General features: G+C 55.9%; 4 protein-coding genes and 2 long non-coding RNA genes across 17 annotated transcripts; 3 read left to right on the forward strand and 3 right to left on the reverse strand.

The window, feature by feature from the left end:
* Nucleotides 1-23,388: 23,388 nt before the first annotated feature.
* SLC35F6 (solute carrier family 35 member F6) lies at nucleotides 23,389-43,760 on the forward strand. Its single transcript, XM_037893750.2, has 6 exons — nucleotides 23,389-23,587; nucleotides 35,245-35,317; nucleotides 35,831-36,002; nucleotides 37,731-37,943; nucleotides 38,172-38,282; nucleotides 39,062-43,760. The coding sequence occupies exons 1-6, from the start codon at nucleotides 23,511-23,513 to the stop codon at nucleotides 39,541-39,543; spliced, it is 1,128 nt and encodes a 375-aa protein (XP_037749678.1). The 5' UTR covers nucleotides 23,389-23,510; the 3' UTR covers nucleotides 39,544-43,760.
* Nucleotides 43,761-45,108: 1,348 nt separating this feature from the next.
* On the forward strand, nucleotides 45,109-52,995 carry LOC114022271 (WW domain-binding protein 11). 2 transcript variants are annotated; one of them, XM_027833505.3, is made up of 5 exons: nucleotides 45,115-45,523; nucleotides 47,988-48,071; nucleotides 49,462-49,699; nucleotides 50,511-50,717; nucleotides 51,434-52,995. In XM_027833505.3, the coding sequence occupies exons 1-5, from the start codon at nucleotides 45,209-45,211 to the stop codon at nucleotides 51,649-51,651; spliced, it is 1,062 nt and encodes a 353-aa protein (XP_027689306.2). In that variant the 5' UTR covers nucleotides 45,115-45,208; the 3' UTR covers nucleotides 51,652-52,995. The 2 variants fall into 2 exon arrangements, with proteins under 2 accessions (XP_043397953.1, XP_027689306.2); XM_043542018.1 differs by lacking the exon at nucleotides 50,511-50,717 and having other exon boundaries at nucleotides 45,109-45,523.
* Nucleotides 52,996-53,000: 5 nt separating this feature from the next.
* CLU (clusterin) lies at nucleotides 53,001-67,097 on the reverse strand. 3 transcript variants are annotated; one of them, XM_037893752.2, is made up of 10 exons: nucleotides 66,946-67,028; nucleotides 66,303-66,359; nucleotides 61,498-61,622; nucleotides 60,031-60,179; nucleotides 59,503-59,673; nucleotides 58,515-58,968; nucleotides 56,446-56,559; nucleotides 55,292-55,518; nucleotides 54,176-54,357; nucleotides 53,001-53,242 (listed from the first exon to the last, which is right to left on the reverse strand). In XM_037893752.2, the coding sequence occupies exons 3-10, from the start codon at nucleotides 61,580-61,582 to the stop codon at nucleotides 53,236-53,238; spliced, it is 1,389 nt and encodes a 462-aa protein (XP_037749680.1). In that variant the 5' UTR covers nucleotides 61,583-61,622; nucleotides 66,303-66,359; nucleotides 66,946-67,028; the 3' UTR covers nucleotides 53,001-53,235. The 3 variants fall into 3 exon arrangements, with proteins under 3 accessions (XP_037749680.1, XP_037749679.1, XP_043397952.1); XM_037893751.2 differs by lacking the exon at nucleotides 66,303-66,359 and having other exon boundaries at nucleotides 66,946-67,097; XM_043542017.1 differs by lacking the exon at nucleotides 66,303-66,359 and having other exon boundaries at nucleotides 60,031-61,622; nucleotides 66,946-67,041.
* Nucleotides 67,098-67,970: 873 nt separating this feature from the next.
* Nucleotides 67,971-103,487, forward strand: SCARA3 (scavenger receptor class A member 3). 9 transcript variants are annotated; one of them, XM_043542024.1, is made up of 7 exons: nucleotides 67,971-68,092; nucleotides 73,836-73,903; nucleotides 84,937-84,993; nucleotides 86,511-86,630; nucleotides 93,493-93,591; nucleotides 94,384-95,427; nucleotides 100,819-103,487. In XM_043542024.1, the coding sequence occupies exons 2-7, from the start codon at nucleotides 73,897-73,899 to the stop codon at nucleotides 101,247-101,249; spliced, it is 1,758 nt and encodes a 585-aa protein (XP_043397959.1). In that variant the 5' UTR covers nucleotides 67,971-68,092; nucleotides 73,836-73,896; the 3' UTR covers nucleotides 101,250-103,487. The 9 variants fall into 9 exon arrangements, with proteins under 9 accessions (XP_043397959.1, XP_043397961.1, XP_043397957.1 ...); XM_043542021.1 differs by lacking the exon at nucleotides 67,971-68,092 and adding an exon at nucleotides 73,373-73,751 and having other exon boundaries at nucleotides 84,937-85,142; XM_043542023.1 differs by lacking the exon at nucleotides 67,971-68,092 and adding an exon at nucleotides 73,373-73,751.
* LOC119565727 lies at nucleotides 86,617-91,335 on the reverse strand. The gene is made up of 3 exons (XR_006289285.1): nucleotides 91,284-91,335; nucleotides 88,980-89,143; nucleotides 86,617-86,754 (listed from the first exon to the last, which is right to left on the reverse strand). It is a non-coding gene; the product is annotated as an uncharacterized LOC119565727 (long non-coding RNA).
* Nucleotides 103,488-124,024: 20,537 nt separating the features above from the next.
* LOC119565686 lies at nucleotides 124,025-128,143 on the reverse strand. Its single transcript, XR_005224497.1, has 3 exons — nucleotides 128,046-128,143; nucleotides 125,008-125,201; nucleotides 124,025-124,260 (listed from the first exon to the last, which is right to left on the reverse strand). It is a non-coding gene; the product is annotated as an uncharacterized LOC119565686 (long non-coding RNA).
* Between the last annotated feature and the right edge of the window lie 10,358 nt (nucleotides 128,144-138,501).

Consider the following 138,501-nt stretch of genomic DNA (forward strand, 5'->3'; position numbering starts at 1 on the left):
TGATGCGTCCACAATTTATAACTAAAATTCTTGTTATTAATCCCTAAATGCATGACCTCACACTTCTCACTATTAAATTTCATCCTATTACTATTACTCCAGTTTACAAGGTCATCCAGACCCTCCTGTATGATCTCCTGGTCCTTCTCTGAATTGGCAATACCTCCCAGCTTTGTGTCATCTGCAAACTTTATTAGCACACTCCCACTTTTTGTGCCAAGGTCAGTAATAAAAAGATTAACTAAGATTGGTCCCAAAACTGATCCCTGAGGAACTCCACTGGTAACCTCCCTCCAGCCTGACAGTTCACCTTTCAGTAGGACCCGTTGTAGTCTCCCCTTTAACCTATTCCTTATCCACCTTTCAATTTTCATATTGATCCCCAACTTTTCCAATTTAACTAATAATTTCCCATGTGGCACCGTATCAAACGCCTTACTGAAATCTAGGTAAATTAGATCCACTGTGTTTCCTTTGTCTAAAAATTTGTTACTTTCTCAAAGAAGGAGATCAGGTTGGTTTGGCACGATCTACCTTTTGTAAAACCATGTTGTATTTTGTCCCATTTACCATTGACCTTGATGTCCTCAACTACTTTCTCCTTCAAATTTTTTTCCAAGACCTTGCATACTACGGATGTCAAACTAACAGGCCTGTAGTTACCAGGATCACTTTTTTTCCTTTCTTAAAAATAGGAACTATGTTAGCAATTCTCCAGTCATACGGTACAACCCCTGAGTTTACGGATTCATTAACAGTTCTTGCTAATGGGCTTGCAATTTCGTGTGCCAATTCCTTTAATATTCTTGGATGAAGATTATCTGGGCCCCCCGATTTAGTCCCATTAAGCTGTTCGAGTTTTGCTTCTACCTCAGATATGGTAATATCTACCTCCATATCCTCATTCCTATTTGTCATGCTACCATTATCCCTAAGATCCTCATTCGTCTTATTAAAGACTGAGGCAAAGTCTTTGTTGAGATATTGGGCCATGTCTAGATTATCCTTGACCTCCACTCCATCCTCACTGTTTAGTGGTCCCACGTCTTCTTTCTTTGTTTTCTTCTTATTTATATGGCTACAGAACCTTTTACTATTGGTTTTAATTCCCTTTTCAAGGTCTAACTCTACTTGACTTTTTCCCTACATGTTCTGACCTCAATAAGGTAGCTTTCCTTGCTGATCCCTCCCATCTTCCACTCCTTGTATGCTTTCTGCTTTTTCTTCACCACCTCTCTGAGATGCTTGCTCATCCAGCTTGGTCTACAACTCCTCCCTATGAATTTTTTCCCCTTTCTTGGGATGCAGGCTTCCGATAGCTTCTGCAGCTTTGACTGAAAGTAATCCCAGGCCTGCTCTGCCTTTAGACCCATAAATTCTTCAGTCCAATCCACTTCCCTAACTAATTTCCTTAATTTTTGAAAGTCAGCCCTTTTGAAATCAAAAAGCCGAGTCGCAGATTGATTTTTGTTTATCCTTCCCCACATGCTCCCAGTGACCGGGGCCACCAGCGGCACTGAGATAACCGGGAGTAGGCAATGGGGCAGCTTCCTTTGCAATATCCTGCACTGGCCCCAGCTGGAGGCCGGGCCCCCAGAGAGACAGCTGGCCTGTGCCGACCCAGTGATAACTATGTCCCTGGCTGAAGCTCCAGCCCGTGGCCCCCATAACCCTGCCTCTGGCACCGTAAGGGGCAGCGGCTGGGGCACATGCGCCGTCCGGGATGGCATTTTTTTTTTAATCAACAAATATCTAAATCCCTGGATAATCCGGAGCATGAGCAAGCTGCAGCCGCTGGCTCACAGCAGCGGGGCTGATGGCTGACGCACTGAGAACTCACTTGTGGCCTTCATCATCCACCCCCTCCCTCTGCCCCTTCCTCTCACACCGCCCCCAGCACCCCATCCCGCTCCTTCTCCTGGCCCCAGGTGCCTGCCCGAGCCGTGTGCAGGTGACGTCCATGCCCCGGTCAAGGGTGGCAGGTTTGTATAATTTTTGGTGGTGTCCAGAATGGGTCCAAGTCCCGCCCCCCCGTGGGGTGGGGCTGGGGATGAGGGGTTTGGGGTGTGGGGAGAGGGCTCAGGGCTAGGGCAGAGGGTTGGGATGTGGGGGGATGAGGGCTACAGGGTGGGGCTGGGGATGAGGGGTTCATGGTGCAGGAGGGGGCTCAGGGTGGGGCAGAGGGTTGGGGTTCATGGGGGTGAGGGCTCTGGGTTGGGGTGGGCCTGGGGATGAGGAGTTTGGGGTGTGGGGAGGGGGCTCAGGGCTAGGGCAGAGGGTTGGGATGTGGGGGGATGAGGGCTCTGGGTTGGGGCAGGGCTGGGGATGAGGAGTTTGGGGTGTAGGAGGGGGCCCAGGGCTAGGACAGAGGGTTAGGGTGTGGGGGGATGAGGGCTCTGGGGCTGGGGATGAAGGGTTTGGGGTGTGGGGAGGGGGCTCAGGGCTAGGACAGAGGGTTGGGGTGCGGGGGTGAGGGCTGCGGGGTGGGGCTGGGGATGAGGGGTTCACAGTGCAGGAGGGGGCTCAGGGTGGGACAGAGGGTTGGGGTTCATGGGGGTGAGGGCTCTGGCTGGGGTTGCAGGCTCTGAGTTGGGGCAGGGCTGGGGATGAGGAGTTTGGGGTGTGGGGAGGGGGCTCAGGGCTAGGGCAGAGGGTTGGAATGTGGGGGGATGAGGGCTCTGGGTTGGGGCAGGGCTGGGGATGAGGAGTTTGGGGTGTAAGAGGGGGCCCAGGGCTAGGACAGAGGGTTAGGGTGTGGGGGGATGAGGGCTCTGGGGCTGGGGATGAAGGGTTTGGGGTGTGGGGAGGGGGCTCAGGGCTAGGACAGAGGGTTCGGGTGCGGGGGTGAGGGCTGCGGGGTGGGGCTGGGGATGAGGGGTTCACAGTGCAGGAGGGGGCTCAGGGTGGGACAGAGGGTTGGGGTTCATGGGGGTGAGGGCTCTGGCTGGGGTTGCAGGCTCTGAGTTGGGGCAGGGCTGGGGATGAGGAGTTTGGGGTGTGGGGAGGGGGCTCAGGGCTAGGGCAGAGGGTTGGGATGTGGGGGGATGAGGGCTCTGGGTTGGGGCAGGGCTGGGGATGAGGGGTTTGGGGTGTGGGAGGGGGCTCAGGGCTAGGGCAGAGGGTTGGGATGTGGGGGGATAAGGACTCTGGGTTGGGGCAGGGCTGGGGATGAGGGGTTTGAGGTGTGGGGTGGGGGCTCAGGGCTAGGACAGAGGGTTGGGATGTGGGGGGATAAGGACTCTGGGTTGGGGCAGGGCTGGGGATGAGGGGTTTGAGGTGTGGGGTGGGGGCTCAGGGCTAGGGCAGAGGGTTGGGATGTGGGGGGATGAGGGCTCTGGGTTGGGGCAGGGCTGGGGATGAGGGGTTTGGGGTGTGGGAGGGGGCTCAGGGCTAGGGCAGAGGGTTGGGATGTGGGGGGATAAGGACTCTGGGTTGGGGCAGGGCTGGGGATGAGGGGTTTGAGGTGTGGGGTGGGGGCTCAGGGCTAGGGCAGAGGGTTGGGATGTGGGGGGATGAGGGCTCTGAGTTGGGGCAGGGCTGGGGATGAGGGGTTTGGGGTGTGGGAGGGGGCTCAGGGCTAGGGCAGAGGGTTGGGATGTGGGGGGATAAGGACTCTGGGTTGGGGCAGGGCTGGGGATGAGGGGTTTGAGGTGTGGGGTGAGGGCTCAGGGCTAGGGCAGAGGGTTGGGATGTGGGGGGATGAGGGCTCTGGGTTGGGGCAGGGCTGGGGATGAGGGGTTTGGGGTGTGGGGAGAGGGCTCAGGGCTAGGACAGAGGGTTGGGGTGCGGGGGGGTACGGGCTCTGAGTTGGGGCAGGGCTGGGGATGAGGAGTTTGGGGTGTGGGGAGGGGGCTCAGGGCTAGGGCAGAGGGTTGGGATGTGGGGGGATAAGGACTCTGGGTTGGGGCAGGGCTGGGGATGAGGGGTTTGAGGTGTGGGGTGGGGGCTCAGGGCTAGGACAGAGGGTTGGGATGTGGGGGGATAAGGACTCTGGGTTGGGGCAGGGCTGGGGATGAGGGGTTTGAGGTGTGGGGTGGGGGCTCAGGGCTAGGGCAGAGGGTTGGGGTGTGGGGGGGATGAGGGCTCTGGCTGGGGGTATGGTCTCTGGGGTGGGACAGGGCTGGGGATGAGGGGTTTGGGGTGTGGGAGGGGGCTCAGGGCTAGGGCAGAGGGTTGGGATGTGGGGGGATAAGGACTCTGGGTTGGGGCAGGGCTGGGGATGAGGGGTTTGAGGTGTGGGGTGGGGGCTCAGGGCTAGGGCAGAGGGTTGGGATGTGGGGGGATGAGGGCTCTGGGTTGGGGCAGGGCTGGGGATGAGGGGTTTGGGGTGTGGGAGGGGGCTCAGGGCTAGGACAGAGGGTTGGGATGTGGGGGGATAAGGACTCTGGGTTGGGGCAGGGCTGGGGATGAGGGGTTTGGGGTGTGGGAGGGGGCTCAGGGCTAGGACAGAGGGTTGGGATGTGGGGGGATAAGGACTCTGGGTTGGGGCAGGGCTGGGGATGAGGGGTTTGAGGTGTGGGGTGGGGGCTCAGGGCTAGGGCAGAGGGTTGGGATGTGGGGGGATGAGGGCTCTGGGTTGGGGCAGGGCTGGGGATGAGGGGTTTTGGGTGTGGGAGGGGGCTCAGGGCTAGGACAGAGGGTTGGGATGTGGGGGGATAAGGACTCTGGGTTGGGGCAGGGCTGGGGATGAGGGGTTTGAGGTGTGGGGTGGGGGCTCAGGGCTAGGACAGAGGGTTGGGATGTGGGTGGATAAGGACTCTGGGTTGGGGCAGGGCTGGGGATGAGGTGTTTGGGGTGTGGGAGGGGGCTCAGGGCTAGGACAGAGGGTTGGGATGTGGGGGGATAAGGACTCTGGGTTGGGGCAGGGCTGGGGATGAGGGGTTTGAGGTGTGGGGTGGGGGCTCAGGGCTAGGGCAGAGGGTTGGGATGTGGGGGGATGAGGGCTCTGGGTTGGGGCAGGGCTGGGGATGAGGGGTTTGGGGTGTGGGAGGGGGCTCAGGACTAGGACAGAGGGTTGGGGTGCGGGGGGGTACGGGCTCTGGGTTGGGGCGGGGCTGGGGATGAGGGGTTTGGGGTGTGGGGAGAGGGCTCAGGGCTAGGACAGAGGGTTGGAGTGCGGGGGGGTACAGGCTCTGGGTTGGGGTGGGGCTGGGGATGAGGAGTTTGGGGTGCCGGCAGGCTGCCCCAGAGCTGGGGCCAGAGAGGAGGACTCCACAGTCCCCCGAGCCCTCTCCCCCGCCCCGGCAGCACACTCATCCAGCACCATCACTGCACGTGCTCCTGGGGGCCGGACCCCTTTCAGGTCCAGGAAGCCCCCTCGGGGGGGAGGGGGCTGCCATCACATGTGGCCTCCTCCCCTGCTGCGGCCTGCTGCCCCTCACCGTAGCCTCGCAGGGGATGGGGCTGCCCCTTGCCCAGTGTGGGGCAGGAGTGGTGGCTGCGGGTGCGGCCGGGGGGCGGGGGGGCGCAGATCACACGGTCGGACACTCGCCCAAGCCCCAGCAGCTGCTCAGGTGAGGTCCAGACTCCGTCCCCCGGAAACCCCCTCGGCGTTGCCTCCCGGTGGGTGCCGGGGGCGGGGAGGGCTGCCGGCGAGGGAGCGCCACGCCGAGCAGCCGGGCAGCCACCCGCCGGAGGCAGGGGTGCTCCGGGGCCAGGGGCAGGCGCGCGGGGGCAGCAGGCGGGGCCGGGGCGGAGACCCAGCTCCGAACGTTGCCCCCAGCCCTGACTCCTCCCGGAGCCCGGGCGCCACGGGCCCATACACCTGGCCGCCCCGGGCCCCGGTCCGTCTGAGCAGGGCCGGCCGGTGCAGACTGTGGCCGCCCGGGGCAGGTCACAACAGGGCTCCAAGCGAAGCCCCGGACGCTGCTTCGCCTCCAGGGGACAGGCGAGGGGCCGGCCGCCGGCCGGGAAACCCTCCTTTGTCCAGGCTGGCACTGACAACGGTCCCAGCCCCCCTGCCGGCACGGGGCCGAGTGGAGCTAGGGTCACGGGCTCTTCTCTGGTCCCAAGTCCCGGGGCGGGTCAGGAGCAACAAATTCCCACCAACTCCCGTCCCCTCCAGGGTCCCCAGCAATCTGCCCGGGCCAGACTCTGGAGCACGGGGCAAGACGTGTCTCCCCACCCAGGCCTGCCAATGTCTGCAGCCTCTGGCCACAGCCCCTGGGCCAGGTTCCCCTCTTCCCTGCCCCGTAGCTACCGCCTGCTCCCCTCCCCGTCTGCTGGCCTGGCGCTCCTGGGACAGGACCCTTTCGCCCCACACGCCAGCCCTCTCACCCTACACACGGCCCTTCTCGCCCCACACGCCAGCCCTGTAACCCCACACACAGCCCCTCTCATCCCACACGCTAACCAAACACACGGCCCCTCTCGCCCCAAACGCCAGCCCTGTAACCCCACACATGCCAGCCCTGTAACCCCACACACGGCCCCTCTCGCCCCACACACCAGCCCTCTCAACCCACACGCCAGCCCTATAACCCCACCCACAGCCCCATTCACCCTACACACTAGCCCTATAGCCCCACCCATGGACCCCTGTTTGTTCCTGCTTGGACACAAGCAGGGTGAGTGTGAGGGAATGAAAGGACATGGGGATGCCCTCAGGGACATGCCTCTCACCCCACAGGGAGGTGGGGCAAAGTAAAGGCCCCCCTGAGATCTGGCTTGTCTCAGGCCCATTCTGGCTGGACTGGTACCCACAGCCCGGGAAATGCCAGCAGAACGGGCAGCGATGGGGGTTGTTGGCCCCCCTCTGCGTAGAACGGGCCCCCAGAGGGTGGCAATGCCAGCTGGGACTGTGGGGCAGCTTGCCGCTGCCCATCCGCCCTGTGGAGAGAATGCGTCTGGGTCCAGGGCCATTCACTGATGAAATCACCTCTGTGCCCATCAGGGACTAAGGCACCGTCTGGGCTGTACAGCAATTGTGCTGGGGAAGCTAGTTACACTTCAGTCTGGTCTTGGTGTGTAGACGGGGCCCACCCACCTCCCTGTGCCACGCCACAGACTGGGACCTCTCAGGAGCTAATCTGGGAGCGTGGTTAGTACAGGGCTCATTCCTGCCTAAGTGCGCCACATGGGGGATAACAGCCTACTGCTTCTGCCAGCTACAGGAGTCGCCTCCTTTAGCTCAGAGATCTGTGCTGTAAGGCCTGAAAGTCAGACTTTATCTCCCAGGATGCAGCACAGCCAGGGACTTCCATGACACACGGCCTCTGCTCTCCAAGAGGGGAGACCATGGTGCATCATGGGAGATGTGGTGCAACTAGGGAGCCCCACCTATAGAGGAGAATGGGAGCACAAGGCACCTGCACTACAACTCCCATGAGCCACTGCGGTTCTCTTTCCAAATAGAAATATTTCGGTTTTCGACTGAAATTTTGCAGGATTCAAATTTTTGACGAAAAATCAAAACTGTTGTGGGTGGAAGGAAGAAAAGCCCGCCCCCGCCGTAGCTGGGGCCAGGCCGCCCCAACTTCCTTGCTGTGCCAGGGCCAAGGTGCGCTTTGGCCAGGAGAACTGCTGGTCTCTCTGGCGTGGGCCGGGCACCGGCTCACACATCGCAGGGGTTGCAGCAGCCCAAGGTCCCGAGGAGAGTTCCCGTCTGTCTGTCCAGCTCCGGGCACGGCCCCAGGCAGTTCCAACCACCAGGGTTTGCTCTCACCCCTGCACGTTGCTCCCCAGGCTTTCGGGTGCTCCCTTTGGATAGATTTTATATGAGAAAAAAATCCACGGCCACCCATGTCTATGTCTGCACCTGGATCTCCTTCAAATCTGCCACCAGCTGCCACCACGGCAGCAAATCAGGGAGCGCGAAGTGCCGACTGAGAGCTCTGATCCCCACCTCACTTCGCCCGGGTGTGAGCAGAGACAGACGACAGGGGGTTGCCCGGGGGCGGGTCTGACACAGGTGTGTCTACACTGCAACAGGGGCTGGAATACTGTGCTGCCCTTACTCTAGCTAGCATGGCCAGAGAGAGCAGTGAAGGGGCGGTGGCATGGACCCTGGGGCGTGCTGGCATCTTCCCTGCTGGTTTGAGCTGCGTTAGAGAGATTAAAGCTAGTACGGTGATGCCAGCCCAGGCACTGTGGACAGACCCTCCGATGCCCGCGGTTACTGCGGCAATCCTACCTGCAGGGACTCGAGAGCAGGGCAGAAACCCCAAACTGGCTGTGAGTTCTGGACTCCGATTTCACCCACCGAGTGTAAACACCCCAGGCACTATAACAGCCCTACCATGGCGTCCCAGACAGTCCCCTTGGGCACTCGGATCTGACTGGACACCCTAATGAGCCTGCCTTTGTGATAGAGGGTCCCTTATGCCAAGGATCACTTCTATATTCAGGTTACTCCCAGTCCCAAAGGAACAGTCACTGACCCCAGGTCAATTGCACCTTAGATCTCAGACCAAAGACAATGCTTGTACCCAATTTTGTAATAAACTATATACAGATTTATTAAGTAGGAAAGAGAAACCAGGGAGTTATTTACAAGGCTTAAGCAGGTAAACAGATACACCAATGAGTTATAATCTTAAGTTTTAAAAAGTAATAGAAGCTTCTATAATCAGCAAGCTTTATACGACCTTTAGAGCTAACCCAGGCTAAGCAGCTGGGGATTTCTTGCTGATGCCTAGTAAATCTGGCCCTCCAGATTCCAAGCAGTTTAGCAATCCAGGTCCCTCTTGTTAGGAGGTTTTGTCCCCCTGCTCCCTTGTGCTCTGAGCTGCAAATTCAGCTGGCAGGAGGAATCCACTGGCATGACTCCTTTTAATGGGGGGAGAGGGCAGAACAACCAGTGCCTTTTGTCCTCTTTAACACCCCACTCTAGTCCGTTTGGTGTCGATGGATCTTTCCAGTGGGGCAGGACATTATGCCTTCTGTTAGAGATCAGCACTTCACATTAGTTTATGTCTCTCTCTCCTGTTTGGTGATTTACACAGTCACAGAGGCTTATAATACAACCCCGCAGCTATTATCTTGCAATATTACTCCTGCGGGCATTCTGCGCCAAAAAATTAAAAAATCTGCCCCCCAAAATTAAAAATTCTGCTCACAATATTTTAAAATTCTGCAAAAATCTGAAAATTTTATTTGTCAAATAAAGGTGGAGGCTCCAGCATGGCACTGGGGAGCTGGGAGCACAGGTCACTGGCTGCACAGAAGTGGGAGATCACTGTGCAGCTCATGCCCAGGACACGGACTCAGCGGTGAGGCTGCACCCAACCCTGACACAGCGCAAGGACTGGGCCTGCCCCAGAAACACCCCAGTACCTTGTCCCTCCCTGCCAGGTGCACCAGGTGTGGGCAGGCAGGATCCAAGTGTGGAGGGGCTTAGTGTGGGGGGATCCAGGTGTGGGTTAAGAGGATTCTGTGTAGGGCAATCTGGGTGCAAGCGGCTCAGTGGGGGATCTGGGTACAGGAGGGATCTGGATGCCCAGGGGCTTGTTGGCGGGTTCTGGGTGCAACGGTAATGGGACTCTGAAGGGGGGTCCAGGTGAAGGTGGTTGGGGTTGTCGGGGGGGATAGAGGTCAGCAGGGGGGTCTGGGTGTGGGGGGCTCAGTGTGGGGTCCAGATACTGGGGAAGTGGGACTCAGTGGGGTTGGGGCTTGGTGGGGTGGGTATCTGGGTGTGGGTGACTTGTTGGGGTGGTCCAGGTGCAGGGGGAGTGGGGCTCATTGGGTGGGGTTCTGAGTGCGGGGGGAGAGGTGAGGTTTGGCAGGAGGGTCTGGGTATAAGGGGGTCTGGATGCACGGGGGTTGGGCCAATGCGGGAGCAGCTCCCTGTACAGGGTTCCCCCCTTCTGCAGCTGAGGAGCAATGGGTGCAGGAAGCAGGGTGGGGGTGGGGAGTTTGCAGAGCTTCCTGCAGCCCGGGGAGAAATCTGGGGGTGGGTCTGACCCAGCCCCAGATGCCATGCAGGGAAAGAGGAAGTCCCGTCCTCCCCAGTCCAGCTGGGACTAGCAGCTAAGCCCAGTGCAGGGAGGAGCCACCAGCTGGGTCTTCCCAAGTGATTTACCGCTCTGCCGGCTACCCTGGCACCCGAAACATACTGCTGGGGAGGGCTGCATGACCGCTCTTGTGACTTCTCTTCACCTCCTCATCAGAAAGTCATTTTTCTGTGGGAAAGCAAAGAAATCTACGGGGGACACAAATTCTGCGCATGCGCAGTGGCACAGAATTCCCCCAGGAGTACAATATGGGGTACAGATGTTGTAAGTGAGGGGACTGCAGGCAGCCACTGACAAGCACTCAATAAAGGCTAAACACTAAAAACGTTCTTATAATTCTACCACCTGTTTAACACAAGTGAGCCAGACTGACTCCAGCTACGTATCTGTCAGTGCTCCACTGAGCTTGGGGCATGAGCTGGCACGGGGTCTGCCAGCATCACAGCTACCAAAAGTCAGAGATGTTAAGGTAAGTGACAATGTTAACAAGGCCTAAGACTCAGTTGTCACTTTTTTGTCCCCTACTGTTGCCCTTTTGAACTTTCAGGCAGCACCGGGGACCAGATTTTGCATCCTCCTGCCCCCAAAGCACATAGTTTAGCTCACGGGAATCACTGTTAGCAGTATAGGGCATATGACACACAGCTGAGCAGTGCAGATTCTCTGTAGTAGAAGGAAGTGGTAACATCCACACAGGTGCCAGTCCATCAGGGTATTTTTAGCAGCTGCTTTTCCTCACAGATGGCTGCTCTGTATTTTTATAGCTCACACAAGACAAACAGTGGAAGCTATAAATAAACACCAGCAGCCGGGGTTACTGGAAAGCTGCTAACCATGTGGCCCAACTGCACACACATTCCTGAAGCTAGCCAGACCACCGGCCTCTCTGCCTCTCTGATTCTGGTCCGGCCCACCGGCTTCTTGCAAGCCACCATCCCCACGGGAGCTCTGAGCTGTTTTCTCCAGCTCAGCTGGTGCTGACTCAGGCAGGAATCTCGACAGGTGCCACAGTATGTGGCTAGGATACTAAAACCCAGGATGGACGGATACCTAAGGTCTCCTACCTGGCACTGCCAATGAGTGCCTCAGTGCCTGTGATCACGTCAACCCCTAGTGGCTAGGGCCAAAGATTTACATCTCCTAGCACAGTGCATCTAGGCATTGCGTCCCGGTTCCCCACCCAGCCACTATCCCCCTGCCAAGCTTTAGAAGAAGCAAAGCTGAGCGCACCAGGGGACACAGCACCCCGCTCAGCCCTAGCACGGCAGCTCCTGGGTTCCTATATCATCCTCTGTTTATACGTTTTCTAAACAGAGCCACCTTGCCACTTCTGGGCTATAAAAACCAGCGCTTACACAGAGCTTTCCACATTCAAAGCGCCCTGCAAACGCCAGCATGACCCGCCTCCCCTCCCAGAGCAGGTTGTAATTAATTAACGCACTAATGTTTTCATATGTGGTGAAAGTTCACCCCAACCTAAGAAAATCCATCTCCTGTTAAAGTGAATGCCCTCCGCTGTGTAGTCTCTAGCCATACTGTGTGCAGGACCTGGAATAAACTGAGGCAAGTGTGTGTTACTACTGGAATAAATTAAATCTGCCCAGCTGTGTTTCATATGCCCTGTACTGCTGATCCCAAGTCAGACCCTGAAGAAGGCACCAGACTTGGAGACTGGGATTCAGCTCTTGGCTTTGCCACTGTCTGTGTGTGGGGGATGTAGGGTAAGGCCAGGCCTGGGTTTTCCCTCTGCAAACCAGGGATGCGAGCACCGACCTCCCTCAGCGGGGTGCTCTGCGGCTCAGTTCGTTAATGTTTGTGAGGAACTCAGATGCTGCGGTGACAGAGAGATGGATGCCCAAGTGACAGCAGGGTCTGTGCTTCTGGAACAGGGGGCCTGATCTCTCGCCACGAAGTTCCACATGCAGCAACGTGACAGCGGCGAAACCCCAGCTGGCCACAGCGTTGGGATTTCCCCTGCCTTTCCCAGCAAAGATGAACCGGGGGCCCTGAGCCAGGCGGCTCGTGCCCCTTTGGACGTCGATCGGTTCCATCATCAGCTCTGCCCCACCTGCATGAAATCCCACCCCTCTAACTGTCTGAGAAGCAGGTTTTAATCAAGTCTGAGCTAACAAAATCCCTGTGCAAACACGTCGCTGGCTTCACCTGGCACAGAGCAAACACCCACGCTTTGCCTACCAGACCTCCCCTCTTCCTGAGCGCTTCGTCCGTGCCTGGCTTCCTCCCCCTTCCCCCTCCAATGGATAGCAGAGGGACCAGGGCTGATCTTATCATCTTGTTATTTTCCACTGGTTATAAATCTCTAAACCCGCTCGTCTGTGTGTTTGTCTCTCTGTCTCGAGTGAGGGATTATGAAAAATGAGCGTGCACTCGGTGTCACCAAAGAAGGAGAAATCAATGAGGCTACAGGGCCAGGGAGAGGCTGCAAGCTGGAGTGGGGGGAGGACACCATGCATTTAGATTGGTTTTTATTTCATTTTCACTTTCCACGCGCCGGGATGTGGCTGGCTCTGGGGGCAACTGTCATAGCCCCTTGCCTCGAGGGAAGCACAGGGTCAGCAGCTGGGCCTCGGAGCACCCCGGGGGCCTTGTAGAAGGGACAGGGAGGTGAGAAAGGAGCGGAGAACGAGAGAGCCCAGTTCAGTAGGAGAAAGGGGAACAGATTCTCGGGGTTTGCCTAGAACACCCCCGCCCTGTTAGCAAAGGGTTTGGCCCAGTGGGAAAGGGTTAAATGGGTTCTGTTGACTCCTGAGGCAAGTGGCCTGGTGCTAAGGGAGGGGGAAGGGGGTCTCTGAGGGAGAGAGGATCTAGAGTGTGGGCTGAGCCAGCTCGGGTGAGGAGCAGTGCAGCCCGGGGAGACAGTTTCAGCTGAACTTTATGTGATTGTTACTTTCTTGGTTAATAAAACCAAACCTCAAGACCTGAGCGTGAAGCTGGGCCCTACCTAGCACCTGGCTGCAGAGCAAACTGGGAAAAAAGGGCATCACTCAAACCAAAGAGCCAGGCCACTCCCGTGTGATTTCATGGCGCCAGCCCAGCAGAGCTCCACGGCTTCCCCCGCAGCACTGGCGCTGGCCCAGAAGAAATACAAGCACAGCGGCTCTTTGCTGCTCACGCAGCTCCCTGGTTTTGTACCATGACACCTGCTGGGACTCCTGTTTTGGGAGGCGCCTCTGCTTGGCATGAGAGCAGGAGCTCCCGGCATATTGGAAGAGGCAGGCAGGGCATTTAAGTAGGGCTGTGTGGTAGGGCCATTTAGCCTGTGAGTTCCAGGAGGCGTCGTTTCCTGTGAGTTTTGTACAGCGCTGAGCACCCTGCAATAAGTGGTGACTGGATGGCCATGTGGGAATGTGTTGGTTCCGCATAGCGCCCGCAGGATCATGGGTTTAAGCCAGGTCTGGAAGGCAGCAGTACTGTGCCACTAGGAGCTGGTGTCACTGCAAACCCTGGAAGTGGAGAGAGAGACTTCCAATGAAAACCCAGGTGCTGCATTAGAGAGCCAGTAGGGGCCGCTCTTCACTCTGAACCAATGCCCCATCCTAATGGTAGGGGGCGCTGTGGTGTTGGAGATGAGACATGAAACCAAAGCCATGACTGCTTTGTTGTTAAAGAATAATCATAATATTTAACATTTGGATTTTTTAACATATTTAACATTTAATCTGCAGTTGTTAAAGAATAATCGTAATATTTAACATTTGGATTGCAGTGGCACCTACAGGACCACAGCCAGGCTGGGCCCCGTTGTGCTAGGTGCAGTCCAATGAAACCTGGGGCTTTTATCAGGGCATTAGCCCTGCGTCCTGGCTGAAGTCTGGTGTGGCCATTGCACGCTGTCTACCAAACCTTTGCTTTCAGGTTCACCTGTAAACAGTATCCTTTCTCACTTCCTTTCTTAGCCTCTTAGCCAGCATTACTGTATGCGGGTCAACAGCTGCTGTGGTCCACCTTAGAGGTGGCCGCATTTCAGTGGCAGACAAAGCGATCAGTGTAAGTGAGCCAAGCCCTTTGGGTGATTACATTCCGCCTCCCTAAAATCCCCCCTTCACTTCCTGTCCTGCACGGTCGCTCTGAGACAGCTGCGGTGCCGGATCCCGGTGGCCGAAGCACGGCAGGCAGAGGGAGAACGCTGTGTCTCACTTGTGGGCCCGAACACGCCTGCTGCAGCGGGGAGCCTCGCTCGGAACCTGCCGCACTGCCCCGCCAATCGCTCCTTTCGCCGCTGATGGAAGCCAGGGAATGAAAATAACCTTGGCAAAGACCTTTTCAGTGTTTTTCCATGATTTTCCCCCCTGGCCTCCTGCAGGTCACGGCCCCGGGAGGCTGACGTCGGATGGAAAAACAATTTGTCTCTGGGCTGGTGCTGCGGGGGGAGTGTAAGACAGCAGCGCACTTCCAGGGGGTTAGCTGCTTGGCTGGAAAAATCCACACCAGGTGTAAACGCAGCCTTCCCAGGCCCCTGGCTCGTGAAATACCCTGGATCCCAGCGGGTGCTCGGGGGAGGGGGGGCCCTAGCTGGGAGCCAGGGGATGAGACTGAGCAGAGGAGAAATCTACACAGACTCGGAGCAAATGTTTCCTGGCAGGGAAATCTTCTAGGGGGCAGGATGCTGTCCCGGGGCAAGGGGTCAGAGCCCCAGTGCACGGGTCCTATAGAACCACATGGGGGGAGGATGAGCCGAGGGGCTGATCCTGGTCCCCTGGGGGGGGAACTTGGCTGTAAAGAGTGATCCTGCCCCCCACAGGGGAATAAGCTGGGGGAGGGGTGATCCTATCCCCCCAGGGGAATAGGCTGGAGCGGGTGATCTTGCCCCCACCCCAGTGGAATAGGCTGGAGGGGCTGATCCTGCCCCCACCCCAGTGGAATAGGCTGGAGGGGCTGATCCTGCCCCCACCCCAGTGGAATAGGCTGGAGGGGGCCATTCCCCATGCTGGCACGGATGGCAGGAGACCGGGCTGTCCTCTGTGGCCATAAATTCTCATGCAGCCACTTTGGTAGCTTGAGGCGTACAGGTGGGCTCGCCGGGGGTGAGATCCCAGCTTGCGGGTGCCAGACCAGGCAGGGTGGGTCAGTGTTCGGATGGGAGACCAAGGGGAGAGATGCTGGTGATGCCATGGGGAGAGGCGTTCCTGGCCACTCTGAATCAGCGTGGAATTGACACCCGGCATGGTGCCAGGTTGCAGAGATGTGTCCCGAAGGGGCCAACCTCAGAGCTTGCATTGGAGCTCTCCCTCTGGAGAACTTCCCCGCCCACCAAAACAGCATGCTCTTTGGCATCTGTGGAGCCCAACAGGGCATGATGGAGCCGTGCTGTTTTATCGCAAGCCTCCTGCTAGCCAGTGCGTTTCTTAAACTCCCAGCTCCTGGAGGCCTGGGATTACGGTAGAATCACAGCTTTCATTTTAAAGCAAACACAAATTCCTAACCCTGCTTGTTGCAGAGGAGAGCCCCCAAACACCCCCCACCTCCACGCCAAAGGCAGAAACCAAAAAGCAAAGAAATAGAACCGATGGTTATCATTTTAAAAAAAGCTCTCATGATTTTTAAGCCAATCTCATGCTATTTTGGCAGAGGCGGGGGGAGGGGAGGGGCTGATTTGTGGTTTGTGAATGCAATCCTGATTACACTCCTTTCCCTGGCAGCCCAGCCCCTGAGCAGCCCCGCTCTGTAAAGCAAATGCGGCTTTGCTGTCTGCTCTCCAGCCAGCAAGCGAGGAAATAATGACTTCACACAGCAGCAGGAGGAAGAGATCCGCTCCGGCTGTTCCCAAAGCCGCTGCAGCAGTGCCATCTGCCGGGAGAGAGAGCCCCGGCATGCGGAGAGCACAGGCAGGGGGAGACGTTTTTGCCCCGGGCCCCTTTCCACCTGCCCTGCTCCTTCACAGCCAGCTACGGTGGGACCAAAGGAGGCAGAGGAGGGGGAGGCATCGGCGAGAGCCCTGCACCCGCTGCCCGCTCCGGTTTCACCCTGAGGCGCGTCGGAGGCTTGGATCTCAGCGGGCAGGATGTGGCTCTGGCGATCTCAGAGGCTACTGGCATGTCTGGCTGCCTCGAGCGAGAACGCCCCGCGGCGAGAACGCAGGAGGCTGGCCATCAGACCGCGGCTGCAATCGCATGTGGCTGGAGGCAGGCGCTGGGGATTCAGTGACCGGCGCTACAGATTCTGGGCTTGACTGTGATCGCCCTCCCCGTGCCGCGCCGCTAGGCCTCTGCCAACAGTGTGGGTACAAACCCAGGCCCGCCCAGACTGTGGGTTCCACCCAAAGCCCAGCAGGCCAGGTCGCAGAGCCGGGTTGATGCTGTTTGCACAGCCACAGATGTCCTCCCCCCACTACCACCACCAACCACCCCCTTCCCGAGGCTCCAGCATCCTCTCCTAGCTAATCAATGCCTTCGGGATGGACCAAAACCTGCAGTTTTCCAGCCTTGGGCTGGGAGTCCCCTCCCCCGGGGGGCCGCTTGCCCGCTTCCCCTTGTTAGGATATAGATATTCAGGCCTGTCTGTAAAGGCCTAGACTCTAAGAATGTAGGTGTATTCTTCTCACTTGGCTAGTTCTAGAGTTTAAAAGAAAGAATCAAAATCACTGTCTGCCGGTGTAAGGGCCTTCTCTCCCTGTGACAGTCTGAGGCCTGTGCTTAGGCTGAGATCTCTGGCTAAGCAGCAGAGGCAGCCATAAGCTGAGAAGCGACCGGTTACCTCCTCACATCCCAAACTAGTCACATTGAAATAAGGTGCTATTGGGCTGTTACGAATACAATCCTGTCCTGATAGTGCCTATCACCTCCAGAGAAAGGGAAGTGCCTAGAAGATGTAAAAGGAAACTTAGTTTGATAGCGTCCTGTCTGGCAAGAACTCACTTATCAAGAACTGGGATGTGAAATCCTCACTTCTGTATTGTTTTGTCATTATAGTTTCCACTTTGCTATTGTTTGTCTGTATAATCTCTGTCTGGTTCTGGGATTGTTCCTGTCTGCTGTATAATTAATTTTGCTGGGTGTAAACTAATTAAGGTGGTGGGATATAGTTGGTTACATAATCATGTTACAATATGTTAGGATTGGTTAGTTAAATTTCAGGAAAATGACTGGTTAAGGTATAGCAAAGCAGAACTCAAGTTTTACTATATAGTCTACAGTCAATCAGGAAGGGAATAGGGGTGTGAGGGGGGGATGGGAACGGGGAATGGGGTGGGGAAATGGGAATCATGTTTTGCTAAGGGGGGAGATGGGAACAGGGAATAGGGGTGGGGAAATTGGAATCATGTTTGGCTAAGGGCAGGAATGGGAACAGGGACACAGGTGTAAGGCTCTGTGGTGTCAGAGCTGGGAAGAGGGACGCTAAGGAAGGAAACTGGAATCATGCTTGCTGGAAGTTCACCCCAATAAACATTAAATTGTTTGCACCTTTGGACTTCGGGTATGGTTGCTCTCTGTTCATGCGAGAAGGACCAGGGAAGTAAGTGGGTAAAGGAATAAGCCCCCTAACACCCCTCCACCTTACCAGTCTTCAGGGCCAGGTATCTGCGTCCCTGGAGCCTTAGGGGAGCTAGCAAGCCCAGAGCATCATGGGAATTTCTTGTCTTCCCCCACCAAATCCTGAGCAGCTGCAAAAGGGGATGGATCTTGCGTCCCAGCTCCCATTAGCCTGTCCCTGTGTGTGCACCTAAGGGCTCAGTTCCCACCCCACCCCTCTGCAAACTGTTACGGGATTCGGGAAGGGGTGCGATGGAGATTCAGGTTCTAGAGGAGCCCATGTTTCCACGAGGGACAACACCGGCGGATTTGCTGCCAGCCGCGGGGAACCTGCCCCTGTGAGACCAAGTTCCCATTGCCCAGAGGAGCTGGAGCCTGGGCCCTCGAGGGGGACACAGGGACCCAGTCGCCATGGCCTGTACCAGCTGCGGCCTCTCCATTGCAGAATCAAAGAAGATGAGGGTTGGAAGAGACCTCAGGAGGTCATCTAGTTCAACTCCCTGCTCAAAGCAGGACCAACACCAACTAAATCATCCCAGCCAGGGCTTTGTCAAGCCGGGCCTTAAAAACCTCTAAGGAAGGAAATTCCACCACCTCCCTAGGTAACCCATTCCAGTGCTTCACCACCCTCCTAGTGAAATAGTGTTTCCTAATATCCAACCTAGACCTTCCCCCACTGCAACTTGAGACCATTACTCCTTGTTCTGTCATCTGCCACCCCTGAGACCAGCCGAGCTCCATCCTCTTTGGAACCCCCTTCAGGTAGTTGAAGGCAGCTATCAAATCCCCCCTCATTCTTCTCTTCCGCAGACTAAACAAGCCCAGTTCCCTCAGCCTCTCCTCGTAAGTCCTGGGCTCCAGCCCCCTAAGCATTTTCCTTGCCTCTGCTGGAGTCTCTCCAATTTGTCCACATCCTTTCTGTAGGGGGGGGGCCAAAACTGGACGCAACACTTCAGAAGTGGCCTCACTAGTGCCGAATAGAGGGGAATAATCACTTCCCTCGATCTGCTGGCAACGCTCCTATTAATACAGCCCAATATGCCATTGGCCTCCTTGGCAACAAGGGCACACTCCATCCAGATGCCCCTGAATTAAGCCCAAAGGGAGGCCAAGTTGTGTGTTGCAGGCAGACAAGGGGGATGACCAAGGGGGTACCAACGCCCCGGGCCCCTGAAAGGGCAGGTGAGATGTGCTGGGATGAGGTGATCCATGCTCCATGCTGTAGAGGAAGATGAACCCCCCCGCCAGGATCCCTGCCAGTCTGGCCTGAGGGGAATTCCCTTCCTAGCTGCACATGTGTCCATCAGGTTTAGCCCTGGAGCAGGTAAGCGAGATCCACCAGCCAGGCATCGAGAACCAGCGAACGGCACAGAACTAGCCTGCTGACTTGGAGAGCAAATTGAGGGTGAGATAACTGGCTCTGTTGATATGGGGAAAATGGTGGATGTGATGTACCTTGACTTTAGCAAAGCGTTTCATACGGTCTCCAACAGTATTCTTGTCAGCAAGTTAAGGAAGTATGGGCTGGATGAATGGACTATAAGGTGGATAGAAAGCTGGCTAGATTGTCAGGCGTGACGGGTAGTGATCAACGGCTCGATGTCTAGTTGGCAGCCGGTATCAAGCGGAGTGCCCCAGGGGTCAGTCCTGGGCCAGTTTTGTTCAACATCTTCATTAACGATCTGGATGATGCGATGGGACTGCACCCTCAGCAAGTTCGCAGATGACATTAAGCTGGGGGGAGAGGTAGAAGCTGCGCAGTGTGGTTAGCAGGGTGTTGAGGTCTGGCAGCTCTGATCTTGGGGCTGTGTCCTGGAGCTGGTTCCCAAGAACTTCCTTTTGGACCCCAGTTTATATAGTGAAACTTGACTCCTGCTTAGCTGTACCTTAACCAATCTTTTTGCTAAAATATTAGTAAACAATTCTCTAACCAATCCTATTCTTTAACCAATCCTACCCCACCACCTTAATTAATGTACACTTAGCAAAATTAATTATGTAACAGACCGAATCAATCAAAGAACCAGACAGAGACCATACAGATAAACAATAGAGAAGTGGGGACCATAAAGACAGAACAATAAAGAAATGAGGATTTCACAAGCACAACTATTGATAAGTTTCAGAGTAACAGCCGTGTTAGTCTGTATTCGCAAAAAGAAAAGGAGGACTTGTGGCACCTTAGAGACTAACCAATTTATTTGAGCATAAGCTTTCGTGAGCTACAGCTCACTGTAGCTCACGAAAGCTTATGCTCAAATAAATTGGTTAGTCTCTAAGGTGCCATAACTATTGATAAGTGATTCCTTGCCGGACAGGATGCTAGCAAACTACGTTTTCTTTAACCATCTTAAGATCTGTTTCTTTATCTGGTGGTGGTGGGTGCTATTAGGACAGGAGCGTCTCCGTCACGGCCCGATATTACATTGTTTTAATGTAATTTAGATGGAATATGAGGATGTGACTTTCTGCTTCTTGCCTAATGGCTGCTGCTTTCCTCATATGGCTACAGACAAAGGCCTTAGGCCTTACAACATGGCCACAGGCAAAGGCCTCATCCATACGGTGCCTTGGGGCTCTAGTGGCAGATTAGGACCCCAGTGTGCTCGGCACTGCACAAGCACGGGACGAAAAGACAGTCCCTGGCCCCAGAGAGCTGGCAGTGGAAGTCTAAGACAAGAGGCATCAGGTGGAGACAGACAGATGGGGGAGTACAAGGAAGCGATGAGACACTATCGATCCCACGACAGGCAGTGGTCTGGGCCCAGCAGCAGCCTGTCATGAAGTTTTCTGCAGGCATCACAGCCCAGCAGAGTTTTGCAGTGGAGGAGGATAATGAGGTCGTTTTGTGGGTGTTTGTGACGAGCTTGTCCCAAAGGCGAGGAGCAGCAGGGGAGAGCACACAAAGGTGCTTATATGAAAACTGAACAAGTGGGTGGTGGACCTTGGCATCATGGGCGAATCGGAGGTAAGAGCATAAGAACGGCCATGCCAGTGGTCCATCCAGCTCAGTATCCTGTCTTCCAACAGTGGCCAATGCCAGTTGCTTCAGAGGGAATTAACAGAACAGACAATCATCAAGTGATCCATCCCCTGTCGTCCAGTCCCAGCTTCAGGCGAACAGAGGCTCAGGACACTCAGAGCATGGGGTTGCATCCCTGCCCATTCTGGCTAATAGCCATTGATGGTCCTATCCTCCATGAACTTATCTAGTTCTTTTTTTTAACTCTGTTATAGTCTTGGCCATCACAGCATCACCAGGCAAGGAGTTCCACAGGTTGACTGTGCGTTGTGTGAAGAAATACTTCCTTTTGTTTGTTTTAAACCTGCTGCCTATTCATTTCATTGGGTGACCTCTAGTTCTTGTGTTATGAGAAGGAGTAAATAACACTTCCCTATTCACTTTCTCCACACCACTCATGATTTTATAGACCTCAATCATCCCATCTTAGTCGTCTCTTTTCCAAGCTGAAAAGTCCCAGTCTTATTAATCTCTCCTCAGGTGGAAGCTGTTCCATCCCCCTCAACATTTGTGTGGCCCTTTTCTGAACCTAGCTGGTAGTCAATATCTCAGTAGTGAATGAGATGAGAGGTAGGTGAGGATTGGCCAGGAATGTATGCTAGAGAAAGGGGAGCCAATGGAGGGCTGCAAAGCGATGGACCAGGGAAATGATTTTGGCAGCAGTATTCTGAATGGACCAGAGCAGGGCAAGCTTGCGTCTGTCAAGACCAGAGAGGAGGCTGTTGCAGCAACCAAGGTGCCAGAGGATGAGCTGGGATGAGAGCTGCAGCTGTGGGCATGGACAGGAAAGGCCAAACCGTAGAGATGCAATGCAGAAAAAAACCAGCAAGATTTAGAGATAGTCTGGATGTGAGGGCCTACAGAGAGATCTGAGCCAAAGATGGCAGCCAGGTTACAGGACTGTGATGGTCACTGGAACAAACAAAGGAAGTCTGATGTCTTCATATCAAGACTGAATGCCTTTCTGGAAGATATGGTCCAGATAAATTGCTTTCAAGAGTTTTCAAAGAGCTGGCTGATGAGCTTGCTAGGCCATGAATGCTGATATTCAATAAGTCCTGGAACACTGGGAAAGTGCCAGAAGACTGCGAGAAAGCTAGCACTGTGCCAGTATTTTACAAGGGTAAATAGGATGCCTGAGGTAGTTATAGGCACGTCAGCCTGACACAGATCCCAGGCAAGACAATGGACCAACGGATATGGAACTCAGTTGCTAAAGAATTAAAGGAGGAGGATGTAATTAATGACAATCAATATGGGTTTATGGAAAATAGATCCTGTCAAACTAATGTGAGATCCTTTTTATGAGATTACAAGTTGAATTGATAAGGGTAATAAGGCTGATGTAATATACTTGGACTTCTGTAAGGCATTTGACTTGGTACCACATCACATTTTGATTACAAAACTAGAATGATACCAAATTAACATGGCACGCATTACATGGATTAAAACTGGCTAAGCGATAGGTGTCAAAATATAATTGTAAATAGGCAATCATCACTGAGTGGGTGTGTTTCTAGAGGGGTCCCACAGGGATCAGTTCTTGGCCCTATATTTAGCATTTTTATCAATGAACGGAAAGAAAACATGAAATCATCACTGGTAAAGTCTGCAGATGACACAAAGATTGCGAGCGTGGTAAATACTTAAGAGAACAGGTCACTGATATAGAGAGATCTGGATTACTTAGTAAGCTGCTAAATGTAAACATGTACGTCTGGGAACAAAGACTGCAGGCCGCACGTACAGGATGGGGGACTCAATCCTGGGAAGCAGGGACTGAAAAAGATTTGGGGGGTCATGGATAATCAGCTAAACATGAGTTTCCAGTGGAAAAGAGCTAATGCGATCCTGGGAAGCATAAACGGGGGATCTCGAATAGAGAGGTCATTTTGTCTCTGGGTTTGGGACTGGGGCGACCGCTGCTGGAATCCTGTGTCCAGTTCTGGGTATCCACAGTTCAAGAAGGAGGTTTATTAATTGGAGACAGTTCAGAGAACAGCCCTGGGAATGATTAAAGGACTGGAAAACCTGCCTTGTAATGACAGCATCAAGGAGCTCAATCTATTTAGCTTAACAAAGAGGTTACAGCATGACTCGCTCACAGTCTGTATTTACCTACATGGGGAACAAATATTTGTGTTAAGAAAGGGCTCTTCAATCTAGCGGAGAAAGATCTAACACGATCCAATGGCTGCAGATGGACAAATTCAGAGGGAAATACTGTAAGGTGTACATTTGTCAGAGTGAGAGTAATTAACCTTTGGAACAATTTACCCCAGGGCGTGGTGGAGTCTCCATCACTGGCGATTTTTAGAATCAAGACCAGCTGTTTTTCTAAAAGATCAGCTGCTCTAGGGATTATTGTGGGGCAGGTCTCTGGCCTGGGTTACCCAGGGGGTCAGGCTACATGACCACAGTGGTCTGGCCTTGGAATCTATCCACGTTACTGGGCTGGGTATAGCCGTGACGGGGTGAGATTTGCTCTGTTGGGTCAACAACCATCTGCACAGATGTTACTGTCACCCCTTGCCAGGAAGCCGCCAGAAAACGCAGCCAGGGCGGGTCGCACCACCTTGTAGACGCCCGGCAAGGCGAGGCCTGTGTCCTGGGTCTTGCCTTGGCTCGGTCTCTCCTGGGCACGGCCTTGCCTGCCAACCCCCCACCCCTTCCACCTGAGCCCTGGCAGGTTTGCGCCCCCCGCCCCGCCATGGGGCACGGCTCCTTGGCTCAGAGCCCCCCAAGCTCTGCCTGCTGTCCTGCCCCACGGGGAGCAGCCGGGGGGCCCGAGCCTGCTCCAGCACACCCCAGGCGGGCAGCCCCTGGCCCCAGCCCCGCTGCTCTGTGGGGCCGGGCGAGGATCGGGGTCCCCCCGGGTGGGGGGTCAGGCTGCAAAAAAAAGGGCTGGGCTGGCTCTCTCAGCTGACTGCGGTCACGTGACCTCCCTTCCTCCGACTCCTCTTCCTCCCGCCCGGGCTCGCTCCGCCCCTGGAGCTGCCGCGGCCGGCGAGCGAGCGAGCCCGGGAGCGAGCCGGGCCCCGCAGCATGGCCTGGACCCGGTACCAGCTCTTCCTGGCCGGGCTGATGCTGGCCACCGGCTCCATCAACACCCTCTCGGCCAAGTGAGTCGCTGCGGAGCTGGAGCTTAGCTTGGGGGGCTGCCGGGGGGGCCCTGCCCCCGGGTCCCGGGTCGCAACCTGGGGGGGGCCCTGCCCCCGGGTCGCAACCTGGGGGGGGCCCTGCCCCCGGGTCCCGGGGAGCATCGTGGGGGGGGGCCCTGCCCCCGGGTCCCGGGGAGCATCGTGGGGGGCGCTGCTGGAGAGGGTTGGCCCTGCCCCCGGGTCCCGGGGAGCAACGCGGGGGGCGCTGCTGGCAGGGGACGGGGGCTGCCCCCGGGTCCCGGGGAGCGACCCTGGGGGCGCTGCTGGAGAGGGGGGGGCCCTGCACCCGGGTCCCGGGGAGCAACCTGGGGGGGGCCCTGCACCCGGGTCCGGGGAGCAACGCAGGGGGCGCTCCTGGAGGGGGGGGGGCCCTGCACCCGGGTCCCGGGGAGCAACGCGTGGGGCGCTGCTGGCAGGGGACGGGTGCTGCACCCGGGTCCCGGGGAGCAACGCAGGGTGCAAAGAGATAGGGGGTGTTTTCTGTGGGCTCCCCCCGTCTATCTGGTGGAGAGGGTAGGAGATAGGCTCTGATCTGGGTGATCTGGGCTCCCCTGGTGGGGCCCTCGGTCTCCCTCCAGCCCTCAGTAAATGGGGGAGAGGCTGGGTGTTGAAGGGACCCTATTTCTCCTGGGACCAGGGTTGGGGGAGCTGGGGGAATGGCCCTCCTTTCCCATAGGGGGGAGCTGCGGTGGGATGGGCCCTTTGCTCCATGTTGAGGGGGGGGGTGTGACCCTGTCACTACCCCGCTGGGGTTAAGGTCCTGCTGCTGTGCATGTGGACACGGCCCGTTCCGTGCCTCAGTTCTCCACCTGCTGCGCCGTGTGTGGCCGGCGCTTAACCCACTGGCATGCGTGTGTACCGTGCTTTCGGCTCCACTGCCAGAAGGCTCTCGGCGGGGGGCCCGGCTCTGGCCCTGGAGCAACGTGCCTGCTCCGAAGGGGCACGTAGCCACGGGCCTTTGATGCGGAGCTAATGCTCCAAAGGTCGGCCGGGAACAGCCCCCCGCCAGGCACAGCAAAGTGAGTTAACCTGTTGCTGGGGTCGAATCCTGACTGGGTTGGGGTTCTCCTTTCATAAGGTGGCTCAGCGTGAGGAATAGCGCCCGGAAACGGAACAGTCCCTCCTCTGAGGGTGGCAATGCCCCGCTCTGCAAGGGAAGTCGTAATATCCCTTGCTGGGCAGCGCTGCACCATTTGGGGAGGGGAGATTTCTTCTACCCATTTCTCTGCCTGCCCCCAAAATGCCAGGCCACTGCCAATCAGGTATGCGCTGAGATCTAGCCCGGCCCACACAGCTGCACCTGTTCGGCCCTACAGCTACAACTTATGCATCTGTCCATGGGCTGGTCCCGCTTGTGGGACTTGACTCTTCACCAAGCTGGAGCTAATTCCCGCCGTGGGGCTGTGTGTAAACTCGCTGTTAAGTTGCTTCTGGTTTCTAGGCCTTGCAAAGGTTGCAGTGCTATAAAGCCAAGGACATGCAGTTGGTTAGAAATGGGGCTTCCTTTCCCTCTGCAGCCAGTGAAAGAGCTGAGAGTGGGGATTTGCCCACTTCCCTTCCTGCAAAGCCTGCATGGGGAGAGGGATAGGAAGCCAGCTCTGATCTCCCAGCTTCTTGTGCCCTCAGGCGAGTAGGCGGGCGGAGCGCTAGCTCCGAGCGTTGTCTACCCCGTCTTTGTTGTATCCGAGCGCTTTGCCTCAATGAATGAAATCGCAGATGCGGAAACTGAGTCACGGGGAAATTAAAGCAACTTGCCCAAGGTGGCCCAGGAAGCGACCCCACATCTCCTGAGCCCCTGCCTTGGCAAGCATCTCAACAGAAACCTCTGATTAGCCTTTTTGTATGCCTCTTGCGAAATGCAGAGCTGAGTCAGTGTGGTGGTCAGCTGGCGGGGTTGTTGGCATGTCTGGTCTCGTGGCAGGTGAGGTCAGGCTCTGCCCTGACTTGTGCAGAAATTCTGCTGACTTAGCGTGAAAGACGCGAGCAAAGTCAAGAAAGCGGCTTCCACTCTGTGACGTACCGGGGCGCCTTCCGTCACACGCCCCCTGCCCTACTTCGGGACTGTCTGGGTTGTGACTTCCAGTCCCTCTAGCTTTTCCTGCTGAGCTTTGAGGCCGCATTTTAACACATCCTTCCTGGTGCTCAAAGCATGGCGCAGATGCTACCTACGCTCGTGGTGCAAGATGCAACCCATGCTCTCTGCTTCTCCAACAAAACTCAGCTTTGCCTCTCCTGATTTCCCCACCCCGGTTAGAAGTGACCTCGAATCCACGGGCAATTTAATTTGCGTGGTCGATTTTTAAATTCAGGCCGGTGGCACGTGTGGCTCAAAGCCGTTGCTGTCACAGAGTCCCTGGGCGATGCTCTGGAACTGCTCCCTACGAAGCCAGTCAGGACTCTGGGGAAGTCTCCTTTCTGTGAGCGGCCTGTCTTCAGGACACACAGCTCACACAGCGTCCACCTTCCTGGGTCTGACCTCGGAGCATTCAGCCTCCTCTGCCCCTCCGTGCGCTTCCCACAGCGAGTCCGCCCAGGCGGGGTCCTGGGGAAGCCAGAGGGTCTTGCCCCCCAACTCCGCAGTCAGACGGGACTCTCAGCCAGCCAGTAAAACAGAGGTTTGTTAGACAACCGGGACATGGTCTAAAACAGAGCTTGTAGGTGCAGAGAACAGGACCCCTCAGCTGGGTCCATTTTGGGGGGCAGTGAGCCAGACAACCCCATCTGCACTTCACTCCATGTCCCCAGCCAGCCCCAAACTGACTCCCCCTCCAGCCCCCCCTCCTCTGGGCTTTGTCTCTTTCCCGGGCTAGGAGGTCACCTGATTCCTTTGTTCTCCAACCCTTTAGCTCTCACCTTGCAGGGGGGAAGGGCCCAGGCCATCAGTTGCCAGGAAACAGGGTGTCGGCCATTCTCTGTGTCCAGACCCCTGCACACACCTGCCCTCTAGGGCTCTGCAACGATCATACACCCTTATCCCACCCCCTAGATACTTAAGAACTGCCTAGGGGAAACTGAGGCACCTCCACAATATTCAGAGGAAACGTTAAGAACAGTCCCGCTTCGTCACAGTTGCTGATCTGATAGGGGTTGTACTTACATCCAGAGTGCGTTGGACTGATTGAGGCTGGGAGACTTAAGGTGGCCTCTGTACGTGGCAGTAGCCCCCCATATGTTGCACAGGTTGGGAACTGGAATGGCCACGCCTGCGGATGTTGTGATACTTGGAACAAAAAAAAACTTTGGAGTCAGAACCAAAAAAAATGTTCCCACACGATGGAAATTCCAAAATATTTCCTCTTGGGAGCAGTGAAACCCGCTTTTGAGCCCTTTCACTTTCATATACAACGGTTTTGACTTTTTCCTGTTTGGGAAACTGCGTCGAAATCCCCTTGTTTCTGTGACGTATGGTGGGTGCCGGTTAGTCTCAACCTCTCTGTTCCCTGGGAAGCGTGTTAGCCGGAAGTTGCCGATGAGTGAAAGGCCCGTGCCTGGGACAGCAGATTGGGGTGGCAAGGGGCCCGCCACCTTTACAGGAGGTAACACAGGAGTCCCGTCCCTGCGGAGTGGGAGGGGAGGCCAGTGGGTCGGGCGGCAGGGGGGGGCCCTGCAGCCTGGATACTGGGGCTTTCCACTGGGGACAGGGGTGCTGGGGAACGTGGGACTGCATGCTACCTCTTCTTGTTTTCTCTGGGTTGTGTCCTGCCCTGGCACCTGGCCTCTTGGGCTTGGCATGTCCCAGGGCTTCCTTCCCTGGCTGCAGCCCTACAAACCTGCCTGCAGCCAGGGCCACGGGAAGCAGGATCCAGGGTAGAGTCCAGGGAGGGGTTCCGTGCAGCCCCATGAACTTCCAGCATCCTGCTCCCCATGGAAAACCCTGGCTGCAGCTTAGGGGCCTGGACTTGACATGTCCCAGGGCTTCCTTCCTTTGCAGCCCTACAAATCTGCCTGCAGCTGGGACGTTCAATGGGGAAGGGGGGCCTGTGGGCCTGCACGGTACCTCTCCCTGCTCAAAAACGTTGCTAATATCCAGGGTGGATTTGATTTAAATCACTAGTCAGAAAGACTCGATTTAATCATGGATTTCTACATAAAAGTGCCTTCTTGTTGGTTGTTATAACCTCAATACATATTCTTCACAACTCAGAGATAGATGTAGGTTTCATTTTTAGAAGGGACACACTACACACTTTTAATTTTAATGTTTTATTTTGAAAACTTTTCAGATGAGTTTTACAGCTATATCAGAAAATGATTGGTTATTTCATTTACCAAAGATAATTGAAGCAGATATTTAGGAAGTCATTGGGAGGTGAACTATCTCCAATTCAAAAGGTTAATCTTTAATATTTGGAGGACTTTCTTGCCAGGCTGTATTAGGAGGAGAACATCACCAGACAGACATTTCAATTGTTTTATTTAACTATTTCTCACCTCTATATATTATTTATTTATTTAAAAGCATTTTTGCTGTTAACAAGTATCTTATCTCTGGAGACACAAATCCACAGTTTGAGAACTGCAAAACTAAGCATCTCTGGTGGTATTTTCTAGACTGAGCACTGAGTCCCATTGGGTAGATAGAAAAATTAACCTAAATAATCTCTACAGAAGCCCCTGGAACGCCATAAGATTGGGTCCCTAATCCACGAACTTTTGGAACTCCTTTACAAAACTTTTCTTAAACGTGACATGAATATATTGTCTCATACTATAGAATTAGAATGTATAATCCCTATTCCATGATGAGGTATCTTTGAGCTATAATGTATCTTAATTAAAACGATCTTTAGATAGGTTTTTTCCTCAAAAATCATTTTATCAAAAAAATCCGATTTAAATAAAAAACAGATTTTTAAAAAAAAACTCACTGATTTTTATCCACCCTGCTAATAGCTAACTCCTGTTAAAGTCCGTGCGACGGGATCGGTGCTCAGGGGACCGTTGCTCATACTCGAAAGCTGGCTTCATCAGCATTGCCAGTGTGATGCTGGCAGACTAGGTGCCCGCTCATGCCGAAGCCCCGGGCCTCACTGGGTGCTGACAGATGCATAGGTGGAAGCCAGGTCGAGTCACTTGTCTATGAGCTCAAAGTGCTTGTGTTTGGTGTTTAAACTTCCTGAAAACTAGTGGGATGTTACCTGCGTTCATAGGTGCTGACTTCCTCTCTAACCTAACCCGGAGGGTGCTCGGCCCTGCCCGGCCCCACCTCTTCCCACCCCTGCCCCAGGCCCCACCCTGCCTCTTCCCATCACCTCCCCTGAGCATGCCGCGTCCCTGCTCCTTCCCTCCCTCACACGCACCACGGAACAGCTGATTGCAGCAGGCGCTGGGGGGGAAACGTGGCTGCCTTTCCGTGCGTGTAACACCGACAGACCCCGGTCATTGGCAGGCAGGAGGGATTGAACCTGGGACCTCAGGAACTAAATGTATGAGTCTCTCCTGCATGAGCTGAAAGCCATGTGGCTCTTCGCTAAAGCTGTAAAGCAGACTCATTAATCTCTCTAAGTGGTCTCGGTGCCACTAGATGGGACAGAGCACCACGCCCAGAGGTGTGTGGGTTACAGGTGCTCCAGCCCTGGAGTATCCGCGGAGTCGGTGCCTATGCCTGCAGTGTTTTCACTTGTCTGTCTCCCGCTGTAATGGAGTAGCGAACATTTCCATTGCGTGTACCCCGTCACTAAGGCTGCGTCTACACTGGCAATTGAACGACAAAACTGTGGTCTTTCGGAGGGGTTAAACCCAACACCTCCCCTCCCCCCCAAAAAGACACAAGTTTTGCCGCCACAGGGCCAGTGTGAACAGCGCGTGGTCGGCAGGAGAGTGCAAACGCTGCTCATGGCGGGTGGAAGATTTTTGTCAGCAGGAGAGCCGACAAACAGTGGCTACACTGCGTGGCTTTTAGCGGCTCGGACACAGCCACGTCACTAAACGCTGTGTAGTGTAGACGCAGCCTTAATAACCCCTCGTCGGAGAGAGAACCTCTAGAATGCAAATGAAGAGCTTTAGCGGGAAATGTCACTTTCAAAGCAAGTGGCCATTGTGTGTGATGATCGGAGAGAAGACTCTAGATGCATTTCTCACTCTCTGTCCTCAGAGCCCACCCGTGGGTAGTGACCCTGGCAGCTTGTTTTCTGGGAGAAGAAGACAGAAGTGTGGATTCAGGGAAAGATCCTTGTCTCTGGGCTGTCTGGATTCTAACGGTGCACCAGACGAGGGAGGTCCCCAGGGTTATTCTGGGTAGCTCTGAGAGACTTTGGGGAAACTGGCAGATTGCTACATCTCCGCTACCATTTGGAATGATAGACTCTGACTCATCTGTGCATATATTTTATCTGCTTTAGCCCCTCAATAACTCACTTTTTCTTTGCTAATAAACCATTAGTTAGTTAACACTGGTAGCCAGTTCTCGAGTAGTCTTTGGTGTAAGATCTGTGGTACCAATTGATGGGGGTAAATGACTGGTCTCTTGGGACTGGGAGCAACCTGATGCGGTGTGGTTTTTGACGTAAGCGACCACTGATCACGAAGACCAGTTGGTCTGGGTGGCGAGAGAGACTGGAGAGGCCAAGGGGAGTGTCTGTGACTCCATGGTAAGACTGGTCTAGTGATCCAGGAGTTCACATTCTCTTGGGGAAATCTGATTATAGACCACCCCACCGGTTTGGGGTGTCTGCCCTCTTTTCTGACAGTCTGCCCGGAGGTGGGCACTCACGGTCGCGAGCCGCTCCAGACAGCGCGACAGCGAGTAACCGGCATCCACTGCAGGAGACGGCGTGTGTTTGTTCCACGGGCATTTTGTGAGCAGCTCTGCCCCTATGAAGGGTGGACACATGTGTGGCAAATCATGAGCGCTTAAAGATCGGGGAAGGGGGGCGGAGAAGATGGGGAGGCTGGAAGCCTGGTGCAGAGTGTTTGCCCTGCCACTAGTTACTCCCCTTGTTTTGTGGAAACGGGGGCCTTGGCTTCTCAGGCTTCAAACTCAGCAGCTCGGGGGTCTGAGAATAAAGCCCTGGAAACACCCCCTTTCCCCACATATCAAACTTCCCTTCCCCAGGTAGCACTTTGCATCCCCGCTCTGCTCTGCTCTGCACGTTTGAGAACAGGCAATCCATCCCTGAACCTCCCCTGGAGCCCTCGCCTCTGTGTAATTACCTGGGGACTGACCTTGTGAATTCCTCAGCTAAGCTAGCCGGGTTCATGTTGGCTCTCTGATGTGTGAGTGTCTGGGGGGTGGGGGTGGGGTGTTAGGCGCACATGGGAACTAGTTAAACTGCTGGCGAGACAGATCCATCCCTAGACCGGTCACCCACCTCTCCTGGCCTTCATAGTCTAGGAACAAACTAGGAGTCCCGCAGAGGCAGACCCGAAAGCACGTCCGATCAGAGGATAGGAAGCTAGTTGGTGAGACCTTGGGTCTGAATTGCAGCCACCTCTGGGGTGGAGGTGGTTGTGCCAGTGTTGGAGGGGCAAGGGAGACCATCGGCTTGGAGCATGGAGCCGGTAGAGCCTCGAACATAAGACCGGCTCAGCCCTGCGTCTTTCCAAGGCAGAGACGTCGCTGCAGCCAGGATTCTGATCTGTCACTTGGGGAGTGGCTGGCATCCAGAGCTGGTGCCTAGACCCCGTCGCTGTGCCCTCTCTAGTTTGGCGTAACTGGATGCTGGGCCGGCAGCTCCCGCTGAGCAGCGCGCCTGCTGGCAAGGGGGCAGCAGCTGAGCGTGGATGTGGCATAGAACGAACGTGATTGGGGAAGGAAGCTAATCACGGGCCCTTGTCTCTCCCTGCCTGGCATCTGCGTAACATGGGTGTGAAGGGGCAGGGCAGGGGGAATTGGGCCCAGGATCAGCCTCCGCCCATCTCGCATCCAGGGGCAAAGGCAGTGCCGTTTCGTAGGGGAAGAACGCTCTTCCCTTCCTGTCCCCTGCCAGCAGCTGATGCAAACCCCCCGGGCAGCCGATGATGCTGTTCTGAAAGCTGCCCTTGGGCAAGCAGTGCTGGGCTGGGGCTGGCCCCATGGCTTGGACACACTGGGGCAGAGGAGGGGCCCCTCTCTCTTGCTAGCCTGTTGCTGCTGGATGCAGAAACCTGCCTCCAGATGGGTTAATGTTGCGGGGGAAGGGGATGGGAGGCGGCTGGACAGCTGGCTTGGCCTTCACCTCCCCAAGGGCTGCCCCGCCATTCCTATCTCCACATGCACAGGATCACCTGCCTGCAAAGGGGGTGCTGCTCCCTGATTGGAGGGATCCCCGGCTCTCACTAGGCATCTCTCTTTCCCCGCAACCATGGCTGATCTAGTGAAGATTAATGCGGCGCTGACATCTGATTCCCGGGGCCGTGGCTCTCTTACTCTGTCTGTTACATAGAGGTGTCCGGTTCGCCGCACTGTCACTCCCGGCCAGGCGGGGCTGGAATCGGTGCCAGGAAACTTAAAGCTTTGTGCTCACCACTGGGCTTGCAGGCGAGTCTGTACAGCGACTGGCCACGTGACAGCCCTTGTGTCTGCAGGCCCCTTTGAAAGCAACCTTTTCCCTCCTGGGAAGTATCTGCTGCTGGGGTGGTCTCCAAAGAGCGCTTTACCTTGGCTGCATGTCAGGAGTTCTGTAAACTGTAACACTGGCTGGGAACTCTTTGACAAATCCCTTTTTGTCCCCCAAAAATGCTAATTTGTCAAAGCAGAAAGGGTTCACAAGATGGGGCTGGTTTGGACGAATCTCCCAACTTGGGAGAAACATGGCAAGTTTCCCAGTTCAAAGTGATTTCTTTTCAGAATATAAGCTCGCTCGGCTGAAAAGAAAAAAGAGAGACGATCAAAATTGGCTTGACCCAAACAAAAATCTTCTGACGGCTCGTTCGGCCACAGACGTCAAGATTTTTGTTGCGGTTCCAATTCGGGATGGTAAAAAACTCTTGAAAATATTCCCGGGACGGGGCAAGCGTTCCCCGCTGAGTGTGAACTGCAGAGACATCGGCCCCCTGAGGCAATGGCCCCTCTGCCAACCTGCCCCAGAAGTGAGGGCTGGAGTGGGCGGCCCAGCTGCAGTCAGTCTCCAAATCACTGACAGCAGTGTAGGGACCTGGGGCACTGTGTTGCCCACTGCTGGGAGGTGTCCCTGATACTGCGCTGTCATTCTGGGTGGGTGTCATGGCCATGGGGGACTTGAACCCCTGACTCCGCTCAGACAGTGTTCTGTGGCTTGCCTACGCAGCTAGAGCTCTGACTGCTTCTCAAAGCAAGGATCTTCCCTTTGTTCCCCGGCTGGACTATGCACGCTGCTGCTCTTAACCACTTCCCCAAATCTGCAAGCCTGTGAAGCATGCCCAACGGCTTCCATCAAAGAGAGCCCTGAGCGTCACTGGCCCAGACTAACTGGAACAGCTCCAGCCTATTGATCCCGCCTGAAAAGTTGGACTTATTCTCTAGGAACAGAAATCTGGGCAGCCAAGGTGACTGGAGTGAGACAAATGCAGTCCCCTTCTGTTCTGATTCATTGTCCGTCTAGTCCTGGTGACATATTAGGCTAGATAAAGCAGCAGTATGTGTCCAGTAGGCCAGGCCCTGTGTATTCTGCAACATGCTTCTTAGTTGCAAAATCTATCCTTTGCTCCAGAATTGCAAGTGTGTGGTATTTATGGCTGTCAGGTAAGCCTTCCAAATGCAAACAGATGCAGTGTAGTCTTTCTGGGGTGGCAGCCAGGCTGAAACGCCCGCTAAGGGAGGGGTGGAGTGCCCCCTTCAGGTTGACGGGTTAACTCTGCTTAAATTGCCAACTGTTTCACTGCTGATCGCTTAAAAGCCATCCAGCTGGTGGGTTTCTCCTACCCTCTCAAACTGTTAAAAGCCCCAGCTGTTCCCTCCAAAAACCCCTCGCCTTCCCCCTTGCAATCTAATCTTCAGCAGTGTGAGGTTTATGTTGTCAGAACACGTAACACGTGGAGAACTTGGGTGCCACTTAAAACACATAATGTCAAAACACATAGTGCAAAGGACACAGCACAGATTGGATGAATCCCTTTAAATTCAGTCCAAAAACGCTGCTAGAGAACTTGCTGACACCAGACTGCCGGGTGCTGGGCCCAGGGCCTTGATGGTTGGCCATGATTTTGCATTTGCAGGGAGCTGGACTTGACCTGAAACACTTTCCACCTCTCAGTTCTGTGGTGCAGGCTGCCCAGGGCAGAGGCCAGGTTGTGTGACAGGAAGACGGCGCTTTCCCCGTCCTGGATATACTGTGATCTGTGGGGGGGTATTGAATAAAGCTCATTCGTTTATGAAATGCTGTGAGCCGCTCCGTGACCTCAAGCACTTTCCTAAAGGGCGGTGGGTTGGGGGTAACCCAAGAGCTTGTCCAGACCTTTACAAATCTCTTTGGATGAGAAAAGGGGGTGGGGGGCAAAGAATTCCTCCTGTCTTTCAGCCAGCCCTAAGTAATCCTCAGTGGGCCGGTACAGGGCTAAGACATGATTGAAGCAGAGATCAGCCTGTCCTCTCCTTAGCGCCTGTCATCCAAAGATCTCCAGATCGATAACCTCCCCTCCCAGCATCCTGGGAGGCAAATATTCCCCAACCAGCCATGAAACAGCGAATAATGGCTTGGGCTGATGGAGCAAGCTGGAACCCAGGAGTTCTGGGCCTCGGGCCCCTGCTCTAATAGCTGGACCATGCTCCCAGTAAGAAGCGGGCCGAGGCGATGCAGCTGTGCAGAGAGCTGTTCATTTTTAAAACGCAGCACTCCCTTGGCGCAGTTTGCTCTCCGCCTGCCCGGTGGGGAAGTGTCCTCGGCCGAGCCGTGTTCCTCGGTAAATGCCAGAGATCCCTCCGCTACCTAGTGCGATACTTAGAGACTACTTTTCCTCGCCAGCTGCGGAAGAACCTTGCCCCGTTACAGCTGCGCACTGGTTTCCCCCGCAGGCTAAAGGAAGGGGGCTGCCCGTCTGCTCTGAAAAGTGGCCGTTGGGTAGCGCCGCTCTTGGGGATGCGTGAGCCGGAGGAGAATCCAGCTCGCTCTGCCAGCGCTGCGCTGGGCTGGTGGGAGTGAGTCTTGCTTGACCCAGAGCGGATCTGGTCGGTCAGAAGGGGCCGTCTCCCGGTTGTAGCTGCATGCGAGAGTCTCCGGCCCCGGCTGTTAACCCCAAAACGCTGGTGTTTTCCAGCAGGACTTAGCGCAGAGGTCCCCAGTCTGGGGAGGCATGCACCCCTATGGAGGAGCATTCGGGAGGGTGCAGCTGGGGCCTGGGCCAGCCCCCACAGGGGGCAGGGAGGGAGCACACCCAGCTCCGCTCCTGGACCCAGTCCCCGCTGCCGGCCCCATGTCCGAGATCCCGGCTGCTGGCACTGGCTGCCGGCCTCGGCCTCTAGCTATGACCCCAGCCCCCTTACCCCTGTCTGTGTCCCCCCCTCCCAGAGCCGTGGCCCTGCTCCTGGCCCCGGTTTGGGGGGACATGGAGAGGGGTAAGGGGTGGGGGGCGTGAGGTAAAATGTTTGGGGACCCTGGCTTAGCGATAGCTGGGGTCACTGTAGCAGGTCCCCGGTTCGTTGAAAGGGGAAGGGCCGGGTTTTACGCTCTGCAGGTTTCCTATTCTAACGGCAACCCTCCCCCCCCGCCCCGTCTCGGTTTCAGATGGGCTGACAACTTCAACGCGGGGGGCTGCGGTGGGACTGCAGAGCACAGCTTCCAGCATCCCTTCCTCCAGGTACGGCCGGCGCCCCGTGGGGCTGTGGCTTTCACCAGGCGTATGGACTCGGAGGGCGCACGCACACCCTGCTCTTCTCCCAGCCCCCCTGGCGGGGGGAGGGGAGATGAACCCAGCTCTGCTGAGCCCCAGGCCAGCTGCTGACCATGCTTCCTCCCTGGCCCGCCCTGATGGCAGTGCCTTTCGGGGGGGGGGGGGTGTCATGTCCTCCCCCCACCTCCCCGTCTCTCCACCCCTTCCCGGATCAGCAGGTTTGCGCAGCTGATGGTGTAATGTTTTAAGCTCTGGCCTGTCCCGCCATCCAGGGGCTCCGGGTTCCACCGGCACAGCTGGAGGGGAGGCTACAGTTTGGGGCTGAGGGGCACTGCTGGAGCTGTGGGGCGGCAGAGCTTCCTGGGTCTGCCTCGCTCCAGGGAGCAGTCACTGGGCGCGGAGCTGCGGCTGCCCCTGAGATACCAGCGCCCCGTCTCTGCCGAGCCGCCTCCCCACAGCGCTGCCGTGTCCGTGTTTCAGGCCGTGGGAATGTTCCTGGGCGAATTCTCCTGCCTGGCTGCCTTCTACCTCCTGGTCTGCAGGGACCGGCGGCGAGCAGAGCCCAGCCTGGCCCCCGCGCAGCCCTTCAACCCGCTGCTCTTCCTGCCCCCGGCGCTGTGCGACATGACCGGGACCAGCATCATGTATGTGGGTAAGTGCTGGGTGCTCCGGGCCTGGGGGGCGGAAGGGGGCACCTGATAAGCAAGGGGCAAGTGGAGTTGTCTTTAAAACGCTGTGGAACATCATGCCTTTTTGCAGGTGGTCCTTCCTGGGGGGGTTAACGCCCCACAGTTAATCCCCCCCGGAGCACTGCATTGCTCATCTGTTTTGCAGAGAGAACAAACCAACAGGCCACCGAGCAATTTGTGTTCCCCGGTCAGCTCTCCAGAGATTGCACCTTCTCTCGGAGTGAGGCCTGCTTCCTGTAGGGGGTGCCCTCTCCTAGGTGGGCAGAAACTGAAGTTATCTTAAGTACTTATCTGGCCCCGTTACTGTAGCGTCTGAGCACCTCACACTCTGGAGTGCAGCTTTCCGTGCGACACCTCTGTGAGGCAGAGCTATTAGCTCTAGTGTACAGAGGGGAAACTGAGGCACAGACAGGCAGCGACTTGCCCACAGTCGCACAGGGAATCTGGCAGAGCTAGGATTTGAACCCTGGCCTCCTGATTCCCAGGGTAGCGTCCTAACTTTTGCACAGTCCTTCCTCTAAGCTAGCCATCCCCCAAATCATCTGCTTTGACCACTTCCTTCCTCCAGCCAATCAAGGTGAGGACGGAAGCCCTGTGTCCGCAAATGGCTAAGAAGCTCTTATGTTCCGATGTCCTTTATGAAAATAATCAGTTTTAATAACCCCCCCTAGAAACTCAGGGCCCGATTCCCCACTGCCCTGCCCCTTGGGTCATCATTCACCTCTGTGCAGAGTGGGTGGGAAATGCCGTGAGTTGCGCTTACTTTGCCCAGCTATAAATAACACAAGGGGCAAGGTCGGGGGGGAAACGGGCTTTATAACCAGGGGCACAAATCTCATTCTGGCTGCTCCTGGACCTAGTGGTGTGAGGAGTTCTGGCCGCGAGAGAAGGCTCGGAAAGGGATTCTTGCTCAGCTGGCTCGGTCACGTTAAAATCAGGAAATAAAACCATCCACCACAAAACGCAAGCTGTCCTGCCCTCGAGCAGAGGGGGAGGGGCCCTTTCCACAAGCTCTCAGCACAGAGCTCACAGCTCCAATGAAAGTCACCCCAAAAACTCCCTCGCTGGGAGCGGCGTTGAGCCGGTGACCCTCCTACGCGCGATGGATGAAGCACAATTAATTGCGAGCACGTCAAAGGAGACGTCGCTCAGACTGATGCTGATTAAATCCTATTTAACGTCCAGTGGTTGTGTTCTCGAGCCGCATTCTCCCGCAGGCTGGAGCCGTTGGAGGGACGGGGAGCGGGGGAAGCTTTGACTGCAGGCTGAGAAGAATGCCGTGGCCGAAACATTCTGCTGGGCACAATCGCTCCCTCCATGCCTCCCAGGTTTAAAAGGCCTCATCGTGCTGCCTTTTGGGGGACTAGAACCGGGACCCTCAGCTGTGATAAACCAGAGCTCTAGCGTTTGAGTTGGAGGAGATGTACTGGTATAAAGGCATTTATCCTCTGGGCTTCCCGCCACCAGAAGGCGACGTAGTCACCCACCCGCATGCTACTCTGCAGGGGAACAATGAGTCCCTTGCTTAATGGGCTCCTGTAATGGCCTGGTGTGGAGACAGCTGGCAGGACAGGAATAGCAATGGGGCTGGGGTGCATCTAGGGGGAGGGGACGAATGGCCTAGCTGGGGGTCAGGATTGAGGCGCGTCTGGTCTGGCAGCTCCACTCACAAGCACGTTCCTTCGCCGTAGCCCTGAACATGACCAGCGCCTCCAGCTTCCAGATGCTGCGCGGGGCCGTGATCATCTTCACCGGGCTGCTCTCGGTGGCCTTCCTGGGCCGCAAGCTGGTGCCGAGCCAGTGGCTGGGGATCTTGGTCACCATGGCCGGGCTGGTGGTGGTGGGGCTGGCGGACATGCTCGGCAGCCGCGACGAGACGCACAAGCTGAGCGAGGTCATCACAGGTACGTGGGTGGGGAAGACGGCCTGGGAGGGCCACGAAGGAATCTGAGAGGGGGTCGTCACTGGGGATAGATTTTTTCCGAGTGGGACTGCAGCGCTGGGTGGGACTGGCTGCGGGAATGCGGGTCCTGAATGCAATGGATCCCTGCTGCGGTTACTCCGCCCGGCGGGTGGGGCGTCGCTGTGTCTGGAGACCCCTCCACGTTCTCTCTTCCCCGCCCCCCCTCCAGGTGACCTGCTCATCATCATGGCCCAGGTGATCGTCGCCATTCAGATGGTGCTGGAGGAGAAATTCATCTACAAACACGACGTGCACCCGCTGCGGGCCGTCGGCACAGAGGGTAGGTGGCAGCGGGGGGAGGGGGCTGGGTGGGGGGAGCCCCATACCGGGTGCTAGGTGGAGGAGGGGGAAGCAGCTCTGGTGCCCTGTGGGCCGCTCTGGGCTACTGACTCCGAGCAGGGAGCCTGCGGCCGAGCCCCCTTGCCGCTCGCACTGGGAGACGCAGCGGGCGGCATCCTGCATCGCAGCCTCCGAGGCTGGCGCTAGGCTGTGGGGACTGAAGCGTTTATGGGGGGCACCTGAAGTGTCCCTGTCCACTGAAAACATGGGGTCCGGGGTCTGCGCCCAGGCAGCAAGGGCAAACTGGCAGCTGGCGGGAGGGGAGCAAGGGTCTCTTTGCTGGGCACCCACCACTCCAGTCACAGTAAATGGGGCTGGGGGTGCTTGGAAGAGCTGTCTTTAGCTAGGCTGCTTTCTGTGTGACTGAAACAGCGTCAGGGGTGGATACTGCAGCAAGGGGGAGGACTATAGGGTGGGTCTAGGGGAGGTCTCCTTAAAACTCTGGTTCATTTCCTGCCCCTGCAGCTCACTTGTGCCTGGCGGGGGGGGTGACTGGATCCTGCGTGACCCAGGACAGCCTCTGAAAAACTGCATCTTTCTCCCGAAATCCATCCCACCGCAAAACCCAGATCCAGCGTTCAGGGGCCCCAGATGGATTCCCGGGGAAGGAAAGGCCCCATGTTAAGAGGGGGCGGGGGGGACTCTTGGGGAATGAGCCCCAACCAGCAGCGCCTGGCTTTTCTGCCCCCCATCACCACCCCCTGCCTTGCTCCCTCCCAGGTTTCTTTGGCTTCGTCATCCTGTCCCTGCTGTTGATCCCCATGTACTACATCCCGGCGGGCAGCTTCAGCGGCAGCCCGCGGCAGGTGCTGGAGGACACGCTGGATGCCTTCTGCCAGATCGGCCGCCAGCCCCTCATCGCCCTGGCCCTGGTGGGCAACATCAGCAGCATCGCCTTCTTCAACTTCGCCGGCATCAGCGTCACCAAGGAGATCAGCGCCACCACCCGCATGGTGCTGGACAGCCTGCGCACCGTGGTCATCTGGGCCGTCAGCCTGGCCGTGGGCTGGGAGACCTTCCACGGCCTGGAGATCCTGGGTTTCCTCATCCTCCTGGCCGGCGCCGCCCTCTACAACAGCCTGCACCAGCCCCTGCTCGCCAGGCTGCCCTGGCGCCGGCCCGCAGCGGGTGCCGTGGGCTCTGAGGCCGAGAGAGAGAATCTGCTAGGAGGGGAGAGGGCACCCATCAACGGGGACAGCTGAGGAGCCGGACCCCATGGGGCGTGGACGCCAGATCCCCGTCCCCGCCTCCCCCCCAGCCCCCTGGCACGGGCTGGGACACCGAGCCCGCCTCTCTGTGCTCTGTTGGCTCTACTGGGCCTCAGGCATTCTGGGCACGGCTCCTCTGGGACTCGATCCGGCTCCTCCGGGATTCGGAGAGTGAAGGTCACTGGAGGTGCTCCCCCTCCCGATTAAAATGCCTCTACCCATCCCCAGCGGAGGCCCTGCCCTACCACCGGCGCACACGGGTTATCTGCTCCTTCCTCCCAGGGGGTCGCAGTGACATCCTGTTCTGTGGGTCCCCCCACTTCTCCCCGACCTCTGCCGCCTGCCTGGCTGCACGACCCAGGGCTGTGCCAGCATGGGTTGATGGACCAGCATGGGCAAGTGCACATCAGAGGGCCATGCATGCCCTTGTTGGTGACCTTCATCGGGGGCACCTTCACCTTCTCCCCTGCCCCCCAAGGAGGAGGACTTGCTCTACCCACCTAGTTCCTGCTCCACCTGCAGCGTCTGACGGTGTAACTGGAGGAAACCGTTCTGCCAGGCTAGTGGGACAGGCCCATGACCCCTATTCTGTCCCGCTTGCAGATGGAGCCTGGAGGAGCACTGGACTCATGGACCGGCCTGGGAGGCCCCATGAGAGCAGCCGTGGAGGGCAAACGCTTCTCTGCAACGCCCGCTCTGCGTTAGCCGCACACGCCAGCCCTGCCTGGAGGCGTGAGAGTGGAACGCAGGCCGGGGGCTTGTTGGTTCCATGGTGCCCCAAGCCCAGGTTGAAGGCGGGGCCCTGCGCTGCGGGGGGATCACCCTTCTCCCTTGTATAGCTGGGAAGGAGGGGGTGATGTTTTTGTCTCCCAGCAAGTGCCTACTCTCCCACGCATGGAGGTCTCTATTCCCCTCCCCTAGAAGCTCTCTGCTTCGGCCATCTCCTGGCACAGAGCTGAAGCCGTCTGCAGGGTGGGGCCCTGTTTGCTGCACCCAGGGTGGCGTTGGGGGACTTTAATGCTGCCCGCTGGCCCCTAGGAGCTGGGCTGCCGGGGGCCAGTGGAGCACAGGTGGCTGGCAGGGGCACGCCGTGCCATGTGCAGGAAGATGTGCCATTCCACACATGCGTGCAAGGCGTGACCTTGTGCAAACAGCGTGTGCAAGGTCACACTGGGCGGAGGGGGCCATTTTGTTCTACAAAATGGCGTCCTCCCTGCAGGGGCTGGCTGGAATCGGCTGTAGGGCTGGGGCATGCAGTGTGTACGTAGGCACCATGCCCCTGCGAGCTGGTTCACCGCCACACTCCAGGGGTTTCCGTGTGGGTTCTAGCTCATCACAGCTTCAGCTCACACCAAGCACCCTGGCTTATGGGGCCTGGTCCTCCCACCCCTGCCCTGAGGCTTGGGACCCGCTGTGGACCAGAGGTCCTGTCTGTGCTGGCTCAGGAGGAAGGCCCTGCGTGTGTTTAAAATCAGGGTATTTATCCAGAAATCTTTTCTTTGGCCCCTGGAGCATGGAGTTTGGACTTGTATTGCGTTTCTCCCCAGGGGCTGGCTTCAAAGGGCTGGTAACCGGAGGAACTAGGGTCGTATCCCCCCCTCCAGATGCACAGTTTTGCATGTTTAACACAACGGACCCCGTGGTATTAACCCTCCTTCACGAACGTTTAACTCACTTCAGTAGCGTGACTCTGAATTCCCCAAGGCTTGTCCAGGACCCTGCAGAACAGGGTCGGGCTGTAGGGAGCTGAACGGCTGGGGAGCCCGGGTTCTCTCTCTTCGCTCTTCTCTGCATTTCTCCTCCCCAGCTCACTCATTCCCTCCTTCCCACGCACCCTCCCAACCTCCAATAAAATTCAAAACCTTTCTCCCTTACACAATGGAGTAAAAGCAGCCCCATTGCTCTCCCTCTGTCCACCTGCTTTTCCTGTTCGGTTTGCGGGGCTCAGGCCAGGAGCTGATCTGCCCTGGTGTGGTGCATGCCAGGTGGGATCCTCCCTCCCTAGGCCCCAGTCAGCTCTGGAAGCTGATTTCCTTCCCGGTAGCGAGCTGTGTGCAATCCCCTACGTACACCCTCCACCGCCCGCATGTCGGCAGTGTGGCAGGCACTGGTACAGAGAGGGCCGTGCCCATGTTTGGGGCTGCTAAGATGGATGTTACATCCCTCAAACCTTCCAGCTTTGTGGAAATGCGCACTTCCAGCGCATCCCCGGGGAGAGGAGGGGGGCGAGTTACTTGGGCCGAGAGGGGTAGAGAAGCTGCATGCAGGGCCTGCTGGCTCCTATGATGGGGAAGTGCAGCCTGGGGAAACTAGCATCCTTGGAGCTGATGCTGGGGCAAAGCACCTTTTGGCTGGGTTGGCAGAGATGCCCCCCGTTGGCATGTCACCTCTGCAGGCTCTGCCCTGTGTGTCTTGGCTGGACAGGGCACTGCTGCTGCGGCCCCACTCCGCCACCTGGGGGCACTGGGCACAGCCTGCAGCAGGCGCTCCGATGTCCGGGTGATGGGCGGCTCTTGAAGACCCTGGGATTCATAGATTCATAGATACTAAGGTCAGAAGGGACCATTATGATCATCCGGTCTGACCTCCTGCTCAACGAAGGCCACAGAATTTCACCCACCCACTCCTGCGATAAACCTCTCACCTGTGTCTGAGCTATTGAAGTCCTCAAATCATGGTTTAAAGACTTCAAGGATCAGAGAATCCTCCAGCAAGTGACCCGTGCCCCATGCTACAGAGGAAGGTGAAAAACCTCCAGGGCCTCTTCCAGTCTGCCCAGGAGGAAAATTCCTTCCCGACCCCAAATAGGGCGATCAGCTAAACCCTGAGAGGAGGCTGCAGCAGAGGGTCCTGGGTGTCCCTTGCAATGCGATGCTCTGCACAGCAGTGTTTGGGGCCCTTTCCCTGGGTCAGGGACCCCCATCTCCTGCAGGCGGTGCTACCAATCCGACACCTCTTTCCTCTCAGTAAGAAGCATGAGGAGGCCATGACAGGGAGCTGGGGGCTTGGGCTTCCTTGCAGAGCTGGGGGAGAATGCACCCCGGGTCAGTGGCTCAAGGGGGGGAATTTGGCCCTGGGGAGAGGGGCAAAGGAAGGCAGAGGCACAAATTAAGTCCTGCTTATGGGGCTGAAGTGGGACTTGGGGGCTGCCTTGGCCTTGCATTGGCCCTCAACCCAGGGCTGAATTCCTCCCCTTCCCCACTGAGGAACCCCTGTCGCTAGGTGAAGGGGGCGGTTCTCCGGGCTGCCATGCCGCATAGCCTCCTTCTCTTAGGAACTCCCTCTGCGGTGTCTGTAACTCTCAACAATTTGCATGCAGGCTTGCTGCATATGTGCAGCTTACTGGGGTGGTGCTTGGAGCATCTATCAGGATTGTGGCCCTGTTACGCTAGGTGCTGTACAGATCCTTAGGGAGAGAGAGCCCCTGGCCTGAAGTATAAGGTAGGAGGCAGCAGGCGAATACAATGATCAGGATGAGCAAGGAAACCATAAGCTAATTATGAGAGGAAGGATGGCTTTGGGTTTGGAAGACAGGAGTTCAAGTCCTTACTCCAACCTAGATTCCCTGCAGGCACTTGAGCTGTACACTCAGCCTTTCTGTGCCTCAGTTTCCCCTCCCTAAAATAGGAGTGACAGCACTCTGCCCTACTTCACATTTCAGGACCACAAAGATTGTGCACATGTGTTTCGGTTTAAAGATCTTGAGGGACTCAGCTGCCACCGTGGTGGGAGCCTTATAAAATAGGCAGGTTTGGAAGGGTTGGATTTATGTCGGCAAACGTCGATTTCACAAACTGAGCAAACCATGTTTTCATCAATAACAATCAAAATTTACACACCGTCAAAGTAAGAAAAACGCTGCTTGAAAACTTGCACTTACGGTGAAAATCCAGTGCTTTAGAGCTTGGAATTAGGCTGGTTACAAATGGCCGCATCAATGAACCATCAAACCAGATTTGCTTTGTTGATTCAAGGATCATTTCGATGTGTATTTTGACATATGACATTGACAATTTATCTTTGAACCGTTTATCAAGCTTTCACTTCTTGAATTATGAATGTCGACCGCCATTAAATAAGTGCGGGCCTCTCCCCACCGTGATTTCCCACAATTGTGAACATTTAAATTGATAAACATCAAAAAATGCTTCAGAATAAAACACAGAGATTAGCCCCGGACACTATATAAAAAAAAAATTAAATTCTGCCAAGCCTAAGACTGTTTGTGGCGTCGATGCAGCTGTGTTGGTCCCAGGACAGGAAAGAGAGAAGGTAGGTGAGAGAAAGTCTTTTGTTGGACCATCTGTTGGGAAGTAGAAGCTTTTGAGCTTCACAGAGCTCTTGTACTGGTCTGGGGAAGGTAACCGGCGTGTCGGCACTAAATACAAATTGGGTCAGATTATTGGTTCACACCTGCTGTAGGACAGCGGTTCTCAACCAGGAGCCCCTGGGCGTGGGGGGGTTGTATGAGGTTCCATGGGGACCCGCAGCTGAAGCCTGAGCCCCAGCACCCCCAAGGGGCTGAAGCCAGGAGCTGTGGCGTGAAATCCAGAGTCTTGGTGCCCCCCGCAGGGCTGAAGTGTGGAGCTGCTGAGCTGAAGACACGAGCCATGGAGTTCCCCATGGGGCAGAAGCCCTGAGCCCTGGTGCCCCCCATGGATCTCAAGCCTGGAGCCATGGGGCCGAAACCCAGATTCACAAGCTCCTGTGCCCTCAAGGGGCAGAAGCCCTGAGCCTCCGTGCCTCAAGGGGCTAAAGCTGGGGAGCCCAGAGCCCTGGTGCCCTGCGAGGAGGAAGCCTGGAGGTGCCCCCCTACTGCCAGCAGCTGAAGCCCTGAGCCTCCAGTCATGCAGGGCTAAAGCCCCGAGCCCCCCGCCCGCTCCGTAGTTGAAGCCAGGAGCCCTCACTGGGTCCTGGAGTTTTTATAGCAGTTGGGAGGGTCTCAGACACAAAAAGGATGAGAACCCCTGCTGTAGGAGAAAACAAAATTAAGTGGACAATTGAGGGTTAGGGTGTTAAGATCTGGGTACCTTCCCCAGTTCTGAACATAATGGCCAGATAGGGTCAGTCCAATGTCCATCTAGCCCAGTCTTCCGCCAGTGGCCGGTGCCCGAAGATGTTTCAGAGGGAATGAACAGAACAGGGCAATTTCAAATGATCCATCCTCTGTCGTCCAGTCCCAGCTTCTCGCAATCAGAGGCTAGGGACACCCAGAGCATGGGGTTGCGTCCCTGACCGTCTTGGCTAACAGCCATTGCTGGACCTGTCCTCCAGGAACTTCTCTAGTTCTTTTCTGAAGCCCGTTATACTTTTGGCCTTCGCAACGTCCCCTGGCAATGAGTTCCACAGGTTAACTCTGTGTGTGTGTGTGTGTGTGTGTGTGTGTGTGTGTAGAGCTCGATGGTGACATAACAAGAAGCTAAAGCATCATCGCCTGCTGAAGGCTACAAGGGTTAATGTCACAGGGCGGAAGCTCAGAGTCAACCAGAGTCCTCCGGCCTGGCAGGAGCGGGCGCCTGCTTGTGTCCAGCGGAGGCTTTGCACAGGGGAGTTTGCAGGGCGGAAATCCCCGGCCGGGGAGGAGCCGGCGGGCTGCGCGGAGCGGGGCTGGGCGCGCCGGCTCCCGGGCCGGGCTGCTTTCGCTTTCGGCTGGCAGGAGATGGCCGAGAGCGGCCAAGGGGCGCGCCGCAGCCGCACGGAGGGGCAGGCGGGCGCAGGGGAGTCTCCCGGCGGCGGGGCGAGCCCCGAGCCTGGCCAGCGCGCAGGAGCCGAGCCCGGGAGCTGCCCGGCCGCTTGCAGCGCCCGCGGGCCGGAGCTCGGCTCTGCGGCGCCGGGGGGAGGCGCTGACCCCAGCCCCGCCGAGCGGTGGGGACCCGTCCTGATGGCCTGGCTCCTCTCCTTATTTGCGAAGGGCCCCGAGGCGTCCAGCCGCAGGGACCGGCCGGACGGGGAGCCGGACACCCCGATGCCCCAGGTGAGGACACCAGGCGCGGCCCTGCCCCAGGCCCTGGTTGTGGGGCTGCGGCGGCGCTCCACCCCAGAGCTGGGTGCATTGCAGGGCGGGCTGGGAAGGCACAGTTAGGGGGCCAACCTAGCCCAGCGGCGCTGGAAGATGCTTTGGGTGCAGCCCTGGGGCGACAGCCCGAGCAATAGCAACTGGGTGGGGGTAGGGGGGGCTGTTATTTGAGAGGTGCCGGGCATGAGCTGGGGGACAGGAATAACTCTAAAATGGGCTCCCCCCTCCCTGGCTTTCTCCCTAGTTAACTAGGACTTTAAAAAAATAGCCAAGTTTCGATACTAAGGCCCAGATCCTGGAAGATATTTAGGCTCCTCCCTTCTGTTGATTTTTGCTGGAAGGGAGGAGCCTAAATACCTTTGAGGATTTGAGCCTAATTCCCTTGACATCCAGGAATCTCAAAGCCCAGAAGGGACCGCTGTGATCATCTCCTCTGACCCCCTCTATGGCACAGGCCACAGGACTGCCCCCAGAATAATTAATTCCCAGAGCAGAGCTTTTAGGAAAACATCCAATCTTGATTTAAACTTTGGCAGTGATGGAGAGTCGGCCACAACCCTTGGGAAATGGTTGCTAATTACTCTTACCATTAAAAACTGATGTCTTATTTCCAGTGCGAATTTGTCTAGTTTCAATTTCCAGGCATTGGATCATGTTAGACCTTTCTCTGCTAGATTGAAGAGCCCATTAGTAAACGTTTGTTCCCAATGTAGATACTTATAGACTGAGATCAAGTCACCCCATCTCACAAAAGATACATTGGAATTGGAAAGGGTACAGAAAAGGGCAGCAAAAAGGATTAAGGGTATGGAACAGCTTCCAGATGAGGAGAGATTAATAAAACTGGGACTTTTCAGCTTGGAAAAGAGACAACTAAGGGGAGATATGATACAGGTCTGTAAAATCATGACTGGTGTGAAGAAAGTAAAGATGGAAGTGTTATTTACTCCTTATTACACAAGAACTCCGGGCCACCCAATGAAATTAACAGACAGCAGGCTGAAAACAAACAAAAGGCAGTATTTCTTCACACAACGCACAATCAGCCTGTGGAACTCCTTGCCGGAGGATGTTGTGAAGGCCAAGACTATAACAGGGGTCAAAAAAGAACTAGATAAATTCATGGAGAATAGGTCCATCAATGGCTATTAGGCAGGATGGGCAGGGATGGTGTCCCTAGCCTCTGTTTGCCAGAAGTTAGGAATGGGCGACAGGGGATGGATCACTTGATGATTCCCTGTTCTGTTCATTACCTCTGAAGCACCTGGCATTGGCCACTGTTGGAAGACCAGATACTGGGCTCGATGGACCCTTGGTCTGACCCAGCATGACTGTTCTTATGTTTTCTTTGCTAAGCTAAATAGATTCGGCTCTTTGTGTCTGTCACTAGAAGGCAGGTTTCTAATCCTTTAATCATTCTCATGGCTCTTCTCTGACCGCTCTCCAATTTATCAACATCCTTCCTGAATTGTGGGCACCAGCACTGGACACAGGATTCCAGCAGCGGTTGCACCAGGGCCAAATACAGAGGTCGAATAACCCCTCTGCTCCTGCTAGAGATTCCCCATTTATACATCCCAGGATCACATTACCTCTTTTGGTCACAACATCACACTGGGAGTTCATGTTGAGCCAAGTATCCACCACGAGCCCCAAATCTTTGTCAGAGTCGCTGCTTCCTAGGATAGAATTCCCCAGCCTATAACTGTGGCCTGCATTCTTTGTTTCCAAATGTATACCTTTACAATGAGCCCTATTAAACTGCATATTGTTTGCTTGCGCCTGTCCTCTTCGTTATTTACCACTCCCCCAATTTTTGGCTTAGCTGCGTGTTTCAGCATGTGAATTCACTGAGGATTGCCAGGAGGCAAGGGAAGTACCATAGTCCCCTGTTATAGATGGGGAAACTGAGGCAGAAAGAAGGGCTGTCCACCAGTGGTAGAACCAGGAATAGGACCCAGGAGGCGTGATCCCAGCCCTGTTCCTTAACCAGTTGATACACACAAAAGTTAGAGACAGAAAAGGCACTTTAGGTCCCTCTTGCACACAGCGCCCCCCCCACTCCCCACCCCCCGTCACTGGAGCCGTGTTCCAGGGCTGTGGGTAGTTCAGATATATGCCCAGTGGGAGACTGTTCCACAGTTTGATTCACTGGTGCTGGAACAGTTTGTATCGTGGGGGTGCTGAGAGCCATTGAACCAAACCGTAAACCCTGGATATGATAGAAGCCGCTTCAAGCCAGGGGTTGCGGCAGCCCCCCAGCACCCCTAGTTCCAGAACCTGTGGGTTGATTGAGCCCTTGATTTGAAGCGATCCTCTGATGTCCCCTGAAACTCAAGTGATGGCAAAGGACAAAGAGATTGAAACCAGGCCAAAACACTGGGCATTATTGCTATTGTTCGATTGTCTCTTTGTCTTTAAGCTCGGTGCTAACAGAGCCCGGGGAGCAGCTGGAACAGCCCAAGAGCTCCGGGAGACGGCGGAGAGGCTGCAGGCTCAGCTGGAGGTGAGGGACTTTCTGACCATTCAGATTCACTGAGACTTTGTCAACATGATCAAATCTACACACGACGGCTCATATTAGAGACAAACTACTGTGTACCTCTCAGAGTAAGAGACACCCAGGGTAAAGCTACCCGCTGGCTCTGGGGCTCGATCCTGCATCCATTTGTCACTGATCCAGTGACAAGGATGAGTAATAATAGTAAATACATCTGTCGTTTATTTCTAATACGGTAGAGCCTGGCACCCCAGTCCTGGTCCAGGATGGTGCTAGGTGCTGTACAAAACGGCGGTCCCTACCCCAAAGAGCTGGCGAGCGAAGGACCAGGTTCCTGGGTAGTGTGAGATCCCATTTCTTTCCTCATCGCTGCCTGACGATTCCCGACGATTTGTGGGATCTCTTTCCCCTGCTTCCCTGCACTTGGGACGCTCGGCTCAGGAAGCGTTTCTGTGTCTCATGCCATGTCTGCAGCATATAGGAGTCGTACCGCATGAACTACTCCGGTCTGGTTGGAGCGGTACAGCGCCCCCTGGTGTGGACACAGTTATGCCAGGACTGAATAAAGGTGCCTATACGGGAATAGCTAGCTCTGTTCAAGAAGGGGGTTCGTAGGTTCCAAGGCCAGAAGGGGCCACTGTGGTCACCTAGTCTGTCCTACCAAAGGCTGCCGGACTTCCTCGGATGAATTCCTGTTTGGACCGGGGCATTGCTTCGCGAAACACGTAGGCTCCTAGAAATGTAGGCCTGGAAAGGCCCTCGACAGATCGTCTAGTCCAGGCCCCTGCACTGAGGCAGGACGAAGTGTTGTCTGGAGCAGCCCTGACGGGTGTTTGACTGACCTTGACTTAAAAATCCCAGGGACTAAGCTCTCCTGATATCTGGCACCTCTATCCCGGTTAACTGTGTCCACACTGGGGCTTTGATCAGCATGACTCAGTAAAGAATCAGCTTTCTGTCCCCCGTAGTTCCTCTGGTACAAAACCCGTCTGTAGGGCAGCCCTCAGCCGCTCCTTTGTCACGTTGGTTGACCCATGGCCCTCTCTGGGTTTAGACAGTACCTGCTGCCTCCCAGGCTCCATCTGCCTGAGCTCCTCACAGGGTTTGATGTATTTATCCTCACAACACCCAGCGATTGGGACGTGCTATTATCCACATTGTACAGCTGGGGAAACTGAGGCACAGGGACACCGCAGCACTGGGAGTTAGGTGCCTAAACGCCTTGGAGGATCTGGGCCTGCCTGAGTGACTTGCCCAAGGTCACGCAGCGAGTCAGGGAGAGAACCCAGGAGTCCTGGTCCCTGTTGAGACTGGGATCTTGCACCGTCTCCCTGGCTGGTGCCTGTCCCCTGTGCTGGGATGTCGAATAGCACTGAGCCCCTTCCACTCCACGCAGGCTCTGAAAGGCTCCTCGGACCCCGAGACACTGGAATTCCTGCAGGCACTAGACGCGCCCATCAGAATCGCCAGCCGCGTGCTCGTTGAGAACCAGAGACTACGGCAGGAGGTGGAGGAGTTGAAGGGCAGGTTGGCAGCCCCACCACCCCTGAAACCAGCCAGCCAGCCTCCAGCTCACTGGGCATCGTCCCCCTGGACCTCCCAGACACCGCCTTCCCTGGCCACCCGGAGCACAGGTAGGCACCGGCATGCCGTGGACAGGCACTTTGCCTGACCGGGTTAACATCGGGAAGCCTGGGTAGGGCTGGAATGGGGGTTCCTTTCCCCTGTGAGGAGCAGGGACCAGAGACCTAAAGCCAGGCAAGCCGAGGGAGCAGTGGGGCTGGGGTTGCCTCGATTGATTCGGGCAGCAGTGCTCCACCCTGATTGAACTGCGGCCCCTGAAACAGCTGAAAGTCCCTCCTGCAGCCCATCTTCCTCCCATGACTGTCTTTACCCACAATCCTATGGGATTGAGGCTGCAGGATGACTTTCCAGCCGCTGCAGGAGCTGCAGAGGAGGATTGGCACTGCTGGGTGTGGGGGTGGGTTGGCGCTGCTGGGTGCGTATGGGGAGGTGGGCGGGGGGAGCTAGCCCTGCTGGGTGTGTATGGGGGGCTGGTGCTGATTGGTGCGTGGGGGGAAGGGCATATCTTGTGCTGCTGGATAAGTGGGGGAACAAGCCCCAGCTTTCCCCCCTGAACCAAATTGATACTTGAGAACAGCTGGATCAATTTGGCAGGGTTAAAACAGACAGGCCCCTCCAGCCCCCTTGAGTACCAGTCTTCTGTGGCATCAGGGATTTGCCCTTACCCATAGTAGGGTTAGGGCTTATACCCCTTTGGGTTTGCAGCCACTGGGGGCAGACTGCCCTGCACAGGAACAGAGCTGGGCCTAGCGTACAGCTGGGCACACGGCCCCGCCGCTCCATCCCGCTAGTTCTCATTGGAGCTGGCTGAGCCAAGGACCGAGGGGAGACTTGTCTCTAACCCACCCTGGTCCCTGCCAGCCTTGCCCCTGCAGGTCCGCGCGAGCGGTAAGACGGCTGGCTGCGAGAGGCAGTTCTTGGACCAGGTGGCTCAGCTCCTTGCGGCCCAGGGCATCTCCCTGCAGGCAGGGGAGTACGAGCTGCACTCCAGCTGCCCGCTGCTGCTCTTCTGCCCCATCTCGTCCCGCTTGGGCACAGACATCAGCAATGCGCTGGAGGGGATCTCCGGTGAGTGGCCTTTCCCCTGCATGGGCTGAGCCGTTCTCCAGCAGTCGCCCCCCACTTCCCTTAAACTAGGTGACTAAAAGCAGAGCCCGTTAAGCGGGTGGACCCTGGTGCAGGCATTGAATGGCCAGGGACTGCCCTGGCTGGTGCACCGCAATCCCCACCCCAGCCATCGCTCCTTGACCCTGCCCTCCCCTTTGTGCTCTGCCCCCTAACTTACAGTGGCAGATTAGCTACTGGGCCCGTGGCTAGGGGCCTCTGGAAAATATCCACTGCTCCTGGCAGACACCTGGAGCCCTGGCTGCCAGGGCCAGGGAAGTCCCCACACCCTGACCCGACTCTGCAGCAGCAGCTGCCAGATGGGGTTGGGGGAAAGCCCCCTCCAGTGGCCACAGCTGCTGGGTGGAGGAGGCCCCCACCAGAAGCCCCAGTGCTCCGAAGCACTGGGCAGAGTCAGGGGAAGCCTCATCACCCAGACCCCCCCTGTGGCCTGGGGCTGTGGTGCAGGGATGGAGATTCTCTGGTCTTGTGGCTGCGGGGGACCCTGCATGGAATGGGGGCAGGCCTGGGGAAGGGGCTGCAGGCAGAAGGGGTGGAATGAGGGTGGGGTCACAGGCGGAAGGGGTGGGGAAGGACTCCTCCCTCCTACTTGCTGTGTCCTAAGGCCCCAGGAAACCTTAAATCTGCCCCTGACTCCTGTTCTCTCCCCTCCGGCCCAGCGGCGAGGAAGACGATCCTGGTGGTGCTGCATCACCAGCCCAAGGAGCGGGCCGAGCTCTACGCCTGCAGCAAACGGGAGGCCCAGCACCCGGGCCTCCTGCACACCGTGGACGGCTGCTTCTCCACCCATTCCGGCTTCTACCACTGCCAGGCCAACACCGCCGCCGTCGCCTCTGTGGCTGCTGCCCTCCAGCAGCTGGCTGTGGGCGGTCACTAGGGGGCACCCGGATCTGCGAGCTGGGGTGTGGAGTGCCAGTGGGGCTGGGCTAAGCCCTGGTGGCTGCGCTGCCCTGACAAGTCCTAGCGGGGATGGCATAGGGGACCCCCACCCCTGCCTGGGCCAGGCCAGCACTGGAGCATGGTGGACTGTTACCTGTGGGAATGCCCTTCTCTGGGCTGGCACTGTTCCTACAAACCTTTGCCCCCCAAGTACCCTTGGGTCAGTCCATCCCCTCCCGCATCACACTTAGGGCAGTGCTTGGCGTCAGAGCTGTGCAGATGTATTAGATCCTGCCACATTACACAGCTAGCCCCCTCCCTGGGCTATGGGTGTTGTCTGGGCATGCCCCCCAGTTTGCTCACCCCCTCAAGCTGCCCCCAGCCCACCTGTGAACATGGATCAGTCCCTGCAGGGATCTCATGCGAGTAGTGTGATGAGACAAGCTCTGGCTCTCTTGGGTTCTGGGCTGGGGCCTGGTGAGCGTGGAAGCACTTTGGGCTGGACCCTGGGACCAGCTGTCTCGGCAGCATTGGGCACATGTCCCTCCCAGCGCAGTCAGGGCCAGAGTGTCCACTGGCTGCAGGAGGAGACCAAGGGAGGCTCTGTGCCCACCTAATGAGTGTTGTGCTCTGGCCAAGATGCTGTCTTGGCCTGTTCTTGCCCATGAGCCTTTCCTGGTATGTCAGACTCCAACCTGAGCTAGCTGCCTGGGCCCCAACAGGCTGGGGGAAAGGGTGTTGTAAGGCCAGATCGGCGGCAGCTTGGGGTGGATGTGGACAGTTCTTTGATTTTCCACTTGTGGGTTGACAGCCCCTGGCTGGAGCCAGCCCCAGGGGCTGTTCATGTGGTTAAGGGTGGGGCATTTTAGAGAGCTGTCCTAACCAGCACTCTGCACATCCCCCCTGCCATGGGTGCCGTAGCAGCCCTGCTGCCAAGAATAGGCTACCTGAGGGCTTCTCCTTTGTGCCGCAGTGGGGCTCCTAGCTTGGCCGTAGAGGCTAGGGCCCACGTCTGAGGCTGCTGCCTGCGGTTGGTGGAGCTGCGCCGTTAGCTGCAGGCTTGTGCTTTTCACATGCACAAGCCCCGTGCTGGGTTCCTGCCTGCGACTCACCTCCGGGGAGTGCTGCAGGTGGAAGGTGCGGTAGATCTGGGCTGAGAGCGTGGGCCATATGGTGGAATAATGACTACACTGATCTGGACCGGTGGGTTGGAATGCCCTCTAAAGCCCACCTCACCTGTGCCCTCCTTCAGCCACTAAAGAACCACCGCATTTCCCTCACCCACCTCCTTCTTGTGCCTTTTTGGTCGCAGAGGCCAAGCCAATAAACTACACCAAGCCAGGCAGGTTCTCCGTGTCAGATTTAAATTTTATTTCTCGTTTTGGGTCCCTACAACCCAGCAGCAAAGTACAGGCAGTACAGTGTTTAACCTACTAGTGCAGAGCGCGAATCAGGGCTGCGTGCCAGGCCGAGGGCTCCTCCGCAGCTCTAGGGGGTCTATGCAGCATGGAGAAGGGCATCGCTGAAGGCTATGGCTTATCTCTTCCGAAGATGAGACTGAAGATCAGGGCAGACGACAGTGTCACTCGCTGTTGGAAAGAAGAGATGGTGCATTGAGTTTAGCACAGCACAGGTTATGGGGTGGCGGAGTGGGGTGTAGGGTGGCATGGGGCCAGGAGAGGGTTATGGAAATCAGATCACTGCTCTGAGGAGATCCTCCTCAGAAGAGTTGGCCTGGTGCTAAAGGCCTAGTCTGGGGCTCAGCTCCCAGTTCTGCTGCAGGCTCTGTAGCTAAGCTCTGGAATAAATTGCCCAGGAATAAATTCTAGAATCTGTCATTGGGGGTTTTAAGAGCAGGTTGGACAGACACCTGTCAGGGATGGTCTGATAAAGCTTAGTCCTGCCATGAGTGCAGGGAGTAGACCAGACCTCTCAAGGTCCCTCGATTCTATGGGCAAGTCATGGAGTCTGCCTCAGTATACCCAGCTGCAAAGCAGAGACTATTTCCTGCCTTCCCCCCATCTTTTGTCGGTCTTGTCTGTTTAGAGCATGAGCTCTTTAGGGCAGGGATGGTCTTCGTGGGTTTGTGCAGCACAGAATACAAGTCATATAACGCAGCCCAGTACAAATGAGCGATGGGGGTTTGGAGAGGTTGGAGCAGGGTTCCTTTTGATGGTGACTGGTCATTTCTCTGGCCCTTTCCATCCCAAGGTCATTTATGAAGCTCATGGTTTCAAACCTCTGCCCACCCACCACTGAAATGCAGCCATTTCTGGAGTGGAACACAGCAGTACTATACAACATAGGATGGGAATGGGAGAAGCAGCTGCTTATCGCTGTTGAGACTGGGGGAAGGATTTTAAGGGGAGGGGAAGTCTGACCTGGCCTGACCCTACTTAGCTTATGAGCCCTGACGAGCTAACACCCCAGAGCACTCTGGCCTAAGCAAGGCTTTTCTGCTCTCGGCTGAGCTCAGCAGCTGCTCCGGGCTGGGAGCCTACGTGCCGGGGCTGCGAACTCACATGGTATTCTGCTTGTACTGCTTCAGAGCCTCGTCCGCTACCACCTCCATGAACTTGGGGTCGTCCCAGGGGATCTCGCCCGGCACCGTCAGGGACAGCGGATCCGAGTCGAAGAGCTGCACGGTCACCTGGGTGTCAGAAGGCCTGGGGGAATCCTTGCGGTTGGGGGTCTTGGAAAGCACCTAGGAGAGGAAGCGGGAAGGAGCCCGTTAGCACAGACCCAGGGCTTTAGGCATCCAGCACCAGGGGATGGGGTAAAGTGGAGAGCTCCGCTGGTGCCCTTCAATCGCGTCCCTGCCAGTCCAGCCCTCGGATCCACCAGGACCCCTCACTGCTGACCCGCAGCCCCCCTGCTTCTAGTCCAGCCTGGGGCCCCTGAAGCATGGGCAGATGCCAGTGGCAGTAGCCCCGAGTGCCCCTGCCCGCAGCTGGCGCCGTACAGCTCAAAGGCTTGTGTCAGGCTGTCTGGGGAGAGAAGCACTTTTGCCCTGGAGACAGTTGCCTGATTATATGCATCCCACTCCTGACCCACTTTGCCTCTTCCCAGCTCTCTGCTATTCAGGGGAGGGGACAGGGGGCCATGGGAGCCAGCGCTTGCCGCTGAGCTGAACTCAGGAGCGCCACACCCAGCTGGGTGCATGGGCAGCGCGATGCAGGATCCATGGGGTGGGGGGGATATAGCTGGGGAGGGGGCCCTGGGGAACGGGCCAGTCCTGGCAGCGTAGAGCCCCTCGGAGAGGTTGGTTTCCCAACTGGCTTTGATGCCTCATTCATTTGGGTGGCACCAGCTGGTGCCAACCAGGTAGCACCCAATGCCAGGCTCCAATGGGCCACCCTGCTCCTCCATGCCCCCTAGTCCCCTGCTCTGCCCCTCAGCTGGTCCCTCCTTGCAGTCAGCTGCCTCCAGTCCAGGCTCTTTGTGATGAAGAGGGAGGGTCACATGCCCACCAGCTCTCTGGAGACCACAGGGAGTGCCCCATGGGCCAGCGGGGGGACAGGACGGGGGAGGGAAATCTATGGTTCCCATGCTGTCCACTGATCTTAGCAGCCCATGGCACCCCCCCACCCCTTCCCAGGGCCCCCCCAAGCAGCGCCGGAAGGGCAGCGGGGACCCACCGTGGTGACCTGCAGCATGCCGTCGCCGTTCTGGGTGAGGTTGGCCAGGCGGGACACCCAGCCGAACTGCTTGTTGAGCTGGTCCAGGAGGCTGGAGGTGTTGAGCATCTCCTCCTGGAAGGTCCTCAGCAGCTGGTCATACTTGCGGGTGAAGCGCTCCGCCAGGCGCAGGGCGTCCTCAAACTGCTCCCGCAGCTGGCCCTGGGCTGGGTCTGTCTGGGAGCAGTCTTCAGCCCGGGGGGGGAGGGGAGAAGAGGGCATTACAAACGCGAGAAGGGGTCAAAGACGGACTTGCCAGGATCCCTGAAAGCAGGAGGGCAGCAGGACACCTGGCTCCCTGCCTACTGCCCTGACAGTGGGTCTAAACCCTGTAGAGACCCCCGCCAAGGGATCAGTGCGGGACTCTGGCTCCATGGCTTTGTCGGCCCTTGGTTGCTCCACCAGCAAAGCCAACCGACCAGCGCCGCTGCTGGTGTCAGGACATGATCGCATCTCCCCTAACAGCACCAGGCCCTCCAGCCCACCTCCCCTGCTGGCTAACGCAGGGTGGGGAGGTTAACAGCACCCGAGTCCACTTGCACCCCACCACCAAACCTGGAGCCGGCCAGCCGCCACTTGGCGCTCAGAACCACCGGCTGCTCAGTTGATTGAGGCCTGGGGGGTCTGGTGCAGAAGGCCTCCCCTTCCATTCCCCTCCATGTTACATGTGGGCTGGTGACCGAGGTCTACGGCCAGCTCTGAGGAGGTGTGGATTGGCATGACTCCACTGGAGCTGTGCCAGTTTACACCACTGAGAACCTGGTCCTGGATCTGTGGGGGCCTAAATGCTGTTACACATTGGCGTCTAAGATATTGGACCGGTACTGAAATCTGCAATATTCTGCACCCAACCTGCTCAATCTAGAAACACAAAATACACAGGGGGGAGGGATGCAACACGGTTGCCTGCTGGGCAGAGAGGGGGGGAAATCACATCTGGAGAAGAGCCCATTTATCTCACCCAAGAGGGGTGAGAAGCCCCAGTGCCAGTGAAAGGGGCTGACCAGGCAGGGATGGAACTAGAGGAAGCAGGTTCTACGCCCCCTGTGGTGTGTTTATCTATGAAGCTACAAGCAGTTACCAGCCTCTGGTTATACTGGGTCTCCTTCGCTCACCTACAGACAGAATTTCCTGGCATTTTTCACACTTGTCCTTCATCTTCAGGCAGCCAGCAGAATTGCGGCGGATTTCCCGGCACACCATGCGGTTGTCGCTGGAGTTGAGAGTCTCTGAAGGGATGCGGGAGGGAGGAGACACCACAGCGGTATAGCTTTACTTCTCAGCATGGGCAAAACCGCCTGACACTGCCAGATGCACCAGCTCTCGTGCATTCGTACAGCACCTTGCACTCCAATGCTCTTTACAAAGTACTAGTCATGTAGACAGTAAGGCCTTCCTGCCCCACTAAAATGCAGCTGCTTCTGGGGTGGTGTGTGGCAGCTGTTTAGAGCACAGCAACTCTGCATAGCAGCTCAGGATGGGAAACAGAGAATACTGCAGCCATTCAGAACCAGGGAAATATAGCAATTAACCAGGGCCTGGAGTCTTTTCAGTAACTGCTATCCCTAAGACACCCGCACAAGAATTGAAGGTTTATATAGTCTGTCCTGTTATTCCTATTAAGTCTGGCAAATGATTTATGAACTTGTGAATTACCTACTTAGGAGTGTAAATAAGCTTCAGATTGCTTTTGCCATAATTCCCGGGCTCTGACATTTATTTATTCTACAAGAGGGCTTGAAAATGCTCCGCGATTGCTTTCAAGCCAAGCCGAGAGGAGGCAATACATCACCTCCTGTCTCCTGGAGTAATTCCAGTGGTATTGTTAGCACCCTTCATCTTCAGACTATTAATACATTAGCTAATCAAGTCTTGCCCACCCGTGTAAGGGAGGTGAGACAACCAGCACTGCCCTCTACTGGACAGAATCAGAGCTGCCCATCTGTGTGTCATAGGCCTTGTGCTGCTATGAGCCCACAGAGTGTCCCCTTTAGCTCAAATGGCCAGGGCCTGGGCTGTTATCTGGAGCGGGAGGTTACAGGGTCTAGCTTTGCTGCAAACTTCCCAGTGGCCCGAGTGCAGCATAGAGACAATCTCTGAGCCCTAGGTACCCATGGATTTGTCAGAGTCAGACCCACTCGATGGCTAGGGAACATGAGGCAGAGACATAAAGCGACTCGCCCCACGCTGGAGCGGAAGCCAGCGTTCTCCCCCGCTCACCGCCTTGTGCTCAGCTCACGGGAGCAAACCTCGGTCATGGGATCCGGGGGCGCCTCGTGTGGTTTCCCCAAGTGGCGCTTTGAACCAGAAAGGCCACCCCCCTGCTCAGCAGGGAGCTGACCAGTGCCCTTCTCCTGCAGCCTGCTCATTCCATGAGAGCTGCTGCCTCGCAAAATAAACCCAGGGATCGGAGCACGGGTGGGGGCGGGAGACCGCTTCCCCCTCCTTTGTGAGCAGCAGACGGGACTTGGACTGCTGTTGCACTCTGCTTGGACCATTGCTGAAAGTATAACAGGGTCATGGGGGGAGGGGGTGGGACGACTCAGTGTGGGGCTTGCTCAGGGCAGGACTGGAGCTGGGTGGAAACCAGACATTCCATGTTGTGGGAAATTCCAGGATTTCAACATTTTTTGATTTTCTTAAAAACACCCCCCCCCCCCCACACACACACCCTTTTGCTGAACCCAAACATTTGGTTGGAAAAGTTTCCCCACTAGCTCTACCTTGGGCTCTGCCAAGGTGCCCAGCTGGGGGGCCAGCTATGCGAACCAGACCATTTGTCCCCAGAGTAGAGGCCTTCTCGGGGTGGGGACCCCACAGATTAAGGCCAGAAGGAACCAGTGATCACCTACTCTGGCCTCCTGTATACACAGGCCATAGGACTGCCCTGAGTTAGTTCCTCTCTGAACTAGAATATCCAATCTTGATTTTAAGATGGCCAGTGATGGAGAACCGCCCCTGCCCCCCATCCCTAGATAAGTTGTTCCAAGGGTTAACCACACTCACTGTTTAAGACAGTGTCTTTGGCACAAGGCTAGTGCTAGATAAGGGAATCCCAATTCCTTCCGGACTCGCCCCTGGTGACTAGTGTGTGCCTGGGGGCAGATTCTCCGGCCCTGGTCATTACCCTCCTCCCCCCTGCAGCGCTGCTGGATCTGCCCCTAGGCCCTTGAATATCCCCCACCTGTGGTGGACCCTCCCAGCAGGGGGTCCTGGCTGCCTTCGAACCACTGGCCGTCCTGCTCCATGGCCTTCTGGGCTCCCTCGAACATGCGCTGGGTCATCTCAAAGAGCGGCTCGAAGAGGCGGTGGAAGCCATGGTGCCGGAGTGGGGAGAAGAAGGGGTGCGTGTCACGGACCACCCTGGCGTTTGCGAAGGGGAAGCGGAAGCGGAAGGGGGCATGCATGGCCCTGCGGGAGCTCTCCGCGAAGGGCAAGCGGAAGAACGGGGCCATGCGGCCGTAGGCCCGCGTGCTCTCCTGGAACAGGTCGTCCACACTGTCCTCCACCATGCTGTAGCGCTCCTCCAGGTCCTCCAGCCAGCGGCCCTGCTGCTGGTCCTCCTCTAGCAGGGAGTCAATGCGCTCGCCGTTCACCCAAATGGAGATGGGGGAGGAGCGGTTCAGGAACTCCTCCAGCTACCAGAGCAAGGCAGGGACAGGACGCAGTGAGCTGGCAGGCCTCTGTAGACCCACCCGCCACCCACCCTACACAGAGCTGGGGCCCACACCGCTGCATCACAGGGAGACCTGTTCCCTACCAGCCTCAACTGGGCCAAGTCAGTGACTGCTATGGACCACAGGGAACAGGTGCTGCGGACCCACATCCATATGGAAGGTGGGGTGGACAATGGCCATCATTTAACTCCTGTTGGCTCTCCAGCGGCCAGGAGATAATCAAGGCTAGAGCCCCCCCAGTGCATTCTGTCCATCTCAGAGTTGGAGCTATTGATGTTGTCTACCAAGAAAGCACTGGCTCACGGGTCTCCTCATGCCAAGGAGCCCTACAGGCTCCATCCTCAGCCACATCACTTAATTCACATGCTACTACTCTCCCATACAAGCCCTGCTGATCTTCCACCGCGTCCCACACCCTGGTGGAAAGAGGTCCAGGCTCTCCTATAGCATGATGCCAAGCGCCAGAGAAGGACCTAGACTGAACAGCTCGCTCACCTGCCGGCCAACCAGGCCCGAGCCGCTCCTGCACGTCCTGGAATAGAACCTCATGCAGGTCTGCTTCAGGCAAGGCTTACATTCCTCCCACAGGGCCAGCATGGTCTCGTTGCATACCTCCGGCTTCTCGGTCAGCTTCTTCTCCGTTTCCTTGGCTAGTTGCATGGCTTGCTGGAAGTGAATGGGTTAAAGCCCTGACTGTGAGGGGCTGGGCAGCTAACAGGGATTCTCCCTTAGCTCAAGAGGCAGGAGCCTGGGTCTTTAGTGCAGGAGAATCATAGTTCTAGCCCACTCTTGCCAGGAAGCTGCTGCTGACTAGCGTGGGAAGCCCACCACCACCCAGGGAACGTCGGGGGGGCTGTGGATTCATTAGAGATTGTCCCCCAAGCTCCCAATGCAGAGAGGATAAGTGACGCAGCCATGTTCCATGCAAGCATCGGACCCCCGTGGCCCGAATCGTGGTGAGATTCAGCGACAAGCTTTGCAGGGACATTCTCCCATTGGTTCCCCTGCCTGCCACTTGCTCACCTCTTTCTTCTGCTTGGTTTCCTCCAGCGTGGTCAGGATCTCCTGGTGGTCTTTGCTGGTTTTGTCCATGAGGCTTTTCATCTGCTTCACCCCGTTGATGGCATTCTCGATCTGGGTGTCTATGTATTTGCTCCCCGCTACAGACATTTCTGAAAGGGGCGGGGGGGGGGGGGGAGAAGTTAATTGCCTCAGGAGAGCTACGCTAAGATGGCCTTCTGCTTCTTCTAAGATGGCTGCCCAGATTTGACATAACATCTTTCCCACCCAAATATTTGCATCTCCAAAGCCTATTTGCCCCCAAAAGGGTCAAATCCAATTCAGCTGAAATTTCACACAAACTTCTTATTTGCCCAGCTCCGTTCTAACCTTGCTTAGATTTGGGCTGGGACCGTGCCAGAGGGAGGTAGCCAAGAACAACTGAATTTTGGTGCCAAAGATCTAGAGTAAAGACTGATCCCACCCAGTCCCCCTGAGCCCACTCCTCTCTGAGCCGCAACAGCCTGCTCTCAGGTCTGCTACTCGGGTGCACCATTTTCCACAGGACCCAACCTAGCAAACCCTGAAGAGTTGATACTTGTGCGGTGTTACCTGGCAGGAAGCTGTGGGAGAAATGATCTCATGATGCAAGCACCTGGCTTGGACCCAAGACACTCCTGATGCCAGGGACTTGGGGGAGAAGTTTGTTTAGATGGTCCTGATCCACACCGCCCAGATCCAGATTTCCCCAGGGCTTGGGGTCCTGGCCTCATGGGTTTGGACCACAGATTCCTAGATTCCCAGGCCAGAAGGGACCATTGTGATCTCCTGTACAGCACAGGCCAGAGACTACCCCTCAATTCCTAGAGCAGAGCTTTAAGAAAAACATCCGGTTTTGATTTAAAAATAAAAAAAATAAAGTAAAACACATCACTGATGGTGAATCCACCACGGCCCTCAGTAAATTGATCAGGTCCATCCCTGATCTTTTGTTTTGGTTCCTGGGGGTTCTTTCCAGCCTAATCCGAAGAGAAATTCAGCCAGACTCCTGGAGGTTTGCCACGTTTCAGATCTAAACCCACATCAGCCTAGCCCCCTCCCCTGCTCGTTCCATATAAACACTGGGGTCCCACACCCCAATTTAACCCCCCATGCACACGCCGCTCCTCTGACTCTTATAGGCAATCAGTACAATGGTGATGGGCGCGATAGATAAATAGAGCCGCTTTTTGGGGGTCCTAGAGGCAAGCCCTAGCAGCAAAGCCCAAGTAACAGCTGTTGTCAGTGGCTGGCGGGGCACCTGTCAGCTGGAGCACGGGGCACAAATCAGAGAAACTGATCCCTGTAACAGCCTGCCTGGCCCTGCACCTGAGCTTCATGCAGTCGGTGGTGCTGTGTGTCCTGAATTACTCCGCATGTGCCGATCCCACCAGCCCCAGCCACCCGGGGAGTTTCCGCCCCAGTGCGCGGAGCCCCACCAACGCCACTTACGTTGCAATTCATTGGGCGGAACCAGGGCCTGGCCTTCCTCCCAGGACAGCAGGAGCCCCAGCAGCGAGAGCAGCAGCAGCCTCATCTTCCTCACCCCAGAGCAAACTCCAAGGTCCTGTGCAGGCCTGAAAGACAGGGAGGAGAACTCGGGCAGGCTCCCCAGGCCGAGGGCCTACATATTTACCAAAACAGGAGCTCAAGCGGTCACAAGTCTGTGAACACTCATAGGACGTTACAATAACCTAGGAGGACAAATGGTGCCAGGACAAGGTACAAGGAGACAGAGCGACTGAATGAATCTAAACAAAAAGGCCAGTTGATCTGATTCAAGGACAGTGTTGCAATTATGCTCATGACAACACACAGGACCTGGAGCCAGAAATAAGTATGTCAGAGTTTAAGCCTAATTCATGGACAAAATAACGAGGGGGATGGGCTATTCTGCCCATCACTCGCTTTTGGGATCCTTAGAAGAAAAAATAGCTGAATGGGGAAAAGTATAAAAAACCAAGAAAAATAAAAACAGACAGGCTACTCCAGCAAGCTTCCCCATCCCAACTGGCACCCCACCTTCCCCTGGACCTTCTTCAGCCTCCCCCTGAGAGATGTCCTGGCCAGAACAGGCCAGAGAGAGCAACCCAGATGAGATCGCCACCTCCAGATGTGTCCCAACCACCACCTGCCATGGGAGTGATCATCTTTGACGCCATCTAAGAGACTGCCAAACTGGGGGCTTTTCCTTCTAAAAATGGTCTCCAGGTAAAAGGAACAAGGGATGTTGTTCAAACAAAAGCCTGACTCGATACTTTACATTTCAAATACTCCAACGGCTTTTCTAGATCTTTCATAGGTTTTACAAACCATTTTAAAAGGTAGGTTTGCCATGGTGCTAACCCCCAGCCTTGTTTAACACTGGACGGTGACTAGTGACATTGACAGCTTTAGCCCCTGCTCTGCATCTAAGTGAATACAACAGGCTGCTCCAGCCCAGATGCCCAAGAGAGAGAGAAACACATTCAAGATATGGGGCTAAAAACTGTCTGGGATTTAACAAGAGAGCCAAACTCCACCAGCCTGACCAGAGGCCTTGGAGCCAGGAAGAACTAAGCTCTAACTTCTGCTCTGACTCAGGCTCCCGTCATGGCCATGGGCATGTCACTTATCCCCACACTACAGTGGAAGGCAGAGAGGTTACCTCCCACAGGTGTTTGGGAAGCACCATGAAAGCATCAGGTCTTTCTTAAGTGCTACATATTACAGCAGCCTGTAGCTAGCACCAGCTATGCCCAGCACAGACCCTGGATAAGTGCTTGTATTGAAGTGACTGTTTAACCCACCGGTTCAGCGTCTCCAATACGTCAAGGGCTGGTCCACACAGAGGATAAGAGCCTACTACTGCTACCAGCTTATGGAGTTACTCATTTAGATCACAGTCCATGTTTTCTGTGCTGAAGGTCCCAGGTTCTATCCTGCTAATGACCCTTTAGGGAGGGATTTTGATATCAGCAAGCTGGAAAAAATATGATCTGGATTCTGAGTGCTCAGTGGTCTGGGGCGTTTGGATCCAGCTCCATCTCTAACTCTATCCCAGCCACATCAGAGACTTGCTGGGGTGGATGTCTGGACTGGGGACACGGAGGAATGCTCATGGAGGGAGCAGGGCTGTTCTAGGCTCAGGGGAGACGGCTCTTTGGCCACAGGCAGAGGAGGGTCTGCACCCCAGGAGTCCCCGATTCGCATGAACCCACAGATTTCAAAGCAAGAGGATTGAATAAAGGAGGACTGAAGAGTGACTGCTCCAACCATGAGCAAGCCAGGCTGTCGCTCAGAATTACGATGGCTTAGCCAAGCTTTGCCCTGAGAACCAAAACAAAAAAACCACAGGAGAAAAATGAGCTATGACTCATTCTAATGACTCAACCCCCCACACCCAGGGGTATCTGCTTATTTATACAAGCACAAGGCCCTGGTGTCCCTGCTGTGACCCAAATGCCCACGAATTTCTGGCCCAGGGGAGCTACTGCAGCCCTGAACTCAGTCTGGGAGCAGATGCCAAAACCTGATGTCTGGGAACGTCTCTATTGTGCAGCAATCGGAGGATCTTACATAAGAGCCCCCAACCCATGTTGTGAGCAGCTGGAGGACAACCAGTTCCAGCCCTGCTTGGGGGGGGGCTCTTTCCCGACAGGTTAGTGAATCACAACGCAATTGGCATGGGCTTGGGGGAGTCTGGGGCCAGGCTGCCTCAGATTTCTCGCCCGCAGTGTTAGTGAGGATTCGATGGAGCTGCTGACGGAAGCTAGAGACTAAAGGAGGAGAAAAAACTAACCAGCAGAGGCCCATCTCTGCTGTCTCCCATTCGCGACAGCCGTGCGGGACGCAGGCACAGAGCAGCGCTCAGCCCTCGCTTTCGCACACCCCAAATCCAGCTGGAGGGTGCGTAACAGAACACGGAGCCCCCGAGGCTGAGCAAAGCTTCCTGCACTTTCCAGCCAGGAAAGAACATGAAAGGTTTTCCTCCACCGGCGAGAGCCCAGCTCGCCTGTTTGTCGGAACCAGATGCCGGACAGGTTTGCCTTCGAGCGTAGCGCCTACAGCCGGATACAATGGGGGCAAGTGCGTCAGACGCCAGGAGAGTGGAGATCAGCAGAAATAAAGTTAACGATCAGGACCTCTGATCGGCAGATCTCAAAGATGGGCTGGTAGCACGATCCCCATGCAACAGCTGGGGAAACTGAAGTTCAGCAAGGCACAGGCCACACAGACCCTCCTGCCTCCTAGCTCCATGCTGTAGCCACTGAACGGCACTGCCTCGCAGATCAGCGGGTAGCACGCACTTCACTGCATGCTCATTGCTTCCTGGGCTTCCCTTTCAGCCTAGGCAGTGGGGGATGCTTTGAATTAAGCCTTTGGCATAGGGGGCTTTTATAGGGGACAGGGTGGTCACTGGGGATTTTCACGTCTGGAGACAGCAGGAATCAATGCAGAGTCCCGCATCAATCGGGATTCTGCACAGATGGCCCCATTTGCCAGCAGCACCGGGGAAGTGGGGCGGCACCCAGACTGGGTTTAGCTCCAGCTCTGCGGTGGGGCTGGACCCAGCCCAAGCGAATGACACTAAAGTGATAAGACACTGAACGACCTTGCCAGAAACACCAGATCCCTCAGGGCCAGGGCCAGCAGGATCGATCGGAGCTGGCCCAGAGGCGGCTGAGCAGCAGGAGCTGCATGGCAACGGAGAGGGGGGTAGAGGGAAGTGTAGGAGTCCGGGGGGGGCTGGGGGGGTAAGCTGGAAAGTAGCACCTCTCACAGGGAGGGGGGACTGGACAGGAAGGCAAGGAAAGAAACACAAGGCAAGCCAGGGAGATCAGAACTGGTCCAGTGCCATGGGCTCCGGGGTTATTTAGAGCTGTAGAAAGTGAAGGAACGAAGCTACCCCATTAATCCAGCCTGCGCTCCCCTGTGCTGCAGATGTCCCCCAATCCTGACCCACAGCCCCCTGCTATTCCCCAGCTCCCTGAGACAGCTCCATAGATGCCCCCCATCCCAATCCTGACCCCACAGCCTCCCTACTCCTCCAGGCCCGGCCTTCGCACACACAGCTCTGATGCGGCAGTCCTGAGTGAAACAGAGACCGACAGCCCTGCTGAATCGGGGGGTAGTTTTCATCTAAAGTTGTCCAGCATCTAGACGGAGTTAGGATAAGATTGGAGACTCATCTCGCTTGTGATGGAAGCCGGGAGCACAACCTGACTGCAGCCCTGGACATTACCCCGGCATTCCATGGGTCCCATGTAAATCTCTTCAATGTGGTTTTAGGAGGGGGAACAATACGGCCTGTGGGGCCCCCCTCCCTACAGAGCAATTGCTTCAAGGACAGTGGCGTAGCTGTACGGTGTTGTGGTTGGAGAGCATTGTGCCTTTACCTTGAACTCCCACTCCCCACCAGCGCAGGCTCCCTGCACCAGGCGCTGATACGAAACTACTCCTGGGTTTGACGGATTTCCCCCCCCAAACATCCATGCATTCCCCACCCCCACACTAGGCAACTAGCCAGGTGCATTGTGGTTATCCCCCCCACCCCGCATTGCTCAACTGGTGAGGTGCATTATGGTTATTTTCCCAATGTTTAAATACAATGAGTCAGAGCCCCAAGAGATTCTTTTTGTTTTAAAACAATCTGGAGATTAAAAACAAAAGCTGGATTTTTTTTTATTGGTCTTCCAGGCCTCGAACAGAGGTCCCATTTTCAAGCTTCTCTGCCTCTAGCAGGGCTGGAAGGTTACTTTTTAACAAGAAAGCCAGGATGTGACTTCCTGGGGTTTTGAAAGAAAACAGCAACTATCACAAGACCTGCAGTAAAATAGCCCCTGGCAGCAACACTGTCGCTCACTGCATTGCACCAGGCGAATTTCTCCTTCCTTTGAAGCGTCTGGCACTGGGAACTCCTAGAGGCCAAGTTCCCAGGTTTGCCAGGCCAATGGTCTGATCACGAGGACCAACCGAATGCCAAGATCCACTAACTGCATCACTCTTTCACGCTCAGGCCTTCTCTCTCATATATTGATTATTAGCACCCCACTTTCATGTCACCGTAAGCAAGACATGCCAGTGAAAAGCTAGAAATGGCCATGACATGGCAAATCACTGGGGCCTGTAGCCCAGTATGACATGTCCTAGAGCAGCCCATTCCCACTCGAGGCCCCAGAACTGGCCAAGATGTAGGAATTCCCTCCTGACACCAGGAGGGGAGCCTTGAAGCATGAGGATTCAGAACCATTAAAGAATTCTCCTGGGTTACATACCTGCAGGGAAGGTGGAAACACAGGGGATGCTGCTGAGAGCTGCTTGCAAGGAGGCCACTGGCAGGTGGACAGACAGTTAAATGCCCCCACCCCACTGGGCCAAGCAGTGCACAGCCCTTAGTTACACCCACCAATCTGTCAGAGAAAGCCCTTGCAAGCCCATCCCTTCTCTGAGGTGCAAAGGGGTGTGCAGGTCCTTTCCCCAGACGGGCAGGGTGAGCTAGGGCCACTAGCCAACCTAACCCGGCTCCCTCTTTCCCTAGGGATCGCTGCATGGATCCATCCCCCTCCCACCCAGGACGGATCAGGAGCCCCCACATCCATCTCTCTGCCCTCCCCAGGGCGCGCACAGCCCCGGGCGCTGGGGAAGCGGAGAGCGCCCCTTCCCCGGAGCCTCCAGCTCCAGCCCTTGCGCCCAGCGCCAGCTTCGTGCCCTGCGGCAGCTTTGCCCAGCGGCGAGGGCCGCCCCTGCGGAGCCCGTGGCGCGCACACGCCTGGCCGCAGACCCTCACCCCGGCAGGGCGCACGGGCAGCTGCCGGCGATCCGCGGAGTTTGCGCGACTAAGGGGGTGGGGGTCCAACAATCCCCCAGCCAGCCCCCGCCCCCCGCGAGCTCTGCCCCCCGCAGCCCTGCGGGGCTCACCTCTGCGGCTCCGCGTCCTGCGCTGCGCAAGCGGGGACTGCGGCGCTGGGCACCGTATTTATAGCCCCGGCTCCCCCGCCGCCGCGCTCTGAGTCACGCCCGCAGAACGGCCTGGAAGGGGGCCGCGCCGGCCCCCGCCTCCCGCCGCGGCAGCCGCCAGTGGGCGCCCTCGCACCGCGCACGGCCGGGCTGCCGCCTCCCTGCCCAGCCGCAGGCCCGGGGGCTCCCCGGCTGAAGGGGGCCGCTGGAGCGAGGCTGCGGTGAGGGGCGCCCGGCCGCCCCGCTCTCTGGCAGGGCCATAAATGCGCTCCTGCCTGGGTCCCACCGGCCCAGGCTGGTGCCTTGGGCTGCTCCAGCTCCTGGGTGCCCCTGAGGCCCTGCCCCATCCATGCCAGCCCTGCCCAGCCCCCTGGGGGTCACTCAGCCCAGCAGCGACCATGGGGGCTCACGGCCCCAGCGGTGACCGGTGCTGGGTCTGTTTGCAGCCCCGCCCCATACCCTGGTTTGGGAAACACCAGGCACGTCACTGCCCCTTTCCTCTCCCCCCTGCCCCTCGCTAGGAGCCCGGGTTGCCCCCTTCTGCCGCAGGTGCCTTAGGAGAGATTAAAGGGTCCAGTCCTGCCCCCCTGCAGGGGGTGGAGCTGGTGAGAGCTGCAGAGCTCAGGTTTGCCTGCCCCTCCGGCTAGCTCTGGGGCCTCAGGCAGTGAGTCGGCTTGTCTGGCCATCTAGGGATATGTTACCAGGGATGATGCTACGCTGTGCTCCTTCTTCCTGCTCCCTTTTCCCCCCAACAGACGGCTCAGGAAGAGCTTCCCCCCCGTTGGGAAGGGGGAAACTAAGGCCCAGAGTTAGTGGTAGGGCTGGAAATAGAACCCAGGAGTCCTGCCCTCCCCGTCCCCCCATTAACCGCAAACCCATTCAGGCCTCTCTCTACCAACTACATCTTCTCTTCTCCCTCCTCCTCCCTTCTTTCTCTACCCACAGCCTCCTCCCTTCTCCTCCATCCTCCCATGGCCACCAGCCGTCTCCACACAGTGTCCCCAGTGGGACCCCCACCAGTCTCTTTGCTGTGTGCATCACCTCCAGAGGCCTGTCTCCCTCCTCACAGCTTGTCCAGCCAGATCCTGGCTCCGTTTGGGGCTAGCAGGTAAGTTGTGCTCCTCCTTCCCAGCTGCCTGCCCTTCTGTAATGAGAGGCTAAGGGGGGCGGGGAGGTTGGGGGCGGAATGGCACAGCAGCCCTTGGGAGGTGGGTGGCTCATTCCCAGGTGAATGAAGTCCTGGAACAGCCTTCCAAGGTGAGCAATGGGGGCAAAAACCTAACTGGCTTCAAGACTCAGCTTGATAAGCTGATGGAGGGGATGGGATGACGAGATGGCCTACAGCGGCATGTGGCCCGTCAGCGACAGCTAGTAGCAAATATCCCCAGTGGCCAGAGATAGGTCACTGTATGTGGAGGGCTCTTAGTTACTACAGAGAATTCTTTCCTAGGTATCCGGCTGGTGGGGCTTGCAGACTTGCCCAGGGTCTAACTGGTCGCTGTATTTGGAGTCAGATCGGCAGAGATTGTTTGTTGTTTTTTCTTTCCTCTGCATGTGGGCTCACTTGCAGGTTTAAACTAGCGTAAATGGGGGATTCTCTGTAACTTGAAGTCTTGACATCACGATTTGAGGACTTCAGTGACTCAGCCAGAGGTTGTGGGTCTATTATAGGAGGGGGTGGGTGAGGTTTTCTGGCCTGCCATGTGCAGGAGGTCAGACCAGATGATCTTGATGGTCCCTTCTGGCCTTAACATTTGAATCTGAGTCACAGTTCAGGGTAACTGCATCTGTACTTCACGCTTATAGGCACCGACTGTTGGGCTTCTGATTCCTAGCCAGCACCTCTCTTGGGCGGAGACCGCTGTTCCCGCTAAGCTGTGTGCGTGTGCGCGCACACAGATCCTAAAGCCTGTGCACACGGCGAAACACCGCGCACACAAACATTTGCACAGAAGCACAACAGTTTGCACAGAAGAAATTTTTTGCTCACACGGCCTGTCAAAAATTAGAGGGAACATTGGTGGAGACCCACATCTCTCTCCCTCCTGACCGAGGTTTTTCCAGGCTGCACAGTTCCCTGCCTACACTGTGATATCCCCAGCAAGCCAGACTGCCTAAACAGCCCAGTGTCTACACTTTGCTCTCTCTTCGGAGGCCATAAAGAGCATAATTGCCCCCAGTTAGAAGTGACCACCCCGCCCTTTCTAAGCAAGTGCCTTTATTCTTAAGGTGAAAGCATTACCAAGAGAACATAGTAAAAAGACTCAAAGAACCTACACACGTGCTAACGGGCTTACCAAAGATCACCCCGATTCCAACAAGGGCTCTGGGAAGAGTCAGTCCTTCCAGCCCCACCACAGGGTTTTGCTGTGGCTGCAAGTTTGCAACAGCCTCAACTCAGATTAGTTGGGCCACTTGGCCTGTTTCTTTATATCACCTGGACCGTTGATCTTTAGGAACAGGTAATCCGCAGACAATTGCCCTCATCAGGGGGTAGCTTCAAAGCCTGAGTTTTTGCGTAACTGGAGGTGGGAATTTGCATTTGCATTCGCCTCCCGCTAGACTTTCCCCAGGCACTTCATACTCTTTGTCCCCAAAGTCCCTCTTGTCACTGTCGAATCATTTGAAGTTCAGAACGCTTCCCAGAGTTCATGTCCCATTGATCCCCTGCAGAAAGGTTACTTACGATCCTCGCCCACAATAAAACAAACCCTTTGTATTTAGCACAGTGGACTCCAAAGAGATTTAAACATCATTCAATAAGGTTTTCCAAGCAGATTGCAGGAAACTGCCCCTTCTGTCACTCCGGGCAGGACTGCGGACAGGGGACGCTTGGCAGGTGCTCGGAGGCTACACGTGGCTTTTTAACCCTTCCCATCTCTCTGCTGCACCACTTATTTTTCCAGTCTTGCTGCCCTTTCTCCTGCCCCACCCTTTGCCCAGCCTGCTTCCGGCACTTTCCCAGACTGGGAGGACTAGGTGTGGTTGAAGCTGTTGGTAAATTTCATAATGTAACCCACATATAGGCTTATTTTAACTAGAGGGTTGCATTAGGGGGCCTATAAATTGCCCTGGCCCTGGGGCTAGCTGAACTGGGTTATAACCTGGCAGTGAAGCGACTGGGCCAAGAGAATATATAGGGCCTAATGCCATCCCTAATTAGCATAAATACCACATGTGAGTGGGGCCTGATGGCACCTGTGTATAGGCTTGTGGTGTATAATGGTGCTTTACGGTACGGGATCAAGTCAGCACATTCTGGCCAAACACTGCAGGAATCTGGGAACACTTGGATGAAACTCTGCCGGTAAACTCCCCAGCTCAGGCTTTGGTCTATAATGACCTAGAACTGGATTGATTCCCCCAGTGCAGCTCTCCTCCCCTGGCTCCTGAGGGAGCTTGGGGTTGCATCTGGATCTCGGTCACGGGGTTGGCTAAGCGTGCATCTCTTGGGAGATGGCTCCCTGGGCTGTTAGGGGTAGCATGCCCCTAAGTCATGGGTTCAAATCTAACCCAGCTTTGGCATCATGCAGCAGCTATTGATCAGGCAAAATTAGTGGAGTCTTGTTCGGGCCCAAGGAGAGAGGTGTCTGAGGCCTATAACTTCAGCAGATTTAGGTGCCTGAATCATGGGATTAGAAGGGACCTCGAGAGGTCATCTGGTCCAGTCCCCTGCACTCATGACAGGACTAAGTATTAGACCATCCCTGACAGGTGTTTGTCCAACCAGCTCTTAAAAATTTCCAGTGCTGGAGATTCCACAACCCGCCTAGGCAATTTATTCCAGTGCTTAACCACCCTGACAGTTAGGAAGTTTTTCCTAAAATCCAACCTAACCCCCCCTTGCTGCAGTTTAAGCCCATTGCTTCTTGTCCTCTCCTCAGAGGTTAAGAAGACCAATTTTTCTCTCTCCTCCTTGTAACAATCTTTTATGTACTTGAAAACTGCTCTCATGTCCCCTTTCAGTCTTCTCTTCTCCAGACTAAACAAACCCAGTTTTTTTCAATCTTCCCTCACGGGTCATGTTTTCTAGACCTTTCATCATTTTTGTTGCTCTTCTCTGGCCTTTCTCCAATTTGTCCACATTCTTCCTGAAATGTGGGGCCCAGAACTAAACACGATACTCCAGCTGAGGCCTAATCAGTGCGGAGTAGAGCAGCAGAATTACTTCTCCTGTCTTGCTTACAACACTCCTGCTAATACATCCCAGAATGATGTTCGCTTTTTTTTCAACAGCGTTACACTGTTGACTCATATTTAGCTCGTGGTCCACTGTGACCCCCAGATCCCTTTCCGCAGTTCTCCTTCCTAGACATTTTGTATGTGTGCAACTGATTGTTCCTTCCTAAGTGGGGTACTTTGCATTTGTCCTTATTGAATTTCATCCTATTTACTTAACACCATTTCTCCAGTTTGTCCAGATCACTTTGAATTTTAATCCTATCCTCTAAAGCACTTGCAACCCTGCCCAGCTTGGCATCGTCTGCAAACTTTATAAGTGTACTCTCTATGCCATTATCTAAATCAATGGACGTTAAGTGCCTAAATACCGTTGAGGATCAGAGTGGAACTGCCCAGCCCCTTGCACCATCTCAGGCATGGAGCATGCTCAGCCCTAGAGCAGGGTCCCTCCGGTGGGGAAGCCCGTGCTGCCCATGCTGTGTCAGGGGCCTTCAGTCTGCAGGGCCATCAAGCGAGCGCTGGTCTTGAAAGGCTGCGTTCTGTGCTCTCGCTTCCCTTTCCCGCAGCAGAGGGCAGCACGGGGTGATGCAGCCCTTCTCGGGTCTGGCTCCAAGGCTAGTGAGAAGCATGCAGAGACAGCATCCGCCTCTTTGCCTGGCTCCCATCGACCCCGCTACCGTGGCGCTCCTCACTTGCAAATGGGGTCAGGCATCCACTGGGACCCTGCCCAGAGCTAGGAGGGCTTGCTGTGCCCAAGGTGCCGGCCCAGAGACACCAGCACCCCAAATAGGAAGTTTAGGATTCCCTGACTGTGGAGTCCAGGCCAGGGCTTAGGGAGACCCTGCGTGGTGACACCAGGCAGCACGAATCATGAGTCAGAGAGAGTCACCAAGTCTCCCTGTGCCCTGCACCCCTGGTAGAGTCATTACAGCCCAGCCCCAGCTCTTCACCGCCATGGGGGCTGCTATCTGCGTCACCACCTGGAGTTCTCAGCCCGGTCCCCCACGTCCCCCAAGCTGCCTAGGACCCCATTGTTCAGAATTCTGTGGGCCCCTGCCCGGGATCCCTTGGTGTTGCTGCAGTACACCAGGGGCCTTGGTGGCTGGGCCGTCTGGGGTCAAAGTCCCCGCCAGAGTGCCTCCAGATCCGACCGTTTCCCGTGGCCACGGTGCGCTCGCTGGCCCGAGCTGTCGTCGACGGAGGGGTCAGACCGGCTCTGCCTCGTGAAGTGCTCTGGGACTTAGACCCCCAGGAAATAACGCCATTGCCCTGCATTCTTCTTCCTGTGCTTTGTGCGCTTGCCATGACTTGCTACAGACCCAGCGACTCTAATTCCTGGGGGGTCCCTTCCCAACCAGAAGGGCCCGTTTTTAGACGCACCCTTGGATGCCATCGCCACCCCCAGCAAGTATTGGCAGGGCCTTGGTGAGGCACTCCAGACGGGGACTGCTCAGAGCAGGGAATCCTAGAAACCTGAAACCACGGGGTTAGAAGGGACCGCAAGGGTCATGTAGTCAACCCCCCTGCCGAGGTGCAGGATTTGTTGTCTACAAGACACTGGGACTCACTTCCAAACTGGTTTGGGTGCAAGCTGCCCGTTCCCGAAAAGCCGTTGCTAAACGCTGGTGACCGAGAGCAGCAGATGTGGGAGCCGCTCAGCAGGTGAGGAACTGAAGCTGCCCATTCTCTGCGTGCCAGCCCCTCCGCTCACTTGCTAACCAAACATGGCAGCAGCAGCGAAAGGCTTAATGCGGCTCCACTTTCCCCGTCTCTGTGACCGACAGACCCAGCACCCCAGAGCTGAACATCGTTCCCCCAAATGCCCCGTTGGCCCCTATTTCTATAAATGGACTGACGCAGGAACCCAGGTCGGGAAACGTGCCCTCCCCGAGCCAGGTGCCAGCTTCACTTAGGATCTGGCCCCTATGGTTGGCAGGACCAGCATCACTGACCCAGCTCCCTCCCCCCTGAATTTGGGTCTGAACTGGATCCCAACTGTCCCCGATTTCTGTAGATGGGCAGACCCAGCCCCCTGGCTCCAAACGCTCCTGCACTTTTGTAGATGCTCAGAGCCAACCGAACTTTGCAGCTAGCTAAACCCCAGCTCTGGGGAGGCCCGTTCCCCACCCCAATCCCCACCCCAGCTGCCCCCGCCCCGTTCCTCCCACACAGCAGAGTCCCCGCTCTTTGCTGGAGCCTGGACATTTGTTAGCAATTAGGACTGGCGGGAGGGAGCGGGGAGCAGCCTGTCTTCTCCAGCACATACTTTGTGTGTCGTATTCCGGTGGGCGAGCTCGGGCGGAGAGAACTCCGACGCTGGCTCGCCCCAGCCAGCCCCCCAGGCCGCGGCCATGGGAGGAGTGGAGGCTGCCGGGGGAGACGGCGGGGCACGGACCCGCTTCTCGGGCTGGTTTTGAAATAGCGAGGAAGTTGATCTGGGCTGCCGACCAAGGAGCAAGAGAGAGAGAGAGAGGAAAGGGGGAGCCGGGAGGAGCCAGGATCATGCACTCGGCTCGTTGAAGCCAAGCAGGCCAGACGGGGATGCCCACGAGGAGAGGCGACCCCGGCTCAGAGCACTAAGGGGGGTACGTGTCGGCAGGGAGGCGGCTGTGGGGCCTTTCCCATCCAGGGGCTGATCAGCCTCCCTTCCTGGGCGTTCCTCTCCCCAGAACCCGCTTGCTTGGACGGAGCAGCAGCTCCCGGCCCCTCCGTGCCCCTGGCGAGAGGACCATGAAAGGTGAGTTCTGCACCCGGGTACAGCAGCCCCTGCAAGGCACAAGGTGCCCTTTTGTCTCCTGGCTGCCCCGGGCGAGGTGGGAGTGTCCAGCCCGGGGTTAAGGGGACCGGGGAGGCAGCTGGCCGGGAATGGACCCAGTGAATTGGGGATGCTGAAAGTGGGGTGGTTGAGGAGAGACAGATTCACAGATCCCGAGGCCGGAAGGGACCCCCTGCTCTGAGCCTTCCTGTCTAACACAGGCCAGAGAACCTTCCTCGGTATAGACATTGCATTGAATTCAGATACAGAATTGGGGACAGCAAGGGGGACAGACAGGGGTCGGGGAGAGAGCATTTGGGAGCAGAGAGGGGAGGGGACAAGGGATAGTTTTGTGGTATAAGGTGGGGAAGGGGCTGAGACACTGGGGTCAGGAGCTGAGAAATCCCCTCCGACCAGCCCCTCACTGTCCCAACCCCCCTGCTCCATCTGCCTGTGGCAGGATCCTGAAGAGGGAGCCCCCAGCGCGGATCCAGGGCGTCCCCCATCCCTGTGCCAAGGACGTCATCCCTTCAGTGCTGTGTGTGTCCACGGGGACTGGTGCAGGATCAGCCATGCGAGGAGCTGCCTCCCCGTCCCCCAGGGCCAGCCGCTGCCCTCCCCACCCCCGTCAGCCCTGCCTGTGTGCCACCGAGCAGTGGTGAGCAAGGATGCTGTGCTCTGGTGCTGCACACCATCCACGCTGCCTAGAGGGATTCATCCTTCCTGGTGCGCAGGAGAGCATATGGCAGGCTGCCAGCTCCGGGACGGGGATTGGGAGTGAGTTTGTTCCGGGCCTGGGAGGATGGAAGCTTCTCCGATTGCATCTTAGCTCACGGGGATTTCTGAGTGCCCGCCTGGCAGCCCCCTGTATCCGCTGATGGCGCTGCAGTATCTTCACCCCTGCTCAGAGACACTGGAGAGCATTGCGACCCGGGGGGGGGAGGGGGCCTTAGGGGGCTAGGTGGCGGGTTTGCAAGGTCCTAAAGCCGCAGTTTCCCTGCCCAGGAAGGTTAATACAGGAGAAAGGGTTTGTGATGGTAACATGCTTGGATGCCGTGATAATGGGGGCCGGGTAAGGACCCGACAGCCACATGGGAGGGTTGGCTCCGCCTTTTGTCTTTTCAAGGCAGATAAACTGAGGTCCATGCAGCATGATCCCTCCACCCCGGAGCGGGCTGCCCTGCCTGCATACAATGTGTAAAGCTTGCTAGGGTCAAGGGCAGAGTTTAGGATGATGGCGGTGGCTGATTCTCATCGGAGCGGGTCCAGCCATTCCCCCACCCCCCCGCAACTATAATGCCGGCCACGGAGAAATGCCGTGCCCCAGGTGCTGGGAGGCAGCATGGGCACGTTCCAAACTGGCCGCCCAGAAATAACCATCCGAGGGCTGAGAGTTCCAGCTAAACTGTAAACTCGCTGCCCGGTGCACTCCATCAGATGGCAAATATTTGAGCCGCTCGCCACGATGGTGCGTGTGTGATGGAGAGTCAGAGGGCAGCTTTCCTGCCTTGGCAAATGACACGCATGGCCGGGCTCCGACAGCCCCTGTGTAAAGGAGAGGGAGTTTTTTAAACTGGTGCTAAATGCAACCCTGTCAGAGGCTGAAATTCAGGCCCCGTTGAATATCTGTTTGCAAAGTCTGTGGAGTCACACATGGAAACCTGGGTTAATTTAGCGCTCGAGAGCATTTGCTCAGAACACTGCAAGCATTAACTAGGAATCAGGAGCACAGGTCTGGAAAACCTGCCTTACAATGAAAGGATTCAGGAGCTTGCTCTGTTTAGTTCATGGAAGGGAAAGCTCAGAGGTGACCAAGTCAGGGTCTGTATGTTCCTACTCAGGGGGAAGATCTTTGATATTAGGGGGCCCTTCAAGCTACTGGTAAAGGCAGAACAAAGTCTAATGACTAGGGGTTGAAGTTAAAGCCAATTCAAGGATAATTAACCTTTGGAATGATTTACCAAGGGTTGGTAGTGCATTCATAGAATCATAGAAATTTGGGACTGGAAAGGACCTTGGGAGGTCATCTAGTCCAGTGCCCTGCACTGAGGCAGGACTACGTATTATCTAGACCAGAGGTTCTCAAACTTCATTGCATCTTGACCGCCTTTTGACAATAAAAATTACGACATCGCCCCGGGAGGGGGGAACCGAAGCCTGAGCCAGCCTGAGCCCCAGGTTGAGGGGGGACACACGGATGGACAAATCTGAAGCCCAAGGGCGTCAGTCCCAGGCAGGGGCCTGTAATCTGAGTCCTGATGCCCAGGGCTAAAGCCCTCAGGCTTCGGCCCCGCACAGTGGTGCTCGGGCTTCAGCGTCAGCCCCAGACCCCAGCAAGTCTAAGCCAGATTTGGTGACCTCATTAACATGGGGTCGTTTGAGAACTGCTCATCTAGATCATCCCTGCCACGCATAGGCGCTGTCTCTGTGGGTGCTCCAGGGCTGGAGCACCCATGGGGAAAAATTAGTGGGTGCTCTGCACCCACCGGCAGCCAAGCTCCCCACCCTCCGGTGCCCCACTTCCTCCTTCCCCCCTGAGCACGCGTGTCGCCGCTCCTCCACCTATCTCCCAGTGCTTCCCGCCCGGCCGCCGCCAAACAGCTGTTTGGCGGCATGCTGGGAGGGACAGGAATGCGGCGTGCTCAGGGGAGGAGGCGGGGAAGACGCGAGGCCGGGATTTGGGGAAGGAGTCGGAATAGGGGCAGGGAGGGGGCAGAGTTGGGGTGGGGACTTTGGGGAAGGGGTTGGAATGGGGGCAGGGGTGGAGTCGGGGGGGAGGCAAGGGCAATGGGGGGTTGAGCACCCACCGGCGGGAGCAGAAGTTGGCGCCTATGTCTAACCTGCTCTTAAAAACCTCCCTTGACAGAGATTCCACAGTCTCCCTCAGCAATTTATTTCAGTGCTTAGCTACCCTGACAGGAAGTTTTTCCTAATGTCCAACCTAAGTCTCCCTTGCTGCAATTGAAGCCCATTGCTTCTTGTCCTGTCCTCAGTGAATAAGGAGAACAATTTATCACCCTCCTCTGTGTACATACTTAAAGACCATTATCATGTCCCGCCTCAATGTTCTCTTCTCCAGACTAAACAAACCCAACTTTTTCAATCTTCCCTTGTAGGTCATGTTTTCTAGATCTTTAATCATGTTTGTTGGTATTATCCGCACACTTTATCAGTGTACTCTCTCTGCCATTATCCAAATAATTTCTGGAGATATTGAACAGAACCAGACCCAGAATAGATCCCTGTGGGACCCCACTCATTATGCCCTTCCAGCCTGGCTTGGACTATTGATAACTACTCTCTGAGTATGATTTTCCAACCAGTTGTGTACCCACCTTATAGTAGCTCCATCTAGGTTGTATTTCCCTATTTTGCTCATGCGACAATCACATGAGACAGTATCAAAAGTCTTACTGAAGTCAAGAGAGATCATATCTCCATCACTGGCAATTTTTCACTCGCGAGTGGATGTTTTTTTAAACAGCTGGTCTAGTTCAGACAGGAAGTAGGGCCTGTGTGATGCAGCTCAGACTAGATGATCACAAAGGTCCCTGCTGGCTTTAAAATCTTCAATTCTCTGAGTCTAGGCAACATCCACACCCAACCCAATCCCAGTCGTCAGGCCCACTAGCATCGGGACACAGCCGGACCACTCACTCCCGCACGCTCCCTTCAATTCAACCAATAGGCAGCTTCAGTCAAAAAAGCAAATGGAATGCTGGGAATAATTAAGAAAGGGATAGAAATTAGGACACAAAATACCATGTTGCGTCTGTATAAATCCATGGGACTCCCACACCTTGAATACTGCATCCAGATATGGTCGCCCCATCTCAAAAAAGTTATATTGGAATTGGAAAAGGTTCAGAGAAGGGCAACAAAAATGATTGGGGTCTGGAATGGCTTCCGTATGAGGAGAGATTAATAAGACTGGGACTTTTCAGCTTGGATAAGAGACGGCTAATGGGAGATATGATAGAGGTCTATAAAATCATGACTGGTGTGGAGAAAGTAGATAAGGAAGTGTTGTTTACTACTCCTCATAACACAAGAACTAGGGGTCATCAAATGAAATTAGTAGGCAGCAGGTTTAAAACAAATAAAAGGAAGTATTTCTTCACACAACGCACAGTCAACCTGTGGAACTCCTTGCCAGAGGATGTTGTGAAGGCCAAGACTATAACAAGGGTCAAAAAAGAACTAGAGGATTCATGGAGGATAGGTCCATTCACCTGGCATTGGCCGCTGTCGGCAGACAGGATACTGGGCTAGATCGACCTTTGGTCTGACCCAGTAGGGCCGTTCTTATGTTCAGTGCACACATCAGAGGACTGAAAGTCACACTTAATAATCCTGACCTCCCACTGCTGCATTAATTATAGCTTAAGGACCGGTATTATCTTCAGACCACACTCCCAGCTTCTCCACATCCAATAAGTGAGCCAGAGAAGCAGTATAGAGTTGCAGGACTGCTCAGTGTCTCTCACCTTATCAGGAACATGGGTGTCTTCCATCGAATTTGCATGTATAGTTGACATGGACTCATGTGCACCATTTCATACGTGTTCATAATATGCTGTCCAAGTAAATAACAGAAGAACTAGGTCTGAGTTATGGTTGGGCATTGGCAAGTAAGTTGTCACTTGCTTGATGCTTTGCGTGTCCCATTTGTACAGTGTTCGGCTTGGCCTTCTCATTTGTGTTCCTGGATGGATGCAGAGAGAGGAGAAAGACCTGAGAGGGGAAGCATGCCTCGTGGTTAGGCCACATACAGGACATCTCAGCTGCTGGATTCTATTCACAGCCCTGCCACTGACCTTACTTTGTGGTCTTGGGCAAGTCATGCTCCCCCGTGCCTCAGTTTCCCCATCTATGAAATGGGGACAATGACACTGGCCTCCCAGTGGTGGGCTGGGAGGCTCCATGTTTCTCATAACAGCCCTTTGCCATCTTCCAGTGGCAGTGCTGTGGAAATGCAAAGTGTTATTCTTTGTGGTGGCAGTTTGCTTCTGGGATTTTTCAGATGCTAATGCTAAGAGGGACCCTTTATGATCATCTAGCCTGACCTCCTGAGAACCTCACCCAGTACTTTACACGTCCCATTACTGCTGGCGGGAATTGTCTGCAGAAATCCCTCTTCTCGCTCTGGCTATCTGCGGGGAGAGCACAGTCGGAGCTCTGCTGGAGGGGGCAGCTACGTTGTACCCCGGAATCTGTTACGGTTGGGTCTTGCTGGGGCAGGGCATCTGGCTCCAATGACCAAGGCAAAGCACCAGGGTTAATGCCAGGCAAACTGACCTCATGGCTCTCGGGTGATTACAACCCGCTGTGGCCTGGCCTCCCAGCTTGACACCGTGCCCTGACACCACTGAGAGGTGGGGTGTGTGCCCATTCGGGGCTGCAGGCTGCCTTGATGTTGTACACAGAGGGGGAACAGAAGGTGGAGGAGCGGGATGGCTGCGCAGGTGACTGTGAGCCATATGTGCACCCTAGGAAGGTCTCTGGTGAGATCACAGGAATCAACAGAGCACAAATCAATTGGCTTTTTGATTCAGTCACAACCACGAGACCACTTGCTGGGTTGTTTTGTTAAAAATACCTGACCGACTACACATTAATATAATCACACACAGGTTTAAAACCACAAAAAATAAAATCTTGTATACAAATAGTTTCCCCTCCCTTCCTGGGTGTTTGTTTGGTAACATTTGGCCTTGCTAGAGATCAGGTGTTGCAAAGAGAGACAGATGAAATGTTTGTGAAGGAGCCTGTGAATGTGCAGAACTCACCCAGTTTTGCGAGGGGTTATAAAGCCACACTTGGGCTGGGTACCCTCGTAATGTGGGTGTTATTAATCCACAGAGGATAAGCGCTTAGTACTGGTACCAGATGATGGAGTTACTCCTCTAGCTCAAGTCTGTGCTTTGGTGCTGAAGGTTGTTGGTTCAAACTAAGCTCTCGGACCACGGTGCAGGAGGGCTTTTCCATCTTGTGAACCTAGATCGGCGCAAACCTGCGACTGATTTATGGAGTCACATCAATTATATGCCTTGTTCTCAGCTCGCCTCGGGTTTACACTGGTGTAGCTCTTCTGATGTCAGTGGGGTTAGTTACTCGGGAATTACACAGGTATAACTGAGAACAGAATCAAGCCATGTGTCATTTTCAGTTCTGCATGGTTCATGAGTCGAGGGCCATGTGAGAAAATCTCCGCGGAATTTGTAAATCTCAAAACCTGCAGGTTTGACCGTTCCTGTAGAATGAATAGAAAGTAGCGTTGGTCACAGAATGAAAACAGTAACTCAGGTTTGCGAACCTACTCACAGGTAAACAACTGGCCTTTGTCCACAGAAAGCTATTGCAAATGTCACAGTGTTTCCTCGGTTATTTTTGTGCCTTTCTAGTTTTGATATGAAACCTGGGGATTTTGACGGAGTTTTTGCACTTTGAGATTAGAGCTTTGGGATGGAGCCAGCTGCAGATCAGAACTGCAGCAAGTTTTCATAACCCCCATATTGCAGAACTTCCCCGGGCCCTGGTTAAGGGAGAGAATCTTTTTTTAGCCTTTACAATTTCACTTCCAAGCAGTAAATTACAGATTGTTCTTTCTTCCTGATGGGTAGAATTCTGGCTTTGGCAGGGGATTCAGCCACTCAGCATGAAACTGACTCTCAGCTATTTGCATAGTGTGATCCTATTGGCTAAACCGTCCTGTTTCATGGTAATTACATCAAAGCCGTGAGATGTGGCTCTTTCATGTGCTAGAAATCTCAGTGGAATTTTTTTGGACATATCTGTTAAGTAAATTTGGTTACATCCAAGATTGACAGATGGTTCCTAGCCGTCATCTGACTTCCCTGGGCACTAGGACTGATCAGGAAAATCAATGTTCATGTAATTCCCTAATTGATTAGACATCTGTCTAGACCTTGGTAGCCAAGTGGGAAATTCCCATGTCCATGGAAAGACAGTAAAAATCCTAATTACATAAATCTCATTTAACCTCTGAGGTTTTTTCCCCCTACAGCCTGTAATTTCAAAGGTTTCAGAGTAACAGCCGTGTTAGTCTGTATTCGCAAAAAGAAGAGGAGTACTTGTGGCACCTTAGAGACTAACCAATTTATTTGAGCATGAGCTTTCGTGAGCTGTAGCTCACGAAAGCTCATGCTCAAATAAATTGGTTAGTCTCTAAGGTGCCACAAGTACTCCTCTTCTTTTTGTAATTTCAAAGAAACTCCAAAGCATCTTGTCAGAGTCAATGTAGCCTGTAACCTACCTATGACTGTACTCAGGGAGAATGCTAAGAATTGGGGTTCAGATCCAGAACAATGTACAAACTGTGCTCCAGATGGATGTTAATAAACACCACTTTTTATTACCTCCAGGGTGACATTCCAACCCTAATGGGGCACAGGTCATCTGTCAGCAAGGGCTGCTGCAGAAATGCATCCCATCCTTTGACTCTTTAAAGCACAACATCTTGTAATGAAGAAGCCTCTGGACATGGCGTTGTCTAAAGTAAGATACTTAGTCGGGATGAGGCTAAGCCAAAATCCTGTCTACGTTCAACATTCTCTCCCCAGCAGCCCTGGAGTTTAGTGGGAAGTGGTTTGAAAGCACAATCGGTATTTCACAGTTGGCTCTCCCGTGTTTCTGACATGCCAAGGCGAAACCCCTGTCCAACCACCCTCAGAACCCACTTCCGAACGTTACGGTTCAGGAAATATTTGGAAGCAGATTAGGCCTCATTAGTGCCTTTATTCAATGCAGCGACTCGATGATGAGGAGCTGAATTGTGCATATTATCTGCAGTGTCAGGGGAAATTAGACTCAGACGAGATCTCTTTTTTCCCCTTTCCTGTCCTGTGACCGTTCTCGTGTGAAACAAAACACGCTACAGAGGCAGTGAGTGGCCTGGATCGCTCCTTGTGTATTTCAGTCTTTCCTTGTCTCTATGATTAATTTACCAGCCTCTCTAGGTCAAGGGGAGAAAGGAAGATGTGTCATTCTTTCCTCAGGGTGCATGTGTTTGCCCATAACAGCATGTTGTACGTTACCAAGAGAGATGGATTTGGTTCAGATACAGGTGAGGTTTAGGGAGTCCCCTGTGATGAAATTTTGCAGGATTTCGGTTCCGTCCAACCCAGACCTGGGGAGCAGATCCTTGGGACAAGCCGGGCTAAGAAGCCTTTTGGGGGGCATAGCCAGAGGGACTTGACTGCATCTTCTCATTTGTGAACAATGCCACCACGTGTTCTGCCCTGCCCTTTGGTTCTGGATCTGACCCAGCAGGGCTGCCCGGGGTCTCAGTCTGCATGGGAGGAGAGCTCTGTAGATTCTGAATGAGAGAGGCTGGAATTAGTGGGGGATTTTGAAATGAGCCTTCCGCTTTCTAATGACGCTTTGAGGAGGACCCAGGTCAATGGGGCCAGACCCTCAGCTGCGCAGGTTCCCCTTGACACCCCAGACCCTCTCCACAGGACGGGTTGAAGCCTTGCTCCCTGCGCTGGTCAAGAACTTGGGGGTGATAACTTGAGCCCCTCGAGGAGTCAGGATGGGGCCCTCCATCTTTCAGCATGGGAGATACGCCAGGTTCTCCCCACCTGCTGTTTAACAAGAAACCCCAGTGGGCTGGTCCCTTCACAAACGCCTGCACTGTTCAGGGCTCAGTGGGAAGGAAGTGTTGGCTAGTGCACTGGGCTGGAACTCAGGAGATACGGTGTCTCTTCCTGGCTTTGCTGCGGCCTCTTGGGTGAGGTGCTGGATCTCTGTGTGTCTCTGGGCCCCAGCTATAAAATGGGGTTAATCATTCTGTCTTTTCTCCTTAGACTGTGAGATGGGCAGGGCAGGGCGTGTTCTTTACTGTGCATGTGAACAGCACCTAGCGCCCCTGATCTACAAGACAACACCTGGGCCAAATCCAGCCCTGGTGCCACGACTGGAGTTAAGGGCTGGCTCCAGCCCAGCCTATCAGCTGACCCCCTCCAACACCCCACTGGCCTGGCGTGGGAGTTTGTAACAGAAGGTCACATAATGAGGAGAGCAGATCAGAAGGGGCCGGGTGGCGGGCACATCAACCCTGTGGCTGCTGGAGGCCTCCGGTCAAATCCCGATTCATTCGCTGTGGGAATGTGGGTCTGGGTCGTGTCGAAGCCCTAGCAAACTTTTTGTCTGTTGCACAAACTCAGTATGTGATTGGCAGCCTCTGCCCAAGAACAACGGGAAGAGGGGGCTGCGGGTCAGGATTGAGAGGCACTGGCAGAGCTGAGGGTGGGGAGCCCCAGCTGGGGTAGCAGGGGCTGTGGGTCAGTGTCCATCCTGGGGCTGGTGTCCCAGAGTAGGACTATGTCAGGTCTGGTGTTCTCCCCCTCTCTGATGAGTGGCTTCAGCCCAGCAGGGGTGCTTCTCGTGGTTTATCTAGAGAGCACTGCCTTAGCTAGAAATATAAATGCCTCCTATTCGAGCAGATACTTAGCACTTATCTTTGTTGAGCTTCACAAAACATTCAGCTAGGGCAGTGTCCTGTCCCCACCAGTAACTGGTCCCAGCTGCTTCAGAGGAAGATGCAAGAAATGCCCTGGTGAGCAATTATGGAATAACTTGCCCAGAGGGGAAGTTTCTTCCCAACGTCCATCAGTCAGGGATTCCCCTGAAGCAGGAGAGTTTATATCCCTTATCCCTTTTTCTGTCCTGTCTAATGTACTGGGGTTATTCTCATTATCCATCTAAATGCACGAGGCTGCTAAGCCCTTGGCCTCAGTGCTATCTTGTGGCAAGGAGTTCCACAGGTTAATGTGCATCATGGGAAAGCCAGTCCTGAGGCTGGGAGCAAGGCTGTGTCTCCGGGAGGGGGGACCCAGACAGGGGTAAAGGGCCGGGGCTGAAGCCACAGCTGGGGGCTGGTGTGGGGCAAGGAGTGGAGCCCTGGGCCGGGGCCAGTAGCTGGGACCCCACATGCAGGGCCAAGAACTGAGCCCCGGCCGTGGGGCTGGGCGCGGGGCCCCAGGCATGGGGCCAGCGGTAGGGGAGCGGGGCCAGCGGCCGGGGCCCCAGGAGCAGAGCCCCGGGCACAGGGCCGGTAGTGGGGCAGTCCCTGGGAGCAGAGGCCTGGGAGCGGGGGTGGGGCTGGCATGGGGCCAGCGAGCGGGGGCCAGCGGCCAGCGACTGAGACCCAAGCCCCACATGAGGTGAGGGGTTGGGAAGCAGAGTGTGGGCGGGGGTCCAGGAGCAGAGCATAGGGGTAGGAAGCACCTCCAGGTTTTATGCACGGAGCCAGCAGCTGGGGAGTGGGGCCAGTGGCCCCACATAAAACATGGGGGTGCTGCAGCACCCCTTGCACCTCTACTTCTCGTGCATATGCCGGGAAAGCATCTTGCTCTCAGTAACCTGGGGTCAAAGATGCACATGAGCCCGAGTGCTTCCCCCGCAGTCCGGGATAGGCTCCAGTGCGTTGGAGTCAGGATCCCGGGATTAATCTAGCCCTTGATGGTTGCCAACAGGCCGAAGGGCTTTAGGACCCAGCAGATGTCTACAGGCAGAAGAGCAATGCTGGGAACAGGACAGGCTCCTTCCCTATTGCTGAGCCGAGCCGAAACCTGTGGGACTGCAGCTCGCTCTAGCTAACTGCAGCTGCTGGGAACGTGCGTCACTTGTTTAGAAACAAAGCGGAGCTCGGACGGTGTGTTTTCCAACGCAGCCTGCCTGTGCGTCTTCCCACCTTCCAAACCGCCTGGCTGGCCCGGGAGGAAGCTCGAGGGAACTGAGCCCAAAGGAGTTTATGGGAGAAAGGCCCAAAATAGATCATAACCATGGACCCAGCTTTGCACCTTCCACCGCCACCCGAATTCTGCTGCCCCTACTCAGGCCGAGTGGCATCTTATCCACTGGAGCTCTTTGTAGAGTAAGGGGCTACGCAGGGTGGGGACGGGTGGCACAATCTGGCCCTCTGCCGTCACGGCTAGTGATTCCGTGGAGCAAAGTCAGGGAAAGCTCTGAAGCATCTGCCTGTCTTTCAGAAGAAGACCTCATTGGAGAAGACGACGACATGCCATCCTTCAGATACAGACCAGACGGTGAGGGCACCGACCGGCCTGGGAAGTTCGGTGCATGCGAAGGCCCATCAGGTGTCGCCCACTCCATTCCCCGTGGTCAATGCAGGGATGCTCCCTAGGTGCTCGCTCCACATGGCAAGGCCCCGAGGCTGTGACTTTAATTAGCCCAGGTGCCCATAATTGAGGGGGAGAGAGGGAGGGAACCAGGGCCTTGTCTTGGGGAAGGGTGTGAAGAAGGCGAGCAGGTTTTGTTCCCTGAGTGGTGGCCTTTTCCCTCTGCTGGCGGGCAGGTGTAGGAGAGCAGAGACAGGAGTAGCTTGCAGCGTCCGGAGTCGGGACGTGAAAGGACCCTGGGGTTCTCCAGCTCCCAGATTCACTCTCAGTCTGCACAGTTGCTGAGCCCTGGCTTGGGCTAGGCAGTCACGGAGGGGGGCTGCTGCCTATATGGCCGGGGGGTCCCTGTGAAGTCCCACCAGCCTGAGGCATCGGTCAGTACCATCAGCTAATGGAAGGGCAGGGACTGTCCAGGCCCTGTGCTCCAGGCTTGATGCTCGCTCTCTGGAGAAGGGAGCCCAGCCAGCTGGGTTCAGAGCCCTCGGCCAGCCCCGGAGAACCCTGATCTCTCCTCACTTTGGCTAGAGGAGGTGACTGAGGAGGTGCTCAGGGCGGGCTCTGACAAGTGGGCTTCGGCCCTGGCTGGCTCGGACCCTAGGCCCGGGGTTTTGAAAGTTTTTAGGCACCTCAGGGTGCTTTTAAAAATCCCCCTCAGCACCCGGCTGTGTCTTGAGCTGCCCAAAAACCTGTACAAACCCGGCCCTCATCATGGCCAGGCAGGGGCAGAGCAAATGCATCCAGGCCTAGTCCTCGGCCCACCAGAGACAGTGGAAGCCTTTCCATTGCGTTCAAAGGACGTTGGCCTCCAGCCCCGTGTCCTGTCCACCCCCAGCTAGCTAGCCCCAGCATTGGTTGTGCCCCGGCTGGAGCGGGCGAACGGCTCCTACCCCAAAGCCTGGGCCGTGCCAACCCATGGGACTGTTATCCCAGAGTGGGCGACTGCAGGTTGCAGGGCAGGATCCTTGTTCATAGCCTTTGGAAGAGGGATGCGGGGGAGGGACTCTCTAAACAAAGGACACAGAGCCAGGAGGAGGCAGAAACGCTGCGTTTTTCCTTTCTTTACCCTCTCTCCAGCTCTGCCGTTACCTCAGGCTCCCAGCCTGGCCTTTCCGCTGTCAGTACCAGAGGGGACCCAGGGAGATGCTCTTAGATCTGGTGGACAAAATGGGTTGATTTGTGGGGGACGTCCTTGATTCTACCCTCTGCTTAAAGAGATCCACCGGATGGCGCTGCGCAGCCAGCTGATGGGATGTAAATAGGGTTAGCTGCCCCAGAGCTCACAACCGGGAGGGCCGTGTGTGGCAGGATGGGGGCGAACAGAGGGGCTTGAGGGGTGCATCCTTCCTGCCCATCCCCGGAGGGTGGACTCCAGGCCTTGTGCCAAAAAAGTCCAACCTTCCCTTCTTGCCTTTGTCTGTGTTCAGGCAGGACACGGACCAACTGCAGCCGGTGCCAGAAGAACCTGTCGCTCCAGACCTCCGTCAAAGGGCTGTACGTCTTCTGCGTCTTACTGATCATCGCCGTGATGGTGCTGGCATCCCTGGGTGAGCGCAGCCTCGGGGGACCTGGCTCCCTTTTCCTTCCTGCCTGACCCTCCCCAGGAAACACGAGCGGACCAGCGTAACACGGGATTTCCCTGCCTGGGAAACCCGCCTGGTCACCATGGGGCTAGGAGGATTGTAATAATTGTGATATTTAGCTCTTGAAATCCTCACATCACAAAGGTGGGGGGTGGGCAGGGGAGAAAGACAATCACCCCCGTTTTACCCATGAGGAAACTGAGGCACAGAGGGGAAGTGACTTGCCCAAGCTCATGCAGTGGATCAGTGACAGAGCTGGACTAAAACCTGGGTCTCCTAACACTAGGGCCTGAGCCACTCGCCTGCTTGGGTTAAGTATGCATGTGCACCCCTGACACCACTAGTAGATAGAATCCAAACTGCTTTGCTGTGTGTCATAGCCCCTCTACTGCTAACAGAGACTCCCCTTTAGCTATGGCAGCAGGGGCCTGGGCTTTGGGAGCAGAAGGCTCTGGGTGCTGTCCCTGCTGCTGCTGTGAAGTTCTGAGTGTGGCCATATGCAGCCAGTCGTAAAGCCCAAGATTTCTTATGGTGTCTATGTTCCCCCAACTGCTCGAGGAGCCACTCGTGGGTAACGGGGCTTGCTGCTGCAGGGATTTGTTATATGCTGCAGAGCTCTCATGCCATAGAGACATAAGAACGGCCATACTGGGTCAGACCAAAGGTCCATCTAGCCCAGTATCCGGTCTTCCGACAGTGGCCAATGCCAGGTGCCCCAGAGGGAATGAACGGACCAGGGAATCATCAAGTGATCCATCCTGTCGCCCATTCCCAGCTTCTGGCAAACAGAGGCTAGGGACACCATCCCTGCCCAGCCTGGCTAATATCTATTGATGGACCTATCCTCCATGAATTTATCTAGTTCTTTTTTGAACCCCGTTATAGTCTTGGTATTCACAACATCCTCTGGCAAGGAGTTCCACAGGTTGACTGTGTGCGTTGTGTGAAAAAATGCTTCCTTTTGTTTGTTTTAAAATTGCTGCCTATTAATTTCATTTGGTGACCCCTAGTTCATAACAATGACCAGCTCCAATCCACTGCCCGAACACTCATAATTCAGTCCCACCCCTCAGCCCTCTTATATCACAAGGGCTCCCCTTTGCCTCCTACCCTCACTATCTAGCTGTGTCTGTTCCCTCGCTGTCTCTCAAGCCCTTGCAGGGCCAGGAAGAGAACCCAGGTCTCCAGTGCCCCGGGCACTAGACAAGCACCCGTCCAAACCAAGCCAGCGTCCAACCCCCTCTCCATCCCCTGATTCTCAGCACAGAGCTCATGGTCCGAGACCCGGCGAGCATCCCAGCAGGGCACCGCTCACCAGTGAGCCCAGCATCTTGGTCTTCTTGTGGCTGCTTCTATGGGAAAGCAGCATGGCTCCCCTGACCTGCAGCCCACCAGGGAGCAGAGATCCCAGAGAGCACGCCCTGGAGAAATCCCCAAGTCGCAGAGTGGGTTTGTGCCTCCCACAACGAGCGAAGACCACCCACAGTCCCTCAGAGCCGTAGGCCAGAAGTCTTGCCCGGGTAATCTCTTGTTTGGGACAGGGCCTTCGTGCCAGTTAAGCACAGTAATTGGCAGGGTGGTTTCCTTTCGGCTTGTTTTGCAGTGTTTTATTTTGGGCAGAGAGCTGCCAGATCCCACAGCCCTGGGTATCGGAGGAGCCTCTGCTTGAGCTCCGCTCTCTCACCAGCTGCGAGGAGCTAAGCATGGGTGGCCTGGAACAGCCCGCTCCTCCCTGCTCTATGGAAGTTCCTACACACCCTGGGCTTCTCCTCCTCCCCAGCTAGGATGGGCCACCAGAGCACAGGTCTTCTCCATGGACCCCTGCCATCTGGCTGGCCCACTGCACCAGGGGAGTGGAGACCTGCCGGGCTGGCCCTGCAGCACCAGCTGGCTGCGACGCTGACATGGTGAGGCAATCTTGCCATGCTGTGCGATGACTGCCCCACAGCCAGGCTGCCCGCAGAGACCAGCCGGCTGGACCTGACCCAGCTGCAGTCTGTGCTGATGCAGTACAGTGCCATTAGATAGGGCCTCATCCGGCACTGGGGTAAAGGGGCTTTCCCTTCCCTGGGCATCCCCGAGCAGGGGCCTGGTACATTCCTTGGGCTCCGAGAAGCTAGTGGGGGGCGGGGGCAAAGAGAGGCTAAATCCATTAACGATTGTGAAGAGCCCGGATACTGCGGTGATGGGGGCCCTGCAAGTACCTGCGAGAGATTAGATAGAACAAACAAGTTGTTTCATCACAGATGATGGGGCCAAACCAAGAGCTGGATCCAAACTCACCACCTTCGCAGTAGAACTGCATCCACTTACAGGGAAGCTGCTCCCGCGGGCATCAGGGTGGGAGCTGGGAACACAGGCCGGGCCGGGCCCATCTGGGTCATCGAATCTTCTCCTGGGCCTCCCCATCCTGGAATCCCATTTGTACAGTTGACAAGCTCCGTCTTCAGCCCAGCTAGGTTGTTAATCCCGTGTCTCTGCAATGGGCCAAACCAGAACCAGCACCCGCAGCCTGGGGGGCGCCTATTCCCAGATCTGAACCTGAACACGCCCCAGTCAGGGGCTGAGTCAACGGTCAGACTTAACGCGCTTGAGACAGCGCTTCGGGCTGGGACCTCCGATCCAAACCCAGAACCTCTCCTGACCCTGTCTGCCCGCCAGGCCCGTCCCTTCTCCCCTGGCCTGCTGAGCTCTGGTGCAGCAGTTCAACGAATGCCCCAGCGTAGGTGACCTTTCCCTGGTCCGTAACCTTTCCCTTTCCAAACTCCTGAAGAAGGGTTGGCTTCCCTTGGCGGGTCTGATTCCCGCCCGCTCTGGGCTCCTTGCCCACCCCACACTCCAGAGCGGCAGGAGGCTAGTGTCGTTTTAGCCTTTGGCTGCTGCTCCCATTTGTCATCCCATGAAAATTGCCTCCATAATCAGGTTTGGATGGGAAGAGGCCCACCACAGAGCCATGATACGGGAGAAGCTCTTGGCAAAGGGAGGTGATGTGGGCGACAGCGTTTCTGCAAAGCTGACACAGGGGTTGGCTCGCTTGGCAAGGGTTGGAAACGCCAGGTGGTCCTTTGTAGAAATAGCATGAGTGGGCCAGACCCCAGCTGGTACAAAGTGGCTGAGCGCTGTTGACTTCCACGCAGCTCCCCCCGATTTCCACCGGCTGAGGGTGCAACCCCGTCAATCCCACCCATCCAAAGGATTCGAGCAAATCCTTTCCAATGCTGGCTCCGCTTTCTCCTCCCCTTGTTACGCTCCAGTGACGGCTGGCCGCTCCAGCGCCTTGGAAGGTTTCCCGCGTGTCCAGCGCCCATTACAAATAGACATTCTCTGGTCACGTTCATCGCTTGTAAATTACATCTGGGAGGAAATCAGCAGAGGGAGATGGTGGGGAGCCGCCGCTGCTCCCACTGGAAAGTTTGAGCAGCACCCAGCACGGAAATGGCTCTTGCCCCCGGGGGCCAATATTCACACACACGCCCCCCGCTCTCTCTTAACCACGAACGTGGTCTGGATCATGTCTGTGTTGAGCTGCGCAGACCCCGGTGCCCATCCCCAGTGGCTGATCCGATTGCAGGGTCAGACCTGCCTTGGTAAGAAAGGCAGAGGGGAGAGGAAGAATCTGCCCCAGGTTTAGGGTTAGGCAGATTCTCATGCTTCAGAGCTTCTGCTGGTCACCTGCAGGGGTCAGGAAGGGCTATTTTCCCCCTCAGTTTATTCTGGTTTGGGTTTTTTTGTCTCCTTCCTCTGAAGCCCCAGGTTTGGCCACGGCTGGCGAGAGGTTTTGTGGGCAGGTGCTGGGTGGGGCTAGTTGCCTGGGATACACAAGAGGTCAGGTAGCTGATCCGGTGATCCCTTCTGGCCTTAGGCTCTAGGATGGGTGGGATGAGAGATTTCCAGGTCAGAAGTGGCCTTAGACTGTAAGATCCTCTGGGCACAGATGTTGAGCTTCATGCCAGCACCAAGCAGGTGCCCAGTGCCACCATCCTGATTTACACCACTGTGCACTGGTGTCATGAGGACTTGTCTCTCTGTTTAGTGCCCGGTGCTCTTGGGGGGGCTGCAGAAGCATCCCTCATTCCCTGGGGGTTGCTCAGCTCCTGCGGAAAAGCAAGCCGAGTCGGAAAGCTCCTTGCACAGCGGGCAGGGTTCTGTCTGCTTACGGTCCTTATGTGGCACTGGAATGGGGTCACCACTCACCACCAGCACATCTAGGTTGGGGGGTGTCGCTCCGGCCATGTCGGGTGCCCCCTGGCTGCTTGGCGCTTGCTCCGCGATAGCCTTTCTGCAGGTAACTTCGCCCTCTGGCCAGCCCATCACTTAGACCACCCCTTCCGGGGTTACAAAGTCCAACCAGATTCCTGCCCAAATGCTGGTGCCAGCCGGTGCTCAACCCTTCTAGCTCTGTACCACTGCACCAGTGGCTGGCAGGGGTACCCAGGCCTGCATGCTACATGGGTTCCAGCCAAGGTCCTTAGCCCCATCCCTGTTTCCTTGGGCTCCTTCCCTATCTTCTCTCTCCTGCTTCTGGGTTCACCACTGGAGCCTTCCCCACTCCCCATAGCTACTACTCCCCCCCTCCTGGCCACATGCCTTACTCCAGGGCAGGATCCCCGGACTTACCCTCCTGCTGCGTTTCCTCCTCTTCCTGGACGCCTCTTGGAGCAACTGCAGGCCCCTTCTGCTTTCAGCCTCTTGGCTTTATGGTGCTGGCCCAGTCCTTCCCCGGCTGGGTTTTGCTCTCAATTAACCCTGGCCATCCCTCTCTCAGGTGCTACCAGGTAACCTAACTGGTTTCTCAGGCCCTTGCTAACTCTGTCAGGACTGGTGTGGGTTGCACAGCCCATCCCAGGTACTCATCACCCTGGTATCCCAGCACCTCACAATCTTTATCCTCACCACCCCGCTGTGAGGCAGGGCAGGGCTGTTATCACCATTGTACAGATGGGGAAACTGAGGCACAGAGCGATTGAGTGACTCCCCTGAGGTCACGCAGGGAGTCTACAGCTGAGCAGGGACTTGTACCCAGGTCTCCCCAGTCCTAGACTGGTGGCCTAACCACTGGACCAGCCTTTCTCTTGTGGGGCCTGCAGTGCATTTGGCTTTGAATTTAATAATAAATAATTCTTCATCTTAAATACTGTATCCAGTTCTGGTTGCCCCATCTCAAAAAAGATATATTGGAATTGGGAAAAGTACAGAGAAGGACAACAAAAATGATTGAGGGTATGTAACACCTTCCATATGCAGAGAGACTTTAAAGACTGGGACTTTTCAGCTTGGAAAAGAGATGACTAAGGGGGGATATGATGGAGGTCTATAAAATGATGACTGGTGTGGAGAAAGTGAGTAATGAGGTGTTATTTACCCCTTCATGTAACACAAAAACCAAGGCTCCCTCAATTAAATTAACAGACACCAGGCTTAAAACAAACTAAAGGAAGTACTTCATCACATAACGCACAGTCAACCTGTGGAACTCATTGCCAGAGGATGTTGTGATGGCCAGAAGTATAACTGGGTTAAAAAAAGAATTAGGTAAATTTATGGAGGATAGGACCATCAATGGCTATTAGTCAAAATGGTCAGGGGGCAATCCCACGCTCTAGGTGTCCCTAGACCTCCAACTGCCAGTAGCTGGGGCTGGACGATGGATCACTCAGTAATTGCCCTGTTCTGTTCATTTCCCCTGAAGCATCTGGCACCGGCCACTATCAGAAGACAGAATACTGGGCTAGATGGACCATAGGTCTGACCTAATATGGTAGTTCTTATATTCTATGTTCTTAATCTCATCACAAAAAGATATCAAGTTAGCTTGACAGGATCTATTTTCAGTAAAAACCCATGCTGATTGGCATTAATGACATTACCCTCTTTTATTTTTTTATTAATCGAGTCCCATATCAGCTGCTCCATTGTCTTCCCTGGAATTGATGTCCGGCTGACTGGCCTATAAATACCCGGGTCATTCCATTTATCCTTTTTAGCTATTGGCCTGACATTAGATTTCTTCCACTCTTCTGGAACTTCCTCAGTGTTACAAGACTTATTGAAAATCTACATTAGTGGTCCAGTGAGCTCCTCAGCCAGCTCTTTTAAAACTCTTGGACCCGCTGATTTAGAAATGTGAAACTTTCGCAGCTGTTGTTTAACATCCTCCTGAGATACTAGTGGAATGAAAAGAGTGTTATCATCATCATATGTTGAGATTGCATTATCTGCTTTTTCCTCAAATACAGAATATAAATATTTATTGAACACTTCTGCCTTTTTTACATTACTATTGACAGTTCTACCTTTTCCATCTAGTAATGGACCAATACCATTGTCAGGATTCTTTTTGTTCCTAATATACTTAGAAAACTCCTTATTGTCCTTAACTCTGCTGGCCATGGATTTCTCCATGTGTCCCTTTGCATCCCTTATCATTGTTCTACAATACCTAGCTTATGATTTATTTTCATTACTGTCAACTTCCACTTTCTTCCATTTCTTATATATTCAAAAGATTAGAGGTCAGGACTTTAGCTGGTGTAAATGTATGCCAGCTGGGCATCTGACCCCATTGATTTAAATGGAGCTATGCTTATTTACACCAGATAGGGATCTGGCCCCATTGAGTTCAGAGGAGCTTCATCAGTTTCTACCAGCTGGGGATTTGGCCCAAAATGTCTGCTAATGCTAAAACCGACTAACAGCTCTTTCTATTGGAAGAGAATCCATTTCGGACAAATTGGTTTCCAGAAAAATATCATTATTCACTCACTTTACCTAGAAGAGCTGAAAGCACAGACCACCCCCCATATTCCCATCTCTCTCTTCCCCGCAGTCTTTAAGAAGGTCAATTCCATAGCCGATGACATCAGCTCGGCCCAGACTTACTATGAGAAGAAGATCGTGTCTGTCCAGGAGAACCTCCAGGAGCTCGGTGAGTGTTCTGATCCCCACGGAGCACGGCCCCATTATATCTCCTTACCATGGGCTGCGAACCCTCGGGCAGCAGAGTAGCCCTTGGAGTTCAGGGACTTTGCAGGGTCACTAGTCAGATGGGATTAGGGGGGTTGGTGGTCACTGGTGCAAACACCACATGGGAAGGGCAATTCTGCTGCCAGTCAGCTGGGTGGAAGCTGCTGTTTGCTCTAGCAGTTGGAAGGGGGCTGGTGCAGGGAAGGTCTTACAGAGCCTTCAGTGAGAGCCTCTATCCTGATTGGAGAAAGAACTAGGAGGAAGTCCGAGGGGGAGGAGGGAAGGCCTACATCTCTCCCACAATTTCCTTGTAAAAATTCCTGTAGGAAATATGGGAAAGCTGGATCATAATAATCCTGAGCACACTCTATGGGTCGATGGCAAAGTGTGTTCCAAAGGCAGGTTAAGTATCACTATCCTTGTTTTACATGTGGGGGAAACTGAGGCAAATAGTGATAGGTGGCTTGCCCAAAGCTGTGCAGGGAGTCAGTGTCAGAGCTGGGATTAGAACCCAGGCAATCCTGGTTCTTGGGCCTCCCCCACTGTAGAGATCTGTAGTTTGCCCACATGTGGCTTAGCAGGACCTGTGTCCAGCTAGTAGGAATCCCAGAGCACATGGGGAGAAGAACGTGTTGTGGAGAGAGCCTCGCAGACACCGGGGTCTAGTCCGAGGGGGATGTGTCCATTCTCCACAGCTGACTTGTGTGTCGTTGCTTGGCGCACAGCATGACAGAGCTCTGTATCTCTCGTTCAGATCAGAAATCCTCGGGGAACTGCTCCTTTTGCCACGACACAAGGCAGCTGGGGCAGGAGATAAGCAAGTTGCAGGAAGAGCTGGAGGAGATTCAGAAGATGCTCTTGGTCCAGGAGATCCTGCTGGACCGGACCTCGCAGAGTTACCAGCAGCTCTCATCCACGAGCAGCAAGATCACCAGTGAGATGGACGGCTGCTCCTTCTCCATCCGGCAGGTCAACCAGACCTTGGGGCATTTCCTAGCCCAGGTGAGAGGCTGGCAGGCGGCCACCTCGGCGCTGGATGACTCCCTGAAGGGGCTGCTTCAGGAGCGGTACGACGTCAAGGCGGTGGTGGAGCAGATGAACTTCACGGTGGGGCAGACCTGGGAGTGGATCCGCGCCATCCAGCGGAAGACGGACGAGGAGACGCTGACACTGCAGAAGGTCGTGACCGAGTGGCAGAACTACACCCGGCTCTTCGGGAGCTTGAGGGCCACCTCCTCCAAGACCAGCGAGCTGGTCAAGAGCATCCAGGCCAGCATGAGCTTGGCCTCGCAGAGGATCAGCCAGAACTCAGAAGGCATGCATGACCTGGTGTTACAGGTGATGGGGCTCCAGCTGCAGCTGGATAATATCTCCTCCTTCCTGGACGACCACGAGGAGAACATGCACGACCTGCAGTACCACACCAGGTACACGCAGAACCGGACGGCGGAGCAGTTCGAGACCCTGGAGGGGCGCATGACCTCCCACGAGATCGAGATCAGCACCATCTTCACCAACATCAACGCCACAGACAGCCACGTGCACAGCATGCTCAAGTACCTGGACGACGTGCGGCTCTCCTGCACCTTGGGCTTCCACTCCCACGCCGAGGAGCTGTATTACCTGAACAAGTCCGTCAGCCTGATGCTGGGCACCACGGACCTGCTGAGGGAGCGGTTCAGCCTGCTCAGCGCCCGGCTGGACTTCGACATCCGCAACCTGTCCATGGTCATGGAGGAAATGAAAGTGGTGGACGTCAGGCACGGGGAGATCCTGCGCAACGTCACCATCTTACGAGGCGAGTTGCACGTGGGTACATCTTGTCCGGGGCTCGGACCCGGGACTGCCAGCGGTGAAGGACCAGGCCCCTGGGGTGGAAGAAGGAGCAAGCTCATAAAGCTCTTCTGTGGTGGTGACCCACAAGAGTGTGTGTGCGTTCACCAGGGAGCCCAGAGTGAACCAGGGAGCCCAGAGTGATTTGATTGGGGATTGGTCCTGCTTTGAGCAGGGGGTTGGACTAGATGACCTCCTGAGGTCCCTTCTAACCCTGATAGTCTATGATTCCATGATTCTATGATTCAGAGGGGAAACTGAGGCAGCAGACAGGTGACCCAAATGGGGGAACTAGCTCTTGTTATGTGTCTGGACGGGAGGATTTTGGCTGCAGACAGGGGCTTTTGGAGGTATCTTGGGCCACTGGTTCTACCACAAAAATCTCAGGGCCGTGATTTCAGAAGTGATGAGTGATCTTTGGTGCTCGACAGGAGACACTTGAAGGGGCCTGGTTTTCAGTGGTGGGGAGGGGGCTCAGCGCTTGCAGGCCCCTTTATGGTGTCTCCAGCCGGGCTCCCCACAGCCCTAGCCGCTGTGACGTGCTCGGCCCCGGGCAGCTGGGGTAACCACTGCTGCTGCTGTGGGTGCCACCCCGAGGGGAGCGCGGCACCCACAGCACAGAGGGAAACCACGGCCTGCGGCGCCCCGGTGAATACAGGGCTGGAGTCCACACGTCACAAACACACACACATCGCAATGCACCTCCCCCACCCCTCCACTCCTCACCGATAGACACTCACCTCCACACCGTAACACACACATCACAATGCACCTCCCCCACCCCTACACTCCTCACCAATAGACACTCACCCCCACACCGTAACACACACATCACAATGCACCTCCCACTCCCCTCCACGCCTCATCAATAGACACTCACCCCCACACCGTAACACACACATCACAATGCACCTCCCCCACCCCTACACTCCTCACCAATAGACACTCACCCCCACACCGTAACACACACATCACTATGCACCTCCCACACCCCTTCACTCCCCACCAATAGACACTCACCCCCACACCGTAACACACACATCACTATGCACCTCCCCCACCCCTCCACGCCTCAACAATAGACACTCACCCCCACACCGTAACACACACATCACAATGCACCTCCCCCACCCCTCCACGCCTCAACAATAGACACTCACCCCCACACCGTAACACACACATCACAATGCACCTCCCACACCCCTCCACTCCTCACCAATAGACACTCACCCCCACACCATAACACACACATCACAATGCACCTCCCCCACCCCTCCACTCCTCACCAATAGACACTCACCCCCACACCGTAACACACACATCACAATGCACCTCCCACACCCCTCCACTCCTCACCAATAGACACTCACCCACACACCGTAACACACACATCACAATGCACCTCCCCCACCCCTCCACTCCTCACCGATAGACACTCACCCCCACACCGTAACACACACATCACAATGCACCTCCCACACCCCTCCACTCCTCACCAATAGACACTCACCCACACACCGTAACACACACATCACAATGCACCTCCCCCACCCCTCCACTCCTCACCAATAGACACTCACCCCCACACCGTAACACACACACACACACACATCACAATGTATCCCCACATCCAACCCTCTCTCCCCTCTACACCCATATACACTCACCTACCCACCATAACACACACATACCTCATCACAACGCATCCACCCACACCTCCAACCCCCTCTCCCCTGCACACCCATATACAAACAGCCACATACCATAACACACACACATCACAACGCATCCCCACACCCAACCCCCTCTCCCCTTCATACCTATATACACTCACCCACACATCGTAACACACGCATCACAATGCACCTCCAACCAACACCCTCTCCCCTCCGCACCCATATACACTCATCTACATACCATAACGCACACACATCACAATACATCCCCACATCGTACGCACTCTTCTCTCCACATCCACATCCACTCACCCACACACTGTAACACAGACATCACAACACATCCCCCTACACCCAACATCCTTTCCCCTCTACACCCATATATACTCACCCATACACCATAACACCCCCCCCATCACAACGCATCCCCCACACCTAACCCCCTCTCCCCTCCAAACCCACATACACTCATCCACACACTGTAACACACACACACATCACTACGTATCCCCCCCCCACAATTCTCCTCTCCTCCCACACCCCCCACACATAACATACCCGCACACATCACAACGCATCCCCCCACACCCGACCCCTTCTCTGTTCCACACACACATACACTTATCCACACACTGTAACACACACACACATACACACATGACAACACACCCCTACACATACACTGAACCCCCTTCTCTCCACACCCACATGCACCCATCCGCACTCATACATCATCACACACCCACGACACCCCTCCACACCCACATACATCCACCCATACATCACAACACACACATACAGCACACACAACACCCTCCTCCTCCCACACCCACATATACTCATCCACACACTGTAACACACACACACACATCACAACACGCCCAACACCCTCTTCCTCCCCCACCCTCATACACAGGCTGTGTATTCAATGGACCACTTGTTTCTCCCTCCGCACGACAGGGGTCGCTGCTGGGCGCGGCTGGGGCGCGCCAGCAGGGGGCAGCGTGGGGGTGGCTTGCGTGGACTCTGACCCCCTGTTCTGTGGCTAGCCAGGGGCCCTCATTCCCAGTGCAGCTGCTGGAAATGCCCTGAGGACAACACTGCCAAGCTGCTGACGTACCCCCAGAAAGTCCTGGGGTCTGGGGTCCCCGGGTCATGCAGGAGGCTGGTGGACCTCCCCAAACTCCCTCCCCTCGCCGTCCCACTAAGTGGGTCTCTTTGGCCTTCCTCCAGCCCTGCTCTTGGCCATTGGCTCTGGGCTGCTGATGCTGTCTTGCCTGCCCTCCGGGCTGTCTCTGGAGGGGAGAAGGATTATCCTTGATTCTGGGATGTGCAGAGCGCGGGCTGGGCTGGCTCCGTGCCTGGCTCCGCAAGGACACCACGAGACACGGCCGCAGGGCTCTCCCTCGGCCGTGGCCCACCCAGCCCTGCCAGACTTGGAGGCATTCATGGACCGACCTCAGCTGCATCCTTACTGGCTTGCCCGCTCCTCTGCTGTCATTAACGGGCTCCTGCTGTTCACCCGGCTTCCTCGCTCTTCCCGTCCCCAGTTTTATCGTGCCCCACGCGGTCACTCGAATGGCCCTGTCTCCGGCAAGGGGGCCAGGCCTGGGACCTTCCCCATCCCCCGGCAGCTCATCTGTTAGCAAACCACCTATGTCTAGCCGGTCATTTGTGTTGTAGGGCGCTCGTTTGTCAATGACCCTGCTCAGTCTCCTCCCTCCCGCCGATCAGGGCTGGCTCCTTTAATTAAGATAATTCGCCCTGGCCAGCAGCTGGCTTCCCTGTTATTACCCTCCCCGCAAGTGCCCCCTAGTGCCCCAAAGCGTGTGTTGCAGCCCCTCACTCCCCGTATTAAATCAGCACTGGACCATCTCAGCCAAGCCTCTGTCCCGTCCTTCCCCCGGGGTCTGATTGAGCGATGTCTCCTGGGTTTTCTAACGACTGCAGGATTGATCAAGTGGGGGTGAGCTTAGCAGCGTCACGGGCCACTGGAGTGACGGGCTTGTCGAGCGTGCGTTGGCTTCGTCCCTCCCGTAGCTGCCCTGCTTGCAGGATAATAGCCTATTACTGCTGCCTCCCAGGGGAGCTACCCCGTCACCTCGGGCAGCAGCAGCTCTGAATTCTGAAGCCAGGGCCCATTTCAGGTCTGCCGTGTCTTGCTCTGTGATGAGGGGGGTCTGACCCACACAGGGGTGCTATAAATAACACTATCATCTATATCCAACCCCCGCCCAAGCAGCTACAGAGCCCTCCCTCCCCATCTCCTGCCCCCCCCCAACACCACCACTGGACAAGTGCCTAGGCCCAGTCTCCACCTCAAACCCTTCCCCAGCCTAGTCACTATTCCCCCAGCTGCGCAGGCAGACTTCCAAACCCCGCCTTCCAGCTGTCGCATGTTCCCCCCCACCCCGCCCCAGCTCTCTTGCCTCCCCCTGCTGCCGAGCCAGCCCCCACTCTCCTATTGAGCGCTGAGCCTGGGTGCCTTTTGGAAAGCGCTTTGGGAACCTGCTGGGTGAAAGCCAGGGCATAGGAATTACTTTAGCGACCACTGAAATGCAGCCACCTCTGGGATGGAGCACAGCAGCTGGTTGGCAACACACTGCAGCCAGGGCAAGAGAAAGCTGCAGGAGGGAGTATAGAAAGGGAGATCATTGCCCACGCTGGAATTTGGCCAGGACGCCCAGGGTGCTCCAGCACCGGGGAACCTCCTATTGACATCCCATATTAGCTAACCCCCCTCTAGCAGCATGTTGCAGTCCAGAGACAGAGCACGCATCTAGTGCTTCGAGGTGAAGGGGGAGCAGGGGTTAATCCCAGCTTCCCAGAGAGCGGGAAGCCTCCCCGGCACAAACACACCCAGCTCTCCTGGCTGCCATTCTTGTTGCTGTTGTCCTGTTACGGAAAAAGGGAGCAATGCAAAACAAGTTGTGGACCTGGCAGGGCCGGGCAGTAGGTGCAGTTCCTCCCACAAAGCCCCTAGCCTCAGACAGTGCCTCGCTGTGTGTCCGTCTGCTGGCAGGGCCGCTTGAGTCAACACATGACGGCATCTCTAATGGGCAGGGAGGGTAAACAGGAGGGGCTGGCAGGGGATGGGCACCTGGCGCCTTCCCTTGGCTCCTGCTGGTGACTTCTCCATGTGGTCCCCAAGGGATGCCAGTCAATTCCACAACCGTCTCCCCCAGCTGGAGACTGGACAATTACTCAGACACCAGCCGTTTCCTGGGAGCTGGACGATTAACCCCAGCGATCCTGGCAGAGGGTCAACCCGCTCTCCAAACCCTGGGGCGGGGAGCAGGGGCAGGAAAGATGCTTCCCTCCCTGGGTGCGTTGGCTAGGCTCCCTCTCTTCTGTGACGTTGAGCAGGGTTAGGATGGGGTAGGCATCTCCCATGTGATTCGTGCCCATGGACTTTGGTCCTTCGTTGCCTTAATGTGTCACCTGCCTGGGGTGGGGCGGGGGGTCTCCAGCTGCAGAGCTCAGTGCTATCCAGTGGCATGCCCCTTGCGGGGCAGGAGGACCACTCAGGCTCCCATTGCCAGGACACTGTAACCAAGGTAACACTGGTTAACAATGCTCTGCCCTCCCCACCTGTTCCTTTCATGTTGCCTGGATACTGTAACCCAGGTAACACTGGTTAACGATGCTCTGCACTCACCACTTGATCCTTTCCCCCGCAGGTGTGCCTGGCCTCCCTGGACCCAGAGGACTCAAAGGCGACATGGGAGTGAAGGGGCCTGCAGGAAGAAAGGGGGAGAAGGGCGATGCCGGGGGCCTGGGCTCTCCTGGCCCACAGGGCTCCAGAGGACCTCCAGGCATCCCAGGCCCTCAAGGCGAGAGGGGACCTATTGGCGTGAAAGGCTTGCCGGGCTTTAAAGGTGCTAAGGGCAGCTTTGGGCAAGCTGGCCTCAAAGGACAGATGGGCCTGAAAGGCGACATAGGCCCTCAGGGGCCGGAGGGAGCTCCAGGGCCAGTGGGTCCAGCAGGGCCACAAGGGAAGCCAGGGATCCCAGGGAAGCCAGGGTCACCAGGCCAGCTTGGGCCACCAGGTCTGAAGGGAGACCCCGGCGTGCGTGGGCCCCCAGGCTTACAGGGGCCGCCGGGTTTCTAAGCCAGCCCCACCCGCAGCCCTGCCCTACGGGATGCTGGCCCAGCTGGGACGGGGAGGGGAGGTCTCTGCAGTGCTGAGTAAATGTGCCAGCTGGCCAGAGGCGCATCCCAAGGTCTGTCACCAGCATCCCCCTGGCCCTGCAGGAGATTCAGCCGGCGACCCCAGCAGGGAGCCCGACCCCCCCGTATCCCTCCTGGGACGTCCTGCCTGAGCAGAGCGGCTGGGATCCCTGCTCACTGTTAGGACCTGGATCCATGCTGACCTGCAAAGCGCCCCCAGCAGCCAGCACCCCTTGTTCGTTCACACGCCCTCAGAGACAGCCGAGGGCAGCACGGCCCCCCCGGATGGGAAACCAGCGCTGTCCATGTCCTGCCCTTCCCTTTCCAAGACCCTGCTTGCACCTGTTTGACCCAGACACGCGGGGATGTTTGAAAGGCAAAGAGCTAAATCTCCCTGTGTCAATGGGAGTGCGTGTGTGTGAGAGAGACTCTGGCTTCGGGACTCTGCTAGGCCTTGCCAAGAATGCACTGGGCTTTGCCCTGCTGCTGGGAGCTGGGCCCAAGCAGGTTTCCCATGTCTCCCTTTCGCTGGCAGAGCCTGGGCCTTTTGCTGCCTGGCCCAGATGGACGTGCCTCCAGTCGCATCATTGCCTTGGTTTCCATCATCCACTTCTTTCCCTGCAGCCTCTGCTCCAGACCTCGCTCACTGCAAGTGGGTCTGGGCACCGCGCTCTCATGCCACAGCTGGTCGGGGCCATCCCTGAGCATCCCACAGTTCTGTATTCGGACACTTCGATTCTCCCTCCTGACCCACATGGCAGCCAGCTGGGCTTGGTCCAGGTGGCCTCAGCTGTCGGTACCCGTTCAGCTCCTGGTAGGCAGAGGCCCACGGCACCATCACCCACCATCTCAGATGGCACCCTCCCTGGCCGCTTGCGATAGAGGGGCCAAGGATCGAATGATCCCTGGAATCCCTGCTCCCCGTGAAAAGAGTTCCCTCTAAGTCAGGATCGAGGGATTTGGGGAGCAGACACTGTGCCCTAGGCAGCCAAGCCAGCAGGCTCCAAATTCCCGTGTAAAACCTCCAGCCTCTTTGCATCGAGAGCCCCTAAGAAGGATGCTGACAAATTGCAGAGGGGTCAGAGAGGAGCCATGACTGATGAAAGGGTCGGAGAACGTATGCTATGGTGACAGGCTCAAGGAGCTCAATCTATTTAGCTTCACAAAGAGCCGGGTGGGGGTGACTTGATTACAGTCTACAAGTATCTAATCGTGGGCTCTTGAGTCTAGCTGAGAAAGGTCCAACACTACCCAATGGCTTGGAGTTGAAGCTAGACAAATTCAGACTGGAAATAAGGTGTGCAATTTACAAAGTGGGGGGTACTTAACCATTAGAGCAACTTACCACGGGCCGTGCTCGATTTGTCATCAGTGCCATTTTTAAATCACGACTGGACTTTTCTCTCAAAGCTTCTGCTCTAGGAATTATTCTGGGGCGGGTCTCTGGCCTGTGTCATGCAGGGGGGGGGGGGGATCAGACTAAACGATCACAGTGGGCCCTTCTGGCCTTGGGATCCATGAAAAGCTCATTTGACAGCTACCGAGGCCCTGGTGACCTGCCGAAAGCCACTTGCTGAGCCAGGGGTAGGGCTGGCGTTAGACCCAAAGCCCCTGAGTCCCTGGCCGGTGGCTGATCAAGGGGAGCGCCGCTACCTCCGTGGCTGGTCTGCACAGCTCGGAATCGTGTTCAGATCGCCCCGTGCTCATGGCAGAAGCTGGGTGGGAGTCAATGAGAGGCTAGGAAGGGGTCACACTGCGAGTCAGCCGGACAGCTGGGAACTGAACCCCGGTCTCCGGATTCCGGCTGCGGGACGCGGCAGTCCCTGGCAGAGAGCTGCAGGAGCCAGAAGACCAGGGTTTCGCGGGAATTGGCAGACTGGCTCAGCCCCGCGGCCCAGCTAGCCCAGCGTCCTGTCTCCGGCAGCAGTTAGCATCAGATGTTTCAGAGGACGGTCTGAGACCCGCCCCCCCCCAGTTGCTGATGAGGGAGAACCTGCCCCTGACAAAGCGCTAGTCCTGATCTCTAATGGTTAGTTATAAGTCTGGATATTCCTGTTACCCACAGACATGCCCAAGTCCCCTTTGACTCATGCGAAGTTGTTGGCCTCAATGGCCTCCAGTGGCAGTGAGTTCCACAGACTAACTGTGCCTTGTGTGAAAAAAGTATTTCCTTTTATCACCTTCTGAATCTGCTCCCTTCTAATTTTCTTTGCACGTCCCCCTCAGTTTCCCCATCTGTGAAATGGGAACAACCAGTCTCCCCCCGCCCCCAGCTTCAAGAGGTGTGGCAGGAGAGTGCTGCTTGTTACAGCCATTCAGGCCTGTTTGCAGCGTGGGGTTAGATAGAGATGGGGGGAGATCTGCCGCTGGCCCAGCTCAGTCCCCGTCTGTTCCTATTCAGCAATCCATCACCATGGGGTCAGTGTCTGTTGGAGTATGGGGGAACCAGCCATGGGGGGGACTTTGCACAGCTGCAGCAGCTGGGAAGTACAGGGGAGAGCAGGAAGCTAGTGGTGGGGAAGGAAGGGGAGGCCTAGAGAAGTGGCAAAAGACCGGGGAGAGGCACTACGTGGCTTTTGGGGAGCACCCAGGGCGGTGGGGGAGGCTGAGCTGTGGGACTGGGGTCATGAGCCAAATGGAAGAGGAAGTGTTTGGTGGGAGACAGCGCTGGGGAGCAGTCTGGACGGGGGGCCTAGAGGTGAAGCAGGCTGGGGGAGGTCTCGGGCTGTCTGGGGAGCTGGGAGGGATTGGGAAGAGGAGTGATGAAGAGGCTGGGGAGACCCTGGATCTGAGACCCTGACCGGCAAGCGGCCCCAGCGCTGCACCAGGATGACGGGCCCAGGCCCTGCCTCTGTTCAAACATGGGGCCCACGGTTCACGGCAAGCACAAAACTTTGGGCAAAACGGCCTCCCAGAGGCCCGTGGGAACACAACGCTCAGCCTCGCTATCTGAGCCGGCCCTGCCCCGGAACAGCCACTGTATTACGGTTCAGATCCTGCCTCTCATGCTCTGAGCCCGGGCTGGCGTGGGCATCTACCTGCAGGACCGTCCAACCCCATCCCCCAGCCTGCCTCAACCCCCCAAACCCACCTAAAACACCAGCACGCTGGGGAGTGCCCGGTCTGGCTGTCACCCCTGTGCCAGGCCCGAGGAACCCATCCCCTAGACAAACTCCCCTGCTCTTCCCTTGGGAAAGGGACAAGCGCTTGGATCTGGGACCAGGCAGCCGTAGGGCAGGAGGGGGCCCTGCCCCATTCCTGCTGAGCGCCGAGGGTGCCTTACGCGATGAGACATGTCGCAGGCTGGTGTGATGTCGCGTGTGTGCTACATGGTGCAGCTGGTTTGCGTCATCTCCTGCCCTTTTCACCCCAGTATCTACCTACGATATAGTGGCAAATGTATTCCTGGATCAATAAAGATACGACTGTATGGGGAGAGCCCGCGCCCTGGCTTTGTGTGTGCGGCATTTCCCATTGCTTTGATGTTTAGGCAAAGAGACGAGTGCCCAATGCACGGCTGGCTCCTGGAGACACCCCACTCCCGGCTGGCACCTCGGGGGGTGAGGGGCTCCCCTCCTGACGGGGAGATTTCAGCATCAATCATGCTGGCCCCAGATTGGTGCTGACCAGCTGTTTAGGGCACAGCAGGGGTGGAAGGGTGGACCCTCCCCACATGAGGAAGGGAGCAAGAATTGGGGATCCAAGAGGAGACACCTCCTGTCGCCCCCAAATGAAGCCAGGACTCACTGGGTGTGTCTATACCAGGGTTACTCAACCTGCGGGTCACAATCATGTGGGAGGGCCAGAGAGGTGGGGGAAGCAGGTCCTGTCCCCGGGAGGCTGGGAGACTGTGGGGGTCAGGTCCTGTCCCTGAGGGAGGGTTGCAGAGCCTGCCCTGCACTGACCCCACAGTGGCAGCTCTGCAGCTCCAGTCCAATGGGGCTGGCTGGGCTGCTCCCCACGGCGGAAGCTGCGACCTGGTGCATGGGGTTCACAGCACCACTCAGCTTCGGCACAGCCACCCCTCCGGCATGATGGCAGGAGATCGGCCAAGCCAAAGATGAGCGAGTGGCACTGCGCCCCCATGCATCAGGGCACATGCCGCTCACACACGTTTTGACCCAGCCCCTTTGATGTGGGGGCCTTGCTTGCAGACCCTGGCTGCAGCAGTTGCAACGCCCAGAACAGCAAGCCACACCGAGCCTGGAGCTGTTGCTGGGGTATGCTCGGTGCACTTATTTAGTGCTTAGCACGTTACCGCCTGTCTTACCTATTGTGGGTAAGAAATATTTCAGACATCCGATGGTTTTTGCACTAAAGCTCTTTCCAGGGGCACGACCGACCATCAAGGCTTACAAGAACCACGGAGCGATCCTGCAGTCCCGGGGTGTGATCGCAGGTGGGGGATTCACAGCGGCAAAGCTCCCAAGATGGGTAGTTCACCAGTACAACAGAGCTGCTTTCTGACAGGACATGGGAGGCTCTCCACTGCTCCCAGCTCCTGCGGCCGCTCCGGCACATCTGGCTCCCTCCAGAAAGAGGGGGGCAGTGATCAGCTGGTGTGGCTCAAATGACTCAAGATGTTACAGGGCTTTTCCCCTCCAAGGGGAATTGGCCTTCTGAAACCTCTGTCCACCCCCCACCCCACCCCACCAGGCCCCAGCCAGATCCATTCCCTGGGAATGGCAGGCACCAGCCGTGCCCTGGGGTATCAATTGGAGATGGAAGGTACCTGGACTGCCAGATTGGGGTGAGGGAGGATGGTCCCCCAAGGCATGTTGGTGAATGTGACACTTCCTGGGGGTACCCAGCATTGCCACCTGCCCTTAGCGTGAGGGAGCCTTGTCTGTGCCTGCCGGGGGGTCAGCTCCCCGACTCCACTGGCCCCCGGCAACTCAAGCACTGCCCTTCCCCAGCCTACGCAGACTCTGCTCTCTCGCTGCAGATTAGCAATAGCTACACCCCGACCCCCGATCCCTCTAAGCATCACCCTGGCGCACCCAGCCCCTGGCCCACTGGATGCTCCCCGAATTCACAGACCCGCTTGTCACACTGTCTGGAGGCACTCACAACCGTGAGGCCCCACCCCCGGGCAGACTGTCGAAAGCAGGGCAGACACCCCAAGCTGGTGGTGTGAACTCCTGGATCTCTGCAACAGTCTTACCATGGAGTCAAAGACAGTCCCTTTGGGCTCTCCGGATCTATGTTGCCACCAGGCAAGCTGGATTTAGAGATCCCTGGTCACTTACACCAAAAATCACACCACATTTAGGTTGCTCCCAGTGCCAAGAGACCAGTCACTTACCGCAGATCAACTGGTACTGTAGATCTTACACCAAAGACAACCCTGGCATAAAACTAACCGTTTATTAACTAGGAAGAAGAAATGAGAGTCATTTTCATGTTAAAGCAAGGAAACACACAAGCACCTGAGTTACCATTTATGGTTCCTAAAGGTGACAAGGCTGTAATAATCTGTCCCATCAAAATGTCTTTCAGGGCGGACCCAGGTTGACCCTGGGGGGTCTCTGCTTTAGCTACTGTCTCTGGCCCCGTGAGAGTTCAAAGAGACGATGCTTTTTCCTTGGGAGGCATTTTTATATCTTCTTCCCTTGGAAATCAAGCTGATAGCAACAGTTCCCACACAGGTCCCTGCTTCATGCGGGTGCACTTAAAAAAGTCTTTGATCCTTAATCTAGCACAGTGATTCTCAACCAGGGATACACGTACCTCTGGGGGTGCGCAGAGCTCTTCCAGGGGGTACCTCAACTCATGTAGGTATTTGCCTCGTTTTACAAGAGGCTACACAAAAAGCACTAGCCAAGTCAGTACAAATTAAAATTTCATACAGACAATGACTTGTTTATACTGCTCTATACGCTATGCACTGACACGGAAGTACAATATTTATATTCCAATCGATGTATTTTATAATTATATGGGGAAATGAGAAAGTCAGCCATTTGTCAGTAACAGTGGGCTGGGACACTTGTATTTTTATGTCTGATTTTGTGAGCAAGTAGTTTTGAAGTGAGGTGTAACTTGGGGTACACAAGACATATCCGACTGCTGAAAGGGGCACAGTAGTCTGGAAAGGTTGAGAGCCCCATTCTAGCACAATGGCTCATTTGTGTTTAATGAACAGGATTTAGCACCTTCTAGTTAGAGACCGTCGTCTGCATTCTACAAGGCTTTCTCCCTGTTCATAAACGATCTGGGAAAAGGAGTAAACAGTGCAGTGGCAAAATTTGCAGATGCTACAAAACTACTCAAGCTAGTTGAGTCCAAAGCAGACTGTGAAGGGATCTCACAGAACTGGATGACTGGGCAAGAAAATGGCAGATGAAATTCAAGGTTGATAAATGCAAAGTAATGCACATTGGAAAACATAATCCCTACTATAAATAGAAAATGATGGGGGCTAAATTAGCTGTTACCACTCAAGAAGGAGATCTTGGAGGCATTGTGGACAGTTCTCTGAAAACAACCACTCAATGTGCAATGGCAGCCAAAAAACCGAACAGAAAGCTGGGAATCATTAAGAATGGGAGAGATAATAGGACAGAAAATATCATGTTGCCTCTATATAAATCCATAGTACGCCCACATCTTGAATACTGCACACAGATCTGGTCTCCCCATCTCAAAAAAGATATATTGGAATTGGAAAAGGTTCAGAAAGGGCCACAAAAATGGTTAGGGGTCTGGAACAGCTTCCGTCTGAGGAGAGATTAATAAGACTGGGACTTTTCAGTTTGGGAAAGAGACAACTATAGAGAGATATGATAGAGGTCTATAAAGTCATGACTGGTGTGGAGAAAGTAAAGAAGGAAGTGTTATTTACTCCTTCACATAACACAAGAACTCAGGGTCACCAAATGAAATGAATAGGCAGCAGGTTGAAAACAAACAAAAGGAAGTATTTCTTCACACAACGCACAGACAACCTGTGGAACTCCTTGCCAGAGGATGTTGTGAAGGCCAAGACTATAACAGGGATCAAAAAAGAACTAGATAAATGCATGGGGGGTAGGTCCATCAATGGCTATTAGGCAGGATGGGCAGGGATGGTGTCCCTAGCCTCTGTCTGCCAGAAGCTGGGGATGGGCGACAGGGGATGGATCACTTGATGATTCCTTGTTCTGTTCATTCCCTCTGGGGCACCTGGCATTGGGCACAGTCAGAGGACAGGATACTGGGCTAGATGGACCTTTGGTCTGACCCAGTCTGGCCGCTCTTATGTTCTGCTCTGTTTGATGAGTTACGTAGTCACAGCGGTTTACAGCGCAGATGCTGGCTATCACTTTATAACCTGGGGTACAGGTGATTGAGGACAATACATGCAGCGGCTTACAAGCATTTTTAAAAAACACTAAACACCACTCATCAACTGAACATCTGATGCCCATTGTGGTGATGCTAACACACAGGGGAGCAAGCCCGCTTTCCAGCGATGCATTTATAAGTGTCCACTGAGGCCTGGGCACGAGCTGGCATCTGGTCTGCCAGCGTCACACCGTTATTTCCAAAGGAACGGTTGTCCCCCCTGCCCCCCCCCCCAGTTTACCAGTCACCCCTCCGGATCACCGGGCCGCTTCACTGACAGCATGTAGCTCAGACTGCCCCCTTCACAGGGAACGCTGGGTTCAGTCACTGAAACCAGCCGACACCGCGGTGCTCGCTCCGGGTGCGGGGACTGCTCTGATGAGACAGTGACATTATACTGCTGAATAACAACAAGGTAGAAGGGGTCCACGGTTATTCAAAGCCAGGAGAGACTCTGTCACAGGAGAGACTGGAATATCAACATTGTTTCAAGACGAGCCAAGCAGGAGAGGGTCTGATTGAAGCCTATGAAATAATGGATGATTATGAAGCAGGTAAATCAGGAGTTCCTTGTATCATGCCCAGTGTTAACTAGAAAAAGGGGATACCCAGTGAAACTGTAAGCCAAGCCTGCGGCCAGCTTGTCCCCTAGGGGAAGGGTGTCTCTTTACACCCCAAGTTATACCCCCAACAATCCATTGTCTTCACTCATAGACAGGTTATGCCCTCCCCGCCCCCCGGCCCCCCCGGTTTTGTTTTTTTCCTGCAGGTTCCTTTCCTGTTGCTTTTACAATGGCTTGGTTTGGCTTGGACTGCAGACAGGCCTCCATTGCGACATACCCAGTACTCAGTTTACAGCTAGCCAGACGGGGAGAAAAGCATGAAAGAAACTTGTTTATCACCTTCTGGTGACCAGCCCCAACTCACAGCCCTTAAGTCCGTAGTTTAGTGGGGACACATCACTCCTTCCCTATTACCCGTACAGACAATTCACAATGATCGGGCTTTCAGGAGAGACCTTACTTGACACCCTTTGATGATTATGTCGAGATCAGACCCAGGGGATCCCTGTATGCTCCGAGGCTGCCCCTAGTGAGCATCAAGGGGTCACAGTGGGGCCTCGGTGGATCTTGCCTTCCCCATGGAAGCACCAATTGGGGATCGCTCTGGGAGCGCCCCTGTTAGTCTAACACCAGGTGGGGGACTGACAGATCAGGGGAGCGTCTCCCACCTCATCAGTTCCCCCATGATTCCAAGGGGGCAGCTGTTCTCCTTTCCATTGTCTTCTCTGCATGGCCTAGTGGCCTGCACACAGGCCTGAGTGCCAGGAACTCTGGGGTTCTACCCCTGACTTTCTGTGTGGCCTTGGCAATTGATTCGACCTCCACGTGCCTCACGGGGACGGGGCGAGGCGTGCAGGGAGGGAGCGTGTTAGAGAGCAAACCGCAGCCTGCGGGCGCCCTGAGGTGGAGAGGGGGCAGGAGCCGCAGTGGAGATTACGGGCTGGACTAGCAATGGTGCTCAGGGCTGAGGAGCATCAGCGGAGGGGCTCAGCCTTGGGGTAGGCCCCAGCCTCATTCCTAATATATCCCAGCCTCATTCTCTGGGCATCACCCACCCGGTGCCCTGAACAAGGCAGGGTCCTGGAGAAAAAAAAAGAGCGTGCCTCATAACGCACACACAAGGGGCAGAGTTAAGGGCATACAGGCTGTCTGGACGATGGCACTGGTGGGCTTTTGGTATTCTTTCTTGGATGGAAACACCCGTTCTGATTCCTCACTTCCTTCCGCGTTCAGTACAGTCCTCATGAGCGCAACCCCACTGATTTCACGCGCCTTGGGCTGGAGGGCGTAGAGAATGTGCGCCTGTGTGTGGGTGTGAGTGGCTGTGTGTGTATGTGTGTGCAAGTGTGTGAGTGCGCGCGTGCATGTGGGTGTGCGCTTGTGTCCATGGGTGTGGGTGTGCGGGTAGGCGTGGGTGTATGTGTGCGGTGTGCATGGGGGTGGGGGTGGAGGTATGTGTGCGGTGTGTGCTTGTGTGTGTGGGTGTGTGTGTACACACATGTGTGGGGGTGCAGGTGCATGCATGTGCCCCCCCCCCAAAAGTCTTTAACTCACAGTTCTGATTGCTCATTTGCTACCCACATAGCTAGTAAACACCCAGGAAATCGCCCGTTTAGGCAACGTTACAATCCCGACTGGCTGTCGCCCACCCAGCTACTTAGCAGGACGTATCCCAGAGCCCACAGCCCACGGTGCCTCCCACGACACCCCCACCCTCTCCCTCACAATCGCACTCAAAGAGCCCACCCGAATTCAAGGCCCTGCCGCCATTCTGTGCTGCGCCCTTCAGAGCACTCAATGTAAGCACATTGGGTGGCATTAGGCCAGATCTGTACCCCGAAGGATGCCGGGCCTGGTCCCCGATATAAATTAGAGCAACCCCCAGGCTGCTCTAAATGCTTTAGTGTCCAAAAGGGCCCACCAGATCATCTGTCTGACCTCCTGTAGATCACAGGCCACTGACAGCATGCAGCCCCGCACACGAAACCCCAGCTTTGAAAGGCTGTCTATGGGTCACTCCGCTGCCCCAGAGAGCTGGAGGGCCAAGTTCACCCTTCCCATCCCCCAGCACGTTCTGTACCAAGGGCTACAAGTTGTGGGGGACAGGGGCAGTTAGGGCTCCGGGGCTGATCCTGCTCTCGCCGACACTGGGCTAACTCGGTGACCTCGGGCCCGGTTTGCACCAGCATAAGTGAGAGGAGACCCAGAACCCGGTGCCGAGCTCTCTATCGCGACGTGCTGCGTGGGCCGCATTGCGGCATGACTGGCTCAGCGCCCTGGTCAAACCCGCCGGGGAACTCAGTCGAGCAAACAGACCCTGCGGGGGCCTTTCCACAGTGTATCCCTCTGATCCCACCCCTGCGCCAGCTGTCCCGGTGCCAGCTGCTAAGAGAGTGACAGTCAGAGGTCGGGAGGCGTCGGTTTTCACCGCTGGAGCCACCAGTCTGCTGGCCCTGGCCGATAACCGGCTCCGGGGGCTCTCCGTGTCCTGGGAATCTCTGCCATGGCTGCTAGCTTGGCCTGGCACAGGAAAGGAAGAGGAGCCGGACGAGTCCCCCGGGGAACAGCCTGGGTAGCTACTGTGACCTTTGGTTCTGTTTACACAGGGGCCCGCGACTGTGGGTGCATGAAAGGGAAAGCGAGCGGCATAACCACTAGCTGCATGGATTAGGGGGAGCCAGAGCTGGAGACAGATGGGGAGAGTGAACGCAACCACACCTCGCTGGGATAAAATTACCGGGGGAGAGCGCCCCTCCGGCTACGGGCACAAGCCCAGGAGCTGCTGGGACCAGGAGGAAAAGTCCCCGTGTGCTGTACAACCAGCCAGAGGTGTGGCTCTCCAGCGGAGGCAGGACCCTGCTGTACGTCATGTGGACCCTTGGCCTAGTCCTGGGACAGCCCCTATGGCCCTGTTTATTTCCAGTTGGAACAGAACTCACAAAACTGCGGGACTGGCAAGGAAGCGGCAGGTGAAATTCAATGGGTCTGAGTCTGCGACAGCGCCCTGCCCAAGGAGCCCCAGAAGCTCAGGAAACCACCTCTGCATGGTCTCGCTTCAGCAAGGCTGCTGAGCAGGGGGCCGTGACTTTCAGTCCCTGGGGCAGATTGGAACCGATGAACAGTGGGGTGAAAACACCCCCACGTGCCCACACAGGGTGGGGTGGGCAGCAGCTCTCTCCACAATGAGGAGCTTGCCTGGGAGTCGGCCCATCATGGCTCCAGGTAGTGCCCGCCTGGGTCCAGACCAACCCCCCCGCTCTGGCTGGATGGGCAGGTGGCTCCCTGCAGTACAGAGAAAGCCTGTAACAAAGTCCAGCTGGCGAAACCCCCTCGTCCCGTGGCAGAAAGCTTGCCGGGATCGAGTGACCCGCCTGCGCCGAACCCAGACTCATTTCCCTGAAGTCACCGCTCGTTCCACGGGAAACGGGCGACGCCAGGAGGGAATTACAGAGAGGCCCAGCAGCCTCCCCTCCAGAGACCTGTGCCGGCGCCCGACGGCTGGCAGCGGCAAGGGGTCGAGGCCGTGCAGTAGATGCCGGGGTCCAGGCAGCTGGCTCCAGGCCATCTTTAAGTGGCTCTCCTCCTGGCGCTGGGTGCCGAGCGGGGAGGGGGGTTGGGTGGACAGAGAGATCTGTGCACTGAGGCTGCACATGCCAGGCAGGAAGGGTTTCATGGCAGGGAGGGGGATTTGGGCAGCCCCCCGACCCCGGGCACCCAGTGACAATGAGACACGCTGAGGAAGAGTCTCCCGAGAGTATCTCATCTACTGGCTGGCAGCGAGGTGGAGGAGACAGGACCCAGCCGGCCTTGGCCAGCTCCAGAGGCCTCCCTTCTGTGCTTAGAGGAAACGCAAGCTCTGGGCTGAAGCGCCCGGCCCCTCGCTCACCCCCCAACCCCCAGCACTCTCCCCTCAACCCCTGCGCGGCAGGAAGACACCGCTAGCGCTGACCCCTAATTTCTACATGGCCTGGAAGCCAAGCACCTCCGGCCCTTCGCAATGGGAACGGCAGATGCCATGGGAACCAGCAAGCCATGAGCTGCAAAAGGCTGCAGCCAACTAAAATTGCGGGTTTGACATAAACCCCTGAGATCCGGCCGGGTTCGGCGCTGTGGGAGGGACTGACGTTGTAAATCAGCTGGGGACGGGGGGAGAGGAGCCTGGGAGGGGAACAAGGGAGCAAAGACTCAGCTCTGTTGCCCCCATGGAAGATCTGAAAGGCCAGGAGTAAGCTGTACATCTCCATACGTAACCAACTGGCCAGTGGGGGTGTACGCACGTGTGTGTGCAAGTAAGCATGTGTGCAAGTGAGCTTGTGTGCATGTGTCCCTGCCCTATACTGGGAGGGGTCCTAATGGATCTACTGTGTGTCATAGGCCTTATAACTGCCACCAGCTAATGGAGATTCTCCTTTAGCTCCAGTAGCATGGGCTTTTGGAACTAGAGGATCTGAATTCCAGAAGGGCCGAGTGACTGCAGCCCAGTGACCGCTGTCGAGGTGGCCCCAGAGTTTTTATTCTGGACACGCGTGTTTAGCTCAGATTTTCCACTGGGAAATCTCCTTGCTGGGTCCCAATTGCCCAGGTGCATGCTGGGATCCAGGGTCTGATTTTCACCCACAATTCCAGTTGGCAGCAACGAGGCCTGCGAGGGGCCAGCGGTGCTGGAAAGCAGCTCCTGCGTGTGTCTAGCTTGGTTCCCAGAAATGGGGACAGCCAAAATCAAGGGCCTCACAACAGCTTGGCCGAACAGGAGAGAGAACCCAGGAGTCCTGGCTCCCAGACGCCTGCCCTCACCACTAGGTGGCTTTCCAGCAGCCCTTTGGCCCCTGTGTTGGCTTTTAATGCAAAGACTCGAACAAGCCGTGGTCACCCTGCAGCTCACCACTTTGCCAGCCAAGCTGAGAGCTCTGGGTTCGTAGCCAAGCTCAGCCCAAGCCCTGCTGGCCAGTTCCAGAACCGGAGCTGAGTCTATTGGCCCCAAAGCTCGGGGCGTTCGGGTTGGTGTGCACAGGCTGGCCCTGTGCCGAGATGTCTGGGTCTGCGCCATCCATGCACGAGACAGATCTGAGCTTCCCCAGAGCCAGGTCCGGGGCGAAGATGGGGTGGGAGGGCGAGAGGTGTCACTTTTAGCCTCCCCGGGTTCTGGGGCCGTGCAGGGTCCTGCCTGGCCCCTGTTGGGAGTCAGAGCAGCCTCAGGATGCTCAAATTTACGCTGTGCTGCCCGTGGCCCTGGACGGTCTCTGGGACATGAAGAACAGCCACAGTCCAAACCGCTCCCTGCCCCAGGGGCTGAGAGCAGGACCCTGCCGTACTCTGTGCTGGAGCTGTTGTCAAAGGGCTGGTTCCACCCACGCTAAGGCCCTTTGCGATGCACAGAGGGACAAAGCACAGGTCCCAGGTGTCCAGGCTGGGCTGAACTCTGGGAGGCAGGTCACACAATCCATGCCACCAGGAGACTGTTGTCCCGTCTCCTGCCGTGGCTTTGAAAGCAAGGATGACCCGGTGGAACAAAGGCATTTCCCAGAGCTCAAGCGCAAGCTTCATGCCTTGCGGGAACCGATACGCCTGCAGCTCGGATTTCAAACAGCAAATGTCCATCGGCCACCATCAAAGGGAAACAAACGCCCCGACAGCCGAGCCAGAGGCTGGTTCTAATTAGGGGTGATTCTGGCGCAAGGCAGAGGAAACAGCCTGGAAAGAGTCTGTAGAAAACTCTTCGAGGGAAGGGGCGAGCAGCCCCGACGCTGAATCAGCAAGAGGTTTGGCACGTTCTTCTACCTCGAGGTTGTAGTTCACGGCAGGTGATGGGTCCATGCCGAGAATTTCAGCCCCAGATCCAAACCACCCCAAAATCCGGGTGTGTTGCATCCAGGGCTCTGGTGCGGTCCATTTTAAAGCTGCAGGCCTGCTGGCAACTTCAGAGCCACTCCACCCATGGCCATCTCTCCCGTGGCGGCTGCTTGCCTCGGCTCTGCATGGCCTAGGAGGTAGCTGTGCCGGGAGTGCGCTGTAAGTGAGACGCTGGTGTAAACTGTCATGGGCTAAGAGGGAAGGTGCTCTCATGGTTCGGTAACTGGAAACTGATTAAAAGATAGGAAACAAAGGACAGGAATAAATGGTCAGTTTTCAGAATGGAGAGAGGTAAGTAGTGGTGTCCCCCAGGGGTCTGCACTGGGACCAGTCCTAGTCAACATAGTCACCATGGTCTGGAAAAAGGGGTAAACAGTGAGGTGGCAAAATGTGCAGATGATACAAAACTACTCAAGATAGTTAAGTCCCAGGCAGACTGCGAAGAGCTACAAAAGGATCTCACAAAACTGGGTGACTGGGCAACAAAATGGCAGATGAAATTCAAGGTTGATAAATGCAAAGTAATGCACATTGGAAAACATAATCCCTACTATAAATAGAAAATGATGGGGGCTAAATGAGCTGTTACTGCTCAAGAAAGATCTTGGAGGCATTGTGGGTAGTTCTCTGAAAACATCCACTCAGTGTGCAGCGGCAGTCAAAAAAGCGAACTGAATGTTGGGAATCATTAAGAAAGGGAGAGATAATAAGACAGAAAATATCCTGTTGCCTCTATATAAATCCATGGGACGCCCACATCTTGAATACTGTGTGCGGATGTGGTCTCCCCATCTCAAAAAAGAGATATTGGAATTGGAAAAGGTTCAGAAAAGGTCCACAAAAATGACTAGGGGTATGGAAAGGCTTCCATATGAGGAGAGATTAATAAGACTGGGACTTTTCATCTTGGGAAAGAGATGACTAAGGGGGGATATGATAGAGGTCTGTAAAATCGTGACTGGTGTGGAGAAAGGGAATAAGGAAGTGTTATTTACTCCTTCTCATAGCACAAGAACTAGGGGCTACCAAATGAAAATAAAAGGCAGCAGGTTGAAAACAAACAAAGGAAGTATTTCTTCACACAAAGCACAGTCAACCCAAGGAACTCTTAGCCAGGCTAGGCAGGGATGGTGTCCCTATCCTCTGTTTGCCAGAAGCTGGGAATGGCGACAGGGGATGGATCACTTGAGGATTACCTGTTCTGTTCATTCCCTCTGGGGCACCTGGCACTGGCCACTTGTGGGAAGACAGGACTCTGGGTTAGATGGACCTTTGGTCTGACCCAGTGTGGCCGTTCTGATGTTCTTACAGGAAAATAGGCAGTGACTAGAGCTGGCACCCGGAGGCGGCCCTCAGGGACATGGCGTTCCTGGGTCCTCTGAGACCAGTGAAACTTGTGCTGCCCCTTTACAGGACTTTTTAAACTCTTGCCATGTCCCCATCTGCTCACCCCCAGCCGCACATCCATCCACGCCCCGTGTCTTTCTCACACTCTCACCTCTGTACCCTCCTCCATGCAGTCCCCTCATAGACCCCCACCCATCATGCGCCCACACTCCTTCCAGGTTGCTGACGGACTGCAACCCTCCCCCCACCTAGGGAATATCTCCTGGCCAGGCCTGGGACTCGGAAGGTGTGTGTGAGCCATGCTGCCGTGGTGCCCCACATAGGTCAGACCAGGGTGGGGTGAAGCTCATGACCTGTGACCTAGAATGGCCATCACTGGAGCGAGAGGGGGACTAGGTGTCTATGGCCCATTCAGTCTGCTATCCCCACCGCTTCCACCAAAGGAGCCAGGTAGTTCCAGATGTGATTTGAGTTTCGGTGAGGAGGAAAAACGGGGGTCCTGTCCACTAGGAAACAGACAATTTATAAATAAGACTTGGGATAAAACTTTGTTTTCCACATGGACCATTAATACAACTTTGACAATACATAAGGTACAGAGTCATATGTCAAGTCTGTATAGATTGGAATATGGTTCGCATTAAAGACTAAGTGAAAGTTTGTATTGTTGAAGGATTTTCCACTGGAGGTCCAGAAACTTGGAGGAGTTATTTTCCAAATTTTATTGAAAGGTTAAAAGTAATAGGTAAAAAAACTTGTTCTTAAATATGACATAAAAGAAAATGAACAAATGCCTTTTGTGGATTGAATAGAATCTCTCCCTTAATTAAGGAATCCTGGGGTGGGGAAGATATAAATCATATTACAAGTGAAGGTAAATCTTCTCCAATAAATGATGAAATCCCATATGGATTATGGAAAAACCAAACCACATGTCAAAGCTTAGTAAAAAATGGAGCATTGACCATATCTATTTAGCATACAGTGATTATATATGACATAACATGTTAGTTAATTGTAACACAATAAATGAACAATAAACTCAAATAACTGGCTACAAAAGGTTTAGAAAATCTGACCCAGGAGGCAAGTGTGAAGAAACCGGGCACGTTTAGTCTTGAGAAAAGAAAACTGAGGGCAACCTGGTAACAGGCTTCAAATCTGTGAAGGGCCGTTACAGAGAGGACGGGGATCAGTTGTTCTCCATGCCCACGGAAGGGAGGACAAGACGTAAAGGGCCTTATCTGCAGCAAGGGAGAGCTAGGTTCGATATTAGGAAAAACTTCCCAACTCTCAGGGTGGCTAAACTCTGGCTTTCCAGAGAGGTTGTGGAATCCCCATGACTGGAGGTTTGTAAGACCAAGTTGGACACACCCCTGTTAGGGGTGGGCCAGGTTTACTTGGTCCTGGCTCAGCGCAGGGGGCTGGACTAGACGGCCTCTCGAGCTCCCTTCCAGCCCCGCGTGGCTATGATGATTATACTCCCATTTTATAGCTGGGGAAGTGAATCCCAGAGAGACTCAGACTGAAGTTCTTAGCAGAGCTCTGTTGCTTAGGGAGGTGATTTTTCACTGAGCCCTCGCGTGGGGAAAATTATCCCAGGATAGCTTGTGGCAGTCAGGGGAACCGACATCAGCTCTCCTGGTATGAGCATTTCTATAGCCCTATCACTGCATCTGCGCTGGAGGGTTTAGATGGCACAAGTACACCACTCGGTCCCTCCTCACCTCAAAGTGACTTGCCCGGGGATGATCACAGAGGGAACCTGTAACAGAGCCAGGCCTTGAAGCCAGGTCTCCTCACACTGAGCACGGCGCTCCGACTACAAGGGCAGCCATGCTGAGCTCTTTGGCTGACCGTGTATGGGAAGTCAAGGAAAGGATTCCCTTTGATTTCAACAGGAACTGAATCAGACCTTAAGTCTAGACATGCTGACACAGAGGCATGCAGCAGTCCGGTCATTTGCAATCAGCCCGTCCCCTGCTGTATTCCCCACAAGGGCCCCAGGAGCTGATCAGCCGGGTCACACACCTTGTCTCGCTTTCCCATCACTGCTCTGGCTGCTGGAAATGGGGAGGGGCCTGGTGTAGATGAGGTGCTGGCGCTGTGACAACCTTGTCACCTAGGAGGAGGCAATGTGGTCTAGAGGATAGAGTCCCAGACACATGGGTTTCTAGTTCCGGCTCTGCCATTGGCTGGCTGGGCGACCTCTGGCAAGTCGCATCACTGCTCTGTGCCTCAGTTTGCCCATCGGTTACCTGGGGATAATGAAACTGATCGATCTCGAACCCTGCTCAGAGCAGTGCTTAAAATCCCAACTGGCTGTCTCAGCTCAGGCCCCAGCATAGAAATGCCAGGGTAGACAGGAGGGCAGGTGGGCGTGAGTTGTTTTCCTCTCTCTGTAAGTGGAACAGATGGTGTCTGCTGGCAGCCATCTCTCCCCTCTCTGCCTCCAAGCCAACTTCACTCTGTGTACCAGGTTTCCCTGGCATGGGGATCTGGGCTACAGCCGCCGGTGCCAAGAGAAATACACAGCTCAAGGGAAAAGCTGGGTTGGATGGCTCTCCCCATCTGCAGCATGGCAGAGGAGTTGGTTTATTTCAAGTGGCTGGCAGTGCTGCTCCCCACACCCGACCCCACTTAGAAAATTTATGGGCTTGTTTCACGGGCTTCCTGGAGGCTCTGGGGGCCTGGCGGCAGCCAGCCCTGATTTCTATTTCTTGAGAAGGAGAAGAAAGAGGATCGTAAGTAGCACAGGGCTGTCTAGTAGCCAAAGCCGGGTGCTGGCAGCCAAGACACCTGCCTATTCTAAGCTCTAGGAGGGAGAGTTGTCTGGTGGGCAGAACACCAGGCTGTGAGTCAGATCGCCGGGAACTGGCGTTGGGAGGGTATCAAAACAAGAGTCAGGACGCCGCCTGGGTTCCAGTCCTGTCTCTGCCACTGATTTCCTGTATAACCTTAACCAAGAGTCCCAGCCCCTCTTTATGCCTCAGTTTCCCCATCTGTAAAATGGGGATACATGATGCTCACCTCTGAGAGAAGGGGTGGGGCTTATGTTTGCAAAGTGCTTAAAGAGGCCACATAAGTGCGATGCATTTGTATGAGCCTGCATTACAGTTCTGCTATTATCACGCCCCTATGTCCATTGACGCTCATGCCGTTTTACAACAGTGTGGGTTGGGCTGGAAACACCTCCCCGTCTCAGACCCTGTTTTCAGCTGCTTATAACTTTGTCAAACTTCAACCATTTAGGCTAAAAGTTTCCATGTTGGGTGTCGGCCTCAGGCTGAATGATTCTGGAAAAGTTCGGAGATTTGGAAACCATAGCATGTGAGCATGTAATTAAAGACTGTATCATACTGCATACACACAAGGGGGCTGAATTAAGGTTACACAGGCAAGCTTAATTCAGGCATGCTCTATCTTTAGAGCACTTGGCTTTGCAGCCTTAATAAATGTCTTTGAACATAGTTTTGTGTGTGTAATAACACAGAGTGTGAGAAAGGCTGCTCCAGTGCTGAGGGTAATAAGCTGAGATCTGAATTCAATCCCCAGTTCTCCCACAGACTTTGTGTGGGGCTTCCCCATCTCTGTTTAGATTGCAAGGTCATTGGGGCAGGGGCCGTCTCTCCTGCCATGTCTGTGCAGCGCCTAGCACAATGAGGTCCTGCTCTCATTTGTGGCCTGTAGTCATTTCTATGAACTTCGGCTGACTTCCTCTGGTTCTGCTGGCGGGGTTCACCCCATGTCCCCTTTGCGGGGTGTCCTCCCTGCTCTGAGTCCCGTTGCCGGAACCTCACAGCTACTCACCTTGCAGAGATCTCGGGAAGGGACAAACGAACGGCTACAGAGGCAGCAGCTTGTGCTGAGCTGAGCGATTCCAGGAGGCCTTGGAGAGAAACAGCAACGGCTGCACTCGGGGTGCACCTGTGGACACAGGTGGGCAGAGACCCCCTGGGGGAAAGAGCAGCAGGGTGCATCAGAAAAGCTACAGAGCCCCCTCCTCTCGCTCCTCCCGGGTATACGCAGGGCTCCCTGCTTTATACCGTTCGGCCTCGCCCCGCCCTGGGAGGATAACCTTGGTGGAGGCGGCTGTGCGGCCAGACTGGGCCGGTGCTTTGGCTTGGCCCGGCTGCCGTATTTGCTGAGCAGGGCGAGCGTGGGAAGTGCAGGCAGCGGCAGGCCACTGAGGACTAATGCAGGAGGAGATCACAGCACGAAGGCACCTCCCGAAGGGTCCCCAGCCTGGTGGGTTGTGGTGTCCGACCATCTGTGTTACAGAGCCTTCCTTCTCTGTGCCAATCCCCGCTACCCCAGCCCTGGGCTCCCCACACAGCTCTGCCGATACCCCTCAATCCTGACCCACAGCCCCCCTTCCCCACTGTGCCAGCCCCGGGCTCCCCACACAGCTCTGCCGATGCCCCTCAATCCTGACCCACAGCCCCCCTTCCCCACTGTGCCAGCCCCGGGCTCCCCACACAGCTCTGCCGATGCCCCTCAATCCCAACCCAGAGCCCCCCTTCCCCACTGTGCCAGCCCCGGGCTCCCCACACAGCTCTGCCGATACCCCTCAATCCTGACCCACAGCCCCCCTTCCCCACTGTGCCAGCCCTGAGCCCTCCACACAGCTCTGCCGATGCCCCTCAATCCCGACCCACAGCCCCCTTCCCCACTGTGCCAGCCCTGGGCTCCCCACACAGCTCTGCCGATGCCCCTCAATCCCGACCCACAACCCCCTCCCTCACTGTGCCAGCCCTGGGCTCCCCACACAGCTCTGCCGATGCCCCTCAATCCCGACCCACAGCCCCCCTTCCCCACTGTGCCAGCCCCGAGCTACCCACACAGCTCTGCCGATGCCCCTCAATCCTGACCCACAGCCCCCCTTCCCCACTGTGCCAGCCCCGGGCTCCCCACACAGCTCTGCCGACGCCCCTCAATCCTGACCCACAGCCCCCCTTCCCCACTGTGCCAGCCCTAGGCTCCCCACACAGCTCTGCCGATGCCCCTCAATCCTGACCCACAGCCCCCCTTCCCCACTGTGCCAGCCCTGGGCTCCCCACGCAGCTCTGCCGATGCCCCTCAATCCTGACCCACAGCCCCCCTTCCCCACTGTGCCAGACCTGGGCTCCCCACACAGCTCTGCCGATGCCCCTCAATCCTGACCCACAGCCCCCCTTCCCCACTGTGCCAGCCTTGGGCTCCCCACACAGCTCTGCTGCTGCCCCTCAATCCCGACCCACAGCCCCCTTTCCCCACTGTGCCAGCCCCGGGCTCCCCACACAGCTCTGCTGCTGCCCCTCAATCCCGACCCACAGCCCCCCTTCCCCACTGTGCCAGCCCCGGGCTCCCCACACAGCTCTGCCGATGCCCCTCAATCCCGACCCACAGCCCCCTTCCGCACTGTGCCAGCCCCGGGCTCCCCACACAGCTCTGCCGATGCCTCTTAATCCTGACCCACAGCCCCCCTTCCCCACTGTGCCAGCCCCGGGCTCCCCACACAGCTCTGCCGATGCCCCTCAATCCTGACCCACAGCCCCCCTTCCCCACTGTGCCAGCTCTGGGCTCCCCACACAGCTCTGCCGACGCCCCTCAATCCAGCCCTATAGCCCCCCACATTATTCCAGCCCTGGGCTCCCCCCACCCCACAGCTCTGTCAATGCCCCTGAATCCCGACCTGCAGTTGTCCAGCCCGCCCTCCACCCGCCCCCGCTATCCCAGTCCTGGGAACATTTCTGCCAATGCCCCTGCAGTGGCCCTTGCTCTCCCGTCCCAGTCCCACCACCTGGAGCTGTGGTGTGCCAGAGTTTCTCCTAGGCAGCAAAACCCCCTGTCCCCATCCGGCACCCTCTGCCTCGTCGTCCCTTGCAGGATGTCCCCGTCCCCATGTCCTTCTGCTTGCTTCTTCCCATCAGAAACCAGGGCGAACCCCTGCCTCAGCGGGGCGGCTCCCAACCCCCCAAAACTCCTTCTGGTTTCGGGATCCACTTGCAAACAGCCCGGCAGGAAAAGAACAAATCCTGCCTGCCCCCCATGCCCCACTGGGTGAGCATGTCAGGCCTTGGAGGTGCTGAGACGTAAGCAAACCCTCCAGATCTCGCTTTTCCAGGCACTTCCAAGCTCTAGGAAGCTTGGCCAGGCTTAAATGGGATAAGGGGGGGTGGCAGGTGGAGCAGGGGAGGGGGTCACAGAGTCAGGCGGCCTGCCAAGGTAAACCCCACCAGCTGCGGGGATTCATGGCTCTGGTCCGGGTGGGAGGATCCAGTTTCCTTTGCCGGGCTCTGGGAGGGAAGACGGCTGCTCCGTGTGGGGCTTGACGCGCAGACATTCTGTTTAGGGCTGCCAACTTTCTAATCACACAAAACCGAACACCCTAGCCCCACCCCCTGCCCTGAGGCCCCGCCCTCTGCTCAATCCACCCCTCCACCCCCCCACCCCCCCCCGTCGCCCACCCTCACTCACTCGCTCATTTTCACCGGGCTGGGGCAGAGGGTTGGAGTGCAGAAGGGGGTGAGGGCTCTGGCTGGGGGGTGCAGGCTTTGGGGTGGGGCCACAAATGAGAGGTTCAGGGTGCGGGAGAGGGCTCTGGGCTGGGTCAGGGGGTTGGGGAGTGAGAGAGGGTGAGGGCTCTGGCTAGGGGTGCAGGCTGTGGGGTGGGGCTGGGGATGAGGGGTTTGGGGTGCAGGGTGTAGGCTCCAGGAGGGAGTTTGGGTGCAGGAAGGGGTTCCTACTTGGGGCAGGGGGTTGGGGTGCAGGAGGGGGTGCAGGGTGTGGGCTCCAGGAGGGAATTTGGGTGCGGGGCTCAGGGCTGGGGCAGGGGGTTGGGGTGCAGGAGGGTGTACAGGGTGTGGGCTTCAGGAGGGAGTTTGGGTGCAGGAAGGGGTTCCTACCTGGGGCAGGGGGTTGGGGTGCAGGAGGGGATTCGGGGTGCTGGCTCCGGCCAGGCAGCACTTACCTCAGGCGGCTCCCAGTCCACGGCGCAGCAGGGCTAAGGCAGGCTTCCTGCCTGCCCTGACTCCATGCGGCTCCTGGAAGCGGCCGGCATGTCCGGCTCCTAGGGGGAGGCATCAGGGGGCTCTGCTTCCTGCCAGCAGGCGCTGCCCCCGCAGCTCCCATTGGCCGTGGTTCCCAGCCAAAGAGAGCTCCGGAGCCGGAGCTCCAGGTGGGGGCAGCGCACGGAGCCCCCGTGGCTGCCCCTGCACCTAGGAGTCACACCTGCCGGCCACTCCCGGGAGCCACGCAGAGCCAGGGCAGGCAGGCAGCCTGCCTTAGCCCCTCTGTGCCACCAACCAGACTTTTAGCAGCCTGGTCAGTGGTGCTGGCCGGAGCCACCAAGGTCGCTTTTCGAGAGAGCATTCTGGTAAAAAACCGTACGCCTGGCAACCCTAATTCTGATTGTGACGAAAACGCCAGGTTGTGTGTGGTTAAAGGAAAGTGGCATCGTTGTTGGTTTCTTGCGGCTGGATCAGGGCATTGCTGAGTCACTGGGGCTGGCTGTCGGCCCTCAGTCCGTCACGGTACTTGTGTCACCCCCGTCACCATGTATCTGGGCCCATGTCTGCTGGGAATAACTCCAGGTACATGTAACTGTCTGGTTTATTCATAGATTGTAAGGCCAGAAGGAACTGCTGTGATCAACTAGTCTGATCTCCTGTATGACACAGGCCAGAGGACTTCCCCGAAATCTTTCCTGTTTGAACTAGAGCACGTCTTTTAGAAGAACATCCAATCCTGAGTGTGTGCTCAGTGTCCCTCCTCCTGTAACTGGCTAACAGCCTAATACTGCTGCAAGCTCACAGAGGGACTCCTTTTAGCTCAGGTAGGTCAGGCTTATGCTGTTTGCCTCGAAGGACCTGGGTTCAAACCTGGCTGAGAGAGAACAGAAGAGGGGTTGGTACAAATGTGCGTGTCGGGGGACAGGCTAGAACAGATCTGTTTGCACTCCTGAGTATCCGGCTATGCCCCTGCCCAGGTGTTTCCGTGGGACCAGACAGAACACACCTGGGGGCCGTCTTAGGGGTGTCCTGACCCTTGATGCTGTGGGGTTTCACCAGGTCTTAACCGAGAAACTGAAGCTGAGGGCTCCGGGAGTAGATGACATCCGCTCTGTGCCTGGGGTGTGTCGGGGGACGGGCCCAGGGCCTGGGCTGAGGGCAGCAGCAGCTTTATGGAAAGCCGGGTGGAGCTGAGCAGGGAAAAGCTGCCAAACCCCTGTGTGGGGAAGGAGAAGAGGGAGGCAGAAGCCCAGGGCCCTGGTGAGGAGCCTGCTGGACGACTGCGGCTGAGCAAAGGATCGAGGTTCCGGAGCAAACGCGACCGTCTCCTGCTGCAGGGCCCAGCGCTCTGACTAGTAACCGAGCACACACAGCGGGGCGGCACTGGGCTGGGGGCTGCCCCGTAGGCAGCGGGGAGACTGAGGCCAAGGTCACAGCTGGGAATAGAACCCAGGAGTCCTGATCCCCACTCCCCTTCCCTAACCACTACACATTGCTGCCTCCTGCAGAAGACTGTTTTTTCCTAAAGCAGGGGGCAGGGGAAACGCCATAGCACACCTATTACCCCGCCCCCCTCCTCCACGCACCCAGCTCAGGGACCCCCCAGACGCCTGTATCTGACCGGCCTCCTTATCTGCCACCCACGCCTCCTTCAGTTGTGGAGGACTGAATGGGGTCGGAGGTGCCTTTGCCAGCTATCAAGCAAGGGGCCACGCTGCCCGCTCCTGCTCCTCCAGGGTGGCTGTCTGCATCTGCTGAGCTGCCCTTCGCGGTGGTCTCCCGCCCGCACACTGGTCAGGTACAGCTCTGCTCAGCCTGCAAGAGCCCAGCGCACAAAGGTTCTCTGTTACGTGCACGCTGCCCGGGGCTGTACCAGCCATCCTTCCACGGAAGCTGGGCCCCCCCATTTAGGGCCACTGGGACCGTTGCCCTTGTCACTTTCCTGCAGCCTCTCTGAACGTCCCAGGGACAGCAAGGGCAGAACGCCGCCCCTCCCGCTCCACAGGCCCCTGCCACACCAGCTGGAATCGGATCCTCCCTCAGTAGCTGTGGGCAGTAGAGGGCTTGGGACACACACTGGAGCAGTTCTGGTTCTCTCCAGTAGAGGGCAGTAGAGACATCGCTACACCAGTGGGGCCAACGCATGTGAAAGGCGAAGCCAGGCGGCTGCGAAGCTCTTCCGTTGTTTCAGGGCCCTGCTGAAGCCCTTGTGCCTGCTGGTGAAAGTCTGCCTGCAAAGGTGCAGGCGTGAGTGTCACGTGGCTCCAACTAGCCCAGCTGAAGGTGCCACCCTGCCCCTAAGAGCCCCGCTCTCTTGGAGGGGCCGGCCCCTCTCCCTGCTCCCTGTATCCAGCAGGTGCTATCCCGCATTGGATGTGTTTGTCTCCTGTTCCCACCTGAGCGTGCTCCTCCCCAGGTAGCTTTGGCCCAGCAGCTCCAAAGACACAGGCCTCTAAGCTCTGGAGCTACAGGACAGCTCCCTTAGCTAGCAGCAGTAGCAGGTCCTTTACCCTGTCTGGGGTCTCAGCCGCTAGAGGGCAACCTCTGCCCTTCATCACCCCCATATTACATTTTCAAACAAGCACCCTTGTGCGTTCTCCCCTGCTGCCCCTCACGTGTGGGAGGCACTCCCGTAACCCACCACCAAACTACCTGTTATCTTCCGTCAAACCTCTCCTTTGCCATGAGGCCTGGACAAAGCCTGACAACGGTACAGCTGCTGGTGTGCCGAGACCACCGTCAGGCTGACCAATAGCGTCTCGGTGTTTCCTTGGACTCCCCGTCTGTCTCCAGCCATTGTCTCTTATACAGTACTTTGACTGGCAGCGCTTTGGGGCAGGGACTGTCTTCTGTGTTTGTACAGCGCCTGGCGCGACGTAGTCCTTGGTCCCAGGACCAGGCCTGCCAGGCGCTACTGCTCAAAAACTCCTCCAGAAGCTCTGGGCCACCATTCACTGGCCTGCCCCCTTTCCTACTGGTTAGGCTGCGTCTTTGCTGTTGGAAGACGCTCGGAGCACTGCGAAGAGCAGGGACGGAGCGACAGCGATTTGCGCGGCACTGCCAAGTCTCTTACAGAATCAGAGACGTGGGGCTGGACCGGACCTCGAGAAGAGGTGCTTGGGGAGAGGGGCTCCATTCCTGGCTCCGTTCCTTTGTCAGGGTGTTTGCAGACTTTCGGTGGGAAAGGCAGTCGCTCCCCACTCCTCTGCTCCCCCGCAGGGCGCGGGATCCAGCTCCCCAGGCTGCTTGTTGCTGTTGGCAATGCTGCTTCCTGTTTTCTTCCCAGAGTTACTAATTGCCTAAGCCTGGCTGTGGGGCTGTTTGTTAAGCCAGTCAAATAACCCATGTCCTGCCACCTCGCTCAGCGGGACGGGGGGGACGGCAAAGAAAAGATCCACTGGCAATGGAAGAAGTAAGGAACTGGGGGAATAAGTTAGACAGGGAGAGACGCCAGCTGCTCCTCCCTTGCACTTCAGTTCGGAACCCTGCACTGACCACGGGTTTGAGCCCCGGGGACAAAGGTGTGCAACAGACCTGCTGCTGCAAATCTCCCCACTGTATTTTCCACTGCATGCACCCGATGAAGTGAGCTGTAGCTCACGAAAGCTCATGCTCAGATAAATTGGTTAGTCTCTAAGGTGCCACGAGTCCTCCTTTTCTTTTCACAGCTAAGGGAGCTGCTCTTTAGCTCAAGATCTAGATGTCTGGGGCCCTGGAGGTCAAGGGTTCTAGACCTGGGCTTCCCCACTGCATGTGTGGTTTATATAACAGGGCTCTGTGGCAGGTGATTCATCCCCAGTGAAGTCTGACGCCTGGCCCCTCCGCTAGGATTGCTAACCAGAGGGCCAGTGAATTCATTACACAGAGACCACTAAACAGCCCTGCTGGCTGGGAAAATAACTGGCAGTGCCTGCTGCTGGACTCAAACATGCAATCAAGAGGTGAAGGTGCTTTTAACGCTCCCCTGCGCCCTCCACCCTTCCTTGTGGCTTGATTTCCTGTACCCGTCGCTGAAGTGCCCTGGGATCAGGGCGGCCCTTCGTCTTCCAGCCAATGATTTTCCCCTTTAAAGCTGGTTCTCCCCCGGCCGGAGAACCCAGCTGAGTTCAGGCTGAACGGAGAGGCTGAGTCATATGGGGAAGGCAAAGCAACCAGGGCTCTGGTGGCGGTTTCATGTGACTGGGGCTCGCTGGACTGAAATGTTCCGACCAACCTGCCTGGCTGGACTTTTGGGTGGGAAGCTAACGCAGGCAGTTTCCCCTTTCGCAGAGCCTCCAAGAGGGTGAAGCTAGGAGCCAGCAAGGTTTGCAGTCACTGCTCTTTCTCCTCTGCCCAACCATGCCAAAGTCTCCCTGTCCTCATCTGCAGCCCCACCTGCTATTCCAGTGCAAGCGCTCCCCTGCGGCTGCCCCTCAGTCCTGACCCAGCTCCGGCTATTCCAGTCCTGGGCCTCCCCTGTTACCCGAGGTTCTTTCAACCCAAAGCTCTTGGTAACCTTTACTCTGTGCGAGGTGGGGTCAGGAAATAAATCAGGGGAGACACGGGGCCGATCGATGGCTGGCACAAACAGGACCACACAAGAGGGCTTTCACTTAAAGCTAAGCTTGACTTAGTCTCAAGCAAACAGGTTAGTAAAACACCCCAACCCTTGATAATTACCAGAGCTGAGTGTGGCTCTCGAGTGGCACAGCGGCAAATCTTCCGTCTGCCCGCGGGGACTGCAAGTTGTATCCAGAGGGAGAGTCCAAAAAGAGTCCAACTACCTCAAACTTTCCCCCCTTATTTATACATTAGTAATAGAATGACATGTCCCTTACAGAAAACTTGTTAAGTAAGCCGTTTCAATGGTCAAGCGAGAGGTTCCTTCTGATTATCGATTAGCCAGGGGTGGGTTTTTCCAGAGTTTGCAGCCTTGAGGCCCCAATAGACATTCCTGGGGCACATCCTGCTCTTCTAAGATGCATGTATCAGCTACTTCAAGGCAATTCTTATCAGGAAGGACGCGGGGTCAAGCTGCCCTCTCTGTGGCACCCAAAGACCCCCCCTCTCCTCCTGCCTTGGTTAAGCTAAGCCTGCTGACTTGGCCAATTTACAGCCTGCTGACTTGGCTGCTTTTAGCAATAAGCCATAGTGGCTTCAGGCACTTTACTGGTTTGCCAAAGTCTCCCCGTACACCCCTAGGTCTGCTGCTGTCCCCAAACCCCACCCTGCTCCTGTAATCCTGAGCGCCCACCCGCCCCCAACCCTCTCTAACGTGACAGTCCTAGTCTGTCACTGCCCAGCTAGCCTTTCCCTTGGACTCGACCGAGGTGGGTAGGGCCAGGCCAGGCAGCTCTGACCGCTCGGGTGGTACGTTCTAGTCGTCCGAAACGGACCGGCTGGGAGCAAGCGGAGTCGCCAAGCAAGGCACCTCCTGCGAGCTGCCTGCGTTTATGAAGCAGTACGCCTTGGCAGCCCACAGCCTGCCAGCAAGACGGCGGAGAAGCGGCGCTAGGGAGGTTAATGATGCCCTGGGACTTCTGATGGCCATGGAGTTGATGAGCCGGAGAGCTGTGATAATGCTCTGATTCACTGTATAATTAAAGTAGGCTTTGCTCCCGGCCTCTGGTACAGAAATAGCTCGGAGGGCTGCGGAAGAGGCTGGGTAATTGACAGAATGAGTCTCCCAACGCCATTGCTTTGGGGCCTGCCTGTATTAGTATTTGTTATTCCAAACAACTTGCTGGTATTGTCCAGTTGCTAGGAACCTGTTCTGAATGCTCTCTCAGCCTGTCCCGCCTGGCGCCTGGGTTTACCAGGGTGACGCCAGGGGCGTGCGTGCCCCTGTGGAGGTGGCATCCATGGGATAAAGGACAGAGCTACATGATACACTGTGCAATCACGGGCTGCATTAGGGGAACGTAGGTGGCATGAAAGGCCAAGCCCGAGGAGAGCAGAAGCTGGTGAAAGTTGGCACCTCTGCTTTGGCTTTGTTGGGGGATCCCTAGGGAGAGCCCTGCACAATCCAGCCCTGAGGAAAGGCTGGATCTAGAGAAGCTGTGGGAGAGGGCCGCTGGCAGGCTACGGTAGACAGAAGTCCAGGGACGCCGCAGCAAAGAGTCTGAGGGAGCAGACCGAGGCAGCTGGTTATAGGGTCTCCGGACTGGAACCCCATATAGTGGGAGGGCCTGGGCCTCCCCAGCCAGCCACTGGGAAGGCGGCGTGCGGCCCTGAGAAGGGGATATGGATGACATGAGGATCCTGGGGCCCAGAGCCAGGGCTGAAGATCTTTTGTGAAGCTATTGGACTGGTTGGTTGGACTATTTGTTACCCTGGAAGGAGTGAGGCTAAAACAAGACCTGGCCAGAAGACCAAGCTGTGAGAAGAGGCCGATTGCCATGGGCCTGGACTGACTGTCAGCGGAGGGCTCTAGAGAAGGAGAGCCTGCTATGCTACACTCAGCCATGAGGGGGCGGCCAGCAGTGAGTCTGCCCTTCTACAACTTCCTGTCCTGAACTGTTGTGTAGTGTTGCTGTGGGCTGTTAAACGGCTGCCATGATACACCCCAGAAGTGGTGAAATGGCCATTCTGTTCCATGCCAGTGCCCCTCAATCCTGACCTACGGCATCTCTGCCCCTCTTATTCCAGTCCTGCCCTCTTGACTCTGCCAGAGTGCCTCAGGCTGTATCTGGGGAACTCCCTGCAATCGCGACCCAGGGTTGAAAAGCCACCTTAAATTCTGAGCCACGGCATTCCCTGTTAGCCCAGTCTGGGGCTCCAAACTTTGGAGCTGCAGCTCTTTCTGCTAGCCCAGCCCCGGGCTCCCCGCACAGTAGCTCTGCTGCATTCCCTGCGTCCTGGTCTGCAGCCCCTGCTCCCCGTTATCCCGCTCCCGGATATCTTCTAAACAGACCCTTCCGGCAGTACTGAACTGTGTGCGGTTGTGGGATGCGCGTGACCTCATGGTTGAGAGACCAGCAACCTCATCCTGCCTTATGACCGGAGCGGCTCGTCGGCCTTCAAACAAACTGTCTTCCATCCCAAACCGAAGCTACTTCTTCATTTTTTCTTTGCAAAAAATGTCAATATGCTACAAACCCAACCCTTTGTTTGATGGCAGCTGGAGACGTGTCTGGCTGATATGAAAGGCCAGTGCCCTGAACCATAGTGCCAGCTGGTGGCTTCTGCTTCCATAGATTTCTTTCTCCATTGCTGGGGTAAACCGGGTTTGGATGATAAAAATATTCATAGATCCCAAGGCCAGAAGGAACCATTGTAATCATCTAGTCTGACCTTCTGTATAGCACTGGCCAGAGAACTGCCCCTTGATAATTCCTAGAGCAGGTCTTTTAGGAAAACATCCAGTCTTGATTTAAAAATGATGAGTGATGGAGAATCCACCATGGCCTTTGGTAAATTGTTCCAATGGTTTATTACTCTCAGTGCTAAAAATGTATCCTTGTTTCCAGTCTGAATTTGTCTAGCTTCAACTTCCAGCCATTGGATCGTGAGATCCCTTTCTCTGCTAGACTGAAGAGTCCATGACTAAATATTTGCTCCCCATGTAGGTACTTACAGACTGTGATCAAGTCACCCCTTCACCGTCTCGTGTTAAGCTAAACAGGCTGAGCTCCTTGCGGCTGTCATTCTGAGACGTGGTTTCTAACCCTTTGATCATTCTTGTGGCTCTTCTCTGAACCCCTCTCTTGAATTGTGAACACCACATTAAAACGGCCCATTCTGCATTGTTTTCCTTTGTTGTTGTTTGCTGAAAGTGGTGCCTAGCCGTTAGAGCAGGACATTGGGAGACAGGACACCTGGGTTTGCTCCCGGCCTTCTGCCCCTGACTCCCTGGGCAACCCTGTGGCAAGTCACTGGGGCAGGGGTTTCAAAAGTGAGCTCAGAGTTTGAATGCCACAGCTTCCCAACTTGAGACCAGTGCGGCCTGGTTTTCAGGGGAGGCCGAGCATCCACAACTGCAGCTGAAGTCAGTGGGAGGCTGACCCAAAATCAGAGATCGCTGTGGAAAACACTGATTTTCATCACTTTGTGCCTCAGTTTCCCCATAAAATGGGGCTAACCTTTCCCTTGTCTCCCGTCTCCCACTTCTTCCTCAGCTCCAGTCCCTTCTGTTGGGGACAAGGTAGCTTGCTCACGCTGGGGGGCACCATTGATTGACTGGTTTGCTTTCCCTGATGAGCTGCGTCTCCTTCCCCAGCGTTCTGGCTTGACGGCCGGAGAAGTAAAGAGCCGGAGGAAAGGTCCCACGATGCTTGCGACGTGTCTGCTGATGCCGCAGAGGGGCCAAGCAGATTGCTCTTTGTTTATCAGGATGATGATGGTGAAACTTCTTTTTCCCCACAGTAACGAGAGTCCCTGTAATAACACCCAGCGCTTACGTAGCACTCCTCAGCCACACATCTTAAAGCGCTTTACAAGGGAGGTCAGTGTCATGCTCCCCATTTCAAATATGGGGAAACTGAGGCACAGGGAGGGGAAATGACTTGCCCAAGGTCACCCAGCAGCAGAGCCGGGAATAGAACCCAGGTTTCCTTCGGCCTAGTGCTCTATCCACTAGGCCACACTGCCTTTTAATACAGACTAATCCAGAAGCAAAGTGTAACTGGAAGCTGTAAACAGCCCCATCGGTTTCTACGGTCTGCTTTCATTTGAACTTGTAGTATACTGGATGGTGTGTGCTGTACCGCTGCCCTCTGCTGGTTGGAATCCAAATGGCTCACCTGTGTGTGTCATAAACCCTATACTGCTAAGTGCTAATGGTGGTTCTCCATTAGCTCAACAGGCAGAAACCTTTGGCACAGGAGGATCCAATTCTAGCCCTCCTGACCACCACAGATTTGTTATACATTTTATGGCAAGAAAAAGGGAATTGGAGGGGGGAGAAAGTGGGAGGGAACTCAGAGTCAGCAAAGAGGCCAAGGACAGAGGCAGCATGGAGACGAACTCTCTTCTGTCACCCCCTGAAGGTCAGGGCCGGGGTACGTCAGTGGAGGGCAGCGTGCAGCGGAACCATGGGCCGGGGGCAGGCACAGAACCCCCGAGAGATGGGTGTAGAATGGATCTAAGACAGAAGTGGGCGAACTATGGCCCGCGGGCCACATCCGGCCTGCAGGAGAGTCCTGCCTGGCCCCTGAGCTCCCGGCTGGGGAGGCCCCTCCCCCACTGTCCCCTTTCCCCCGCAGCCACGCCGCTGCACGGATGGCGTGGCTGGCTCCGTCCCGGTGGCGTGGCTACGAGTTCCTGCTGCTCTGAGCTGCATGGTAAGGAGGGGGCGGCAGTGGGGGGCGGGAGGTTGGATAAAGGGGCAGAGGGTCCAGGGGGGCAGTCCGGGGACAGGGAGCGGGGAGGGGGATTGGATAGGGGGTGGGGTCCAGGGGGGCAGATAGGGGCAGGGGTCCTGGGAGGGGGCGGTCAGGGGACAAGGAGCAGGGGGGGTTGGATGGGTTGGGGGTTCTGAGGGGGGCGGGAAGTGGGAGGGGGCGGATGGGGGGGTCTAGGCTATTTGGGGGGGCACAGCCTTCTCTACCCGGCTCTCCATACAGTTTCACACCCCGATGTGGCCCTTGGGCCAAAAAGTTTGCCCACCCCTGATCTAAGCGGATCCTCCTCCCGCAGGGCGCTAGGCCTCTGGATGTGTGGAGCAAAAGGCTCCCACAACCAGTTTGGATTTTCCCTGCTGGTGTCGCCTTCCAGGGCTAAGCAGCCTCGTAATGACCGGCGAGTGGGGAGATGGCTGGGGTGTCAGCTTGCTTCGTAGATCTGTCACCGTCTGTGGTTACTGGGAGCCGAGCGGGTGTGTGTGTGTCTGTGTGTTTTGGGGGTGGGGTGGGGTCATGTGCAGGAGCTGGGCATTTCTGCTGCTCTCAGCAATGGTGCCTCAAGCCAAAGGTACGTTCGATTTTCAAAAGAAACAACCAAAGAAACCAAACAAGCCCCCAGCTTTCCTGAGTGTGGGTGTGTGTGTGTGTTTTCTTTTCCCCTTTGAGTCCCATGAAGGACAATGCTCTCACCCAGGGCGGGGTCAGGACAGGGCGTGGGGCGGAGGGGTTCTTGGAGGGGTTTGGGAGGAGCACTTCTTGTCCACGATCCAGTGACCTCATCAGTCGATTCATCCAGTACCCAGAAGCCTCTATTCTGCCGTTGCAAGAGAACTTAACAAAGTCTCGTCCCTCTGATCCCATGCAAGGCTGGGCTTTTGATCTTGCATGGAAGAAAACCAAGGGCTTTCTCTCCCCACCCAACTCTATTTATAGCATCATGTTGCACCCACAGGGAAACTGAGGCACAGAGCAGGGCTGTCACGTGTCCGTAGCAGAGCTAGGACTAAAATCCAGGTCTCACAGCACAGCCCCTTCTACACTAGCCTACTCTGCCACCTCCTGCACAGACAGGAGCCTTGCCGCTAAATCCCTTTGCCAACAGTCCCTCCACAGGGCTGGATCCAAGGCGGAGCAGCTGATCTTATACCCAAAGCCCGAGGAGGTCTCCCTGGCCCTTTCATTCACCCCAGTTGGCCCTTTAAATGGCTCCAGGTTACACCAGGGCTGGGTAAAGGCCCAGCTGGCGGGGATATGAAAACGCTTCCTCTCCCCAAACAAGCCCCTGGGGCTGTTAAAGGAGCCGGCAGCCTCTTTCCCAGGAACTCCTCGAGTCCATGGAAACTTGCATGGCCTGGATCACAAAAGCCCACTGGAGCCGATGTCCCGGGAACACTAGGGTGACCAGACGTCCCGTTTGTTCACAGTTGCTATCCGGTCACCCTAGGGAACACGCTCTCTGCTGGGGGAAGAGGGCGGGTCTAGAGCCCCGCTGGCAGGAGAGGCCTGCAAACCACTTGATGATAACACCGGGCAGCCGGCGTGTGGACGCTGGTGTGTGGACGCCTTCCCCTGCTGCGGGAGAACGTGCAGGGCCTGGCTTGGCAGCCTCCCGTGGCCAGGGCAGCTGACTAGTGCCGTGGGCAGCCCTTCCCGGGCGTTCGCCTGCCAGGGAGGGAGGGTAACATTTCAAATGCGTTAGCAAAACCCAGCCGAGGCGAGGAGCGGTCGGGGGAAGGCACGGGGCGAGTGGCCTTTGGTCCTAGGGTGACCAGATGTTCAAAAGCCCCTGCGAAAGCCAGTCTCTGTGGCCGGTTGGACCTAGATTATCCGGCAGGTCTTGGCCTTTCCTCTGAAATTGCTGGTGCTGGCCGGGGTCAGAGACAGGCTAGCTGGCCGGACGGATCTCAGGTCTGAGCCAGTCTGGCAGTTCCCGTGTTTTTAATGCAAACCCAATTGCCTCCAGGGCCGGGTTCGGCTCCCACCCGCCCCAGGGGCTGGCTTCCCCCACGGCTCAATTCCCAGCAGCCCGTGTTGGGGCATGGAGGGCTGGGTTTGAAACTGGCCCCGGTTCCTGCCGACCCCAAGGCATTGCTATCTGAGCAGGTGGGGGTCTCAGCACTGCTCCCCCCAAGCAGCCATGTCCCTCGCAAATCTACATCTCTATTGGAAGCGAGGAGTGGGCCGTAGATTTGCCTCCTGGAGGGGTTCTGCCCAGGTCCCAGAGGTGGGGGGGCTGGCGGGGAAGCTGCTCCAGGGGTAGCCAGCGATCTCCAGGGCTGTCAGTCTGGTGCCTGTCCCAAGAGGACGATGCAGCTGGGTTATTTTGTCCAGATAATGGGTGTCGACCTCCAGGACTCCAGCAGCAGCCTGAGGGTTAAAGGCAAGGCTGGGATTCTGTGCTGGGCAGGCCCCCTCCGCTGGGCTGGCAGAGACCCTGGCAGGTCTCCAACAGCAGCAACAGGTCAGCAGTGAGGGAAAGGGCGAGGCAGGGCTCCAGGGACCCGGGGGCGTAAGAGGGACTGGCAGAAGTTGAGCGCCATCCGCTAACCAAGCCCAGATGTGCACTCTGCAGCCGCTGCCTAGGGGCCGTCACGGGGGAGCCACGGGCCACACCAGATGGAAGGATAAAAACACCTCCAGCCACAGGGGTCCCCTTGGTGCTGGCTCCAAGCCCCCATCACAGCCACCCCCACTTTGGGTGGAAATATGCCCAGGGCTGCCTCCAGCTGAGAGGCTCTGCCAAATGTTTTGGGTCCAGCCCTGCCTGTGATAATGGGCAGAACCCGGCCCTGCAGGAGGCATGGGTGATGGCTGTTCCCGGGAGGGAGGCAGGCCCAGACGGGCACCTGCATTCCAGCCGCCCCAGCCCCACCAGCCTGGGGGGTTCCCGACTCATGAGTCAGGGCCCATGAGATGGACTTTAAAAATCGTGACATTTATATAACCGATGGTGGGTTCTGCTTCACTCCCTTCTGGCTCCAGAGCCTTTAGGGTCGCCTGCCATTTGTGTTTCCAAGTGTTGCTCTGCATCAGGTGGGCTAGCAGCTTCCTTTTCTTGGTGTAACGCAAGCTGAGATCTCACCTAATCCCATGACTCCAGCAGCTGGGGCTTGAGGGGAACCCCCCCCAGCATTGCAAGACTGGTGACAAAATCGCCACCCCCTGAGCCCGAATACGCTTAGCGAGAAGGAGATACTCAGCAGTAGCTCAGGCTCTCAGCCCATCCCTCCTCAGCGAGGATACGCCTGAGCCAGAGGCCCTGGGAATAATCGGATGATCGTTTACATACGCGGGGAGGCAAACCTCCCCCTCGGCACAAGAGCCTCTTTCACCTGGAGCCAAGAGAGCGGCTGGTAACGTTTACCACTCGTGTTATCACTGGATGCCAAGCGCGGCACGCAAGAGCTGCTCTCCGGCCAAACCAAGTGAGAAGGGGTGAGAGATATTCCCGGTGCAACCTGGAAAGGAAGCCCCCCATGTGTAAATGGGGGTGAGAGCACCCCAACCCCCACCAGATTAACCCCTTGTCTCCTGATCTCTGTGCACACTTGCTGGGAGCTGAGACTCAGAGATCCTCTACCTGCCTTGCTCCATCAGTCTCCACCTGGCTGTTTCACATTGTTATTGCACCTAATCTGGGGGACTTTTAGACCCCAAGAAGAAATACCAGGCAAACCAAAGAGGCACTGTCAGGTTAAATGACTGATGAAGAACTAGCTGGGGTGTCTGTGTTACCCTGACCCTTTTTTGGAAAAAAATCAGAACTGCTGAACTGTGTGTCCTAGGCCCTGTACTGCAAACATCTAATGGAGAGTCTTCTTTAGTTCAAATGGCAGAAGCATGGGATTTTGGAGCAAGAAGTTTCTAATCCTGCTGCCATAACGGTCCAAATGGTGATGGTGGGCAGAATCTGTGATGTCCAGATTTGCTACAGTCCTATGTATTTCATGGGAGGGTCTCACAGCGCTTGAGAAGCATGAACTAAGCCTCAGAGCCCCTTCTCCCCCACGAATGTGGTAATAGCCCCATTTTACAACTGGGGAAACTGAGGCACAGAAAAGGTGAAGGAAGTGCCCAAGGTCACGTGGTAAGGTAGGATTAATATTCAGAACACCTGACGTCCAGCTCCCTCCTCTAACCACTAGACAACATTCCCCCTTTCCAAAATGGCATCACTCCAGCTGGAGCACTGGAGGCAGGAGAGGGCAATTTTCCATAGCTAGGGGCCTGCCCGTGGGGTTAAAGGCCCCCAACCCCAGTCGGCCTGTTACTGAAAAGTGCCCCTGATGCCACCAGCTCAGCAGGAAGGTGCGCGATTACATAAAGATAAGTGCCGAGAGAACGCCAAAGCCTTGGGGCTTGGAGGCTTTATTTTCGAGCCGCCAGAGCCAATGTCAACATTTTCCCAGCTGCGGGGCTGGCACCGGGCATTTCTGATGACAAAGTAACTTTAAAAGATGAGCTTTCAATGTGCGAACACTTGAAAAACACGGCCCGCTCTATGAAAGAGGCTATTGACTCCGGGGGAAGGATTAGAAGAGCTAAATCTAAATCTGCCTTGCTTGGCTAAGCAGCGACCGAGTGCAGGGGCCGGAGGAATGGCTGCAAGGTGCTAACGGGGCTAAACACCAAGGAGGGAAGTGGGTTTTTTGGGGTGCTCCCAGAGGGCTACAACCAGGGGGGGGGCAGGGAAATGAAGCAGGGCGTCATGGGAAAGCTTGCTGACAGTAGCTGGCTGGGGCTCAGAGGAAGGGGGCAAGCCCCGTCACTTGGGGCATATAAAAACTAAACCAGACCGATGGAGAACATCCCCTTGGGGACGATCCTGCCCCAGCCCCTTGGGGATTGACTGTAAGGGCTGACACGGATCAGGCCCTAGTAGTGCAAAGCATGCGCCAATTACTACATGGCTGTTGTTAAACTCAGAGAGGATGACGGAGATACTCCTCACAGGAAAGTGACACTAAAACTGAAACTCTGGAGGTTGCGAGCGCTTCCGATGGGTTTGTACCGTGCCTAGCACAATGGGACCCGGAGCCTGAGCATGCCCCCCCCCCCACATTGTGTTACATCACAGCTGGGCCCTGAAGCAAAACCTCCCACACGAGCACCTCCCAAACTGTAAACATTGGTCTCACGCCACATTTTGCAATGACCCTTTTCTCTGCAAGAGACCCAATGAAAACTCTGGCACCAGATGCCCCTAGGAGATCCTGATCCTGGTGCAAATAGCTCAGCTCAGTCTCCGCTGAATGGGCCATCATGGTGCCACTGAGACCTTTTGGAGTGTGCTCTTTATCGCTGAGTGGCACAAATACCGGTTTGGCTTCTAAGGTTCAAGTCCCAGGAGGGGACAGAAATTCTTACGGTTGCCTTCAAGCAAAAACCGTCTGGACCCATTGAATGCTGCTCACTTGATAGAAAGCTCCAAGGCCACAGAAAAGCCTTTGTGTTTAAAAGAATCTCGGCAGAGCAGGAGCCACCCATGGCGTAACCAGGTGTGAGGATCCAGGACCCTGCATGGAGATGCAGAGCTATTCTACTGACTCCCCGGTAGCTTGGAATTATACTTAGATTGGAAACTCCTGGGGGCAGAGACTGACTTGTTGTTCTGTGTCTGTGCAGGGCCTAGCACATGGGGTCCTGGGGCGTTAGCGGAAAGGTGAAGGCTCAGGAAGGAGAGGCGTTAGACAGTGTGGGTGGGATGTGGGGGATACACAGGGTAGTGCCAGGATTTGCTGTATAAACAAGGGCTGGAGCTGTAACCTGGATCCAAAATTCCCTCACATCTAGAT

The sequence above is a fragment of the Chelonia mydas genome, chromosome 3 (genome assembly GCF_015237465.2).
Source record: "Chelonia mydas isolate rCheMyd1 chromosome 3, rCheMyd1.pri.v2, whole genome shotgun sequence".
NCBI classification, from domain to species: Eukaryota; Metazoa; Chordata; order Testudines; family Cheloniidae; genus Chelonia; species Chelonia mydas.

What these genes read in the sequence shown, in the direction of transcription:
- SLC35F6 (XM_037893750.2), top strand. Translation starts at nt 23,511, where the DNA reads ATGGCCTGGACCCGGTACCAGCTCTTCCTGGCCGGGCTGATGCTGGCC. An exon ending in GACCAGCATCATGTATGTGG is followed by an intron (nt 36,003 to 37,730) that starts GTAAGTGCTGGG and finishes CCTTCGCCGTAG; the next exon opens with CCCTGAACATGACCAGCGCC. An exon ending in GCTGAGCGAGGTCATCACAG is followed by an intron (nt 37,944 to 38,171) that starts GTACGTGGGTGG and finishes CCCCCCCTCCAG; the next exon opens with GTGACCTGCTCATCATCATG.
- LOC114022271 (XM_027833505.3), top strand. Translation starts at nt 45,209, where the DNA reads ATGGCCGAGAGCGGCCAAGGGGCGCGCCGCAGCCGCACGGAGGGGCAG. An exon ending in GGCTGCAGGCTCAGCTGGAG is followed by an intron (nt 48,072 to 49,461) that starts GTGAGGGACTTT and finishes CACTCCACGCAG; the next exon opens with GCTCTGAAAGGCTCCTCGGA. An exon ending in TGCGCTGGAGGGGATCTCCG is followed by an intron (nt 50,718 to 51,433) that starts GTGAGTGGCCTT and finishes CCTCCGGCCCAG; the next exon opens with CGGCGAGGAAGACGATCCTG.
- CLU (XM_043542017.1), bottom strand. Translation starts at nt 60,285, where the DNA reads ATGTTATGTCAAATCTGGGCAGCCATCTTAGAAGAAGCAGAAGGCCAT. An exon ending in AAACCAAGCAGAAGAAAGAG is followed by an intron (nt 59,674 to 60,030) that starts GTGAGCAAGTGG and finishes ATTCACTTCCAG; the next exon opens with CAAGCCATGCAACTAGCCAA. An exon ending in GCTGGGAGGGTCCACCACAG is followed by an intron (nt 56,560 to 58,514) that starts GTGGGGGATATT and finishes GCATCCCTTCAG; the next exon opens with AGACTCTCAACTCCAGCGAC.
- SCARA3 (XM_027833499.3), top strand. Translation starts at nt 84,699, where the DNA reads ATGGGAGAAAGGCCCAAAATAGATCATAACCATGGACCCAGCTTTGCA. An exon ending in CTTCAGATACAGACCAGACG is followed by an intron (nt 84,994 to 86,510) that starts GTGAGGGCACCG and finishes GTCTGTGTTCAG; the next exon opens with GCAGGACACGGACCAACTGC. An exon ending in GGAGAACCTCCAGGAGCTCG is followed by an intron (nt 93,592 to 94,383) that starts GTGAGTGTTCTG and finishes TCTCTCGTTCAG; the next exon opens with ATCAGAAATCCTCGGGGAAC.